Source organism: Ictalurus punctatus, chromosome 16 (assembly GCF_001660625.3).
Source record: "Ictalurus punctatus breed USDA103 chromosome 16, Coco_2.0, whole genome shotgun sequence".
In the NCBI taxonomy this organism is placed as follows: domain Eukaryota; kingdom Metazoa; phylum Chordata; class Actinopteri; order Siluriformes; family Ictaluridae; genus Ictalurus; species Ictalurus punctatus.
Genome location: NC_030431.2, coordinates 20,891,045 through 20,998,966, shown reverse-complemented (window position 1 = coordinate 20,998,966; position 107,922 = coordinate 20,891,045). Strand labels below are relative to the sequence as shown.

Below are 107,922 nucleotides of genomic sequence, written 5' to 3'. Positions count from 1 at the left end.
ATATATATATATATATATATATATATATATATATATATATATATATATATATATATATATATATATATATATATATGTTCTAATATTCTCAAACAGTTTTGACCCAGTATGTCTAAGTCACCTCAAAACAATCCTAAAAACAAAACAAAAAAACAACTATTTCCTCTACAGTTTTATTTGACCCTATTCATCAACTTTATACCCATCAACAGCTTACTGCCTGACGTATTTTATTGTATTTTGCAGTCCACAGCACAATTGGCTCCTACCTATTATGGATGTAGGAGCCATATGTTCTATTTGATTCTCTCTTCCTAGCATGTATGTACTTCACAGATTATTTATTTGTGCTTATATTCAATGAATAAATAAATTCAATGAATAAAATCACAACTTTTGTGGAATGGATCATAATTGACCCATACTATATGGCCAAAAGTATGTGGACTCCATGTGTGCTTGTTGAGCATCCCATTCCAGATTTAGTCCCTGTTTGCTGTTAGAATATCCTCCACTCTTCTGGGAAGGCTTTCAAAGAGTTTTTGGAGGGTGGCTGTGGGGATTTGTGATCATTCAGGGGCAAGAGCATTAGTGGGGTCAGGCACAGATGTTGGGCGAGGAGGACTGGGATGCAGTCGGTGTTCCAGTTTATCCCAAAGGTGTTCAGTGGGATTGAGGTCAGGGCTGTGTACAGAACATGCGAGTTCTTCCCCTCCAGCCTTGGCTCTTCATGGAATTCGCTTTGTGCATAGGGGCATTGTCATGCTGGAACATGTTTGGGCCTTTTAGTTCCAGTGAAGAATTGTGACAATTTTGTACTTCCAAATGTGTGGCATCAGTTTGGGGAAGACCCACATGCCATTCTCAACAAGGACTATTTGGGCATATTTAATTCCTGTACACCAGGGGTGTCCAACCTTATCTGTAAAGGGCCGGTGTGGCTGCGGGTTTTCATTCCAACCAAGCAGGAGTCACACCTGATTCCACCTATTTAATCAGTTGATCTTGGCTTTCAATAGACTCAGGTGTGGATTCTGCTTGGTTGGAATGAAAATTTCATTCCAAAATGAAATGAAATCTTGCACCCACACCGGCCCTTTCCGGATAAAATTGGACACCCATGCTGTAGACAGTATGTCTGTGTGTGTGTGTGTGAGAGAGAGAGACAGACAGACAGACAGACAGACAGAAAGCGAGCAAGTGAGCAAAAAAATCTTACAGGTTATAATAGAGAAAAATATTTGGTTTGCATGGACAGTGTGCCTGTACGTTTGAAAGAGAAACACTGCACACATCCATCCACATCCAAGGAAGGGACAAACTGTGTGTGTGTCTCTTCATTTTTACATACTCATATCATCACTGTTGAGGAAGTCATCAAGTTTCGTGGAAAAATTCTAAAGTGTAATTTAGATGGCATTTCAAAAGACACTGAAACGAGATCCCTGAGGAAACCTATGCAGACACATGAACATGTGAAAATCCACAAAGACGGCGATCCGAGCTCAGGGTCAAAAAGAGACCCTGGAGCTATGAGGTGACAATGCTACTGTGCTGCCCTCAGTCCCATTTTACATGAGTATAAATAGTAAAAATAATGTAATTTTAAGTGATTAAGAAATATAACTCTCAGACTCCAGAATCAATCATAGCTCAACCGTTAAGATTTTTATTACAGTGCCTCTGAACTCTGCAAGCGGATTAGAAATACTAGCTCATATGTTGATTTAAAATATAGGCAAACAATGAATCCATGATCCCCAAGGAGTGCACCTTTATCTAAAGAGAAGATCTGTAGAACGCCTGACTAAATAAGTAGATTTTCAGCCAAACGTAAAGACCGAATCTCAAACATTAACAGTTTTCCTAGTTTAGATGAAAGAAGGCAGCCTTAGTAATTGTATAAGACAGACATGGTGGTGTGATGTAGTGTCCTGAGGTGATTTATTTCTCTTATAACACAGCAATGTGCTAATGCTAACACATTTTATTTAGTATATAATGCATTGTCATACTTTTATAGTTATATTTAATGTTGTGGAACATCCACAAAGTTCCTGTTAATACTTTCATTATAGCAGCTATAAACGGTCAATTCCCTCACCAGCCTGTCTTTTTTTTTTTTTTTTTTTTTTTTTTAAACTGTTGAAATTTTTGACAGAAAAACTTGTAGCTTATGTTACTGAGGGAAAAAAAGGCCTTCATCGTGAAGACTTTCCCATGTCAGAAAACGTAGAGAACAGCTTTAGTTCAGACTGTTACAAAGCACTAACACTGGTGACTCCTTCCATAAATGCTAAATATTATCCTGCATTTTTTTCAGGCAGTTTCCCAGACAGGGATTAAGCCTAGTAACAGATTAAAAATCCCCCTTTAAAAAGGACTAACTCTAAATCACTTTTTGGTCAGGGATAAATAAAAAAGTTCCAGATTTAGCCTGATCTACAGGGTGTCCTAGAAGTCTCCATACTTAGGGGAAATTAATACTTTGTAAGCAAAACGTCTGCCAAAATTTCCATACTTAATTTATGATTATTTTATATATATCTCCAGATAGCCTTTACAAATACATTTGACAAAAGAAAAATGCTTTGAAATTGTTCTCAAGGTTGCGATGGACTATCACACACACACTACACTGTTGCCAAACAACACATTCAAAAAGATGTTTGGGCCAACCAAGCAGTGGACATCCATGAACAGCCACTGATGAAGGCACAACCAACATAGTGCTGGCAAACATAGTCCCCTATATACAGAGACCTCCTGTAGTTTTAAATAACCGCACTTCGTTCCAAGCCAAAGCTGCAGGTTATTCCTGCAGTAAATAAGGGTTTAAATGAAACCTCTGATGAGGCAGGTATAATTTCAGTCCAACATTGTTTGGCAAAGGCGACACACGGAATATTTGGACTACATTAATGATCCTTGGATACCACCAGCCAGAAAATTCTCTGTAGTTTAAGTCAACTCACAGGACTCAGTAATCAAGTCCTTTTTATTGATCTATTATGAATAAGTTTAGTTATGATTATCAACAATCACCACTCACTTCAGCACATCATGCTAGTACTGAGCATGCTGTGAATCTCCTGTTATACCACATCCCAAAAGGTGATCTACTGTGGATTCATCTGTGGTAAAGTATACTGAACTCATTGTCATTTACATGGAACCGATGTGGTGACATTGTGCATTATCATGCTGGAGGTAGCCATTGTAAGATGGATAAGTTGTGGGCATAAATTGCACATTGTCAGCCACAACACTCAGATTTTGTGGCATTCAAACGATGCATGACTGGTATTAAGTGGCCTAATGTGGACAAATAAAGTCACACCATTACACCACAATCAGCAGCTGTTGAAACAAAGCATGGTGGATCAATGTTATATGTTAAAATATTGACCCTACTGTCTGCATGTTGGGGCAGAAATTGAGTGAGATTTATAAGACCAAATATTTTTTAAATAAATCAACTGTCCAGTTTCAGTAAGCCCTTGTCCACTGTAGCCTCACATTCCTGTTCTTGGGTGACAGGAGTGGTAGACCATGTGGTCTTCTGTTGAAACTGCTGTTGAAACTGCTGTTGAAACTGTACATTGAGATGCTTTTCAGCCCACCATGATTGTAAAGAGTGGTTACTGGAGTTACCACTGCCTGCCACTCACCTTGGACCACTCCTGCAATTCTGTGTAAACTCTAGAAACTGAAAATCCCAGCTAAATCAGCAGCTACTCATATCAGCATGTTGGACACCAACTAAAATGCCATGGTTAAAGTCATAGACATCATATTTTGACATGAACAATAACTGAAACTTTTGACCTAGATTAGTATAATTTTATGCTCTGCAGCAACATATGTGGCTGATTTAGGAACACACTTCCTTATTCCTTCAAGGTGGTCAGTGAACACACCTAAGGAAGTCCCTTCCCCTGATCCATTTTTAACTCAGATATACATTCTTATTTCTCCCTTTTTTGAGCTTATTTTCTTTACATTTTTACACAAAATTTTCAGCCATGGTATGGTTGTACTTGTATTACTGAACCATATTTGGATTACAGGAGTCTCACACAGACACAGTTGGCTACACTTTTCAGATGTGCCACTCCTGTACCGGACTAACAAAAGCAAGTCTTACTTTGCATGACTACACAAAAACAGGTCGTATGTGAAACTGCAGTATGCTGGACAGGACAAACAAGATCCTGTAGAGGAATTTACAGTTATAAACCCAGATATGATGAATGAAGACCAGGAATCAAGAGATGCAATCAAATGGAAATTTTCACCAAAGAGTAGTTCAGTTTCATCATTAGAAGTCAGCTTCACACTCAGCAAGGAGTTCGTAGACTGTTCTGTGTAGACCCTCATTAGATCAACAACTATACTTCCACACAATCACTAAGCTAGTCATTACATCAGGTTGAATGACTTAGCTTGATAAAGGCATAGATATATTTAGAAAAATTTCCACATATGGGTGAATGTCAGAAAAACATCTCCATTCATGATCTGGATGTCACATCCTGGTTTAGGCACACAGCTCATTCAAGGTTGGATTTGGTTGAGCTATAGCTCTGACCAGGACGCTCTCCCTAAACAGTGATCAGATACTCTCTCTCTCTGTAAGAAGTTGACTGTTATTCTGTAGTGATTGAAGATGAAAAGCAAGTAAATGCTTTAACCAAGAATTGCAAGTCTCAAGCTTAAAGAAGCCATTCAAATCATGATATCTTGAAAGATTAATGTTGATTAATTCATTACAAAATCACTCAAAGGACAGATATAGAAGAGGCAGGGGATTCCAGAATCCACCCTTCAATACCAAACAGTCTGTACATAACTGCCAAGTATACAGTTGGATATTGCTGAAGGCAAGTTAGCAGCCCAATACTCCAAGCTACAGGAAATGAAAAGCAAGTGTGCTAAATGTATCGTAAAGCTTGCTATATTATAAAACCTGGTAACATCTTTAGCAATTTGGTTAATTCAATATGGTTTTACATTAAATTTGGAACAAACACCACTCCAACTATTATTAAGATCCATATGGTAGCTGTAGATTTGCAGATTTTATTTAGTTATTGCAAATTCATACTACATGCAATGCCTCACAATTACAACATGCAGAAACATGTAAAGTTCTACCAGTCAGTGTTACAAGTCTGGTTCCTTTCAGGGATTTTATGCTATTTGAGTTCTTCTTGCTACTAGTGCTACCTGTGGACTGCGATTTATGGATCTAGACTGGGATTTCTGCAATCATGTTTGGTGACAACCTTTTTACAAATAAATTTGATCCGACATCCACAATAAGTACCCTAGTGACTAAGACTGGCCCAAGCTAAGCTGAATAAACTGAAGGGGGTTGGGTCTTTTTTTAAATAAATTAAAAAAAAAAAAAAAAAGTACAAAAGGCATGAGTTTTCAGCTTAATACTTTTATTTAAATATAATCCATCATGCAACAGGTGTTGTATGCTCCTGAAAGAGAGAAAAAAAATATTGTAATACAGAGACTAATATAGCTACACTTATTACAGAGTCCAATTCTTACTTAGTTACCCTGAACATGTTAAACTTGAATGAAAAACAAGAATATTTTATATAGTTTTAAAGCTAAAGATAAAAATTGCTTCTAAAAGTAACCCAACATCTATAAACTTATGCTAGGTCAAGGTCCATGAAATTGAAAAATGCAATTTGGTCCTGCCCTCCCTTGTAGCTAGTGACTAGTTAAAAGAGTTAGTAAACTAGACGAAATAGGATGACAAGTAGGAGTCAATTTCCATGGTCATATTCTCTGACTTAACTTCCAAATCTGTTATTGTGGTTATGACCTTAGAATTAGCTAGCTAGCAAGCATAGCACAGGTTCTGCAGCAAAAAAACAAAAAATTTATCCTCCAATTTGTACAACAGACATGGGTTCAAAGCTGAGCTAGTACCCAATGCTACTATGGGGAAAAAAATAGTTTTAAATTTAACAAAATTTGATCCATCAGTCAGAGTCAAAGTTTAAAATCAGGAGTTGACGTTACTATTAAATTTAAAGTTGAACTTAAATTTGCTACCTCCTCCACTGGGTTGTAGAGTTCATTGGAAAAGTTTTCAGGGAATGCCTCCTGTTCCTCCATGTCCTTCATGAGATTTTCTTTATCTATGGGCTGCTCTCGTCCTGCTTTCCATCTTCTGCAAAGAAGGGCAATGAACAGCATTCAGACTAGCCAACCACCACAGACAAAAAAAAAAAAACCTCCAGTAACCAGACAAGCATTCTGGCTAGGTGTTAATTTTTTTTAATAATTAAATAATGAGTGCATGAGTGAAATAGTAAATATGAATAACCTTTAATACAGAGCACATACCTCCATTTTAGAAATACAGCTGCAGCAATAACTAAGCAGACAATAAAGAGGACTGTAAGGATGACAGGAACACTGCTGGATGCCTCATCCTGACAGAAATACCCACTGTAACCCTGCACACACTCGCAGACTGGTTTCCCTTTTTGCACCATACAGTGCCCTCTGCCATTACAGAGCTCAGAACTGCAGGACTGGCCACTCGTTGTGTGGACCAACACCTCATTTTCCTTAGCATGGCAGCCCTCTTCATCAGAGCCATCTTGGCAATCTGGGATTTGGTCACAAAACCGGGTAGAAGAGAGACACTTGTACCCATCTCTGCAAGGCATAGAGCCTGCTGGACACTTTAGGCCAGGTACACACTGGATGTCATTTACAGCAATGTAGCCTTCTGTACAGCGGCACGTATGCCCTCCTGGGTATGCCAGGCACAAGTGACTACAGCCACCATTATCCTCCGCACACAGGTTGGTTCCTGAATCAAAGAGAGAACGACTGATTAGATCATGCACATGAGAAACTGGACACTTCTATTCAAGTTTCACCCAGAGGACTCTAGTGGAACAAGAACAGAGGGAAGGAAACAAAAGGAAGCAGCAGTAGAGATAAGAGTGATAGGACTAGCAGTGTGAGAAATGCACAACAAAAATACCTTTCTGGCTGTTTGCACTGTATGCCTTCACTGCTATAATGTTTGTTTGAACTTCAAACCACAACTGTTTAGGCTGGATGCCATCACTGTACCATACAGTTGTTGTACCTGTAAGGAATTACAAATAGTGAGTAAGGGAGAAATAGAAAAATGAGAACTACAATAGAAATACCACAATCAGGTACAGCCCAAATATGCAGCAACAGTTTCCAAGACGCCATAATGCCATCTGCTGGTATGAACATATAATTCACCCAACATGAATGACAGCAAAAGGTGCTGGAGTCTTTACCATTGTACCGGGTGATCCAGAAGAGGATATTGTCACTTCGGGTTAAAGACGCAATTAAAGGAGATCCAGTTCCAGTTTTATATTCCCGGTAATTTGATCCGTCGATGTTCACAGAGCAAATAACTTCAGTGGCTGGAAGAGGGAGAGAGGTGGTGGACTAGTTAGCAAAAAGAGGAAAGCACAGCAGTAAATCATTCTGAAACACCAATACTGAGGAGTGGTTGGAATGAATACTAACTTTTATAAACCGATTTATTCATTTGTCAACCAGCACAAACTGCATGCCCAACACAGGAAATTAACTGCAGCCCAGGTTATAATTTTAATTACTTAATGCATCATTTCAAAAACTGACTATTCCTGACTCTTACAAATTAGCTTTAAGACACTTCCACCCTTTGTGGCTGAATTACAAAAAATAAAAATAAATAAAGTGACAAAAAATAAGTGGCATATGGCACACTATATGGGGTATAACCAACCTATATGGCATAGATAAGTGTACAAACATTAGAAAGAGACAGACACTAATTTCAATTATAAGAGGAATGACAGCCTAGCTAGTCTGCTCACAGGAAAGGTCCAAGTTCTGAACAGACCAATGATCCAAGACACTAACATGATGCAAGACTACTAAAATCAATCATGGGTGTCAAACTCTGGTCTTCTGGGCAATACAGTAAATTCTTGTGAAGTAGTTTATGAATTGACTCGTGTTGAAAGTGCAGTGCTGCAGTCCTCCACGTCAAACTTACCAATATCTGCCCAGTACACTGTTGTGCCTTGGCTTGAAAAAGTCAAAAAACTGGGAAGCTGCGTTTTCTTCCAAAGCAACATTTGATTCCGGCCATCCATGGCAGCACAGTCTACCTGGGGCAAAGCAACATTCCCTGATGACCCTATGGCTGTGAAGCACATCCTGCCTGTGGGTGGGTGTAGCGCAATAGATGTAGTGTCCTGAAGCCCAGCCTGCAGAACAAGGCTGGTGAACTTTCCATCTGCTGACGTGACGTAGATCTGAGGCTTCTTGCTGCTGCTCCAATACAAGTTGTGTGTGATCCAGTCCACAGCCAGCGCAGTCAACGTATCCCCTGGTAAATTCAAGATCTGGCCATCAGGCATCAACGTGGAGTCATCCACTTTAATCCGAGCCACAGAGTCCTGTCCGACATCTGCCACATAGAGTGTGTTGTCACCAAGAACCAAGTCTAGATCTGAGGCCTCATTTATGCCAGGAAGAGACTGGGCATGGTGGGCAGGCCACTGATTTAATCCAACCTGACCAAGCAAGCTTCTAGTGAAAACCTACACAGAGCAGAAATAGTCATTTCAAGATGTTCTGAGAACTACTATTGGTAAACAGTGTACAACTCTAAGTACATCATACTCCAAGAACACTCTGAAGCAATCCCCTTGCTTTTATACCTTCGTGAGTCTAGTAGGAGAGAGCAGCAGTAGGAAGGAAGTAGAGGAGTTCTCAGGTGGGATACAGGTAAATCCGTCCTCAGCCAACAGCAGTCCTGCAGGGCAACGACATAATGCATGGAGCCCTGGGGCTAGTACACACATGTGAGAACATTGGAGTTTCTCACAGGGGTTAGGCACCTTATACTGGATAAGGGGGTGTACAGCCTGGATAAAGGAGACAGAACATTTGACAGATTATTTAATTTAAACATCTTTCCATTAATGGAATGATAACTCAATATGGAGGGGAGACAAATGCTTACTTTGAGCCCAAATGGTTGACCAGGTCTTTTGAGAATAACTTTCTGGTTCTTGCCAGTTATTTTGTTAGCCCCATGGATAGCCTTTCTCTGGGTGTCAGACCAGTACACCATGTCATTAAACACTGCCACAGAGAAAGGGCTTGACATCTCAGTCAACTGTAGCAGCTTCACATAGGAAATTGGGGGGGGGGGGGGGGGGGGGGGAGAGAAGAGGGCATTGTTTACTTTCTACCTGATCTAAACTACAGCATGGGGTACAGATTGAAAAAAAGAAAAAAAAAAAAAAAGTTTAGGTTAAAATACACAGGCCTTCTTTCAGCAAGTTTTCCCAAAACCACTACAGGCTTTGGATAGAGCTTTCAGTGAAGGATAAACCTACATTTACCTTGATATCTTCGCCATTCATTGTGGCTGAACCAATGCACTTGAGCTTCTCATCTACCCAGAAGATTCTGTCAGACACAATATCCACAGCTAAGGCTACAGGCCAGTTTAAGCCATGGCTGAGTAGCACCTTCCTCTCTGAACCGTCCATGCCAGCACACTCAATCTGGGGCTCCTTCCCAATCTCTGACCACAGCATTATGCTGTAAAGATTTGAATAAAATTGTTCAAGGAATCAAGTCCTATGCTTAATTAATAATAATGATGAACAGGAGGAAACTAATCTACTACCCTTAGGCTTGGGAGATCAGAATCAAGGATGAGAATTTAGCTACATGTTAACCAAGTAGACTATGAATTACTTGTTCACTTCATAAGCAAGTTTCAATATCCTTGATCAAATACAGCCAATTAAAGAAAATCATAAGAGGAAGCATTATTAAAAATAGTCATGCAAAAAGGGGTTCTTGCTCACCCTTTCTGAGGTAAAAGCACCAGAGAATGAGGCTGCTCCAGCTCTTCATCCACAATCACGGTGAAGTTTTGTCGCTTCATTACACGGTCACTAATCCTTACAGCTAAAATCTGGCCAGCTACTCCATCCACCCAGTACAGGTTTCCTGCAACCCAGTCTACAGCAATCGAGTCTGATTTCACACCTGTGTTTATGGTTTTTTTGGGGGGTGGAGGGGCAGTAAGAAGAGAGGACATTGTGCACTTTAAAGAACAAAAAAAGCCAGTTTTAATCATAAGTCCACAAGATTAACTGAATATATTTAATGCCAAGAGCAGTGTTCAAGAATCCCCCCACATTTGTGTACTCATTTCTGGCACACCATCACTAAAAACAAACAAAAGTTAATTTGAATCAGATTTCAAACCTTTAACAAGTGTCTTGATATTGCCCTTTTCTCCATGCAGGAAATATTTGATGCTTTCCTCCTGTAGACAGACCCAGAACACACACTGTTGCCTCCAGTCATAGTCCAGAGAGAAGATGGGCTTCTGGCCTGGGGGAAGAAGCATCTGCATGTTGCTGCTCCGGAGGCCCATAAACAGCACCTCATACTGCACTGATGCCAAAAGACCAGGCTCCTCTGCAAGGAAGGCATAGAAGGAAGCTGGATGTAGTACTAGTGAGTGAAGTACCATCATTAGGCTTAGCCTTAAACAAATTAAAAGGACCCAGAAAACTGAAAAAGACCAGGTATACATTGTACATATTACACATGAAAGTTTAATTAGACTAATTTTATGTACTAGATACATTTATATGCATGTAGATTACAAGAACACTAGATAGACACTGAATCCAGATTATACAACTAAAGTTCAAATGGACATACTTTCTGTTTTACAGCTGCTGCCATCTGGCTCCAGTATAAAACCTGGAGGACACTGGCACACGTACGAGCCATGAGTGTTCACGCATCCGTGGCTACACACAGGAGGCTGAATCTCCATACACTCATCTACATCTGCACAGTATAAACTGTCTGCCTGGACCTTGAAGCCTGTTCGACACCCACACCTCTGAGAGTTGAAAAAGACATTAATAAGGACCATCAAAATAGGAAGTAGTTCCAAGGGTACAGCTAACAATTTACTTTCTAATCCAAACTTCCTTAGCTTATGAGTGCCTGCTTCATCATACTAGTTATTATAATTTAAGCTTAACCAAGTTAATATCATTACCAGTAATATTGAGTGTGCTAGGTAACAAAGAACAGTTGGTTAACAGTTGTGATGAGATTCTGGATATTTTGAGAATTTGGTTTTAAAAGCCACTGAAGTGACATTGCAGATAGAAGACTTCCCAGGACTGCCTCCAGTAATTTTAAACCTGAAATAAACCTACCCCCATACAACAGGTTTGCTAAATCCTTATATCCAAAACAAATTATAGTCCTATGTAACTGTGGGGTAATTAGAATGACCAACCGCTCCATGGGGAGTGTTGACACAGTAGTGCTCGCATTGTGGTGGGTGTGGGCTGGAGCAGTTATTGCTGAGACAACCTGGACCCTCATCAGATTCATCCAGACAGTTAGCAATGCCATTACACACCATCTGGGAATCCAAGCACTCCTCACTGCCACACTTGAACATGTACATGGGGCATTTCACTGGGCCACCTGAATCCAAATGGCAAATGTGATGTTAATTTCACTTGTGACAAGCACAGTGTTGTGTTAAAATTGTGAACAACCATTTGTAGAACTAGAAGTCAACCATGCAAGTCCACCTTCTAAAATATAAATTGGAGGAAGACCAAGTACATTAAACTTCTCAGCTATATAACCTGCAAGTGAAGGTGACATTTTAGCACTGTTGGAAAAAATAATTCTACAAATGAATTAGTTTACACATTCATGGGTGCCATATTACATGAAGCTTTATTGGTATTAAGAGTTGTGCTCACATCCAGCTTCATCACTCTGGTCTTTACAGTCCTTAACTCCATCACACCTCCAAAACGTGGGAATGCACTGATCTTTAGATGCACAAGACCACTGGAAAGTTCCACATTGCATAGGAGAGGCCTTGCAGTTCTAAAAGATTAGAAAAATCTTTTGAGGCAACCAGAGTATGATTTATTGTTCTGCTCATTTCTGAATCGGCTAACCACACCGCCACTACTGCACTACACATTTTGTAAATTAAGAGTTCAAATGCTTTTCAGGACTGATGCAAACTGACAAACTGCTTAAAACCCAGGTAACAAAAATGAAGGTTGTCAACACAAAGCAAAAAGACGTTCACACCTGTTCGTCAGACCCATCAATGCAGTCTTTGTCTCCATCACAAAACCACTCTTTCAGCAGGCACACATGGCTGTTAGGGCAGCGCTGCTCCAGGGGGCAGTGTGGAGGTTTACGACAGTTCTTCTCATCAGACTGATCATGGCAATCTGCATGACCATCACAACGGACACTTGTGGAGACACATTGTCCACTGGCACACTGAAATTGCCCTCGTAAACATGGCTCCTTTGCTGAAAGATCATAAAAGACACCAACTTTTAAACACTTTCCCCTTCCCAATGTAGTACCAATATACCTGCTTATTTAAAAAAATAAAAATAAAAAAAATAAATAAAAAGCGACACACCACCACCCTTACTACAGTCAGTCTCATCTGTGCCATCTAAACAGTCTCGCTCTCCATCACAAAGGAAAGTTTGAGGAATGCAGCGGCTTCTGTTATCACAGTGATGGCTGCAGGACTCAGACAGTTTAAAACAGTTCATTTCATCGGAGCGATCTTGACATTGAGGGGTCCCATCACACACATGCTTCATGTCTATACACATCTTCCCATGGGCACACTGGAACTGGCCTACAAAGATTACAAAAGCATGGGTTACTCAGGCTAATCCAGTTAAAGGAATAGTAGACCAACACTTATCGTTATGGGGCAGAAGGGAACCTCTAGATTTCAGTAAATATTAAAATGCTACAATATAACAAAAAGCTTGTTTTACAATAAAATTTTACATTCTATAACACATAGTTAATCATGATTAGCTGCATATCAAGTCAACAGAAATGGATTACTACCAAGTCACAAACTGTTCTAAAATCCTACTTTTTTTACACTGTCGTTCACAGTCCTTCTCATCTGACCCATCCTTGCAATCTTTCTCGCCATCGCACACATGACTGTAGAGGACACAGTCACTACCATCCCTGCATGGCTTGAAGCCCAGAGGGCATTTCAGGGATGAAGCTCCTGCAGCATTTTTGTCACTCTTACCTGTAAAATACATTCAGAAGTATTGCAGCATGTTACACAAGACAGCAATACATCTTCCCTGCTGAAATGCTAGTTATACTGCAACAAACAACATACGGCATTTCTTCTCATCAAAGCCATCTTTACAATCCATGCGTCCATCACAGAACTGCTGGATGGTCAGGCACACCGTCCCCTCATCACAGTGCAGAGGACACGTAGGACAACGCAACTCATCTGAACCATCAGAACAGTCAGAGCGACCGTCACACACCAGGGCTTGTTCAATACACCTCCCCTTGTTCATACACAGGAAGTGGGCTACACAAGGAAGGAGGAAGTAGTTAGAAATTTGAATGGTAATCAATTTCAGAGATGTAGTTGCATTCACACATTACCAGGATCTGAGCAGGCATGTAAACAGTGGAGTTCATCAAACCCATCAGGACAATCCAACATCCCATCACACAACTGAGACTGACTGATGCATAATGACGTGCCTGGACACATTACAGAGGGACTTTTACAGGCTGGTTCTGGAGTGGTTCCAACTGTAGGAGCTACAGGGACAGCTGGGTTGGGGGACAAAAAAAAAAAGAAAAAAAAACAAAAAAAAAATTTTTTTTTAATGGATGTGATGCAGAACGAAAGTGTCTAGACCTTATTTTGAAAGGAGCTGATTACATTTGCGCCTACAGTCCTCCTCATCAGAGCCGTCCTTACAGTCCTTTTCTCCATCACACACATGACTGTAGAGGATACACTCACTTCCATCACTGCATGGTTTGAAGCCCACCGCACATTTCAGGGATGAAGTTCCTGAAGATTTATCACTCTTACCTGTAAAATCAAAAAAAAACAAAAAAAAAAACAAAAAAAAACCCCTTAAATTATTTAATGTGCAACTTAAAAAAAAAATCTAAGTTTAGTTCCATTATAAAATAGTCTAACCAAACTTCACATTTTATATGCATCTGATAGAGAATAGGGATGCAATACATTAATGCCACATAAAAGCCTTTCCGAGTTAACCACAGCTCCACTAGACATACTGGTTGTTATTTGCTTTAAAAGAAATAAACTGATTTTGTATTAGCGTTTCAAAGCAGACAGTACCATCTTCACTTTGGTAGTTCAGCCATCCAATGGCCACCACATCACCAGATCTAAATATCGTTACTTTTAATGGAAAGTAAAGACATACTATCCACATGTCCAGAAGTTTGTGGACACCAGACAACACCAATCATGCTTTTTGAGCATCCCAGTCCAGATTTAATACCCCTCTGCTGTTATAACCACCATACTTCTGGGAAGGCTTTCCATTAGATTTGAGCACTGCTGGAATTTCAGCCCATTTAGCCACAAGAGCATTGTCGTGTGAGGAGGTCTGGGATTCCATAAGAATTCCAATTAATCCCAAAGATTATCAGTGGGGATGAGGCTCTGTACAGGCCATTTGAGCTCTTCTGCTCCAACCTTGGCAAATCATATCCTTATGAATCTCCCTTGTTGTGCACAGGTGCATAGTCATGCTGGAACAGGGTTGGGCCACTTAATTCCAGTGAAAGGAAATTGCAAATGCTACAGCTTACAAAGACTTCTAAACAATTGTGCAACCAACCTTGTGGCAGTTTGGGGAAGGCCCACATACGGTTGTACACTGCATTATTTATTTAAAAATATATATATGTCCTTGAACCACCCAACATCTCCACACTTCAGGACAACTCCATAAAGCAAAAGGAGTTACCCTATTCAATGGGAGAAAACAGATAGCTAATAAATATTAAGCAACATTGTTATTTTAGGAAACCCTCGACAAAGGGCACTTACTACAGTCTGCTTCATCAGTGCCATCTACACAGTCTCTCTCTCCATCACACAGGAAGTTATCTGGGACACAGCGGGTCTTATTATCACAGCGATGACTGCAGCTTTTGGTACGTGTAAAGCAGTCCATTTCATCAGAGCGATCCTGACACTGAGGAGTCCCATCACAGACCAGCTTCTTGTCTATGCACATTCTTCCATGAGCACACTGAAATTGGTCTGGGGGAGGGAAATTATTATTTTTTTTTAAATTGCTCAAAAGGCAAGATAAACATGTTAATGACCCAATACTAATTAACCGCTGTTTACATACTTTACCTGGTCTACACTGATATTGACAGTCATCTTCATCAGAGCCATCTTTACAGTCGACCTCTCCATCACACAGGTGACTGTAGAGCACACACTCGCGTCGGTCCTTACAAGGTTTCCAGCCCAAACGGCACTTTAATGGACCTGCTATATTTGGCTTTATAGAAACCGTGGGACATCTCTCCTCATCAGAGCCATCAGTGCAGTCAGAACGGCCATCACAGACCAAACCTCGTGCAACACACTTTCTCCTGTCCTTACACATGAAGTCACCTATATTTAAAGACATACAATTCCATTAATTCCCAGGAAAACCCATTAACTTATACAGCCCTACTTTTCTTATAACAAATTAAAGGACAATGAACAAAAATATTTAAACTAGTTAAAATCTCAACCATTCCAGGACCTGTTTTTGGACATCTTTTGATGCAAGATTCTTCATCAAAACCATCTGGACAGTCACGCTTTCCATCACACAGTTTAGTGTTAGAAATGCACAGTTTTCCCCCTCGACACAACACTGAAGGGGCACTACAGCTTCTCAGCTGGGAAGGGTAGCCTATAGAATGACATCAAGAAGTAAACCACCAATTTTATTAACAAACAGAACCCAAACTGTTTTTTTTTTTTTTTTTTTTTAAAACCCCAACATGAGGCTACCTACATAGATTAGTTTACCACATACAATAATGGCTACATTACCATGCACTGAGTAACTTTCAGGGGAAAGGAATTGTGATTATTCATTACCAAGTCAGACTGGTAAAACAATGAAATCAGTTTTTTCCCGATCAGGCAAGGAGATCACTGAAGCTAAGGGAGTTTGCAAGTAATCATTAATAAAACATGATCTGGAGATGGTTGTGAATGTTTAGTTACTCTTGTTCTAGCCCATTTTGCTATTGCTCACTAGCTAGTTCTCCCCTCATCTTTTATGCCACCTGGAAGCAGTTGTGTATTTTAAGGTGTTTGACCTGTAACAACTGACCACAGATTAATTAAAATGCTTAAACAGGTTCTCGTCTTACTCCAGCATATCCATATGCCACACATTTAACAGAAGTAAATTAAAGGTGCCAACATTGAGTTGTTGCAGACTGACACAGTTAATCAGAAACTACTATAGGCAGGTACAAATTCAAAGTCTGAAACATGCAGCTTCCTAGCCATTTATGGCTAAAGCCTAATTTATGTGCCTGCAATAACAACTGTAAGTATAATTTAAGAAGGTTTTACCACAGTCTGCTTCATCAGTGCCATCAACACAGTCTCTCTCCCCATCACACAGGAAGTTATCAGGGATGCAGCGGGTCTTATTGTCACAGCGATGACTGCAACTCTTGGTGCGCGTAAAGCAGTCCATTTCATCAGAACGATCCTGACAATGTGGCTTACCATCACACACAAGGTTTGCATCAATGCATCTCCTTCCATGAGCACACTGAAACTGCCCTAGAGGTTATTTAAGAAGAGAAAACTATTCAGATCAGATCCAGAGTGTAAGGAGATGATTTTTCTTCACGTTTTCTCACCTGCTTTGCAAGTCACATCACATCCCTCTTCATCAGACCCATCTTTGCAATCAACCTCTCCATCACACACATGACTGTACAGGATACAGTCACTGCCATCCTTACAGGGGGTCAAACCCAAACGGCACTTCACAGGAGCCGCTTCAACGGTATAAACAGCTGCAGTTGGACAGTCCACCTCATCGGAAGCATCAGTGCAGTGCAGACGTCCATCACAGACCAGATTCCTGTCGATACACCTTCTCCTATCTTTACACAGGAAGTCATCTAGAAGAGAACACATTTAGAAGTATTAGGTGTCTTCAGAAATGTTGTGACTAACTCTATGGGGGAGGGACAAAAAACCCTCACCATCATAGGGACATTTCTGAAGGCATGGTCTTTCATCAGAACCATCGGCACAGTCCTTTCTGCCATCACAGAGCTGCCTCTGGGAGATGCACTTTGAAGTTGCCAGGCATGGTATAGACGGACTTTTGCAATGGGAATGCGGCCCAGGGTTGCCTGATCAAAAATTAAACTCACTGAAAAATCTCATACTTATCAGGGTCAAGAGAAGAGATAATGGTGTAACATTTCAGACTTATGCCTATGGGTTTTAGAAAACATTCGGAAAAATGCTCTTGCCCTATATGCATTTTAGTTCTACGTGTCAGGCTCATATAGCATCAACACTAATTTTGAATACTCAAAGGATTTGAGCAAATGCCTACAATGGTATTATAGTAGTATATCTATAATCTGCTAGATTATCCAATTTAGCAGAAAATGCATAGCAGTAGTAAACCTCCCAGAAGAGGACCATTCAAAAGAGATAGTTGCCACCTTGTTACACTCATGTGGCCACACACCCATACCACCATCTCTACTAGATCGGTCCCAATAGTGGAATTCTATAGCAAATAGTTTGCCCTTAGCATGGCAAAGGCTGATCAAGTTCAGAAAATAGGCTTACCGCAGTCAGTTTCATCTGATCCATCCCAGCAGTCCCTGATCCCATTGCAGATAAAAACTTCTGGAATACAGAGACTATTTTGATCGCAGCGCAGCGCACAGCTTCTTGTTGGCGTCCAGCATGTTGATTCATCAGAGTTATCTGGACACTGAGGAACCCCGTCACACACCTGCTTGTTGTCTATGCACTTTCTGCCATAACTACACTGAAACTGACCTGGGAGTAAAATGTTAAAAATTGAAATAAAAATAAGAACAGATTCTAATAGAAACTTGAGTGGGCTAAGCAAAGTCAGTTGCATGGGATAATTCTGATTTAAAAAAAATAAAAAAAAAATAAAAAAACACCCCACACAACTCTTAGATAGAATAGATTCTATTAAATGTGCAAATTGTAAGATCCTTCATTACAAGCCCTTGCTTGTAAAGGGTGTTGCATAAACAGCTCATAACAGAGCCACATGTTCAGTAACAGGCTTCACAAACTACAAATTTACAGCATCCTCAAATATCAGCTCATCCTGTTTTATAAAAGAATGTAGCAAAACTGAAGGGACAATTATGATCAGTCTGCTGTTGAACTCCCCAAAAGGATTTGATCAAAAAAAGCTTTAACATTAGAGAGATCAAGAAATTGATGAACAATAATAAACCTAAATGGCAAATTTCAGTCATTTTTTAAAAAGTCACTTTCAAACAAGCAAGCAATATTTTATCTTTAAGGGATAAAATATTGACATGAATCTTTATTAAAAAGACATGCAAGTGCATAGAGGCACTTAAATCTACACTGGATTACCCTAAATAAATGTAATATTTGTTACATCTGACCTGGATTACACTGAAGGTCACATCCCTCTTCATCAGACCCATCCTTACAGTCTACCTCTCCATCACACACATGGGTGTGCATCACACAGTCACTGCCATCCTTACAGAGTTTTGAACCCAAACGGCAGTTTAAGGCAGCTGCAGTTTTTGGCATTGCAGCAGCAGGACAGTCCGTCTCATCAGATCCATCAGTGCAGTCTGAGCGTCCATCACACACCAGATATCGCTCAATACACTTCCTCCTGTCCTTACAGCGGAAGTCACCTTGAAAAGTACCGTAAAGTTACTCACATAGTCTGCTTCTAGGACAAGTAAACCAATTTTAGACACGCATGCACATTACCCATCTTCTGACATGAATCTACACAGGAGAGCTCATCAGAACCATCAGGACAGTCCAACTTCCCGTCACAGAGTTGAACCCGGGACATACATAATGCTGTGCTTTCACAAAACACTGAGGGGCTTCTACAGTCTGGATGCTGAGCTGAAAAACCTATCGAAGCCTCTTCAGAAGCCTTACTGTTGACTGCATCTCCATTATCAGTAGCTGTAAAGATAAATATTTATCTTCAGTGGATAAGGTCACCTGGATAGTATAAGTCATAACGAGAGTCCTGTGCTCATCCAAAAACTCATTCATAATACACTCACCGTTTGCCTTCACTTTTCTACTGCTGTATACAGTGAAAGATGGACAACATCCACGCTACAATCTCACTAATCAGATTAAATTTAAAAAAAAAAAAAAAAAAAAAAAAAAAAAAAAAAAAAACACCTCAAATACCTAGCTTGAAAAATACCATCTCTACAACCTATGATTTCATAATACATCTAAAACTCACAGCAGTCTGCTTCATCAGTGCCATCAACACAGTCTCTCTCTCCATCACACAGGAAGTTATCAGGGATGCAGCGGGTCTTATTGTCACAGCGATGGCTGCAACTCTTGGTGCGTGTAAAGCAGTCCATTTCATCAGAGCGATCCTGACACTGAGGAGTCCCATCACACACCAGCTTCTTGTCTATGCACATCCTTCCATGAGCACACTGAAACTGCCCTGGTGTATTACAAGCGGGGGGAATGGACATTTTATTGGAAACGTAACATGGTGAAAAAGGTAATAGTGGGTAGTACTAAATACTGAACGTGTGGCCAAGACAGCTACTTAAGTTGACACCTTGGAACTTGACTGGTTAGCTGACAGAACCATATAATACACAAAAGTAGAACCAATTTGTCAAGCATGTCAAATAGTGTAGTCATCAGACCTTAAAATAAAAAAATAAAAAAATAAATAAAAAAATAAAACCACACACACACACACGACACCTCTACCTTTTTTACATTGCCGTTCACAGTCCTTCTCATCTGACCCGTCCTTGCAGTCCTTTTCTCCATCACACACATGACTGTAGAGAACACACTCGCTTCCATCCTTGCATGCTTTGAAGCCTACAGCACATTTCAGGGATGAAGCTTCAGCAGCCTTTTTGCCAGACTTATCTACAGAAAAAAAACCATTTAGGAAAAAAAAAAAAAAAGAAAAAAATCAGCCCTGATCTCACACTCCATTAATATATTTTAAACGGATTTTCATTACAGCAGAACATACAGCAGTTCCTCTCATCAAAGCCATCTTTACAATCCATGCGTCCATCACAGAACTGCTGGTTGATCAGGCACACCGTCCCCTCATCACAGTGCAGAGGACACGTAGGACAACGTAACTCATCTGAACCATCAGAGCAATCAGAGCGACCATCACACACCAGGGCCTGTTCAATACAATTCCTCTTGTTCTTACACAGGAAGTGGCCTGCACAAGGACAGCAGGAAGCAGTTAGAAATTGTATTTGCAGTGAAGGGAATGTTCCAGAGATGCATTTTATTCACACATTACCTGGATCTGAGCAGGCATGTAAACAGTGGAGCTCATCAAACCCATCAGGACAATCCAACATCCCATCACACAGCTGAGACTGACTGATGCACAGTGCTGTGCCTTGACACATTACAGAGGGACTTTTACAGATTGGTTCTGGAGTGGTTTCAACCTTAGGAACGACAGTGACAGCTGGAAAAGAGCAACAAGTCAAACAGATGTAATGTACTACAAAATATCTACATCTTATTGTGAGAAGAACTGATCTCTACATTTGACACCGCAGTCCTTCTCATCTGACCCATCCTTGCAGTCCTTTTCCCCATCACACACGTGACCGTAGAGGATACACTCACTTCCATCCCTGCATGGTTTGAAGCCTACAGCACATTTCAGGGATGAAGCTTCTGTAGCCTTTTTGCCAGTCTGATCTACAAAATGCATTTAGAAAAATCAGCCCTGATCACATGCTCCATTAAATTTTCAAACAACTTTTCATTACAGCAGAACATACAGCAGTTCCGCTCATCAAAGCCATCGTTACAGTCCATTCGTCCATCACAGAACTGCTGGCTGGTCAGGCACACGGTCCCCTCATCACAGTGCAGAGGACACGTAGGACAACGTAACTCATCTGAACCATCAGAACAGTCAGAGCGACCATCACACACCAGGGCTCGTTCAATACACTTCCTCTTGTTCTTACACAGGAAGTGGCCTGCACAAGGACAGCAGGAAGCATTTAGAAATTGTATTTGAAGTAGAGCTGCAACAACTAATTGATAATCGATTATGAAAATCATTGTCAACGAGTCTCATTGTCAAGTAGTTGGTCTGCAGGCTGCACAGAGTGCGTTTACTCATTATGTTACTTCTGTTCTGAAAACACACCTTGGAGTGTAAATACTAAAGTTGTCTCCCAAATGAAGTACTGTACACTTGCACTATGCATCTACTGTCTAGCGTGTGAATTTTAGAAAGCCAATCTCTCAAATAGAACACTAGCGGGTTTTTTTACTAACCGGAAGTATAAGCAACTTCTAGGTGACCGCACATGATGTCATACGCACGCTAGCATTAGCAGACACCCAGAGTAACTGACAATGAGTTTCTTCAGTTTACTGTTTAATGTCAGCGTTAACTTTTATTCTCAACATGACCTCAGTCACCACAGTGCCGAAATCACCACGTGACTGAGGAAGAAAGTCCTCTAAGGCAGGGGGGGGCATTTTAAATTAAACACCACGGAGATCAAACAGTGCTGTATAAAGCACGAAGTTATGTTTATATCCAAAATGCTCCACACTGTAAGGGGCAGGGGAAACCGTTGCAAGTGGCTTAAAAGGTTTGATTTAATTCCAGTTTGCTGTCATTATCTGCTGTATTTGCACGCTTGTAGTGTAAATTCTGTCGTTTATTATAAGGGAAGTGATGCATTAGTAACGAGGCCGTGTTGCTGATCATGCACAGTATAGATGCAGTGATGCACAGCGGGAGCAAGATCTGTAATGTCTAACACACTGATCAAAAGTAAAGTAAAATATTCCTAAAAGCAGTGAGTAACAAACTACAAGGTGCAGCGAAAGTGAATTTTATTATTAATTTAGAACTGTAGTTTAATTCAATGCTTTTTGTGCATCCATAAAAAGTAATGCATAAATACTATATAATACATTTTATTTATCTTTGTTTATATTACATACAAATATTCTCATTGTTTTTTGTGGATGCACAAAAAGCACTGAATTAAACAGTTCTAAATTAATATATTCTGGTGTGTGCATTGGGTTGTTTTCTGTTTTGGATAAACAGTTGTGTAAAGTTTTAGTCTGAAGTTTATATTTGTAACACTCAATTTGTGGGTTGTATTCTAAATAAACAAAAATGGCACTGAAGGTTTGCCCCGCCCCATCCGATAAATCGAAAAATAAATAGGCCAACTAATCCATTATGAAAATCATTAGTTGCAGCCCTAATTTGAAGGGAACATTTCAGAGATGTACTGTATTGACACATTACCTGGATCTGAGCATGCATGTAGACAGTGGAGCTCATCAAACCCATCAGGACAATCCAACATCCCATCACACAACTGAGACTGACTGATGCACAGTGACGTGCTTGGACACATTACTGAGGGACTTTTACAGATTGGTTCTGGAGTGGTTTCAACTTTAGGAGTGACCGTGACTGCTGCAAAAGAGCAACAATTCAAACATGTAATACAATACAAAAATATCTACATCTTGCTGAGAAAAAAGAACTGATCTCTACATTTGACTCCACAGTCCTCCTCGTCTGACCCGTCCTTACAGTCCATTTCTCCATCACACACGTGACTGTAGAGGATACACTCACTTCCATCCCTGCATGGCTTGAAGCCCACAGCACATTTTAAGGCTCCTTTATCTTTGTCACTCTTGTCTGTTTTTTAAAAAAAAAAAAAAAAAAAAAAAAAAAAAAAACCCAGAAATTGGCAGATTTACATTGGTTAATATATACCGAAGTTTTACTTTAAAATAAACTTGATTAAATTAAAAAAAAAACAAAGAACCCCATACAGCAGTTCCTCTCATCAAAGCCATCTTTACAATCCATGTGTCCATCACAGAACTGCTGGCTGGTTAGGCACACCATCCCCTCATCACAGTGCAGAGGACACGTAGGACAACGCAACTCATCTGAACCATCAGAACAGTCAGAGCGACCATCACACACCAGGGCCTGTTCAATACACTTCCTCTTGTTCTGACACAGGAAGTGGCCTAACCAGGGAAGAAAGGAAGCAATTAGAAGTTGTATTTGAAGCAGTAGCAATGTTTCACAAATACTGTATTCACACATTACCAGGATCTGAGCAGGTATGTAAACAGTGGAGTTCATCAAACCCATCAGGACAATCTAATAACCCATCACACAGCTGAGACTGACTGATGCATAATGATGTGCCTTCACACATTACAGAGGGACTTTTACAGGGTGGTTCTGGAGTGGTTTCAACTATAGGAGTCACAGCAACAGAAGCTTAAAAGAAAAAAAGAAATTAACATTTAAATGGACAAAATACTGCATATACAGAATAAATCTCACTGTGACAAGAACTGATGAACATTACAACGCTCATGACAGTCTGCTTCATCTGTGCCATCAACACAGTCTCTCTCTCCATCACACAGGAAGTTATCAGGGATGCAGCGGGTCTTATTGTCACAGCGATGGCTGCAGCTCTTGGTACGTGTAAAGCAGTCCATTTCATCAGAGCGATCCTGACACTGAGGAGTCCCATCACACACCAGCTTCTTGTCTATGCACATCCTTCCATGAGCACACTGAAACTGGCCTGGTGTATTACAAGTGGGGGAAATGGACATTTTATTGGAAACATGACATGGTGAAAAAGGTAATAGTGGGTAGTACTAAATACTGAACGTGTGGCCAAGACAGCTACTTAAGTTGACACCTTGGAACTTGACTGGTTAGCTGACAAAATCATATAATACACAAAAGTAGAACCAATTTGACAAGCATGCCAAATAGTGTAATGATCAGGCACCCCCCTCCCCCCCAAAAAAAAGAACAACCCTCTACCTTTTTTACATTGCCGTTCACAGTCCTTCTCATCTGACCCATCCTTGCAGTCCTTTTCTCCATCGCACACGTGACTGTAGAGAACACAGTCGCTTCCATCTCTGCATGCTTTGAAGCCTACAGCACATTTCAGGGACGAAGATTTTGCTGACTTTTTGGCAGTCTTATCTTAAAAAAAAAAAAAAAAAAAGCATTTAGAAAGTCAGTCGTGACCACACAATATATTTTAAACAGCTTTTCATTACAGCAGAACATACAGCAGTTCCTCTCATCAAAGCCATCTTTACAATCCATGTGTCCATCACAGAACTGCTGGTTGATCAGGCACATGGTCCCCTCATCACAGTGCAGAGGACACGTAGGACAACGTAACTCATCTGAACCATCAGAACAGTCAGAGCGACCATCACACACCAGGGCCTGTTCAATACACTTCCTCTTGTTTTTACACAGGAAGTGGCCTGCACAAGGACAGCAGGAAGCAGTTAGAAATTGTATTTGCAGTGAAGGGAATGTTCCAGAGATGCATTTTATTCACACATTACCTGGATCTGAGCATGCATGTAAACAGTGGAGCTCATCAAACCCATCAGGACAATCCAACATCCCATCACACAGCTGAGACTGACTGATGCACAGTGCTGTGCCTTGACACATTACAGAGGGACTTTTACAGATTGGTTCTGGAGTGGTTTCAACTTTAGGAGTCACAGCAACAGAAGCTGAAGGAAATTAAAACATTAAATGGACAAAATAGCATATATACACAATAAATCTCACTGTAACAAGAACTGATGTTCATTACAACTCTCACGACAGTCTGCTTCATCAGTGCCATCAACACAGTCTCTCTCTCCATCACACAGGAAGTTATCAGGGATGCAGCGGGTCTTATTGTCACAGCGATGGCTGCAACTCTTGGTGCGTGTAAAGCAGTCCATTTCATCAGAGCGATCCTGACACTGAGGAGTCCCATCACACACCAGCTTCTTGTCTATGCACATTCTTCCATGAGCACACTGAAATTGGTCTAAAGAAACAGCATCCATTACTTCATACCCTGTACCAGAGACTGGATGTGGTAAAGCACCAAAATTAATATTTACCTGCTTTGCACAAATATTCACATCCCTCTTCATCAGATCCATCTTTACAGTCTAGCTCTCCATCACACACATGGCTGTACAGGACACAGTCACTGCCATCCTTACAAAGTTTTAAGCCTAAACGGCACTTTAAGGGGGCCGCATTTTTGATGGCTGTTTTAGCAGGACAGCCCACCTCATCAGAGCCATCAGTACAGTCAGGGTGCCCATCACACACCAGAGATCGCACAACACACTTCCTCCTATCCTTACACTGGAAGTCACCTAGAAAGTATATATTTCAGTTTTATAAAAAAAATAAAAAAAAAAATAAAAAAAATAAAAAAAAAACCCCCACACACCCCTCACAACACCACAATAAAACACCTGAGACAGTATGGTGTTAAATATAAAATCGTTCCATCAGCAACAAATACCTCTTTTTGAACACGGCTCTACACAAGCAGCTTCATCTGATCCATCAGGACAGTCTTGTGTTCCATCACAAAGCAGAGTCTGTGATATGCATAACGTCGTCCCTTCACACAAGACAGAGGGTCTTATACAGTTCACGTGTGGAGAGGCCACAAGTGCATCTGAGGAAAGTACGTTGGCAAAAAGAATTTTAAGTAGCACTACACAGATCAACTTCTGCAGAGCACAACAAATTTAATGTGTCCAAAAGGAACAAACGGGTATGAATTAAATCATAACCAAATTAGTAACCGTGTCAAGAGGTACTGTGAGTAACATTAGTACACTCAAGATATGGTACCAAGAGGAACTGACAGGAAGTGCCAACACTGCTAACAAGAAAGCAGCAGAACTTTGCCACAAAAACCCAAGTATATATCTCTTTGGTTGGAAGCCTCTCCTCTAGGTTTATAATTCACTGGTCAAGTTTCAACTAGACTGGTCAACCATACAAATGGAACAATATAATTAGTTTTATTGCCCCAACATCACTGTATAGAGAAAAAAATAAAATAAATAAATAAACCAAGAGAATTACCAACCTTGCTGCATTTCCTTCAGAGCTACAATTACACCAACAATGCCACTTTCCAGAGTGACTGCCTTCACACGTGTCCCATCTTGCCGCTTCCACAGCGTGATGACATCATTGAGCAGAGTCACCATGTATGGCTCATAGGCAGCTGCAATCAAGCCTGGAAAAGTCCATCCTTCACCAGCAGAGTATTTTCTCATCTTCAAAAGACTCATTACTTGCAGTTCTGTAAGGGTGTTAGAAATGCTGTTGGTGCCAAGTTTGTGAAAAGACCTGCATGTTTAAGTCATTATCTTTAAAAACAAAAACAGCCAAACAGTACAGACCATTTTGCAAGCTCCAAAGAAAGCAGTTTGCTTTCCGGTCAAATACAATATGGCTGATGCTTTTGTCCTCAGAGCTGTAGATGGTCTTTGCTTTTCCACCCAACAGGCCAAGCTTCATGTTAATGATCTGACCATCCTCTAGCCAGTACAACTGACCTCGTTGCCAATCCACAAACAAGTCGTTGATCTCACCACTTGCCTGGTACAACTGGTTTGAAGTGCTCTGATCAGGGAGTATAATATGGGTGGCACCAACAGAAAGTCCATCACAGGACACCCAATACACATTTCCAGTCTTCTGGTCGACTCTGACAGTGCACACTTTAGAGAACAAAAACCCAGTTCAGATTTTCAATAATGAGATCACCAATAACAAATCCAAGTAGTGCCACATACCAGGCGTTAGAGTTGGTATATATTCAGAGCGGCCCTCTCTGAGCAATCGAGCCTTCACATGGCCTGTAAGGTTGGCCCAAATCACCAATCCTCTTTTCCAATCCATGTCAAAAGTCTGAATATCCTCGTCAGAGAACATTGTAAATTTTACAGGACCATCTGTTGTAAATTCCAGTGTGTTTATGCTTGTTGGTGACGCATAGGCAAGTTTAAAACCTACCACATGAGAGAAAGGTTTAAAAGTGAATTTATTATTATTATTTTTTTTAAATACTAAAAAGTTCACCAATTTGTGTGGACAATTGTCATCATTTTCATTATACATGGATGAGAGCGCAAGCTAATGGATTAAGAGTCAATTTTATACTCAACATATTGAATATTTAAGAATAGCTTAGCTGCAGTGGATAATGCACACAATTCCCCATAACATACATTCACATGAACCATCCTGCACAGGAAGCTTTCCCTCAGAGCACGAGCAGGTGAAACCAGTAGGGCTGGTTAGAGAGGGCATGCAGAGCAGACAGCCTGACTTTCTACATGGAGAAAGACCTGTTGTGCACAAACACATTTACACAACAGTATTTCATGCATTCAGATCAAATAAAACCAAATGTACCAGTGAAGTAGACCTACCTCGAGGTTGCTGGAGTTCATGATAGACCATCATGGCTGTAAGTTCTCCCTTCAGAACAAAACTCTTTTGACTAGGCTGGTTTTCAGGGGCTTGCCACAAACGCCTGTCATCAGCCCAGTAGAACCAGCCATTGAACACAGCCAGATTCTGAGCGGTCCGTCCTTTAAAGAACTCACGAAAGGTGTACCGTCCTGTACCATCCACCTTTACTGTCTCAACTGACTGCAATGGTATTTGAAAATATTCAAAAACACCAAATATTACGTCACCAGATTGTCTTTAAAACGTACTTTAAAAGAGACTTGCTTGTAAACACTGGAGTTCATATAAATAAGTTAAATTATAATAAATGCACATAGATTCCTTATCTTAGTGTATCCTCATCTTACCAAGAGATACAATAGATTTAATCAAGTAAAAAGCACCTACCTTTTTAAAATCACTTAGCCAATATAACCTTCGGGCTGCCACATCTAATGTAAGGCCTCTCGGTGACTGTGCAGTGACGGCAACCAGTGAGGTCCTCAAGAAGCCATCCATCCCAGCTTTCTCAATAGTCATTAGGATTTTTGGTCCTTTATTAATCCAAAACATGGTGCTATAAAGAAATAGGAATAGTTGTAGATGTCTCAGCATATCTAGCCAATAAATGAATCACAAACATGCACACCTTTCAGTGGGAAGTAAGACCAAATCTGCTGGATCAGTATCTTTGGACATGACTAGGCCAACAGCACTACCATCAGATGCTCCAGTATAAATGCCTTTTAGCTCAGAGCTTGTCCAGTAAAGTTGTCCACTGAGCCAGTCAACAGCTAGAAACCTAATGCCAGTCTGACCTAAAGAGAGAATAATTTAGAAGACATTAAAAGTGCAGCTCAGCCATCCTGCAAACATGGTCATTTCAGACAAAATTAAAATATGTTTCACTGAATTATTAAAAGGGATACTCAAATATCTCGACATTCCCCACATGCACACAAGATGATACATATGCCACTAAACTGTAAGCCTTTACCCACTGCAATGTGTGTGGCTGTGCCCAGGTGGTATAAACCAAACTGAGTGACACTAAACTCATTACAGCCAGTGCAAGCAACCGCATTCCACTTTCAACTTAATATAATTTCACAATGTCCAATAGAGAGAGTTAATTATGTTATGATTAACTAGTCAATTTATCCATCACAACTAACCAGTTACTTGGCTGCATTAAATGAGCAACAAAAATCCTTTTGTACTAATCCAGTGTTTTCCTATGGATACAGCAATCCTGCTTTAGATTTTACACGTTATAAATCGGTCATTAAAACTTAAATTGAACCTTGTTTGCTGCTTAATTTTCAAATCTCAACCACCCAAATTGACATGAGGAAAACTTTTGCAGCACAGAATCATTTACATCATTTGCATGTGAAACTGTTAAAAATACTGCAACCATGGTAGACAACTCTTGTGATTAATCAGCCATCTGATTTTAGAAGTACATTTCCATAGCAAAACCATCAACATACTTCCAACAGCACAGACTGGGTCCAACTAACCTGAATAAATGACTTTGTTCTTCTGATCCTCTGTTTTATAAATGTTTCCATTCCCATCAGCCCAAAAAACAAGGTTCCTCGCAAGGTCAAAAGTCAGAGCCACTGGATTACTGTTAATCACACTGAGAGTCTTGAATGTTCGGTCCTTTACAGCAATCAAGCCAATAAGTCGCTTCTTGGTGGAAAGTAGTTTTGTGCCATTTCCTTAAAAAAAAGAAAAAAGAAAGAGTAAACTAAAATACATGACCATCAGTAGCTTATTGATGAATATATGATTACTTGACAGTACCTTGTGCTTGGCACACATTACCACCTTGTAGTTGGAAACCTGGGTGACATGCGCACTGAAAGGATCCTTTTGTATTAATGCACGTGTGCATGCAGGGTCCATAGGGCTGGGCACATTCGTCAATATCTACAGAGCAGGAAAGTCATCCACAGCACAAATGCATTAAAACATTACAACTGGGGCAATCACCACACTTTCAAGTGACTGTTAAAGCTGACTGGAAAGTAACACACCTTCACACTTGGCTCCTTTTGCAGATAGCTTCATTCCACTGGGACAAGAGCACGCTGCCCCCCAAAGCTGGTCAGTGCATGTGTGGCTACAGCCACCATTTTTCTCTCTACACAGCTTACCTGAAATGTGTTTCAACAAGAATGTTTAAAGATGATTGGACAGGAGGCGTTTACTCTCCCTGCATCAAGTTCAAACATAGGTCTTAGCTTTTCAGTCTGTGGGACTAATCAAATAAAAGGTCAAGTGCCAGTGTGGAAGTACGAGCCTATAGATGCCTTTATAGCCATGAATAATCCCTAAAGGTTGTCACCCTTCATGTTAGCTTCTTTTCCAAACCTTTCTTCAAATGGAATTTTGATACATCTGAACAAGTGAAATGCATTTTCTGATTTATTGCACATCTTAAAAGCAGAATTGTGTGCATGGTGGAAAAGAAACAAATCAGGCAGTCATACCACATGTAACAGGCTCATCTCTTCCATCAGGACACTGGGCAACTCCATCACATCTCTCTCTCAGAGAGAGACATGTTCCATTTGGACAGCGCACATTCAGATCTCCACAATGTCCTGGCACACAAGTTTGTACACCAGTTTTAGTATTAGCTAAAAAAAGGCATACAAATAATTAAAATCACTGAAAGAACACTGAAGCTCACCACAGCCTTCTTCATCAGAGTTGTCTCCACAATCATCAAATCCATTGCACTGGAGGCTCACTGGGATGCAGATACGGTTCTTGCATGTCCAGTCACCCGAGAGGCAGCCCACAAATCGACTGCAGTTTAATTCGTCAGACCCGTCTGGACACTGGGCTTGGCCGTCACACACTACTGACCCCCTCACACACAATGTGCCATCGAAACACTCAAATTCCTCTGGGGGGCAGGCTATAAAATATACATTTTAAAACAAAAAGTTAATTTTAGGTAAACCTACACCACTGGGGGAGTTTAGTAGTACAGTGAAATGAATAGGACTGTCTGAAATACATCAATTTGATAAAACTGCAATTGTCTAGAAAGGGGGCACTGTGGCTTAGTGGTTAGCACATTTGCCAAGCACCTCCTTGGTTGCAAGCAATAATGAAAATCACATTATAATGAATTTTAGTTTGATTTTAAACAGCAAGCCTGGTCCTACAGTAGTCTCTTTCCACCAATGGACAATGGTAGAACAGAGCCAATTAATAATAATCACAATTTTTAAAAGCAGCTACATAGTAGGTTCACCTGAAAAATCCAGCTATAAGCTGGTCTACACCATTTTTGGCAGTTTGTAAGTTATTTAGCAGAATTCTTCCCTTATTACCTATTAGAATTGATGGATAAACATTTGAAAACTTCTAACTGTCTTACTTAAATAAATAAAAACCTTAAAGCATTGGTAGCAGTGATACACAAACTTTCCTTTTTACCAGATAGTAAGGATGGTTTACCATTTTCACCAGCTTGGAATCTGGTAGCTGGATAGACAAGGCTGATCCCCCCCCCCAGCAGGTGATCAATTGCAAGCAGATTATTTGAGAAGTTGCCATAAATTCCAACCAATAAATAAATAAACAAACAAGCAAGCAAGCAAAGACCACATACAGCAGTCCATCTCATCAGATCCATCCAGGCAGTCACCTGCTCCATCACATCTCCATGAGCGGAGAATACAGGCACCATCATCACACTGCCAGTGATTATTGCCACATCTTCCAGCAAGCCCTGGAAAGTTTATATATATATATATATATATATATATATATATATATATATATATATATATATATATATATAAAAACAAAAACAAACAAACAAAAAAAACACCAGTCAGAACCACAGTGTAGAGGTCACAATATTAAATACACAACAGTGAAAATGTTAGAGACAGGCCTTGGGCCACCTGTAAACCTTTTCTGGCGCCAAAGTGCAAGTTCACGCGCACATTATATGGCCTCATTAGCATTTGTGGTAATAATTTTTTAAAAAAAAAAAAAAATAAAAAATAAAAATAAAAAAAGGCATACCAGTATGCCGGTTAATCAAAAACTCAATTAGTGGCAGTGTTCATTAGACGATTTTACGCTAGTTTGAAATAAAATACCTAAGCAAGTCACGTAACGTTGTAAGGCTCTCCAAACAAATTCAACATAGAGTAAACAATCTTAATTGACAACACGGCCTTCCCCCTCTTTTATATCTTCCCAAACTCTTCACGCTTTCTGGTATCTCTGTTACATATTAAGAAAACGCTGCAACATTTGTTACGTATTAACAGGAAGCTGTGAATAAATTATTATTATTATTATTATTATTATTATTTTACCTGTAATTAAAATTACACTGAAAACAGCGGCCAGTGCAGAGCGGTGCGGCAAGCCCATCCTGCGCCCTTGGGGTCAAACTCACCCAAGCTCTTGAGGAACCGCCTTTATGGGTTCATTACGATGGAAGCAACCAAGTCACGATATGATAGTGGGGGGTGCAGTACAACAGGCAGTCGGTATAATGGTATTGGCCATGATTTATTTCCTTTATTGTCATCATGGATTAAGGGATTTATGCAAAATCTTGATAGATAGATAGATAGATAGATAGATAGATAGATAGATAGATAGTGGGTGAAGTTAAAGTTGATTCTAGTAGCCACCAAGAAACTTGGTTTACTCCACTTAACTTTTACTACATCCACTATCTGTATTGAAGTGTATTGCTGCCCTTTCCTAGCTAGCTAGCTAGATGGGTATTCATGGAGTTCACAGACTACAAATATCTGACTAATGCCACAGACAGACAGACAGATATATATTTAATTGATTCCCTGGATGGAAATAAAATAAGATCTAAAAACACAAATGCCATGCATTATAATGATTTTCATATTTGCATTATAATGCAATTATAATGAAGTTGCATATTGTTATAAACCTGCTACATTTATGTTGTTTATTGGCTGACAATAGTACATTTTTGGTCACTTATGAAGCAGTCTCTCCTGGTCGATCAGAGGGAGCAGATAGGTCAGTAGGGAAATAGAGTTATACAATATTGTGATTTCTCAAAGAGATCTTTTGGTAAATACAATAACAGAATAACACTAACTCGATTTTCTCTATTTTATACCATACAAACTATATTTCATAACACATCACTTTGGCTTGGCCTAATTATTATAATTTTTTAAATCAATAATCCACACAATGTGCCACTTTTATTCCAAAGGTGAATGGTCGAATGTCTCTTTTTGTTTTTCAGCTGGTGAAAGTTAATTTTAGGTCACTTCAGGTTATGAAGCAGAGTTTACAGGGCGTTGACTGAAGGCTGATGCATGGACCCGAGCACTCTGAACAGCTGGAGATCGGATGGTTTCATGAGACTCCTGCATGCCCACAGAGTGTTTAGGAGTTTGCTAAAAGGAGGAAGCACATAATTAGAGGTAGACTATGAATTTAGAGCAAACCATTGGTTATTATTAAGCTTTAGAGCATCTTAGAAGCTGTTGTCTGGATGTACTCTGCCTTTACGTAAAATAATTTTCAATTATGATAATTGTCTGCAAAGGATGCAGTGAAATCACCTATGAATATGGCTCACAATGGACTAGCACAGTAGATGTATTTGTTATATTTTACAAGCATTACTCTTTGATTTCTGGAAAACTGATGGAGGTTTTATCTATTATGCTACCACAGTGGGACAACTCTGCCCCCTTCAGGACCTTTCCAACAATGCAAAAGGACACAATGGAATTAGAGATTTTTTTCGCATTCATTCATTCATTCATTCATTCATTCATTCATTCATTCATTTAAATGAACTGCTTTATCCTTGGCAGGCTTGCATTGGATCCAGAGCCTATCACGGGAACACGCTATGAAGTGGAATACACCCTGGATGAGATGCCAGTCCATGGTAAGGCACGACACATGAAAATCCACACTAACTATAACCCGACTCAACCTGGAGATGTACAGCAGCAGCACTACCTGCTGTATCACTGTGATGCACCATATACATCAGTATATGTTAAAATGTACTTACTACAAGTATGTTATTGTCACAGAACCAAACATCTTAGCCAGACTAAAGAAATATTATACGCATTTTCAAGAAACTACACAATATATCATTGAGGTGTGAGACACATACCACAAGGGGGAATTGGTAGATCCCAGCGTTGTTGACAGTGATTGGAACAGAGCTCTGAATCTCAGCATCTCTTGTGTTAAAGATTCTCAGGTACAGTTCTGCATTGTCCAGCTACAGTAAAAATAAGTACAATGATGAGAAAGGGTCTTTTTCCACCACTGTTGAAAATGAAAAAATATATTATGTTACATTTGAATTATGTCTAAGAAATATAAAAATGTGAACAAAATAAAAGTATTTGTGAAAAAAATACCGTAGCTTTAGTGTATTTACCACATTACCTGTAAACTCATTTATAATAAAAGACTTAAGTTATAATACAAAGGCAGTTGTTATATTCTATCAGTAAGCATTTAAAAAGTACTACATACTGTAATACATAAAACTACATACTGTAGCCCAAATACATTTGTTACACTATGTGCTATTCACAAGGTTTTGTGGTCAGCCACACATGTGTTTTGCCACTTCTTTTATAAGTGAATTTCGAGTAGACATACTTTCTTTTCTTTTTACATGAGGAAATGTTAATATTTAATGGTAATTGCCCGTATATAATTTCTTTACATTTGGTTAAAAATTATGTTGGTCCTCGAACAGTTCATGGCCCATTTGCCAAGAATGTTATAACAGGTAATTATGTATATATATTTGAGATAATAACTAAATGACTAGAGTATTTGTGGCTGAATAAACCTGTGGAACAGCATTGACTTCTGCCGTGGTCATTGAGGGTTTGGCTGGAAGCAGACGAACGGGAACTTTCCATCTCCCACTGATCATACGATTGTGATGGTCGAAGATATGGAGCTTCAGCCAGCCTCGTGGTGCTAAGTGTGTCACTTCATGTCCATAGATATCATAACCTCCTGATGCCTGCAACTGCATCACTAGAGCGATTGATGAAGCAGGCTGGACCCTGGTCAAGGAAAGACAAGTTAACCATGCAGTTTGACTTGATTGTCAAGACTTTTGTCACATGTTAAATAATTTGTGTGGGTCATTCCTTTTTAGTGGTGTCTTCTCATGTTAAAACAATTACAAAATCCAAAACCTTTCATGCAACCACATCACAAAAGCACTCTTGACTCTTTGCCCACAATCACCAAAGGTATGTTTAGAGAAAAAAAGCGCTGCATTTGATGAAAAGAACACCTTGTCAACTGTTAAGCATGAGGGTCGATCTATTATGCTTTGCAGTTGTGTGGCAGACAGTGGCACAGGAAACATTGCACAGAATGGTAGAATGGATTCCAGTGAATATCAGCAAATTCTGAAGCAAATGTGACACAGTCAGTCAAGAAACTGAAGCTGAAAAGAGATATGTAGAGAATATGTACGTACTGTAGTGCTTAAACATGCTGTGCATGCAAGACAGCCCAATAATATCTCAGAACTAGAATGTTTCTGAAAGGAAGAGTTGGTTAGAAGTCATTAAACAAGGATAGAAAGACTCCTAGCTGGTTATAAAACATGTTTGCAGTCTGTGATATATTCCAAGGGGGTGTCACTACGGTAAGTACTGACTTAGTAGGGTGTTCAAACTTTTGTCACCTTTTGTCAGTGTATATATGATTTGACCCTATGTACCTAGGTTGCACTTGCCAATTTATTCATTAAACCTCTATACTATACATTATTTTTTAAAAATAATTAAATTGGGACAACTGAATACATAAGACCTTATTTCTTCATCCCCACCTTTTACTTTCCACTCTGTTAGTTTTGCTAAAGGAATAAACCCTCTGTGTACTCTGTCATCACTTAAAATTTATCACATTTGGGTGGGTGTTTCAACTCAGTAATATGGCTAAGTCCTAAAACCCATTCACATTTGTCATCGTTTTAATGTTGTTGTTTTTTTTCCACGACACTCCGCACGTTCCAACCTGTTAGGCAAAATTACACCGGGTTTCAAGGATATTTCGTAATGTTTAAATACGTGAGATTGCAATGTAAAATATGTTATACCAGGTCAACCATTATTTTCCCACAGTGACTAAAGTTGCATGTGTCCCTAGTCCCACCTTGTTAGGCCAGTGCTTTTTCACCAAAATACACACCACATGTAAATATTCTTAAATTTGTGATTTGTTTTAAATAAAATGAGGCCAATTGCGCCATAAAAGTTTTAACAAAATGGTGTCACACTCATTATAGGTAACAGGCCACATTACTCTTAGACTGGACAGTTTAGTGACCAATAACACATCAACCACCCCTCTTAAATGTGTTCATTTATCTGTAAGATACATTCCAAATGCACAATTTTATTGAACATGAACAGATAAACTGCAATTAGACTGCAATTACCAAAGAAAAATGTATTTTCAAATAAAAAAACAAAAAACCTATGGTTTACCATACATAAGTTTTCACCCCCCATGAACTTTTCCACAATTTACAGTGTTTCCACAACTCAGAACTGTAATGGACTTAATTGGGTTTATTTATCAAAATGTTAGATTTGCTAACTGGTCCTGGCCTGTGGACCGTATATTTGACACCCCTGCATCCAAAAGGCACCGCATACAATAAGTGAGCCATGTACTTACTCTGGTACTGCTTGCATGCTGGCGAGGATTGCCTTTTGTTCTACACTGTGCTGAGGAGCTCTGACAGGATCACAGTAAACTGGGGGTAATATGGAGGGGCTTCCCAAACATACGTCCCCACTGTATATCCCTACCATCAGCCGACAAACTCTGTATGATGGGCACAAGCCCAAGAGGAAATCATAAAACACCACAAAACCTGTCCTGCAACAGGAACATAGAAAATTGAAATAATGAAATACATTGAAATACATTCCTTTGCTTCAATACTAAGAGATGCTATTGTTTGATTGACAATAGACTAACATTGGATCATAGGGACTGGGATACAAGCCATCTGATTTTTCCATGAGGTGTTTGGTTAAAGGTAGTGATCTGGGTTCCTCCTATGAAGATGGAGGTAAACTTTGAAAATCACATGTAACAGTAATAAAAGTAAAACTGCATGCAATTAAATGCTGTATATACATAAATCATGTGTGTTTATTTATTATAATTATCTTTTACCAAAGGAGGGAAGGTCACTATGGAGGGTGCCATTTTTCTGCTCATAATTTGCTTTCTCAGATGATTAATCTCAATCTCATGTTTTAACAGGTCAATGTCCATCTTTGTAGCTCTTAGCTCTGCGTGTTGCACTAAACAAAACAAGGTTGAAACTCTAAATATTTGCTATATGTACTGAATTTTTGAACATCATTTTAAAGAATCAGATCATTAGGGCTGGGCAATATGATGGTATAATATCAATACTGTGATAAATTATAGCACAATAACCTTCCTTTTCTGAGATATCAGGAATTGTAAGGATTTTTTTTATAACAAGTACAAACTCTCAATCTAAACTAAAACATTCCAAAATAAATATCACTGAACTTAGTTTTTTCTCACAGATTGTTAGCAAATTTAAATATCATGATACATATTGTGTATTGTAGAAACGTCTTCAATTATCATGATGCGATTTTGTTTTTGTCATATTGCCTGCTTCTAAGTCGGATATTACAGTGTGGAGTTGTTCTGGAGGTTCTCTTTCTGAACTCCAGTTTCATGATTTCCTCTTCCAAGCGCTGGTTTTCTAGCTCCGTGGACACAAGTTCTCTGCTCATATATCTTCTATTGTCCCTTTGACCTGCATAACAGCAAAAAACACCTATTATCTTAAGCGAGATGGTAGCATAATAGCAATATTATAAGTATGCAGGAGTGTTTGCTCTCACGTTTGGTCTTGGGCAGAGGTGCTTTCCCAGCCTGCGTTTCTAATTTTATGGCCGCGTCTAACAAATGCTGCAGGTGAGCCAGGATTTGAGGATCATTTCCTCCACTCTGGAGATAGGAGAGGCGGAGAGTACTGTGGAATAGATTATTGCATTACATTGATGGATACGTTAGATAAAGTTCCAGTTTGCTTCATGAATCAGTTCCACAATAATATGAGTCACATCAGTGTGGCTGAAACATAGATTTATGAGGAATCTTCAAGTACCTGATTTCTGTAGAAAGCACTCCACAGCTACAAACAGGTGTATATTTTTCTATTACTCTCTCCTCAATATTAGCTACATGCTGGTTCGCATCATTGCTCTGATGAATGTCGTGCCTATGAGATAATATATAGTTTTGTTATTGATGTCACTGTTTTATCTATACAATATAGGAAAAAATCTGTAACGTAATTGTTCTGGAAATACTTCAAGGAAAAATCCACCCTGAACAACTTGCATATTAATCTTTATTATTGATTTTGAAATTAAATTCTGTTCAGTTCTGATGCTGTTCCCTATAAGGGAACTCACAATACATACATAACTTAAACAGAGTGTTTGGGGTCAGGTTGAGGGGAAGGAGAAAGCAGCTTATCAAAGTTTTCATTGCCATTGTAGTTCACCTTCTAGGCAATAGTTGGCTCTATATGTTACAAACTGCTTCTTGAAATCAGGATGAGTTTCAAACCCTGATCAGCTCAGAGAACTAACCCATTCTGCTGTAGATTATCCATTAGAGTCTCCAGTAACTCTGTGTTTCTCTGCTCGTGCTCTTTCAGCTCTAACAGCATTCTCTCGAGTTCAGCCACTTTCCCATTTTGAGCAGCCAACTCTTGCAGCTTGTAATCAATCTCTGCAATCAATGCAGAAATAAATGTTGGTGCTTTGAAATAAAAGACAGATTTCTGTGTAGGCACATTCCCTGCTACACCCGATAAACATGCTTTTATGGGTCTTTAAAAATGTAGGGCTTATTATTCAGAATAAACACACACTTTTCCCTTTGCCAGGGCTGATTTTTAGTAGCACTCTGTATGATTTGTGTTTTTTTTCCTGTTCATTTTTAAAAGATATATAACAGTATGGAGAACTGTAATACCTTGTCTTTGCATGTCCAGTTGATTGTGCCCATCAGATAGCACTGCATTGCACTCATGAACTTCAGCCAGGTCTCCAGTGTAATGATCTTCTGATATGTCTGAGTGATCTGTCTGTTCAAACATGCACAGTGATTTATTTACCCATATCTATACTAAATTCACTGAAATTACAGTGAAACATAAGAAAACACAATTGAAAATTGGAGGTTGTGAAACATTTGCGGGATTGTTTATGCGTAATTCTCACTGGTTTGTTGTAAGGTTTAGTTTTAAGGTCATGTTGAGTCGTCTGTACGTTCTTAACTGCCTGAGTCTTGAGCATACTCTGGTGCTGCTGATGCCTCCTGATCTTTTCTCTTATCTTCTGACTCTGTATAAAGATTTTCCAATCATTATCACAGCAACACTGGAACCAAATTGTTAAAAATCTAATATTTTGTCTGTTCTTTTGTAACATCTTAATGATCATATAAATGCTGACAGATGATAGTGTATGCCTTTGTCTTTTCTTTATATAAAAGTGAACACAGTGCAAAATATCTACCACAAATATAACGAGAAACTATGTCTAAAATACCATAAAGAGCAATCCAGTAGCTATAAAGTTTAAAGTTTTAACAGAGTTGTACCTCTGATTGAGAAACTGCTCCAATACAAAACTTCTCCTTATGTTTCACCAGAAAATGCATGGATCTGAAAGTCATATTACACTTTGTACAAATTAATGAATCCATAATTTGGGGAAACAAAGGAAATAATAATAAAAAAAGAAGACGAGAAAGTATGTTGTGGAAGTTTCCAGGCACTTTGTGTGCTGAGCTGCTCCTGACAACCAGTAGCAGGGTTGCCATGTTCAACATATTCACACATAATTTTTTGCTTCCTATCAAAGTTAATAAGACAGAATAACTGATAAACACTGTTATTGATAAACAGGAAAGCGCAAAGTTCTTAATTCTGACAGACAAACATCACTGATGCCTGGGACAACTGAAAACTTCACAAAACAATTTTTTAAACAAGTTTTTCTTAGTTAAATAACAGTGTTTTGGGGAAAATGTTGACAGTGGTTGGCAAGTGTGCCTCGTACCTCCAGGGTTGAGGGTTCAAATTGTGCCTCTACCCTGTGTGTGCAAAGATTGCATGTTCTCCCCTGCTTCGGGAGTTTCCTCCGAGTACTCTGGTTTCCTCCTCCGGGTACTCCGGTTTCCTCCCCAGGCCAAAGACATGTGTTGTTCCAAATTGTCTGTAGAATGTGAATGTGTGTGCGATTGTGTGAAAATAATGGTGGCCACACAAAATATTGACACTTTGGGCACAATTTGGACATTTTCACTTAGGGGTGTACTCACTTTTGTTGCCAGCGGTTTAGACATTAATGGCTGTGTGTTGAGTTATTTTGAGGGGACAGCAAATTTACACTGTTACACAAGCTGTACACTCACTACTTTATGTTGTAGCAAAGTGTCATTTCTTCAGTGTTGTCACATTAAAAGATATAATCAAATATTTATAAAAATGTGAGGGGTGTACTCACTTTTGTGAGATACTGTAAATTCCAGCAAGAACTATTATAACTGCTGTTATAGAACATTAATCAATCACTTCTGACAAATCGGATTGGAAAACTCAGCAGTGATGTGGTACAATCTTTATAAACTTATGGATTTTTTTTGTTGCTGTAGGTAAAATGCGGGATACATATATATATATATATATATATATATATATATATATATATATATATATATATATATATATACACACATAGTATACTATACATACATATAGTTAGATGTATAATTTGTTAAGGAATTATAAAAATACCATTTTAAAAAATGGACACCATTGACACCATCAATACAATCCAGCAACCCAACATCATAACAGTCAGGGGTCATGTAATATTTTGAATTGAAAGAATGAAATAGACAGTTTAATTGTATTGAAATTAATTTGTATAACCGTTATTATTAACTGTATAAAAATTTTGCATCATTGCCACTGGTGCAAATTTATAGTTAAGAATCGTTTAAAAAAACAAACAAACAAATTGGTTTCTGTGGTACATTAACACACTGAATGTAGACTGTTGGAATGGGGAAAAAAAAGTTGCTTCATTAAAACCAAAATATAACTAAGCCCTATTTATTCCCCTTTGTTGAATGGCGGACGAATACACACTCCCTTTTTGACGGGTCTAACCCACTTACGCTTGCCCCACCCCTGTTCCTCTTAGTTCTATTATGAAGTCAGTAGATGGACATCCACATTGACCAATCACAAGCGTCATACCACAATCTAAACATCACAAACGACGAGGTGAATCTGATTACCCAATAGGAATCACTAATACTTTGCATACGAGACGCTGTATTGGACTGACATTGCATTTAAGCCAATCGTACAGGAGATATCCGTCTATTATGTATGGCATAGGTTTCTATCTCAACCAATCAGAATCCGAGGGCGGGTCAGTGGGCGGGATAGTATCGCGTTTCGCGCAATAAGGTTAGGTTGGTTGTATGAGAGGCCGTCGTCTGCTGCTGTAATTTGGCTACAGGGGAAGGAAAATACAGTCTAAAATACGGTTTGTTTGTTGTTTTTTTTTTTTAAAAATTTAATTAATTATTATTATTTTTTTTTTTACGTACTTAAGAATTTTTTTCTCCTCATAGTTGATTGGACGGTTTGGAATTCGTATACGACTTGTTGTTAAGGTGAGTTAAAATGAAAAGGGGGGAAAAATAAATAAAAGAAGCTCACTATTTCCAGAAAGATAAACTGACTGCAAACACGTCTCTAACCTGTTTATTTTTCTGTCAAACAAAGTAGCAAAGCCCTACTAGCGGTTTTCGGTGTTAATAAATGGCCAGGGCTTAGAGGAGGACGCTGAGTTGTTTAGCTACATCATTACCGAACAAACATCTCTCTAACAGCTTACCAATGCTGGTTGGTTGTTTTTGTGAATGTGTTATTTAAAACAAACAAACAAACAAACACACACACACATACACACACACACACACAAACCCACACAAACCCCTAGAACGTAGCAGTGGGCTGTGTTTAATCGCGTCCGGTTGTAGCTGCATTCATGCTCCGGGTTTGTTTCATTGTAGCTGCCGTAGCATCCTCAACGTTTGTGGGATCGATTTGCTCGAGAAAACTGGGGAGTGTTTCATGCAGCGCTCGGACACATCCATTCCCACTGAGTAAACATCTCCTAGAGGTAAGGAATGATCAGAGTTTGTTTGATTGATTAACATTAAATAAATAACAATAACTTGCCCGCTCGTTAACGCTGCTTCAGCATCGGGCCTGTTTTCTCTTCATTGTTACATTTTGTTTCCCCTCTCTGTTGCTAATTACACCTAATTGAGGCAATTAATCTGGTTGTTTATAGTCGGTAGATCGAGCGAAATGTTAACATGTATTCCAGGATGATATTGATTTTGTTGTTAGTGTAATGGTGGTTTCTGCAGGACTGTTCAGCCAGCACCATGAGTCTGCTGCACTGGAATCTGGCCATCGATTTTGTGGAGATATCCAGCAAACGTTATAATAAACGCTCTCCTTCTGCTGCATTAGACCCTATTACTACCTTTATAGCATTCATGGAGAACTATATATATATTTAATTTTTATTTATTTATTTATTTTTTTAAACACACCCAGTAACTAAGCAACAGACTTCATGTGCTGTCCTCAGGTTGTCTCTCTCTTTGGGATGAACTAGTTTGAATTCTAGCGCTTTCCTATCTTTGTGTACACCCACTCCTTTCATTTATTGCTCCTCATAGATTTATTCAGCTGTGTGCATTTTTAATCCAGGACTAGATAGTGACTGACTGGTAAGATAAAAGAAGGCTGGCATTTTGGGGGACAACAACAAAAAAACCCCTTTACTTCCACTTCCCCATCTGTGTACCATTTCAGAGGGGCATGAGTAGCATGGAAGAAGGAAATCTCAGCTCTTCTTTTACTACAAGGATCTTTCTCCTTAAATGAGTCCTGAGCCCTTAAACTGGGAATGCTTGTACAGGAAAACCTTGCATGCCTTCTGCCACTGGAGTTTGTTTGTATGAGTTATGTCTGAATGTCAGTTCAGAGGTTGAATCTTACCCGGAGTTACTTGTGCACGTCAAACACTTTCTAAATATGACCGTATTCAGGCAAAAAGAAACACTCCGGGAATAATAACATCACCTCATCTAATATGTAAATAGACCCCAGTTCAATAAAGCTGACATTTTATTCTCTCCTTGTTGACGCTGCGGCTTTGTTGAGTGGTTATATTCGTTTGCAAAATGTCTCACTATCTTTAATTATGTCTGGTATTTTCATATTATGCTTCAGGGTCGTTATTATCGACATTAATATACGGATAAATAGGTACAATTGGCCTCAACCTGCATGTTAGTGGTCTTTGTAATGCTTGTGAAACTGTAACAATGTTTAACAATTGGGTTTTTTTTTTTTTTTTTTTTTTTTCCCCCCCTCTCTTCTTCATGGGTTGTGCTGTGAAAACAGTATGTAGGTTCCTGGCTAATCCCTTTGAGCCTGTGTTTTTCCTCAGGTCTGTCATCAGTATTTTTTTGTTTTTTGACTTCTGTTTTTCTTCTCTCAGGTAACTCCTCAACCCCCCTCTTCCCTGTTCCAACTCCCAAGCGCCTCTCCCAACCCCTACACCCCAACTAACATTCCCTCAGGACCTCTAGGCCACTTTGGGCTGGTGGCCTTCTTTCCCAAAGCCTTCTTGAGGAAGCGGGTTTGTGTCGTCCCGTTTTTTCCAAACCAACCTCATCCCGTGTTTCACGGCTAAACTCAAACACACCCCCCCGAGGATGTCGTCCATCTTGCCGTTCACGCCACCTGTGGTGAAGCGCCTGCTGGGCTGGAAGAAGTCTGCGAGCGGCTCGGGCGGAGCAGGCGGCGGAGAGCAGAACGGTCAGGAGGAGAAGTGGTGCGAGAAGGCCGTCAAGAGCCTGGTAAAGAAGCTAAAGAAGACGGGTCAGCTGGATGAGCTGGAGAAGGCCATCACCACGCAGAACTGCAACACCAAGTGTGTGACCATCCCCAGGTACGAAATGTTAAAGAACACGTCTGTATCTCTCTCCATGCCAAAGCCTTGCTTACACTCTCTCTCAGCTTATCATGCAGTTTATGTTTGCTCGCAGCTGTCAACTTGATTTTGGAAAGGAGACTTGCACAGTTTGTACAGGAAATGTGTTCAGAACAAGTATTTGAGTAAAGAGGGTGCACCTTTCCTAGAATTAGCATTGCTTTATTTTACTTCTTTGCATTATTTCTGTGCCATCGCGTCATGTTGAGTTCAGTTCAAGTCTCAGTTGGAGTTCATTTTTTTTAAATATATATATATATATATTTTTTTATAAACAAACATCAAACTTTCATTCCATCTCATTTGCACTTTGAAGCCCAGTCAAAGAGTCAAGCGTTAACTTTCTCGCTTTCACAATGATTGATATAAACCATCGGTGACTTCTATCAGTAATGTAGAGGGGGAAAAAAACAGTGGCTTCCAGCTTCTTAGACTCAACAAATTGAAACCTTGTGTTTTATGAAAACAGTGCTACTTCTCTGTTTTTATCACTGCTTTTTTTTGTGGTATGTTATACGATGACGTTTTTACGATTGTGAAAGTCATCTAAAAAGAAATCGCAATCCAGCAAACAGGCGAGTCAACGGTGTAGAAATTTGATATGTTAAGAAAATAATTTTTATTCCTTTAAAAAAAAAAATTAATTACTTTTTTTATTATTTAAATGAGCTCCTTGATTTATGAGGGATGAATTGAATTTACACCAAATATGAAATCACATTTGGCAGAAATGAGAAATGGAAGAAGTCTTAAATCGTTCGTCTGCTTCAAACTGATCTCAAACGGCGGAGCAAAGTTTAATATTAAATATGCACGTTTTAGTCCAACAGGTTAAATTATGTGCCGTTATTTCTAATAATCCTCGTAACCAGAGCAGGAGACCCGGGTCAGAGCTTTGGGGTGCTTCGAGCTCGTCATTTTGTGTTCACGGTCTTTCCGGCTTTCAGTGAGAGTGTGTCTAGGGACGTTTCACAGGGTGGGAAAATGTGCTGCCGGTGCATGTTTTCTGTTCTAATCAGTCCTCTAACCTTGAAGATTGGTGGGAATGGCTGAAGACATTGTCTCCGTGGCTCTTGACTTTACAACCGAGACAGACTGCTCGCTTTAGTCACCGTTCATTTAAAATAAAAATCCAAACTCGATTGTGAAAGTAGACGGTTTCTTTCTTTTTTTTTTTTTTTTTCTTCTTCTCTTTTCCACCATAAAATTTTTGAAGTAACACGAATTGTCTAATACGTTCAGTGTGCACTGACTCGTGGATAAAAACGGTGACGCTGTCATCAAAACATTCAAAAAGATAGATGTATTTATTTATTTGTCAGAGCACTCGTTCCTGGGACTCGTATCTGATTGGTTTGATTCATAGAGTCTGTCGTGTGCTAAACGGTTATTTTTAACCGCTTCTATATAACACATGCATGATTAATCCTCTCGATTTGCACTTCTTGAAGCATTTAAGGAGCTGTGGAGATGTATTCAGCTGTTACATGCTGATGGAAGTAGGAAGTGTGGAGGTGGATTGGCAGTGACTGTTTTTCCCTGTAGGTTTGATATGTTGATTAGGCCTTGTTTATCAGTTTGAGAGCATGGACAATTAATCTTTAAATCTCTTAACAGCAGCTGCTTGCCATGTGTTTTATTAGTTATTTCAAACACTAAAGGATTGTGTTCGATCTCGGCTTTTATTTTATTTTTTTGTGTCTGGTTTTGTTTGTTTGCTCTATTTCGAGGAAAACAAACCCTTATCTGCGATAACGTGATTTCCGGCCAGAGGTTCTGGCAGTCCTGACTATCAGTGCAGGTCCTCAGAGAAGCAGCACAGATAATGTATCTGCAGCCGTGCCTCTCCAGTGAGTGCAGGGATGCAAAAGAGAGCGCTTTTCTTCCGCAAGCGCCCCTCGCCAGAGTGATGGGGTTGCATTTCTAAAGCCTATCGATTGTAACGCGATCACTCTGCTGTCTGGCTGCCTCTGTGTGCTGGTATTAAGGCCCCGTTTTCGTCCCCTTTAATAAATCTGCTGAGGAAGCAGACTGCATGGGCACATAATTCCATCAATTACTGGTGAAGGAGGGAGGAACGGAGTTCAGGTCAGTATTTATACAGAGCAGATGACACTATCTTCTGAGCAGGCAGGATATCGCATCACTCCTCTAAGGGGAACGAGCAACAGTGACCAAAAGCAGGATACCGACACATTGACTTCTGTCTCGAGATGGCCGGCAGGTCGTTTTCAAAATTCGGCTTTGAATATTGAAATCTGAATGATTTAAACACATTGAGGTTGGGTGCTTTTTTAAGTACGTTTTGTCGGGGGGGGACCGACAAAAAAAAATCCTCTGTTCTAATAATGACATCCAAGGCATGGCCTAGATTTACTTATGAATTATGACGCTTAATTTTACTCAGCTCAAGTGCATGTGGTTTTTTGGGTTGCGAGTGTCTTCAAGAGGAAAAAGTTTAATATTGGCGTAGTTCTATTTGTGTGAAAGGGATTTCAGGGTTAGTTGATCAAAATAGGATCACTGCTTGACATTTTGGCATTCATTTGCTAAAGTGTACAATACAGACCCTTGCTGAAATGATAGGTTTGGCCCTACCTTTTACAGGATTAACAAGACGACTGCTTGGCATACGTTCAGAGGACGCAACCTGAGTAGGAGACTTATCGGCAGCGTTGCTCAATTTCAACCATCATAAGTGAAGATTATAGACTCGGAACGTACTGTTCTGTCGTTCATCACACCGCCCCTGCTATTTTAATCAGATCCTGGATCAGTTTTGAGACCGGGGATTGTTCAGACCTAGCAAAACGTTGTCGTCTCCATGTAGCATTGCGTAGATAAGTTGGCCTGTCCGCTGATAAGGCAGCTTCTTGGTTTTATCCTGGCTCTGATAAGCGTGTAGAGAGACGTTTCGAGTGGCTTTAGCCTCTGGAATGCCAGCGGATGAAATCTCTGGGTCACCTGGACACTATGGGACTGGTGATTACAAGTCTTTCTAATGATGATGAGAGTATTTTTGGGGGAAAAATTATTACATCTCCACACCCTGATGTGTAATACTGATGTTTATAGCAGGGTTGTCACGGTAACCCGTTTCTCATCGATTACCCCGGTGTCCGTTTAAAAAAAAAAAAAAAAAAAAAAAAAAAAAAAAATTTTTTTTTTTTTTTTTTTTTAAAAATCTCTGATCAGCCGTCCTTACATTCCCTCGAATATAAAACATACAAAAAAAGAAACATGGCTTAAAGCCTTGAAGTCCAGTCAGTTCATGTCATCCCGCTGCACACATGTGGTGTCGATCGCTTGTTATTGGAGGAAGTACTCGGCCTGAGCAGGAAGTATATGGCTAAAATGAAAAATGTTAGTTTTTCTAAAATCTTCTTTCACTTTGTAGTTTGTTTAAACTGTATGTTTGTGATGTACACCAAAACACTAATTCCAGAATAGTAAGTTATTGTTAATTTTCCAACTTGTAAGACAGATTATATATTTCTATATCAGTACCGTTAGCCTTTTTTTTTTTTTTTTTTTTTGTGTGCAAGCTGTTTAAAATGACGACGCCTCTCTGGTTTCCAAAATAAGTGATGCCCTCATCTGTCAAGGATTGTGTTCGACGGTATCGGGTTACATCATCCTATCGCTTAGCCCTGTCAAAAAGTGTCCACTATTCTGAAAAGTAGTGACGCCATGACCGTGGTGTAACAGTAGCTCTGCTTTTGCATCAGGAATTCGACTCTATGTCTTCTGCGGGTCGTGTTTCTAGCGATACAGACTTTATAGTAGGACAGGCTTTGAGTAACGTGTGCAGGATAAAAATTTGATTAGGAATAAGGTTAGTGCGTAAACCTGAAAACCTAATAACGATGTGTAATGTGCACCTCAAGAGCTCGCTAGTTGAGAAGCTACTGTAGAGGCTTGGTGTCGGTGATGCAGTACGTCTGCTTCAGTGTAACCGACTGATGTGTTTTAATGGAGAGAGAGATCTGTTTTCATATGACGCCTTCCTTCCTCTTGCATTATTCTTTCAAAATATGCAAGTTGCAAGAATCTGGAACTGCTGCTGGTTTCATAAATGACTACTGAGTGTGTGATAAGTGTCCGCTGTTCTCTTGGTGGTCACAGTGACTTCGAATCTGGTTTTTGGGTTTACTTGTTAATTTTCGTTATAATACCGCTTTATTTAATAATTTTTGGTTTCAGAGTTTAAGGTTGTGTTTATTGTGTGTATTTAGGCATTGCATTAATTACGGTAGTTAATTATCATTTAGTCAGTGGAAGGTCACACACATTTGTGTGTGGTGTGTCTTTGAATGCTCTCCAGCGCCATTTCCCTGATTCAACACACGTCACTTAGTGTGAACATGGGTACTTTCACTTCCTTTTTGTTAAATTTTTTTTTTTTCTCCTTTTTATTTTTAGTTTTGCTTTTTGCCGTCATCGCCCCATTTTCTCTTTGCCATGCAAACTGCAGCAGTAAAACATAAGCATGAAATGATCTAAACGGACTGAAAAAGCTTTTAATCTGGATGCTATGCTTAAAAAGTGAAGTACAATATTTTTTTATTTATTTTTATTTAAAAAAAAAAAAAAAGAAGAATCTTTCATTCTTTCACTTTTTTTGCAGTAATCATTTTTGCTTCCGTGTCATTATTTGCTGCTGATGCAAATTGGCGTATGCTCTGTGGTCAATGTGGGTTAAAAATGTGCTGGGGTTTAGTCAGGTTTGTATGTTGAGATTAACAGGGAAGAGTAAAATTGCTTACCCTTTGCCTAGTACATGATGAGTTAATATCTTGAGCGGAGGGGACGTGTTCTACCCAGTACTAAAGGTACTACGTGGTTTCCTCTGCTCCATTCCTCTCGTATGACCTTGGCTTCTATAAACTAATTTTACTGGCCAATATGTAACTCGGTTCTGAGAGACAGGAAAAAGATTTTCAGAGAAGAATAATCACTGGATGTTTAGCAGTTGAGGGAAAATGCCTGTGGTTTTTACAAGCCTTTTCTCAGAGTTTTCTAGAAAGTAAGCTAGAAATGATATTCACAATGGGATATTATACTGTCTCAGTTGTGCTATTATTATTATTATTATTATTATTATTATTATTATTATTATTATTATTATTATTTTTGCCTAATCCTGCAGACTAAGGTTATACAAATCCATGCATGAAGTGGAAAAAAACCCCCCAACAAAAAACAAGAAGCAGAATGATTGTTACAGTACATGATTTCCCCCATCGTGCTTGTTCTCTTGGGGTGGGGAGTGGGATGAGTTGAACACACACAAACCTGATCATCTCAAAATTCCCAATTTCATTCCAAGTCTTTGTATAGTGTTACCCAGTAATTTTGTGTGTATCTACTGCCTGATAATATTGGTATGAAATGAATGTGGTACATTTCATAGAAAGAGATCATATTGTTTTCCAACTCATTTTTGTCCTGTGCTGCATGTTTAAATGTCAGTCTAATCAAACTCGCCATGAAAACCGGCTTATTACCGTTTCCTCAATCTGCCGTAACACAATTATATACCGCAGCGCTGCCGAGTTCTCGGTTCTGATTGGTCAGAAGGTGTTAATTTTTCCTCTAACCTGGCAGTAGTGCTGGCTGTGATCGGGGTAACAAGTTTATTTTAACGAGCTTGTTGTAATAAAAATCCTCCAGATGGTGGGTTTTTTTTTTATAAGGAGACGTTTATTTAGCATTCATGGAAGGAGTCTCCAGTTTCAGCACTTTTGTACTGATTAGAAACAGGAAGGGCTTCGTGGTTGCTTGGTAACATGACCACCTACATTTTGTCTCATTACTTACAAAGAGGCTGTTGATGGAACAGCTGTTTATAGCATGCTATAAGGCGATAACAGGAACTAACTTGTTTCACGAACGTTCTGTTATTAAGTGCAACACTAAATGGATGGTGTCGTTCATTAAGAAGTAAATTGAATTAGCTCGCAGATTGCTGCAGTATAAGAGGAATAAAGCCCTTCTGGACTGTTATTTGAAATGAATCAATATTGGGTAGTTGATTTATTTTCTTATAACAGCATGCCCTGATGTGTTTCATTCCTCGCACAGTGAACGAACGCTGTAATAAGAATCCATTTGTCCTGTTTTGTTCTCCATTTCACTGTTTGTATGTGGTTTCACCATTTGAGTGGCTTCTTTTATTTGAGGTGAACTGCGTTTCTCCAGACGCAGAACATCTCCAATAAAAGAATGGACGCCCATATCTTTCCCATGCTATGTCATCTTGGTATTTTTGAATGAATCATGCCCCATGTTTATCATTTTTTTTTGTTTGTGTTTTGTGTTCTTTTTGTTTTTTTGTTTGTTTTACTTTTTTTGTGCACAGCAATTGCTCTGAAATTTGGGGACTGAGTACTCCAAATACGATAGAACAGTGGGATACCTCAGGCCTATACAGCTACCCTGACCAAACCAGGTGACTATCCTCTCCTGTCACTGTGCTGCAATCACCCGGGCCGCGCCGTTTCCCCGTCGGCTCGGAGAGAGAGGGCGCAGAAGGCTTCCTCCTCTTCTCCAGGGGCTGTGTATTTCACTTTAACTTCTCCGGCCTTTCACGATGATTTAATCTAGTCTAAATAGATCTAGTGTACAATGCTAAGCTAGTATTAATTAAACTTGTGCACTTAATGTTTTTTTTCTCATTCATACACTCACATCCTCTTAGAGAAGCTGTAAAAGTAGATTAGTTTATACAAGTAAAATGAGGACGTGGATTCTGATCTGCTGTGGTACTTGATGGCAAGCCAAATTGAGGTCTAAACCAGCTCTCTTCCCTCTCTCCATCCATGTTCTCCTTCCTCTGACCATTTGGCACGTTCCCTGTCTTCCTCTGCTCTTTCTCTCCTCCTCTCTGTCCTCTCCTTTCCTGTGTTTCTGTGCCTGGGTTAGATCTCTGGATGGACGCCTGCAGGTGTCTCACCGCAAAGGGCTGCCTCACGTCATCTACTGCCGCCTGTGGCGATGGCCCGACCTGCACAGCCACCATGAGCTGCGCGCCATCGACACGTGCGAGTTCGCCTTCAACCTCAAGAAGGACGAGGTGTGCGTCAACCCCTACCACTACCAGCGGGTCGAGACACCAGGTGCACAAGTGCTTTCTTTATCTGTCCAGTAGCGTATTATCGGAAGTGCTAACCGGTTATTGGGTCCAGGCTTTAAATATATAATCTTGATTAGAGGTCAACCGAAAATCGTGGATTTTACCGATAACCAAGTTGGGCAGAACCTGCTGATAACCGATTAACCAACTGATTAGTTTTTAAAATTGATACTGAATGAAAACCGAACACTCAAAGTAAAATATTGCACTGAACTTTATTACAAACAATAAACAGTTTGTTAATGGGAAAAAGTTATCTAACCATCACACCCAGTATTGTCCAAAAGTTTGAGGCACATGCAAGAAATCGCGTAGAGCAAAGATGCCTTGAAATTAATGAAATTGAATGTTTCTACGTAGTAATAATAATAATAATAATAATAATAATAATAATAAAAAAAAGCCGTAAACCGTAATAAATGAAAGTCAATATTTGGTGTGACACAAATAAAAATAGTCTCCGGTACAGTTTGCACATTTTTATTAGATAATGAGTTGGTATTTCTGGAGCATCTTGCAGAACTTGGAGGCTTTGACAGTCGCACTCGCATCTTATTTTTGCAGCAAAATCCAGCAGCCTTCGTTGCTTCGTTCCTTTTATTTATATATATATATATATATATATATATATATATATATATATATATATATATATATATATATATATATATATATATATATAAAATTTGTATGTATGTAAAAGCAAGTTTTAAAGTAAGTAAAAGATGTGCATCCAAACTGAACCAAAAAGTAACACTCCAAATAATTGGTTATTTGAAGCGTTTCTCGATTCATTTTGGCTGTCTTTATTTATTCATTCATTTATTTATTTATTTATTTCGCCTCTAGAGGTTCTTCTCGTACTGTATAATGACAACGGACCCTTCTCAGCCTCTCCCGCAACGGAACGCAACCAGGAAAGTTCTAGCGACTGGTCATCCGTGCCGATTAATTGACACCACTGATCCATCAGTCGATCTCTAATATTGATATCGGGATAACGTGTTGTAGCGACAGCTGTAAAAACAAACAAAAAAACACATTCACATTAATATGCTTGTTCTAATACTTTTAAATTTTCTGTAACTTCTTTTTCCTCTATTTTCCTGACTGTTAAATATACCCATGCTTGTTCTTTTCCCATGTAGCTCACCGTTTGTATCATTGTAGTCGTACACACACACTTATTTCTTCTTGGGTGTCCTAATATACTAATACTATATGTGTTTATTTTTCCTTACTTTCTTTTTTTTCTTCCCCCCTTTGTAGTCTTACCACCTGTCCTAGTGCCAAGACACACAGAGATTCTGACTGAACTGCCTCCTCTGGATGACTACACCCATTCCATACCTGAAAACACCAACTTTCCTGGTGGGATTGAACCCCCCAACAACTACATACCAGGTTAGCAGTGTGAGTTTTTGTGTGATTCTTCGATAATGGATGTGTTAAATAGTATCACTTCTGTCTTTATTTCCTTCATACATTGTGCATTAGCTATATTAAGTGTGTTTTTGATGTGTTTCTGTAGAAACTCCTCCACCAGGCTACATCAGTGAGGATGGAGAGACCAGTGACCAGCATATGAATCAAAGTATGGACACAGGTACATTCCCACAGTGGCCAACACTACATGGGAATGTGTGGTCTTTTTTTTTGAGATTTGTTAACAAGCAAAAAAAACCTCGTACAATCAAAATGATTCAATCCCCATCGCAAATCAGGTTTATTGTCCAAAATTTAGACTTTCAGCTGTTTGCAATAAACAAATCAAACAAACGCAATTGAAATAGTTCAATACAATGAATGCTTCAAGTGGTTCCCCCAAATTCATCTGAAAATGCAACTTATAATGACTTCTCCAGTCTCAAAATTATTCAACCCCCTGAATAGGATCCCTCACAGCAGCACAAATACACAAAACAGGTGTTGTCTCAAGCACATCTGATGAAACTAATCAAGGTCTTCATTAGTTGCACCAGGTGTGCTTGAGCTGGAACACGTGAAATACCTGAACTGGTTAGGGGCAGACAATTTTTGAAATACCTGGACGGGGCAGAAAAAGGAAGCTATCAACGGATGCAAGCAGATTTCTGAGAAGGCAGGTTGTGAGAAGCCCTCGAGTGACTGCAAAAGACCTGTGGTGAGACTTGGTGGCAACAGGCACTGAGGTTTCAGTGAGCACAGTAAGGCATGTACTAAACGCAGAAGATTTCCATGCCAGAACTCCACGACGTACACCACTACTGACCCAAAAGCACAAGAAAACTCAAAATCATATAAATCAGCCACAGAAGATTTGGGATTCTCTTCTGTGGAGCGATGTAACAACTGGAACTTTTTGGCACGGTGAATCAACGGTATGTCTGGAGGAAGAAGAATGAAGAACGAACACTCTGTCCCACAGTCAAGCATGGTGGTGGCTCGGTGATGCTCTGGGGCTGCTTTGCATCCTCTGGCACTGGAAAGCTGCAGTGTGTGGAAGGCAAGATGGATTCATTGACATCAGGAAATCCTAAGAGAAAAATGTCATGCTGTCTTTGAGGAAGCTGAAACTGGGGTGTCATTGGACCTTCCAACCGGACAATGATCCCAGGCATTACCTCAAATTCCACCAAGGCTTGGCCCTGTAGAATCTTCCAGACCTCTTCAACCATTAGGCATACATTGATCAGTTATAACATTTTAAAACCACTGACGTGAAGCGAACAACATTTGATAATCTCGTTACAAGGGCACCTGTCAAGAGGCGGGTATATTAAGCGTCAAGTGAACAGTCAGTTCTCGAAGTTGATGTGCTGGAAGCAGGAAAAATGGGCAAGTGTAAGGATCAGAGCAACTTTGACAAGAGCCAAATTGTGATGGCTAGACAACTGGGTCAGAGCATCTCCAAAACAGCAGGTCTTGTGGGGTGTTTTTTCTATGGAGTGGTTAGAACCTACCAAAAGTTGTCCAAGGAGGGACAACCGGTGAACCGGCCACAGGGTCATGGGTCTGACAGGACTAGAACCTGATGTGGCGCTCTGCTGTTGTAGCCAATCCGCCTCAGTTTCACACCTTCTGAGGATGCTTTTCTGTTCATCACAGTTGTAATGAGTTGGAGATACCGTAGCCTGCCGGTCAACTCAAACAGGTCTGCCCATCTAGAGCTAGCATCATTCTAAACTCAAGAGTTTAAAGCCCAGGAGATCAGCAGTTTCTGAAATACTCTCATGAACCTGTATGGCACCAGCATCCATTCCATGGTCAAAGTCTCAGAGATCACATCGCTATACGTGCAAATAGACGACTGCTTGAAGCCGTGGGTTGCGTTTCAAATCGCATACTTACCTACTGTATAGTAGCCGAGATGCATGTATTTTTCCCCACTACAGGCCTATAGTAAGCAAGTATGCAGTTTGGGACACAGCCGAACTCTCTTGTTCGCCGTAAAACTGCCTTGTGTGATCGTGTCCTGTCGCAAAATGCGGTGAAAACGCTCACACGACGTTCATAATGTGATTAAGGTGTTTACATGTCTGTAATGCACGTCCATAATACGATTAAAACGGGAGTAATCCACCTGTCTTAATTTGATTAGAGCTTAATTAGATTATGACCATAATTAGATTAAGGTTGCTGTTTACATGGTAGTTTCTTAATCAAATTATGGTCTTAATTAGATTGAGTTGATTTATTGTTGTCCATGTAAACGCAGTCAATGTTAAAGTCTACAGGTGTTCCTAATTAAAAGGTCCTGTGTCAGTGTGTTGTACAGATTTGGAACAAGTATCTTACTGTAACATCCGTGTTTGTACACATCATATGCTACAGAGCTACATCGGTGGGAAAATATTGAAAAATCCCTGTATGTTACACCTTTGTGGTTTGTTGCATCAACATGAAGCACATCCTGTGTAAACATGCATGTCAAATAAAAACACTTGTTTTTTGTCAAGTCCAAAGACCACCATTATTATTTTTTTTTTAACGTACTCCTGGTTACCCAATTGTCCTCTGGGTAACTTATGTATCGGTATTCTACTGCTTTTCCTGCAGTTCCCAGATGAGAGAGAGGAACGACGAGGAACGACAGAGAACGACTGAATTTAAGCCACTCAATTTAAACCACTGAGTTTGTGAAAGCAAATTTTTTCAAGCAAAATTAAATGTACCGAAATTTTCCTGTCCTATATTATATGTGGTGAATTTTTATTTTTATTTTTTAATTTATTTATTTTTTTTTCATATTTATTTTAAACAAACAATGAATTTGAATTGAGCTTTGGAAGGTTAATATTGATTTATTGAATATTTTATAGTCTGTGTGTGTGTGTGTGTGTGTGTGTGTGTGTGTGTGTGTGTGTGTGTGTGTGTGTGTGTGTGTGTGTGTCCTGAAAATACAAATTAAAAAATACATTAAAATTCAAGTTCAGTTAATACAATGCTTTTTTTTTTTATTTTATTTTATTTCTTTTTTTCCCCTTCAATGCAATTCAGCATGCTTTTTTGTTTCAAAGACGTATGTCGTTATTTTGCTTCCCTAGATGTGGCTAAATTAAATAAGTTTTTGTTCTCCACCCCCATAGGCTCTCCTGCAGAACTGTCGCCAAGCACACTCTCGCCTGTCAACCATGGCATGGGTAAGGGCAGCTTGTTACATCATTATCTCCCTCTGCTGCTCTAAAACGCTTTCACAATGTTGCATTCGTTGTGTAAGGGCTTTGACTAACTACACTTTTAGTACCACATTTTGTATATATGGTGTGTGTGTGTGTGTCTGTGTGTTGTAGACCTGCAACCGGTGACCTACTCTGAGCCTGCGTTCTGGTGCTCCATAGCCTACTATGAGCTGAACCAGCGGGTCGGGGAGACCTTTCACGCCTCGCAGCCTTCCCTCACTGTGGACGGATTCACAGATCCTTCCAACTCCGAACGTTTCTGCTTGGGCCTGCTGTCCAATGTCAACCGCAATGCCACCGTGGAGATGACTCGTCGACACATAGGTATGCACACGATCAACAGGAGAAACTGGATGGAGTAGTGAAAGTCCAGCAGTGGGTGCATGCACACATTAACCTTAGACACAGGACTAGGCAAATGGACTAAAAGGTGTGCAGAGTGCAATCTTCTTACTGTTATAACCGAGGAGCCATTTATCACTCACTTAAACAGTAGGGAGGTGTGGATTATCAGACACACCCTGCATTAACGTTCATTTCTTCCTCATGGTTGAGCATTAAATGGTATAAACGTTACATGACGTACTGGAAACGTGTATCAGTACCAGTGTCTATATTGACTTATTTTAGTGTGCTGCAAGTGATTCTGTTGATTCAATAAAAATCGTAACTAAAATGGACCGTTTTGTCCATATAGAAATTATATACTACTTCTGTTTATACTATGCTTTGTTCCTGAGCCAAACAATGTCTTTTGAGGCGTGTGTGATTTAGTCATGCACAATGATAAACTGTTAGCGGTAAGCCTTCCGTTCTTGTTTTCTGCATTAGCCTTGTAGTACTTTTGGACATCAAGCATGTTTTCACCGATTGAATACACTTTGAGGGGAGTATAAAATTGTGAAAATGTAACTTGCCAACAATTTGGCTAAACTGTTCCTTTGACAGCCCCAGGTAGATCTGTTTTTATTGGTTGCCATAATCGTTTCTGTACTTCGGGGAAGTTTGGTATGTGTTGGGTGTTTGTCAGTTTTAATGCCGTCCCTTAATCATCAGGACTGTTTCCATGCTGCATTTGATCAGTCTACAATTTATTGCTAAATCTTGAACATCACGTTTATTTATTAACTTATTTTTATAGAGAGATTGTTTATGCCTAGATAAATAAATTTTGATGGATGTTGAAAATGTTAGTATTTGGACTGGAATTGACCTGATGTAACTAGTTCGTGGGGTTTATTTCTTTGTATGTCTTGGCCCAATATTAATTAAACAGCATCAAATGTTAAGAAATGAGCAGCCATAAACCTGTCCCATTAACCCATAAATCCCCCATTGTCTTGCATGTGTCTTGAGTATGTTTTTTTTTTGAGAGAAGTTTTACGGTTCTCACGTGATAACGTTTGGTGTTGTGAGCAGGCCGGGGCGTCAGGCTGTATTATATCGGAGGAGAAGTGTTTGCCGAGTGCCTAAGCGACAGCGCCATCTTTGTTCAAAGCCCCAACTGTAACCAGCGGTACGGCTGGCACCCTGCAACCGTCTGTAAAATCCCCCCAGGCAAGTCTTCTGTCCCTTAATTACAGACTGTATCCAAGGTTATACATTCAAACACTGAATTAAAATATTACTGGCATCATGTTTTACTCTTCTTAGGCTGTAACCTGAAGATCTTCAACAACCAGGAGTTTGCAGCGCTCTTGGCTCAGTCGGTCAATCAGGGCTTCGAGGCCGTCTATCAGCTCACCAGAATGTGCACCATCCGCATGAGCTTCGTCAAAGGCTGGGGGGCCGAGTACAGGTACCATGAAATCCTCAAGTCTTAAATTCTTTTGTCACTTTAAAAGCATTAACCAAGCATAGATTTAAGAAGTACATTGTAACCATAGTAGTATAAGGTTCTGAGAGAAGAGCCGTTTTGAGACCTCAGCGTTTCGACATTGCAGCTGGTAAAATGCAGAGGTACTAAACTTTAAATTTGCAGCTCGATTTCTGTTTTTACTTTAAATTTACACCGATGTATTTCAAAAACTATTAGAAAGCGAGTTTTTGAATTGTGATTGAACAAACTGATAGATTATTCTGCAAGCTCAAATACTATTGTTTTTATAAATGTCTAACAGTTTCGTATTGAGGTTCTTAACCTCATTAAATAATTCATAAATGGTAATAAACACAGCAGATGAACTCGGATATTTTGAGCCTGTTGTGACCACCTTATGAAGTATATACTTCTCAGTATGATTTTATTTGTGTGTTCTTGAAGATCTAAAATACAAATTCACTTTTTAAAATCATCCTAAAAAAATATATATATATATATAATTTATAATTTATTTTTTGTGGTCCTTTTGAAAATTAATTGTAAAACATTAAAAATGCAGTTAGTAATACAGTACATGTTTCTCTGCAACCACACAAACGTGACTTTCTTGTCCCTCCACGAGTTCACAATGTTGTAATCGCAGAAACAAAGGCAAAATCAAGCTCCACAGTATTCTGAGGAACTTGCGGTTTTTCAAAATTACCACCGATTTCCCATAGGTTTGGTCCAGGACGTGTCATGTGACCTCATCACAACGCGCGTTCTTCGATGCATGTGTGTCCAACATAAGTACCGCTAAAAGGTCTCGTACCAACGAACACCACTAAAAGACCGTGCAAAACAATTTCGTACAGTTGCAATTTCATCAGTTCGGGTAGTTTTCCGGCAATAAAGCACAAACTCTGACTTTCATCGCAAATTTTGAAAAAAGCTGCAGCACAGTCGAGCGTTTTTGGCCGCAACGGTCACAAACAAACTGCGAAGTCCTGTGCGGACTGACTTTCAGGTCTGCGAATTGATCTTCAGTCCCTGGAAAGTTCAGGCTCAGTAAGCACATGGCACGTAGCTAGTTAACCTCAGTAATATTTAATGCTAATGCTGTCTGATGTTATCCTTTTATCTAACATTTTATATATTGTAAAACCAGAGAGTGCAGTGGACAGCTCACCATACTGAGACTTCCTCTCTGTTCATTTCTATTAGCGTGTAAATAGAACATGGATATTGATTGGCTGTCTATGGTGCTGTCGTTCATCCTGGATGATGATGATGATGGTGATGATGATGATTGGCTGACTGATAGAACCTTACAAAACATGTTTGGAGATGGAACGTTCGTTTAATGTATTTAAATATTACACAATCTTTTGCCAAAAAAAAAACCTTACAGGAGCATGACGTAATCTTTTTGGTGACGTTTGTGGTTAAATCCTTTTCAACCAAACTTCCATATCGAACATTTATAATACTGAGGACACGATGTATATCCTCACTGATGTCCCATGTTCCACCAGGTCAGAACTGCGAGCATGTCCGATCACCCAGGCAGCTGGTAGGAAGGAGAGAGTGGTATGCGTTCTGAGAGTCTGAGTCACAAAGACGTGCTTTGTTACATACAAGATCCTGAGGCTGAAAGCAATAATTCTTTTGCATTAAACGATAAGTTTCTTACAACATGGGGACTTGAAGGGCAGAACACCTGAATTAAAAACTAAAATCGGTCGGCCATGTCCTCTTTAAAACAATGCTTTAAGAAAGAGAAATGAATGAACCGCTTAAATCTACATCGAATAGAATCTTTCCACAAGTATGCAACATGTACGACCTCCCTTGTGGTTATGGGGAAAGGCCAGAGATAAAAATAACCCAAGATTGATGAGTTTGTGTGTGGGGTACACAAGAGGGGGAGCGGTATTGTTTCACTCGCTTACGAGTCTTTTCTTAAAAAGTCTTTGAGAGTGGAGAAATGCTTAGTGGGCTGATTGTTAGGGAAAGGAATAAGATACTTAAAGTGTGTGTGTGTGTGTGTGTGTGTGTGTGTGTGTGTGTGTGTGTCAGACGGCAGACTGTGACGAGCACTCCATGCTGGATCGAGCTGCACTTGAACGGACCATTGCAGTGGCTGGATAAGGTTCTGACCCAGATGGGTTCTCCCACCGCCCGCTGTTCCAGTATGTCCTAATCGCCATGACGACGATGCCCACAACCCTTCCCCTGAAATCTGCAAAGTCCACAATCACAAGAAACGACAAGTAGAACAACAGACATGCTATAATCCCTGACTCTCTCTCTCTCTCTCTCTCTCTCTCTCTCTCTCTCTCTCTCTCTCTCTCTCTCTCTCTCTCATATAGTACTTCTCTCTATTTCTTTCTCTCTCCTTCCTGATGTTCTCACTTTTCGGAACTGAACATGGCACTTGCTGTCACATCAGCTTCATGCACCTTTAATTCGCTCTTTTTCCCTCCTCATAAATCCTCAATATTAAATGTATTAGTGGTAGAATTTGAAATGTATATATTTTTTTTCCTTTTCTTATAAAGACCGGGTGTGTGTGTGTGTGTGTGTGTGTGTGTGTGTGTGTGAGAGAGGGAGAGAGAAACAGGGAAGTAATAGAAGGCAGTTAATAACTTGGCAGAGATGTTTCAGTAAAGCATTCCTTACCCCTTGAAGTGATCGCGTAAACTAAATGTTTTTGATTTTTGTTCTTTGCTTAACCAAGAGCTTACCTTACGCCATATTGTTTAAGCTTGATCTCTTTGCTGAGACTAATCAACAAAAAGTATTACTGCATTTTATTAGCCCTTCCCACCCACCAAAACCTTCGTTCTTAAAGTAACGCCAAAAGACACCTTATTCACTTCCTGTTCCCGATCGCCGTGCCCAACCACTATGAAAGAATGATGCCTTATATGTTCAGGGTGCTGTCTTATGGCATGCTTGTTCTGAAATCTAATGTGGGCAGTTAGGAATGTGTTAGCAACAAATGAAATGAATAAAATAAGGGAACCATGGAAGGGAGAAAAAAGAAAAACAGCAACCCGGACCAATATTGTCTTCATCCCGGTCTCTATCGCCCCTCGTTAGGTGAAATACTCACTAGATCACTCTGGAGCGCTTTGAGTCGTGTTGAGGAAAATCTTTATGAAGAAAATTGACCAAAAAAAAAGTTTTAAAAATGAGTACACAATCCATATCTTCGGGGGAAAAAAAAAAAAAAAAAATATCCAACCTTTTAAGCTTTAAATGTTAATAATGTAGGTTATTCTTCACAATCGAAAGATTTCTCTCCTCCCCCCCCCCTTTATCTTTCTTTTAGCTACTTTTTGTATTTTCATGTATTTTTATATATAAATATATTTAAAATCTTTAATGCTCTCTTCCTTTTTATTAGAACTGAGTATTTTTTTAGATCATGCCCTCTTTTTAACGGAACATGGCTTCATAATGAAAACGTCCTGTCACAAAAAGTCGTTAGTCGAAATCTTTCACAATCCGTGTCTTTATATTCTCCTCCTCTGTGTTTCCGATGGAAGCTGTTGCACCAAACATTCAGCTCCTCCTCATCTTTCGGCATGTTTAAGTTGGTTTGTTCAAGAAAAACAAAGAATCTTTAACATACGTGTGTGTGTATATACCTTTTTTGTTTGTGGGTTTTTTCTTTTTTTTTTTTTTTTTCTTTTTTTTTTGGTTGCTTTTCTGCCCTGGATGATTTTCCATGACCTATGGTTCTTTTAAACAGGGGGAAAACATCTACCTATTGTCAAATGTTGCAGAAACACGACAGTGTTCTATTCACCCGCAATCGGGGAAAAGAAAGAAGGAATTAAAAAAAAAAAAAAAAGAAAAAAAAAGAAAGAGATCAGTGTCTTACGAGATGAATTGTGCAACTTTTAGTGTGTGTTCTTGTTGTACAACTTAACTAATGACTGTGATCTAGCTGTCTGCCTTCCTTTACTTGTTGTGATGGTGGCAAGATGTTTGAAATCTTCATTCCCCTCCTGCCACCTGTCTCTCTTTTAGTTTTGTTGATCTTATTACACTTGCGATTGTATTTTAATTGCAGCGGGTGTGGAGAAAACAAAGAGGTTGTGGCCTGTTTGAAACCGTTCAGACACTGGGAACTTTCTGCTTGCCAGTTTTGACTTGGTGTGGAAAGAAAACCAAATAGAACTGTTAAGTGGCCCAGACATATATGCATATACAGTATGTGTGTATATATATATAATTTTATTTTACTTTGACTTTTTTTTTTGTTTGTTTTTTTTGCGCAAAGCATTTAACAGTTGGTGAGCTTATTTTACCATTAGAGAGATGTATTGGTAGGACGTGAACGTTATCAGGAGATAAGCTTTTCAACCGTGTTGCATATGCAGACTTCATAAATACACTAATAAAAAGTTTTAATTCTCATGAGCTTGCTTGATTGACCTTTTTTTTTTTTTTTTTTTTTTTTTTTTTTTTTTTTTTTTAAAATGTATTTTTTAAAATATTTTAAAATTTTTTTGTAGTTGTTAAATAAAGGAGGGGAAATGTGCACTTGAGCTCTGCCCTTAATGTCGGTGTTTGGGTTACTGAGTGGGCTCTGGGTGGTGGAAAGGACTGTGGTTATTGTAAACGTGAAGTACAAAGCAGTGAAATGTGTGTACTAGCATAACTGGGGTTTCATAAACCGTGAGGTTCTTTAAACTTTGAGCTCTGTGAATTTTTAATTCCTTGTAGAGCAGGCGTTTCTCCTACTTTTAATATCAGATGCGACTACTTTGTTTTATTATTATTTATTTTTGACAATTTCTTTTTTAAAAAAGCATTTGTGAACGTGTGCATATTTATAAAAAAATATTTTTGTATATTTACTTTAAGGCAGGAGTTTTCCCACTTTAATATCTGATGTGACATTTAAAATGTTTTACGTATGTTTTATTTCCATAATGCGATTCTCACTTCATTATCTGATTTGACTCTGTTTTTGTACATTTCTTCTTATGTTGAGGAAAAAACAAACCTTTTTAGATGTGTTTTTTTTTTAAATAGCGAAAAGGGGGGCAAAAAAAAAATCTGATCTGAGCTGTAAATCATGACTCCAGGTCACAGCAGCTGCAGCAGCAATGCCATCCTGCTACACATGTTCATCTAGACCTTTCCTCTTACAGCCAGAGAATTCCACTACTGTCCGTGGTCAAAACGTACCTGAGTGAATACAAATGGTTTTGGAATCTCGGTTTAAAGTTACGGCCCTACTTTCCTGTGATTTGCTTCGGCAACAAGTGTAGAGGGTTTGTGAATGTCTGGGTGCTTGGCCCCGGAAAATGCTGCTTTTTTTTAAATAATAATAATAATAATAATAATAATAATAATAATAATAATAATAATAATCTGATGTGTCGCCTCTAACTTTTTCTTTATTTCACTTGAAGCTTTATTTTCACCACTTCGGCTTATGTGACGCTCTTTAAAAATGTATACATTCACTTAAAGGTTGTGCTGTCCCCACTTCAATATCCACTATGACACACTTTTTATTGTTTAATTTTGCTTCATTATTTTATTTAAAGCGGAAGTTATCCCTACTTCAATATCTGTCTGTCTTAATCTATTTATCTTATTTGATTCACTTAAAGCAGGACTTTTCCTTTCACTTCAACATCTGATCTGAGAATGTTTGTCTATTTATCCACTTAAAGCAGTAGTTTTCCTTAATTCAATACCCATCTCTGATCTCCATGACAAGATATAGGGCATGAGCCAAAAGTTTGTATACCCCAGATCAGTGTTTCTCAGTTGCTCTGGACTGAGAAGCCCTGCATATTTTTATTTTCTCGGTTTCTTACTCGCCAGATACAACTCCTCCGCTTGTTGTGAAACCTGTGCAGGGTGGGGATATTCCAGGTCCAGTATTGGAACAAATTTTCTCAAAGAGTGTACTCTATTTTCAATACAGCCATAAATTTCACAGCTCATCCTAGTGAACAGTCCAGTTCACTTTCCCCCATCAGGGGGCGCCAAAAGCTCAGAAATGAAAGGAAGCAGAACTTTTTGTGGATGCTGGCCTAATTATAGGTTGAACTAAATGTGTAATGAGTTATTTTATTCAGTAAGTGGTTTATCAAATCTAATTTATTTAAAGCTTGTTTCCCAGCCAATTGAGGGTTTTTTTTTTCTTTTTTTTTTTAAGTAAACCTTTTATTAACAACATCCAGAACTTACAAAAAGTCCCACATGTACCTAACTGATTCGTCAGTTTTGATTATCATTAACTGGCTGAAAACTAAATGTCACCATACACAGTTACTATTTTGCATAGGAACCCGTTAGGCTTTCTGCTCTTCTTCAATCAGACGCTTCCATATTGCTTTTATATTGCTGTATGTAACACACGTTCTAAATGTTTTAATCATGGACATCTTGGCACAAGGTACAAACCAATTTCTTAATGTTGCTGCACATTATGCGGTGACTGTTTAGCTAAAAGCACACTAACTGCAGTATCGTTAAACATCTCTCACACATTAAACTCATTCTCAGTGGCCTGGTACTTTGTGGTTTCTCCACATCACACCATTATATAGTAAAGTGAGCTTACATAATTTATGTGGCATTTAGCCTTTGGGTTAGGCAGCGTTTCACGTTTTAGTCCCCCTCATGGCCCATTAACATGGAGCACAACGTTTTCCCAAAACAAATGAACATTTATTGTAGGTTACAGAATTACTGGAATTGTAATCAAGCTGCTTTTTGTAGCTTTCTTGGAAGTGTAAGGAAACAACCCCCCCCCCCCCCCCCCCAATGGATAGCTTTCAATTAAAATCTACCCCAGTTACATAATGTTTTATAAGTTATGTGTTTACTTGTGAGTGTGTGGGCCTGAATATGATCTTGCTCTCTGCTTTGAACTTTCAAAATGTAGCTGGAAGATTTCTTTACATTTTACCCCTCTTGGGCTCAGACAATGGCCTCTGTCCTCACTTTTGTCCTGGCTGAACTGCTTGAGAGAAACCTATTGTATGTTTTTGGCTATAAGGAAGACCCATCATGTATAAGTCATGGTACCTAATTAAAACATGGCCCTAACCTATACTTGACCCCACTCTGTTTCACAATGGCTTCCCCGGATTGCTTTGTGCGATACCCTCTGACTTGTCCAGTGTGAAGTGTTGGATGTCTTTTGGAGACCTTTTCCTAGTTCTTTGGCAAAGGTCTGGAGCGGTAACTGGAGTCCTGGGTTGCTGTGAGAAATTAATTAGGCCCAAATGAGTTTTCCACTCACTGTAAGCACTGACAATGACCAGTACCCATGCAGGACGTTTCAGGGACAGGTGATGACGCGAGCGGTGACCCTGGCCTGAGAAGCTCTGGATTTTCTACTGGACTTGTTTGTTTCTCCACAAGTGTTAATATATTAAACAATTACATGTGAATATCCGACATATGCTTTTGGGGTGTAGCATTACTGTGTTACAGCCTCAAAGTCCCTGGTACAACCCATAGCTCAGATCACTGAATGACTGGAGTTTCGCCAGGATTTCCTGGTTTCCTCCCAGAAACATGCCAGTAGTTGGTTTGACTATGCTAAATTTCCCCCAAGTGTGAAGGTGTATGCATCGTAATCCGTCCAGTGTTCCTGGGATTGACACCAGCTCCACCACAACTCCCTATGTACGATGAATCTTACTGAAGGTGGATAAATGGAAGAATTTTTTTTTTTTGGACTGGTTTTCACACAGATGCATAACATGGGAAGCTTGAGCTGTTCTGTTCATCAGGCTGTGGTAGCTGTAAGTGCCACTAGGTGGCAGCACATCAGGAGAAAAGAGCCGCTAGGGGCAACAGCTGTGCTGATGGGCTGTGATTCTGTAGTACTCTTCATTGGCATGGTAATTAAAGCAATTAAACCGATTATTACTGCTTCCCTAATGAAAGCTTTTGTCTGACATTAAGAGTGGCTTTTATAATAAGCATTACTGTGTTGGTGATTTTGACTGTATTAGGATGTGACCTTAGCATTAGGAGATGATCAGATTTATCATTTATTTCACTTTGACATGCTGGGGCATAGGGATGGACCAGTGGAAGTTTAGGTTGCCAGATTGATGTTAAGAAAAGACTTGATAGAAAGCAGTCAGCAAGAGTGAGAGGAAGAACCTGTGTTCACTGTGACCTTTTCCTGACATGGACGTAGTGACACTCCAGAGAGGTAAGTGGCCATTTAACTGCTGTTCTTGGTTTGACCTTTGGGATGAGGTGCTAGGGGGCCAGCCTGTGAGATCAGAAACTCATCCTTTCCTTTTTAGGAGTTGATTGAGTATGCTGATGCACAAAGCTGAGAAAAGTACTAGATGTGTGGTAGACATTGACACGTGCAGATTTCTGCCTTGACAAGACTTCACAAAATGTGACCCACAAACTGACCAACATTTTTATTTCACTTTCTTTCTTTCTTTCTTTCTTTCTTTCTTTCTTCACTCCAATTTGGGAGAAATTAGGGGGAAAATGTAAAGTGACAGTTAACACTGGACAAAGGGACTATCCTGGTGAAAACTGGACAGGTGGCAACCCTTCTTGGGTGCCATTTTTCTCAGTTTCAGTATTAGCTTTGCTACTCTCTTGGTTTGTGTTTTTAGAGCAGTGTGTTTCTCTGGATAACTTTTGTATTTATGATTTAGGCCACATGTATGGTATGAGTGCCACTACATGAGATTTACGGGACTCTATTTGCACACCAGTCACATTTATATCTTAACTCTGAATTTTCAGAAAAATCAACAGCTGGACTGTTCATACCACAGGACTAGTGTGTTGTCAAACTCCCCTGTATTACCATAACACTTTCAAGAAATGTGCCACAGTTCCAAACTGCATCGACTGAAGAAGACGTCATGCTAATCGTCTGTCTCTGGCAGCATCTGATGATGGGACCGACAGATTTGGGGCCCTCATTTTGTAGCCAGTTTTCAGCAGCACCACCCTCCTACCTAAAGAATTACGCACCGGGGTGGGGGGGTAGTTATAAAAAAAACTGTTTCGCTTAATAATTGATGTGCTGCATTTCAATCAATTTTACCACGGCGCTAGGCTAATTAAGGGTTGCCTCCCATTCCCAGGGGTAATTTAAAGACTGCACGCAGAAAAGAGTTGATTCTCTCTCTCTCTCTCTCTCTCTCTCTCTCTCTCTCTCTCTCTCTCTCTCTCTCTCTCTCTCTCTCTCTCTCTCTCTCTCTCTCTCTCAAAATACATGGGAATTTGCTATTTCAGGAAAGCAGAGATGGCAGAGTGACCCGTCCTCCATGTACGTCTCCTGGGGCGTCAGTCTAAATGCAATTAATACAGCCGCTGCGTCGACTGCTAATTATTAAATGACAAAAAGAGATTATTTTACACCAGACTAATTTAAAGTTCATAGATGCTCGTTTTTAATTAATTAAATAAGGGGGGAGAAAAAGTACACTTTAAGCATGACTAACGGCATTCGCACGTGAAGGTAATAATTAGCCACGCCGATGGTTCTTACCTAGTCAGGCTACTTGGAGGGGAGGCTTATTAATGAGAGCAGCTTAAAAAGCGTTTTCTTTGAGTATTTAACAGTAAAATTAATAACGCAGGGGCTCAATTAAGGGAAAGGGGGAGTCCTCTGATCCTTAAATATGCAAATGCACCTCCTCCCTCCAAAATCCACGTGCAAGTCATAAGACGGCCCTGTTTCGAGACTGTTATCAGCAGGTCTTTTTACTGTTTGAAACAGATCAATGACATCACATATGATGGCCACTTAGAGAAACGACAAGCTACAACAGAGCGAGTTTTTCACTACAGTAGGAAGATAATAGACTTTCCTTCCTACTATATACATCATATCCTGGAATATGGTTTGATCAGCACTCCTGAGTAGACTGAATCTCTGACTCAAAAACTGAATTGGGGGGGCTTCGAAGTGTTTTATATTTTTAAATGAGGTCTTTTGGAACAGGGTGGAATGCTGGTGCAGCAGGTAGTGTTGCTACCTCAAAGCTTCAGGATTCACGGTCCATGCCTGACCTCGGCTTACGGTCCGTGTAGAATTTTTAGTGGCTTTCCTCTGGGTTCTCTGGTTTTCTCCCACCTCGGAAGAAATACCGGCTTTTGGTTTGGTGACTCCGATCTGCCCCATGTTCGAATGTGTGTGCTTGAAGCCGTGGGATGGTGTCAGGGTTTATTCTCACCTCACTCCCAGTGACCCTGCGATAGGGTCTGGATCCACAGTGACCCTGACCAGGATAAAGCTGTTACCGAAGATGAAAGAATGATCCTAGAAATGATTTAATAGTTTTTGCAAAGGAATTCATTAGATTGCTGTGCTTTTTGGGAAAAAGTTCCTGAATCAAGGTTCAAGTCTATAATTATTGCTGCCAGTGACTTTATTTATTTAAAAAAAATTTTTCATTATTTTTATTTTCGAAACACTTTCACTAAATTTTACTGCAAAAAGGAAAAAAACAGAAAAGATGCAAAATAAGTTAATATGTAACTATTTACCCAATTTTAAGTTAGTAGAATATTTAGTTTAATGTTCTGGTTTTGAGAGAAATTTTGCTTTCTGAAAAAGTAAAATCTGTTTCGTTGAACGGTTTTTTAAATTTTATTTATTTATTTATTTATTTATTTATTAAAGCAAATAGTTCCACAATGTTGCTTTATGCTAAGAACCTAAGGTTTGGCTTCATAGTGGTCTTATTTAGTTAGATGTTTGCAGAACATTGCAGAAATGTTATTTTTGTGCTGTTGGAGAAATGTTTCTTACAGCTAACACATTCTCAAATATAGTGATCAAGCAGGATCTAAACTTTTTGCAGTTAATTACATTCATCAGATCGTTTCTACCAATTCACCATCGTAGTAATAATCACCAACAACAATAAATTATATAGCCCCCTTTAAAAGGCCTTCCAAAGGCCCTTTACATAAGAGTATTATTGGCATGTCTAAAGAAAACAGTTAATAATAAAATTGTTTCAATTATTAATAACAATAATAGTAGTTATAATTATATAACAGTCATAAAGTAAAAGTAGTCCTAAAGAAATGAGTTTTAAGAGAAGATTTAAATACATTTAAAAGACTGGGCTTCTATAAGATCAGATTGTAGTGAGTTCCACAGTTTTGGAGCAGAAGAAGAAAAGGCCTTATCACCCATAGTACAGAAATTGGTCTAAGGGACAGTTAAGAGATCAGAATTGAAGCGGAGACAATGTTTTGTGGTGTAACGGGTTAAAAGCTCAGCTAAATACTGGCAAATACTTTTATGTAGTGGATTTAACAGTCCATACAGGATTTTGCTGATTTAAAAAAATAAATAAATAAATAAATTTCCGGAAAACTATTTGATTTGGCACTGTTGCAATGGCACGCAATTGCTTTGCATGGCTTGGATGAATGTGCATTGTAATGTGTCTTGGCCCAAATCTGCATAAAATCTGTGGTTTTTCTAAAAAAAAAAAATTAATTAAAAGCTCCGCCGAATATTGCGGCGTTTCCTTGATTGTGTTAATTTCTGAGATTGCAAAATGTCGAAATCCCAGAGGGAATTTTCACTTTAATTGAGCCTAAAAGTGGGTGTGGAAAAAATTTGACTGGCAGTGTATGTCGTCTCAATGCTTCAGCACCTATGGACCTTTTTCTTGACCTGATTGTCAACCCACGGAACAAATGCTAATGTGGAGACGGGGATCACCCAAGGGCAAATGGTGAGGCCCAGTGAAAATCGGTATTGAAGCGGAGCTGCATTGACGAGGCTGGATTGACCAGTGGTCATTTACGGCGCTGTTCATGTCTGATTGATTTTCTGTCGATATGTCGAGACTAGTTTAGTCAAAGCTTAAAGTGTGCTTGTGGATATATTTCACAGTGAGGTGATTGGGTGTTGAACTGCGGTGTTTTCAAGGCACAATCTGAACATTATCTACGTACAACGGTACCCTGGAGTTATCTTACCTTCTCTGTGTTGTATTCCTTAATGTCTAACCCTTAGCATTGCAACCCAGCTGGCAATCTAAATGAAAGGTAAGACAGAGGATGGAAGTGACCTCTATCTGAAGGGGTTTGAAGCAGGACCCGTGCCACTGATCCAAAGCGAGAAAGAGAACAGAGAGGATGAGATGACTGGAGTGTTGATTTTCCGTGTGCGTGGCTATAGCTATTGAGAAGATGAAAAGAGAGCCATGTGCTCCTGTATTAAGCATTGCCTCAGGAAGCTTTGTATTTGTTTGTTTAATCCTCTGTCCTCTTTCTGTTGTCTGGAGAAGAGGCGTCCCTTCAGCAAATGGGGAAGAGGAGCTATTGGAGAATTGAAAAAGATATGAAAGAAAGGAAGGCTAGAGCTGAAGGAGAGAGAGAGAGTGATAGAGAAAGTATAGAACGTAGTGACTGGAACCGTAGGCCTTGAGAGTGCGATGGTCTCAGGTGTTGAAGGATTCTCCTATTACTTGGGGCGCAGTTTGAGGTAGGCTTACTGTCACAGCTTTCCCCCACCATCTCACACCTTTTGTGATAATAGCTCTTTTCATGACACCGCTTAATTACCCAGTTTGCATGATTGCAAAGGTTTATGTTGTGTGTTCACCTCGCTCATGTTTTGCTAATTAATCTCGGTCGTAGCCTTTATTACTAAAAAGAGAGATGCATAATTGGCTGTGCAGGTGTATATCTGGACAAACCTGTTATGTAAGGAATAAAGCATGATGAGGCATGCATCCATCCATCCATCCATCCATTTTCCATACCGCTTATCCTACACAGCGTCACGGGGCGCCTTGGGCCTGGGTACAAAGCCCGAGAGACCCTGGATGGAGTTCCAACCCATCATAAGGCACATTCGCGCACACATTCACAGACAATTTGGAAATGCCAATCAACCTACAATGTATGTCTTTACACTGTGGGAGGAAACCGGAGAACCCAGAGGAGACCCACCAAAGCACAAGGAGAACATGCACACTCCGTGCACGTAGGGTAGAGATGGGATTCGAAGGTGTGAGGCAAAGCACCAAGCCTCTGTTGATGAGGCATGCAATTAATGGAAGTTAATCAACAATGAGGTTGCACAAGCATTATTCCAAACATTAAAAGCAGAACACAGGGTATAAAAACGATTTCAAACTGACAAGTTAACTGGAGGCAGACATTCTGCCTTGGCTGTCTCGAAGTAATTTCGGCTAGTTCAGAATACTTTCCAAGAGAAGAAAATTAGCGAATCACACCTCCCCAGTCTTATTCGACATACTTTGGCTGCTTGTGAATACAAAATCCTACTTCTAACGTATATAGTTCAAAATGGTTTATGAACATATCTTGCTGATCTCCTGAAGCAGTATAGCCCAGCCCGAGCACTTCACTCAATAAAGACACATCTGCTGTTAATCCCAAGGATTATTCACAGTTCAGTTGGTGGAAGATGTTGTTTTTTTGTTTGTTTTTTTTTACATCGCCCTTAAACTCTGCAGCAGTGTTTAAGACAACGTTTTGAATGTTAATGCTGTAGGTGCTTTTGAATACAGATTAAAGCATACTGGTTTAGTGTGGCTTGTATCTAATGTCTTTTAAGGGTGAACAAGATTCCCAAAAGGCAGTGGCACAGTGGGTAAGATTGCCACCTCATTGCTCTTACAGATTGGGTTACTGTCTGTATAGTTTTACCAACTCTGCAAGAGTATTAATTCTCAAAAGAATTTCCAGAACATGGTCAGTTTTTTGTGATGTATTGTCATCATTGAGGTTTTGGACTCAAAATTAGATGATTATTATTATTATTATTATTATTATTATTATTATTATTATTATTATTATTATTATCATCATCATCAATGCACAAATCCATATAACATTTATGAATTCATTTTTAATCTTGATCAAGCATCAAGATTTATTGCCTGATAAGTGTCTTTAACCGCAGATTAAAATGTACATGTTTAAAAGCCTATTTCTCATTCTTTGGGTCTTTTAACTTGTTAAATATAATTTCCATGATTTGTATTAGTTCTAGTGATTTGTAGGATGATTAATGTGTCTGTTCCATAAATACCGTCGTAATCTTTTACATATGCAGCACTTTGAGATTTTGAACTCAAAATGAAAATTGCAATATAAATAAACATTTGTTGTTGTTGTTGTTGTTGTTTAATAATACTACTACTACTACTACTACTACTACTACTACTACTAATAATAATAATAATAATAATAATAATAATGATGATGATGATGATGATGATGATGATTAAGAAGAATGAAGCCTAGACTAAATTTCTAGATATATTGACAACTTGATTTACATGCTAAACCATCTATAGCACCCAACCAACTTCAATAACACTATTATATAGTTTTCCTCTTACTAATGGGTGTAAAATATATTGTTGATGCATTTTTCTAAGGTGATATTCAGAGGAAAAATTCAGAGTTACATCAGTGTATGTTCTCATGGGGCGATCTTGTACTCAAACCCAAAACTGAATGTGACCTAATGATGATGTGTGTAGGCTGATAGGAAGCTGGGGGCGCTGTGAGGTGTAGCTCCTGGCCTGTGGGAGGGGAAGAGCTTTATTTTCTTCAGGCAATGCCAGGCTTTGGACAACAGCCATGGGTCATTACATTCAATTAGTGATGCAGGGCCTACTGTGCTGAGCCTTGCACTGTGGATGTACAGCATTAGTAATGTTATCAAGATATGGTATGGTATGTTAAGTATTTGAATTGAGGACCTCCTCCTCCTCTGAGTATTATAGATATAGTATAGGTAAAAAAAATTCAACGTTTTTGAAACATGTAGAAGCATTTGTTAAAGTGCCCATTTAACGTTATACCATGCATCAAAAGGCTGTAGTGTATGTAATGGCCGCATGTAGTGCTCTGTGATATATATGTGTGTTGTATGACGATATGAGTGGCGAGGCAGAACCTCGGACCGTCCCATCATGCTCTGGCTGGTCGAAGGAGACCGGTGACCTCAGGCGGGGTTGGGGTGATGACGGATGGGCGGGCTGTAATGGTGGGGGCGCGCAGCGGGAGCCCTCGGGGCAAAAACGGGCCCTCTCCTGTCCTCCCGAACGGCCGGCCGCCTGGGTTATTGATGCACCCGCCCCAGGGGGAGGGGAGGAGAGGGGAGAAGGGGGAGGTAGAATTGTGGGAAATGGATGCACGTAGGCAACTCGGCGTTCTGTCATCAAACAATGGGCTTGTGAAGGATGGCCAGCGCTCAGTACGATCAGTCATCTGTTGATCAAGATGTAATGTGGCTCCGTCTCGTCTCTCACTCTCTCTCTGCCTCTTTGGAGCTGCTGGAGTTTTTAAACCATGCAGTCCCTTTTTGTCTTTTACCGTGTCTTTGCTTTGACTTCTTTTTTTTTTTTTTTTTTTTTTTTTTTTTTTTTTTTTTTTTTTCTTTTCTTTTTTCTTTTTTTGTCTGGTTGTGTGTGAGTGTAGGAAGTATCGTATTTGTTATTTCTTTACCATGTGACTGAATACACCACACACACTCTCCTCCCCTACCACTCAGCCTTGTATCATATGGCTGTGGCTAGTGGAGATGTAATGCACTCAAACAGGCAGTATTCATGCGGTGAGGGAGAAATGCATTTGCTCTGAGTGAGGGGCCTGAACGGGTCTTGCGGCCTGACCACAGCGCCTTTGTTTAGTTCCCGCAAAATACATAATGCAGCAGCTCTAACCACTGCCAAAGTATTTACGCTCCTCCGCTGACCGCACTTAAAATGGCCCTCAGCTTTAAGCGTTCTCGATCCGTTAATGCCGAGGAGCCTCGATTAGCTAACGAGACAGCTCTGGTCTCGGGTGACGTGAGAATGAGGCCTGCATGAGACGCCTGACAACTTTATGATCATCATTATGGCTGTGGCACTGCTGCATGAACCCGTCTATGATTGCTGTGACTACTAACATCATGGCAGCTGACAACATAGACAGGGACTGGCTCGGAGACTCTACAACATCTTACTGTCATTGTTAGCACTACTCTCTCACTCCTGGAGATACTTAGATACTTCAGGGCAGCTAAGTAGGTGTATTATCCTGATGGCTGTCACTGCTGGTGGGGCAATATTTGCTTTTATTTTTTTGGTCCTGTAACGTTATCCGGCTCTTTAGAGCAGGGGCTCGTGCCTCTGGCTGACCCCTCTGTCTGACCCTAGTGTAAACACCATGTCATGTTTAGCCCTCTTAAATAGGCCTGGCTCTCATCAATGTTTTATGCTGGGGTAAATATCATATGCTCTTCACTTATTTACATCCGCCCAAGGAGCTCTGAAATCCTTGTCCGCATGAAATATTCATTATCGTTTTAGCAAATGCATGTCTTTGTCAATACTGCTGGGTTTGGGTGCCCACCCTATCCCACTCTCCGGAGCTCGGATCAGAGCTTTATGGCTTCATAGATGTGGCAACAGGGAGGTTACGATGAATTACATTAGTCGAGGTATCCTTCGCATCTTGCTGGCGCAAAACTTGATCCTACTTTTATGGAGCATTCGTTTCATCACTATTTTATTTTTGTCAGGAATCAATGGGATTGCGGAGACGAAATGGCACATTAATTTGATTTCTGGTTATAACTGTAACAGTCTTATAAATATAGTGTGTGTGGGGGGGGGTTGGTTAATATCGTGGAGCAGACTTAAAATGGAGTTAAAGCACATACACTGGACAGTGCTCTTGAATATAGTTTGTGTTCAGGATATGGAAGTTGTATACAATGTAGAATTTTGATGATGTATTCATATATGCAGTTTATAATGAAAGCCTAAATAAGAAGCCTGTACTGTGGTATTTAGTCTCTTCTACCTAAATCAGATCCATGGCCTCAGGTGTGAGATTGGTGCAGATGAATACATTCTAGTTAACATTCAATCAGTTTTAACATCCAGCTCCTTCTTCTTTTTCATCTTTGTCCTTTCATGTGAGAACTCTTTCCTTTAGCCCTGTTCACCGTATCAGACCTGCACGCTCTCTGTGCTTTGATTTTAAATCTCAATATGCAATTTAATTTTTTTGTCTTCAAGTAGGAAACATTTTCAACCCACGACTTCGTGTCATGTCCTATATTTTTCTTCATTAGAATAAGATCAGAAGAAAGAAATCACAATGACTAATGTTCAATGGAGAAATAAGGGTAACACTTAATAATAACAGTAAATGAATGAATAATCATGCACTAATACTTGAATTAATATTTACTTAAATATGAACTAATCACAAACTGATGAAGCGCTAGCCTACTAACTACGACGTGATACTTAGGAATTCATACATGAATAACGACCACCTTAAGTACGTTAGTACATGTTTGTTAGTTAATTATGTGTTAATGACGTACATATAGGGGTAAGGTAAATCAAACACGCTCTATAAGAAAGAATATGAATTAATTCTGTATACTTTCAAATTGTTTATATAATTAGCCGTATACGGCTACGTACACAAACATCACTGCATGGCACTGGATGGAGAATGACACAAAACGGGTTGAGATTAAAAGATTGGTGTTTATTATTAGTGCATCTTTCTACATTCGATAAGGAGCATCAACGTAAATTATGAACGTAATCCAGCGCCATCCGATGATGTTTGTGTATCCAGCAAATTATATAAACAATTTGAAATTGAGCTATTAATTCATTTTCTTTCTTATAGAGCATGTTTGATTTAGTTTACCCCTAATACATTAGCTAACAGACATGTAATAACATGTAATTAAAGTGGTCGTTATTCACACGTGAATTCATAAAACTTACGTCGTAATAAACGTTAGCGCTTCATTAGTTTGTGATTAGTACATGCCTTAACTCCTCATTAGTTCATTTTTAAGTAAGTGTTAATTCAGGTACAGGCTTGGGGAGTAAGAGAGTACATGTAACGGCGTTACATGATCAGGATACAAAAATCTGGTAACCGTAATCCGTTACAGTTACTTCCAAAAACAAAGTAATCTGATTACAGGTACATTTTGTATTTAAAAAAAGAGTGCTCTCAGGATTACTTTATTTCATTTAAAAGCAAAGAAATGAATCTTTTGACATAACATAATACAGACAGCTGCTTGATTATAGTTATGGTTCGTTCTTGCAGTCGTGACTCACGTGAGCAACCTCCTGGTGCATGCGTAGATAAATTTTGTGCGAAGTTAATTTGGTAGAAATGAACACGCATTGTTCTCCGAAACGCTTTTGTTAGGGTGACTGTACATCCACTTTTTCAGACCTTAAAAAGCGTCCGGCTGGAATTTCTACATCTGAGAATGTCCGAGCTTCGGCTTTAGTTTCATTATGATGTGTTTATGGTCTAATGCTGCATCATGTATGCACATATTTGCAACACTTTAACCCCTCTCTGTAATTCCCGCCTCTCGCACACCAATTGGTCGATTTTTAAAAAGCATGCAGCAACTATTAGCCAGGTTCCTGTCTCTCAACCATTAGCCTACTCTCAGCGTCCGCGCTGTTGTGTACCACGTCAAACAGTTGCTTGACAATGGCAGCAAATAACCTCTGTCCTGAGTCGAAACGATGCCCATGGCCATAAGGTCATTTTTAATTTGATGTTATCACATTGCTTCAAATGTGTAAATGATGGCAAAAGGCACACTCGTAATATTTTATTTTATTCCATGGACATTCAAAAGAATGTAGGAATTTATATATGTGTATGTGATGCTAATGTGTGTTTTTCAGTGTATCAAAATCTGCCTTCATCATAACACTGTTCTGAATGCTATTAAGACATGGGGGGGGGGAGAGGTGTCCACTTTTTGGAAAACCAGAATACGGTCACCTGAACTTTTGTGATGTAATGTTACCTACATCAGGTACAGTGATCTTTTACTTATTCATTTAATGAATTATTTTCTTAAAACAAATCAATTGAACATGTTTTTAAGCTCTAATAATGAGCTCGAAATAATAGTATTTTAGATCATATTGCATTTCTCTTAGCTTTCCTTACATATGTGACCTTGAAGTAATCCAAAAGTAATCAGATTACATTCCTTTCATATTGTGATACTTAGATTACGTTACTGATATTTTTTTTAAATTAAGTCATTTGTAACTGTAATGGAAATCATTTTTAAACTCTGTCCAGGTATTAGTGCATGATTATTCAAGTACTGTTATTATAAAGCTGAAATATGTTGTAAATAGTAACACTTAAATAATGCATGTTGCTTCATGACAGTTAAAATTTCAGTTTTTAAAACCCCTTTTATTCGCAATAGATGTATGTTGCATTTCTTTTTATATTTTATTATCATCCTGAATTATATACGGCACATGCATGTTCTTGCTCATCTCTGATGGATTACATGCCAGTTTAGTCCAGATTACAGTTGTATTATTTTAAAAGAAAACCAAAACCTGAGGATGAGTGCTCATTGCTGTGTGGATTGGACAACATAACAGGCTCAGATCTGTAGATCTGGACTAAATCCTGTCAGATTTGCCTGCTTTCTGGGCAGCTCTGCTGTGTACTCAGGGGAATATGAGTGAGCCATGGAGTCTGTGATTAGAAGAGTCTAGTATCTCAGTCTTTATGATGGAGTGTCAGACTGAAATTCACTGCTGACAAAGTTTCCTTGGGACTGGGTTCTGATGTATGTTTTTCTGTACCGATAGCTAAAGTTGGAATTTGAGTGAATGTACAGGCTGCCAGCAAACTGCTCCAACTCAGTTATCTTCAGGAAACTTATTCAGTAACTACAGTGAATCTAATAGGAACTGTATGTAGTATGAGTGTAGCATGTAAGGCTGAATTAGAGGTGTACAGTGTATTGGGACTAGGATCCCAAAAAGGTTGCAAGAGTGGTTATGAAGCTCGCTAGACAAAGAAAAGCCCTGTTCATTAACACAGTAATGTGTTGGATGGGACAGGTTTATTACATTCCATCAGTCGTATTCAGCAAATGCTTTATCCTGATCAAGGTCACTTCAGTTTACATTGATAATTTATATATTGGGAAATACAACAAAGTTCATAATTTAAAAAAAATATATATATTGCTGTGGGTACATGCAAAAATAACTGCGATTGCAGATGAGATTTGTCAAATGTTCTGTGAGAGATGTGGGGATTGGGCAGAATTCCTTCAGAAGTGAATGGGATTGGCCAGAGTTCCTTTGGAAATAGGCAGTAGTGGTCAGAATTCCTGCAGGAGTGGGTGGGATTGGTCAGAATTCCTTCAGGACCAGGTAGGTTTGGTCAGAATTCCTTCAAGAGAAGGCACGATTGATCTGAATTCCTTTGGGAGCAAGTGGGTTTGGTCAGAATTCCTACAGGAGTTGGTGGGATTGGTCAGAGTTCCTTTGGAAGTGAGTGGGATTGGACACAATTCCTACAAAAGATGATGGAATCGGCTAGAATTTTTTCTGGAGTAAGCAAGAGTGGCCTGAATTCCTTTGGAAATGGGCAGGAGAGGTTTAATAATAATAATAATAATAATAATAATAATAATAATAATAATAATAAAAATAAAAATAAAAATAAAAAAGAGAGAGTCCCAGAGAGAAACAATAGAGTGTAAAACTAAAAAAAGATAAAAATAAAGAGAGTGTCCCAGTAGGATCTAAGAGGCTGTTAGTTAAGATCATTGAATTCAAAGATATCTATGGCACTATTAATGATTAAACTTTAATAAACAAACAAAAACAAGAAGCTCCAGGGACTTAGAAACTTTTAACTGCCAGTGTATGATGTTTCAGACTGGATAAAGTGCTGTTTATCAGTTAATGTAGCAATACTTACAACTGAACTTCTATAAAATCCAATGAAATTGTCCTGCCTCGTTAAAACTTCCAAGAATTTTCCAATAAGATTGGGTTGTCTAGACCCAATTCAGCAAGGTGACTCGATAAGGACACAATCTTTCCCTTTGTTCAACTCTGCTCTTTGGCTCTTAATAACCACAGAAATGGCTCATGCTAAAAGTGCACTTCTGGCCAGCAGTGTGAGTTTCGGCGAGACACGTGCCAGAGTTGAGCATGACTTTGTCTCTCAGTTCCTCCAAGGTAATGGGTAGACACAGTGGCAGTCTTCTCTGCCCTGGGTGAAATAAGATGATAATAAGAGAAAGGAAAGCTATTACTGTCGCTGGGCTTTCATTATGCAAATGATATTAAAACAGGCCGCATGGATGGCCCCTGGCTACAGGCTAATCTCCATGCAGTGATTACAATGTGTCAAACTTAGTCATTTTGATTATGACATGTTAATTACATGCCATGTTTTCACCTGCACAGCTGATAGGTGCTCTCTAAAACAAAAAAAAAGGAGACAAATCGAGATAAATATTGTTTTTGGATCTAAAAAGGCAAGTAATTGTTAATTAATCAATTAACTGGAAGACCTTAGTGATGTAAGAGATGCGTGTCTGGTAGAATGAATGTACGTTTCCAGTGACAAGAGCACAAATACTTGAAGAAGTATGTTCTAAACTCTAAACCCCTAAATAAAAATGATTTTAAACTAAAGTTATTTAATAGGATGAACATTTTGGCTACATTTTCTTTAGGCTTCAGAGAAATTCAGGAAAGAAAATGGTAAGATGCTTTAAAGTCTATGCAGTGGCTTACTTTCTTTCCATTACTTAAGTTGCATTAATAGAAAATACCAATATGTAACCAAAAATGTTGTAAAATAAATAATTAATTTGTGCTTCATTGGTTACGTCTCATGGTTACAAGACTTGCATTCTTCACTGCTGTAACTACACCTGTCCATTTAGCTTTACTATAATTGATTATAGTTAAGGAATTATATGCTTTAAGGTTAATAGCCGATCCATAACATAAATATTACAGGGTTGAATTATTTTTGGGCTGTGTCAGAATGTAAATTGCAACTCGGTCATTAACAGTGTTAGGTTTCCCGCCATTTAATTCCCATTCCAACATTTCCCAGTAATTCAAATGAGTACAGATCGAATAGATATATCCTCCTCGTGAACTCCAGGTTCCCAAACTCCAGCCGCTGGTGATGGGGCTTCCCGCCCGTCTTCCATTCTTGCGATTAGCAGCTATAGAGACCCATTGTGTTTATGCATCTCTAGATGGAGATGCCAATTCTGATGGAGGCCTCTCTCATTTGAATGAAGTGGTTAGGGCTAGCTGAGTGTTCTTTAGCATGAGGCACGGACTGCCTGACCCATCTACTCTGTTGATTGTTTATGTGCTTTATGCCACAAATCCTCAGGGATTCATAAATATTGATTGGAGACATAAAATGGATGGAATCCTTCTAGCAGGTCCAGGCCCTGGGAATACACTCCATTTTTCTGACGAGTCCAAGACTACACACAATGGGACCTATGCTTCAAAAATTGTTTTTGATAGTGATTTTTTTTCCTTCCTTTGATTCCCCCCCCCACCCTATTTGTTGTCTTTTCTACCTCTGGCATTGTCAGGAATTGCATGGTGATATGGAGAAGCAGGTTGTCTGTGTACATTTAGCTAAAAATAAATAAATTAAAAATAAGTACTTTTTACTTTCTGCTTGTTGTGTTTGTCAGATTCATGCCCTGTGGACACAATTTTCATATTTAATTAGGAACAAATATAATAATTTTATGTATTCATAATTATGCAGATCATGTAGGTTTGTGTTTGTTTGAGACTTAGCCAGATGTATTATTTTGTATTAATATGTTTTATTCTCTGCCTTGCTTTAGATAATGAAGTAAAAACAAACAAATGAATTATTGATTGAATGAAAGAAGGAACAAACGAATGAACGAACAAACAAATGCATAATCAAACTGTGTACTGTATGTACTTTCTTTCTTTCTTTCTCTCTTTATTAATTTATAACAGGAAGTCCCTTCAACCTGGGAAATAAAATACGACACGCATCTGGTCGTGGTTTCAGCTTGTATTTCTGAAGCACCTCATACATTTAAAACCGCAAAAATGCTCTTGTGGGCAAAGCTGCTGGAAGAAGATGAAAGGCTTTATTGCAAGGCAGTAATTTGTAATAAATAAATAACCTTTACTGTACTGTTTTAGGGAAATGGTCATTTCTAAGTGACTTGGTCTGGGTTTGTCTCTCATGAGTTGAACATTAGGGTTGGACTAATTTAGTCATCATTGTTACTGCTACAATCCCAAATCAATGGAAATCTATGAGCATTAATAAAGTATATTGATGGACTGGTTGCATGCCAATAACAATAAACAGGATGACCAAGGTTGGTTTAAGCTCTTTCCAGAACAGCACTGTTTAGCTCTGTTTATTAGACATGAATTACCTGCTACATTTAATATCATGGAATACAGCAGTTATTAGGCAAAGTTAACATGTTTGTGTTCTCATATTCTTACCTAATCTTGTAGGTGGTTTAAACCAATGACTGGTTTAAATAATTGTAGTTAAATGATTGTATCTGGTTTTATGTTCTCAATCTAAAGAGATAATACCTCATGCAGTAAATGTTTTTACATTTTTATTTTTATTTTTTAAAATTGTATATGATCTATAGTGTCTTACACTTCAGAAATATTGGCAACACTACATTAAGACGTAAATACATTTCCAAAAAATATTATTTATTAGGATAACACCTACAATATAAGGTATATGTATACGAGAATATTAAAGAAAGCGCTAATAAATTGCTTTGTTTTCTAATTAACCGCTAATGTGTGACATTATTCCCCAACTGCGATGTGTTAGCTTTATTTTCATGGTGGTTAAAAAAAAAAAAAATTCTAGTATTTTACAAAGAATTGGTGTCTAAGCAGTGTGTGTGAATGAATGAATGAACATTTTCCCCCAAGATATTATCCCGAGTTTAATATTAGGACAGAAACCTCCTTTTGCTATTTTTATGCACATATTGGCAGTTCATTTGACCCAACAGTGGACTGTCAACTTTAATTTAAAAAGACAGGCATGGCTAAATTAGCCCCCTTCATAAGCAAAGCCTGCAATCTTCTGCCCAAGGAAAGCGCTACGGACAGAAAAAAAATCAAGCAGCAACAACTTATTCAGTACCTGTCACCTTGTGTTACTAAATAAGAATATCTTTTTCCGAGGAATGGCGTTGTCTGGCTGACCGGCCGGGGTGAGGTGAGGTGCGTGCTCTCTAGATTAAACATCTTGTCTGGTCAGGCAGCCTCCTAATGAATAGCAATCGGGATTCACTGTGTTTTAATGAACAAGACACTGCTTTTTACGGGGTGCAATTTATTGGGCCAATTCGCTGTGTCCATCAGAGCGGCTGCCCTCCCGCCCCGGTCCCTGCCTTACCTCATCAGAAAGAAGGTTTGTGAAATTGGGCTAGTGGCTGCGAAAAGGCCGAGGGCCTCTGACTCAATTTGCCCGCTGACATCTCTGATCTTGCTCCCTGAATCAGTAAGCAATTCTGGCAATGAGATGCATGGAAATTAATTACTCCATTTTGTGACCCCTCACACACACACACACACAAACACATATTCACACATACAGTGTGCAGCGTGTCAGCCTGTCCCTCTGGGGTGCTTGATCGGTTTACATACGCTAAATAACAGGGCAGGGTGTCGCTGGATGTGTACACACACACATGCAGACGATGTTTGAGTGAATGTGACATTCCGGCCCACCCACCTCCACTTCCACCAGTGTCTGGGTCACACACTCCGGGATGGACGAGAGATATACAAGTCTTGTGCAGTAGCGATATAACAAAATTAGCCGTCTGTACAAATTAAGAAGCAGTTATGCTGATTTGGTTATTAATACAAGAATCTGAATCTTATCCTTGTTTTTTTTTTTATAGTGCTGTCACATTTGGCTCATCTTCAGGCTGACGAAAACACACCTCACATCACATTCAGGTGCGGACCAAAACAACTGGTCCAAGAGCATGTAGATGAGTAAATTCTAGTGCAGTTTGATTGCCGTCTGAAAGTAATTTGACTCTGAATCGACTCAGCTGCAGGAACTGAAAATTTTTTTATGTATTCTGGCCGTCCATCCACTGTACCCCTTATCCTTCACAGGGTTGGGGGGAGCCTGGACATAATAATCACACACACGCTGAGCAATTTAGAGGTACCACTCAGCCTACAAAGACGCATGTCTTTGGACTGGGGGAGGAAACTGGAGTACCTGGAGGAAACCCCTGAAGCACATGGAGAACATGCAAACTGCATGTACCTGGAATTGAACCCCCAACCCTGGAGGTGTGAGGCAAGCGTGCTACCCACTAAGCTACTGTGCCCCTAGGTTGTCATTTTAATCTAATTATTTATACAAATATCTAATCATTTGTTAAATGCCGATTCCATATTCTCTGCACTTGGGAGATTTTGGTGCTTCTACATGCACTTGACAGGTTTGGTTACCTTTTTTCCATTACCATAGTCATGTCCAGTAAATGGTTCATTTGTGGATGCACGGTGGCTTAGTGGTTAGCATGTTGGGGGTTCAATTCTCGCCGTTGCCCTGTGTTTGTGGAGTTTGCATGTTCTCCCCGTGCTGCGGGGGTTTCCTCCGGGTACTCCGGTTTCCTCCCCCAGTCCAAAGACATGATTGGCAAGTCCAAAGTGCCTGTAGTGTATAAATTGGTGTGAATGTGTATGTGATTGTGCCCTGTGATGGATTAGCATCCTGCCCAGGGTGTACCCCGCTTTGTGCCTCATGTTCCCTAGGATAGGCTCCAGGTTCCCCGTGACCCTGAAGGATAAGCGGTATAGAAGATGGATGGATGGATGGTTCATTTGTGTAGTGTAAAACCAAAGCACACCACACAGCAAATGAGCAAAAAGTACAATTTTTGCTCTGATTCAGACTCTGCAATAGGTGTGAATAGGTTATAATATGCTCTTAGTGTAATTAAATTGATTTGCCTTGTTATTACTGTACATTTGACCGGAATGGTTGAAAGCTGGAGGAAATTGTGTTCTAAAAGTACTGGCAGCATGGAACATAAAACTACATAAAGAGCAGATACACAACAGTGTGAAACGAGTGCAAAACATAAAATAAATACACAGAATGATAAAGTTCACTCTAACTAGACAGCAGAACAGAACAGAACAGTGCAAGGGAGAAACCAGTAAAAACTACTGCCTGTAAACGGTTTAGACACAGACTGTGAAGAGAAATGTAGCTGCAATGTCAAGTAAAAAACATGTCTCATGACAGCAAAGAGTGTCCCATAGCAGCATTATAATGTGCGGGTGTACAGTGATGGTTATCCGGTGGTTACTAAAGTAGCCTAGGAATGTCTCTATACCTAGATCCTCACTAACGGCCAAGATCTATGAATGTGACAGTTGAAAATGCTAACCGTAAATGCACAGATAGCTAGATAGCTAGCTGCTAGTAATCTGGCTAGTAATTTGTCACAGGAAGACATGAGTGTCATACGACTGTCATATTCTGAAAAATGTATTTAAGAGGAGTCAATATTGTCAAAATATAACTTTACCATAACAACTATGAGATTGTTCATCAAGATTGGCTTAGTTAGCTAACCAGCTAGCTTACCACACAGGTTTCCTGGCTTAAAACTTTCTAGTTATCATGTAATTTTAATTTATTAATGTGGATATAAAATTTAAGCCTAGTTTATAACAACTGATCTTAAATGCAAGGAGCTTAAGTCTGTTTTTTTTTTCTTTTGACTTAGTGCTGGTTGAATTTTCAGTTTTGTTTGCATGTTGGGGTTTTGACATTTTGTATATATTACATCGTATTAATAATGGGATTTATTTTTTTTTTGCAAGCTATATGGATATTACTTTGTTAATATTATATTTTAGAGTAGAATACAGAGTTTGGCATTTCTGCTTGCTAAGTGCATTGGCATTTTTGCTGGCTTTTGGGTCACTCTATGAAAACTGTGATATGAGGGTAAAATATCAGAAAAATGAATTTTGAAGAACACTCCCACCCTTACATTGACATCAGACATAATGGCATATGGGCCAGACATGATGGCACATGGGTCAAAAGATAACATCTCCACTCAAACATGAGTTATGAGGCATCACATTCACTGCATTGCACATGTAATAAATATCAAAGATCTCAAGATTTGTTAAATTTAATATTTCAAGATAACTCTTTAGTCTATATTTGATCCAATCAAAAAGAAGGATTCAAAACACTGAAGTCGAGATTTTCTTGGGTAGCGTGTGCATCACTGGGAAGTTAAGGTAAGACCATACCTGTATCAGGTATTTTAGTTTTTATGATAATGCAGTTGCAATATATATTAACATTTATTTTTTTTTAATGTGTGTGTCTTTTTCTTTATTTGTATCAAAAATAGCCTGAAGACAAACTGCTTCAGTTAGTCTTTATGATGATGTAATCAACGTATTTTCTGGGTCTTTGTAACTAAGTTCTTTTGTTTGTGTGCAACAGCTGAGGTCTGTGTGTGTTGGTGGGAGAGGGTGAGCAAGCTGTCGTTATGCAACGTTATGCTGTTTTGTTTTGTTTGTATGTTTTCTATAAGTTTGTACTTTGTGTCTTTAGGACCTCCTCGAAAATGAGATCTTTCAATAAATTCCGAGAAATTGAGTGACTTCACTAAACCCTGAACGAAACGTTGCGAGTGTAAAAAGGTGTAATTTACCTGGACACCAACATCACAGATCGTCAAAACACTTACGAGCCGCCATGTAGGAGATCCCTACGTACTCTCGGGTGATACACATCATGCCTGAATATGGGATCTGATGGGAAATTTGAAGCTTGGGAATAAGGCTTGGGCTGTTTCAAGAGTAACATACCCGAAACAGGACAAGATAAATCTACAAACATTTTTAAAATACTGATTTGATCTATAATCTAAAGTTCTGGTCATTTTACTCTGTTTTTTTTTAAATACCATAAATTGTGCTTGACTGACTGACAGAGAAATATTGTTGTTACTAATGGAAACCTTGTGTTTATTAAAACAGTTTGAACGTAACCCATGCAGACACCAACGGTTACATTCGCCATCACATTTAAAAGACCTTGCACCCAAAACGGGACCCTGAGCGACCCTTCACATAGATAGCTATTACATAGCCTCTGTGTTAAAATAGGAAGACTTTTATTTCAGGAAAGGGTAGGAATTAAAGCAAAAAATAATTATTAGATAAGGTAAAGAATGTCACAATTTCTAACACTAATTAATGAGGAGAATTTAGAAAGATATTGTGTTTTTACAGTAATTAGGAACAGGATGACTGAAATTATCTCATGTATATCTCAAGCGTAACACTTTACATTAATAATGATATTCAGCAATATTCTACTCAATGTTACGTTTTATTGCCAATGATTTATATACATTTGAATGGTTGCAGTTTTTATATAGAGTGACCCTTTTATTTTCATAGAATTACTGAAAAAGTGTCAGTTTTGCAATTATATGTCACCAAACTTGACCCAAAAACCAATCTATGTATTAGAAATCAGCCATTCAGTAGGAGTTAATGATATAAAAATGACATTTTTGATTGCATGGGGTGCTTAAAGAATCAGATATACTATTCCTGTAGTTACTGTACTTCGTGGTGTTACATTAAGCACTCTACACTTCAAATGTCCAAATGGAAATTCACCTCCTCTCACTGACCTTGAGTTGGACTCGTCTTAGACCTTAGGTCACATGACCAACCGTCATGTACACATCTGCTCTCTTTTACTTTGTCAGACACTCCATTTAATTATTAATTTCCTCATTCCATTTAAATGTCTTTAAGTTTGCATGGCTAACGAAAGGATTCATATGATGTAATGATTAAACATTGAAAGCTCTGTTCAAGATTAGCTACTTTGCGTGACGCATGTTTGGAGTGGTATTAGCATAGCTTTGCTGGCATTTTACAACCAAATTTACCTACTGATGCCACATGGATGCTTACAGGCAACCTGAGAAAGTTCACTCTTACTTATTCATCGGCCAGACATCAGGTCAGCTCTGTGTTCACATTACACACCGACATTCGATTTGCAAAGCTGCGGTAAACACTGGCTGTGTCTGTTATCACGTCACAGAATCTCTCGCCTTGTTACGCAGGAGTGCCACCTTTTCATGTGCTGGCATCCAAGAACTGCCAAGAGGGCTCTGATACCTGAACCACAGTGCTGCTATCTCTACTGCATCAATCTGAAGCATCTGAATACTTCTACACTGTGCTACAAACCATCTAACCATCAAATCCTGCTGGTCAAAATTGCTGCCTTTGTAACCTATCATCCATCTGACATGTCTGATGGAGCCAGGTCTGGTTGCAACCTGTGGCGCATCAGGTTTTAGCGTGGCACGTGAGAACAGGGGTGATAAAGAGACAGAGAAAGGAACGGTGCATTTTACGGTGTAGCTGGAGTGTAATTACAGCGGCAGCTTGCTCTAAATATCACTTTCTCAAGTCATGAATTAGCCATAATCTCCAACTCTGAAAGAACCGAGCCAAGGGTCAGAGATGCAAGAGGAGATTTAGCTTAGCATTACGGTAATCTTGAAGGGCAAAGGTCAGGTTGAGATAATGAGTCATCTTAGCTGGACATTTGACACCATTAAATATAATAGACATGTAGGCAGGGCCAGTCTGTCCTATGTACAGTTGATTCATTGATACACCGATTCTCAAAATAACAATTTACACCGATCATCTTGTTCAAAAGTTTACACCCCCCTGGCTCTTAATGTATCGTGTTGCCTTCTTGCTTTATCATTATGAGATTATGATGAAATGGTCATAAGACTAGCAATTCAACCTTTTTTTCTCTCTTTTTTTCTTTTTTTTCTTTCATTTTAAGCAAGCTTTTCAAGTGAAATTAGCAGCTACTTCTATTTCTTTGAACCGTTTAATTTTATTTAATCAAGTTGTTTTCAAAAGATTATGTTTTACACAATATTTAGGCTAGTGGAACATTAATGAAAAATTATTTGATTGTCATGTTTATACTGTTTCCGTAAAGGTTTTTTTTTTTTGGAGATGTGAATGGGCTTTTACAATTTCTCAGTTGAAAATATTTTCTCCTGATTTTTTTTTTTTTATAAATACATCTAAATCCAGGCTTTGGACCTACAATAAAGTCCAGTGTAAAGCTGACGGAATCCACCTGTGTGTGTGTGTGTGTGTGTGTGGAACGTTCCGGCGAGATTCCCCTGGCTAGCTTGAGCTCTGCTCACATTGCAACGCTGTAACATGAAGCAATTAACCTAACAGTGAGTTCTCCCCACCTCCTCCCCCTGCACCAGCGAGGGACCCAGGGTTAATTGGCAGCTTGGCTTAGACAATTTGCTGGAATCTGAGGCCGGGTGTAAAGGCCGACGTTCTGCTTTGTAGGAATCCATGAGGCACACGTACATCACACACGTCCCCCTGGAACGAGGGCTTTATAGATGACGAGCCCTGCCAAGCAACAATTTACCTCATATTACTCCATTTAAAACACGGGGAACAAGGACAAGCTCTTGTTTCCAATCTGACACTGAAATTAGGGACAGATGAAACTGTGTCAATGTGTGTGCCGATATTTTATCCACCTAAAATATGAACGAAATAGTCATTTAGATTTGCTTAACTTCATTTGTTTTTGTCAGCTTCATAATAAGCATAAATAGGAAAAATAGGCTTCTTTAAGTGTTTATTTAGGGTGTCTTTACTTGCTAAAAGGGTCCTACTGGGCACTGAACTCTTTCTGTTTGAGAAACTCGCTGTTATTGGGTTCTACATAGAACCTTGAGAGCAAACTAATAACCATTAAGGGTTGTAAATTAATTTTAATCTTAAAATGCACCTTTTTTGTGTGTGTGTGTGTTGTGATTGTAATGACTACCATGACTGCAGATTGATGCTGAAGCTAAACAAACTTATAATTAAAGCTGCTGAATTATCTGACACGTGGAGTTCATGATCACCCTTCATGATGAATTGTGTTAGCGAGAACCTCTCCCCTCTCTGTCATCAGTCATCTGCTGTCACTGCTAGTCTACAGCCAGCCAAACACCACGATTAAAGCAGTCTAATTGTCATTAAGTGGATTTAGGAGACTTGTTCTCGGCCTCTGCCCACAGAATTTGCACAAAATTTTGTGCATTTTGTTGGACAAGATTGTGACACATCTCTGACATTGCTGCTACAGGCCAAAATATGTGTTTTTACTTAAAAAGACATACATAGACTCATTTAAAAATACAAATAACTTTTTTGTGTTGGGAAACTGCGCTAAATGGAAACCCTTAGAGGCCATGCATTATTATTACTTATTATTATTATTACTTTACTGTCCGACATCTGAGAAGGGGACATCCCTTCCTTTTAATGCGGAGATCAAGTCCATCAATACAGCAGGTAATTATTCATTTCATGATGGTGATGGCGATGGCAAAGATGCCAACGTGTATGCAACACCGCTCCCATTCACAATTTCACGAGATTTTCTTCTGATAAAATGACATCGTGAGAAAACAACTTTTTCTTATGTTGAGCTCATGAGAAAATTAAGCCGTGATTATGAGCAAAAAAAAGAAAGAAAGAAAGAAATAATAATGCATGGCCTCATAAGGCTTCCACAGCGCGGTCACGATTGAGCGATCTATAGTTTAGATTTTAAGGTTAAAAAAGCAAATACTATGAAATGTAATAAATAAGTAGTATGTATAAGTGAATCGATATGTTTGTGACTTTTTGTTTTAATGGTAATAATGTGTATCTAACTGTAAAATAAATCGATCACGATCACTCAAATTAGCCACTTGTAGCACACGACATGTATTTGTCTTATAGTTTGTTGATTAGTCTTTTATCTATAGGATGAACTGGTTTCTTCTTCAAGTTGAGAGACTTTCAGTGTCTCATTAGGATCAGCATCAGTTTCTTAATCATTAATTACATGCTTAAGTAGAAAGAAGTTCCAAAGTGTGTGGACTTCAAATAGAAAAATAAAATCTTTTGTACAACTTTGTTGTAACTTACAAATAGTTGGATTTTATTTTATTTTTTTTCCCTAAGAGATAACAAGCAGAAATATGATTATTAAGAAAATGTTTTAATGAGCTGATTCTAACTGCCAAACACTACAGATAGAAATGACAACTCTGTTTTTTTTTCTTCTTCTTCAGATTATAATTTTAGCAGAATTGGACCACTGCATCTGAAGCAACTTTATCTGAAGGCTTTAGCTCCGCCTATTCATATATGTCATATAGAGCCATGAAAACTGGTTTCCTGACCTATGTCAATATATGTGTAATTATGAGATACAAGTGATTTTCCTTTATAAACTTTAGAAACCACTGTATTGAAATCGCATTCTGGATTCTCAGAATCTGTTTTTTCTTGGTTCAGATCCAAAAATATCACTTTCTAAAGGACCTGCACTCATGACTATGACTAAGTAGAAGGATATTAAGAGGAATGTCTTAAAATGTTGATACCTGAAGGGTTAACTGTAGCGACATTGAATAAAAATACAACCTGTGAGATATATGTATATATATATATATATATATATATATATATATATATATATATATATATATATATATATATATATATATATGTAAACTTTCATTTTTAAGCATTTTCATTCTGTCATTTTATGCATTTTTAATAATTTATATCTACCATTTATATTTATATTTCATATTTATAACTGGTTGTGTTTATTGCATTGCATGGTATGTTTGTAGAATTTTATTGCAACCCTCATTATGCGCACTTAATTCTCACATTCTAACAAACATTTATGTAACTGAATCTCTAATTGAAAAACCAGCAAATGTAAGGGACTTGTCCTATGTAATACATTAGAATAAGAAAACATCACACGGTGGACATGTTTTACTAGCATGAGCATGTGTTTTTGCTGGAGCTATTCAGTAAATCTGTAAATATGGATGAAATATTTTTGGGAGGAAACTCAAACTTTTACATATAATGAACATACAGTATAATATTGGTTCATTGTATTTTTTTTTTCTTTCCTTTAAGTGACTTGCCTGCTCACACACTTCTGGCATATATTGAATCTGAATACCAGAATAAGTGAAACATCTCAATACTGCATATCAAATATATTTTTAGTGTAGTTGAGTAGCCATTGGGACTTTGAATTATTCCACTTTGACAAGTAGAATAATTATCTTCTCTCTTGTAAAATTGTGTTACAGGCTCTTCTACATACAGTACAATAACAATATAATAACAATATCATTCCTATTTAGAGGGCATTTAAACCCCAGTGGAAATTATTGCTGAGCTGAACAGTGCTGTTTGGATGGGTTTTTGAATCACATTTGGATCATATGGAGATTTTCCAGTTAACCTGCCAGATTTCCAAATCCCCTGGTTGCTGGTCTGCAGAGGGAAAGGAGCGGCTGTGTCTCCATCTTCATTCAGATAGAGGCCGCTGGACGCATGGGGCACATCTGAGGGGGTTGAACATGGTTTGGCCTGAGGCAATGCATCTCTCTCACTCTCTCTCTCTCCCATTTCGGTACTACCCTGCTGAGTCCCATAATACTGGAAGTCTGACTACTACAAGGCTGGGGACTGTGAAGCGCAGTATAGTGTTCTATCTCTACACTCTCACTGGGGGAGGATGAGAGGTGTGTAAAGTTGTACGGTTGGATTGGCGGAGCACTGATTTATGTCTTTGCGCATTACAGGTATTGCTGCTTTCAGATTGGACCCAGTGGTGCCAGTGGTTATGCAGATGTTAAGCAGATGCAGATCAGGTTATGCAGATGTTAAGCAGACCTTTATTTCTCTCTATATTTTGGCAGAGTTAAATTAGAAAGAAATGAAAGGAAAGGAAAACCTTACAAATGTGACATAAATTTGGCAAACTGTACGTTAAATTTGTATTTGCAAAAGTAAAAATGGACCACTGGTCCATTGTTCTCAATAATCCCTTCGACTGCTACGGTACTTTAACCCTAAATACACTTCTGTGACACCTATTTTAAATAAATAATGAAAAAAAAAAACCTCGTAAAGTTTTCAATTGACACCCTTAATATTTTAATAATATTTGAATAGTTAATTTAAAAAAAAAATATTTTTAAATATACAACATTTTAACTGTATATAACTAAGCTGCCCACAAAAAGTGTGTATAGTTTAATTCCATGGAATAAGATGATATACTATACATTAATATAGCTCTATTATTTATTAAAATCAGTTTTTCTCTCTTTCTAAAAACATTTGGAAAAAATGCTGAATAGAATTTTTTTTTTTTTTTTACCAAAACCACCAGTTTACACACACCAATACACTTACATCATTTCTCATTATTCTTTCATTAAAACAAGTAATGATGTTATAATCAGACTAGAGAACAGCCATATTTTAAATATTGTTCTTCATTACATAATATCATAAGCTATTTTATGAGATGTGAATTCACCCTCATTCAGATTTAAGTGGAGCTAGCACTGATGTTAACTTAAATTCAGTTCTGAGTATGAAGTACTGTTTACTGTGTTTGCACTACCAATATTGATTCACTACCTGCTTCAGGATTACCCACAATCCCCCATCCTCCTCAAAGCTGTTTTGCCCTGTTCACTGGGCCTAGACTGGTCTGTAGCAGCAGCGTAATAAAAGCCCGGGCAGCAGTGTGGGAGTAATTAAGTGACTGATGCACAGAAGAAGCCTTTACAAAGCTGCAGTAAATTGGCCATTTATTAGCAGAGCCACATGGAAGGAGAATTCCAAATAGACAATAGAGCCAATAGTAATTCAATCTGAGCTTGTACTTACAGAAAACAGCGGGATAATGAACTGCTGGATTACACGCAGAGGATCAAGCCAGGGTGGGCATGAGGGGGAGGGCCGTGAGGAGCATTAATGACACACACACACACACACACATACACACACTCTCTCTCTCTCTCTCTCTCTCTCTCTCTCTCTCTCTCTCTCTCTCATCCTGATTGGGCTAATATTGTCACTCAAGCGCTGAAAATATTCCTTTGAACATCACTGAGACTCAATTGTAGGTTGACATGGAAAACCCTCAGGGGACAACATTAAAGGTATAGTTTGTGGTCAGTAGAATGAGAGATAGAAGGAAAAAAAGAGTAAATCAAGGGGGAGGAGTACAGAGGAGTGTTTAGAGAGGGAGAGAGAGAGAGAGACAGAGAGAGACAGAGAGAGAGAGAGAGAGAGAGAGTAATTTATAGGTGTCTGAGGAATAGAATTTATCATAGGATCTGCTCTATGCCGCTGAATTGATATGTAGTTGATTTCAAACAACAGCCCTCAGGCACCCACTGGGGACATTTTTAGATTTTACGCTTGGATATATCTGTTTAACTCTCCATTTAACAAAACAGCGGCCTGACTCGGGGGGTCCGGGGTGGGGCGGGCGAACCGGGGTACGACCCCCTCCAACAAGAGCGTTAGAAAACCAGCCCGAAGAGAGGAGACATATGTCTTTATGGCATGCTAATATATTGCCATGTGCGGCATGTGTAAAGCTGTTTGTGTGGATATAATTGAGGTGATTGTAAGCAGTGTACAATCATAGAGCTGATGAGGCAAACAGGATGATACAGTGATCACACTCACACACTCACACACACACACACACACACACACACACATACAGCACTATCAGCTTTATTAGGCTGCATTTTACTAATTGTAAATGAACAATCATAGTTTAATATGAATGTTCATTTACAATCAATCATCATTTATTATTGTAAATAATAACATTTTATTTGGGGGTGAGACGTATCTTTTTTTCTTTTTTTTTTTTACAGTAAATGACTAATAGTTGTATCTTTAAGCATTTAAATGTGAATGAAAAGCATTTGAAAGTATTATAAAAAATGCATTTTAGCAGGGGAATAACGCTTTAAAGTGCATAACTGTCATTACAGATTTCATTTTTAAGGTTTAATATATATATATATATATATATATATATATATATATATATATATATATATATAAAATAATATAATAATATAACAAATAATACATATATAATATGTATTAAATCATAATACATTTCAAATTAATCTTCAGTTCAGTTTTCACCCTTCATTCCATTAACTATCATGTTTATTCTGTTTTATAATTTCTTTTTTATAATGTGCTGAATAGTATATGATCCCATTCCACTCTTACTTTTCTTTGTTTCATAAAATAGATTCATAAGGTAAAAATTAGGAGGGAAGTAATTATTTAAAATGCATTATGTATAATTTAGTATATATATATATATATATATATATATATATATATATATATATATATATATATATATATATATATGTACACACACACACACACTTTTTTAAGATACGGAATTATACCTAATGCATTTTAAATAATTATTTCCTTCCTAATTTTTTACCTTATTAATCAATTAAAATGATTTTAAATGAATCATTAAAAAAAACAAATATATATATATATATATATATATATATATATATATATATATATATATATATATATATATATATATATATATATATAAATAAAATACTATATGAATCATAATCAACTTTAAAGTGATCTCTATGGTATCTTTCTTTTCATATCAGTTTTTTTTCAATTTCATTTATTTCCTGTTTATTCTAATTAAATTAGAATAAACAGGAAATTATTCTTCTTTGAGACATATATATTGAACAGATGTGTGTATAGTTGTAGTTATAGTTATATAAAACAAATATAATACATATAAATTTACAAGAATTGTAATAAAGTTCTCAATAGGTTACATGCTACTGATCCTTTTTTGTATTATTATTTATTTATTTATTTATTTTTACCTCGGTTCAACCAGTACAGTTTGTTGAGATTACCAGAAAAATTACATTTGGCATAAACAAAAATTACACTTGCTTTCTAGCACTGTATGATTTGAAGCTTTTGTTTCACACAGCAGCTCATTTAATGTCCTCTCTGTTGTTGCTGACATTTTTCTTGAGATTGACATCTGATTAGTCTGGACAGTTCATCTGGAGTGGCAGCAGTATAACCCGAGCTGTTATACAAATAAATATATAATGTCTCTCTTTTATACAAGGTGAAGTGACCCCAGCGCTGGCTATTGATTGCTGGTGACCGCTCGGTGTCCCCCTGGCCTGTGACACTTCAGATCAGAGGCAGTGGTGGAAATCAGGTTGGTGACACTGTTAGCCCAAAAATCTCTCCAAGCGATTTTTGTTTAGAAGGCCAATGTGAATCTCATCTAGATTGATTGGGTTGTAGACAGGGAGGACGTGGCCCTGCTTGAACAACAATGCATTTCAGATGATGTAATGTGAAAGCTGCCAATACTGTTGATTCAATCTGAAGTGGTTTTTCGGCAGTTAAGAGGGGGGCGAGGGCAGCTCGATCTATAAGGCACTTACACTGAGTTATGAGTGTTTTGGTCAGATACATTGTAATAATCTAATTGTCATTCAGCTCGAGGTGAATTGTAATCATGCAGTCTCAGAGCATGCTGGTGAAATGTAGTCATGCAAATTAAATCTGGGAATGAAGTTTGTATAACCATTTACACACTCTAACCATCAGAATAAGCCCAATGGATCAACTTCTATAATATTCCAGATGAAGCGCAGGTACTTTTCTTAGAATATAATGGTAACTAAGTGAGTAATAACCAGCGCAGGACCAGGACGTTTGTATTTCTACTTATAAACTTTAACCATTTACTGCTTATTGCAGTACATAACATAGACGAAAATGACTATGCATCCATACGATTATAATGATGAGAAAGTAGCTCCTTGTACTTCTTGTATGGTGATTATAGCTTTCAGAAATAAAGCCTTAAAATAGAAAACTGAACAAAACTCAAGTACTTCAAAAACTCCTGAACTTATCACTTGGAACTCATCCATCCATCCATTTTCCATTCTGCTTATCCTACACAGAGTTGCGGGGGAGCCTGGAACCTATCCCAGGGAACTCGGGGCTCAACGCGGAGGACACCACACTCAGGGCACAATTTGGAAATGCCAATCAGCCTACATTGCATGTCTTTGGACTGGGGGAGGAAACCGGAGTACCCGGAGAAAGCCCATGAAGCTTGAGGAGAACATGCAAGGTCTGCGCACACAAGGCAGAGGTGCGAGGCAAACGTGCTAAACAAGATTTTTATGAATTCTTATGTCACCGTAATGAATGTCATTCAGTTTGGTTTTGATGTTGGACACGGCACAATATCACAATCAAATGATGTTCTAGCATAAGTCCGAGAGAAGAATGAACCTTATTCATTCATTCATCCTCAACAGTGTTAACACTGGGTGCAAGGCAGGAAAATACTTCCTGGATGGGATGCCAGTCCACACACACACACACACACACACACACACACACACACACACACACACACACACACACACACACACACACACACACACACATTCACACACTCATTCACATCCCAGCAACTCTGCCTTAATGCATGTTTTTGGACTGAAGGAGAAAAACAGAGAATCCAGGGACAACATACGAAGCTCCACACAGACAGTAAACTGAGCTCAGGATTGAACCAGTGACCCTGGAACTCTGAGGTGAGAATACTACACGCTGCACCACCCAACAAAACCTCATGTCATAGAAAACTGTATAACAACCTTACATGTGTGTTATATCAACATATCAACATGTCAGCATATCAACATTTACATTGACTTTTATTCATTTAGCAGACACTTTTATCCAAAGCGACTTACAAATGAGAAAATACAAGCAAAGTGATATATCAAGCGAAGAACAATACAAGTAGTGCTACCATGCAAGATTTAGGGGATGGTTAAGTGTTCACGGAAGAGGTAGGTCTTTAGCTGTTTTTTTAAAGACAGTGACCGATTCTGCTGTCTAGATTGAGATTGGTAGTTCATTCCACCACTGAGGGATGGTTAGAGTAAAATTATCTGGATAGGGAGGAACATATCAACATATCAAAATGGACGAAAGCAGCCATTGTGACAGCTGATGCCTGTTAGACTAAGCTGTTATAAATGCTTATGAAGGGCTTATGCATACGTCATGTATCCCTATGAACACTTCCTTGCTACCTACATTTGTTAAAGAAGAGATTTGGTTTAAACTGGACATTCCATCGGCTTTTATTTACAGTCTATTGTTGGCAAAATGGCAACTTGTAAAGCCGGTTTATCCATAAACAGCGTGGATTGATCCCCTAAACCTTTTTGACAGCCTGTATTGTGGAGAGTTGTGAAAATCAATAGAATCACACAACACAAGCAGATCAAGAAACTGCGCACCTGGTATTTTTGGTTACTTGTCAGAATATAAACAAAATAATCATATAGTTATACACATATTTCTTCAGAGAACAAGTTCAAACTATCAGCAAATTACGTTCATCACTCCTCTAACAACACACGTTTCCTATTAGTTTGAAGGTAGTTACTGAATAATTCATAGTAGTTCATAGTGATTCGTATTCATAGTGAATAACGTGTTATTAAGACGAAGAATTGAATAATAAACTGAATCTTCGTGCGATTAAGTGTCTTTACTTCCCCTAGCTGTCCGCATTTCAGATATACGTTTAACTAACAAACCTCTCTATTATTAACAATTAGCTTTTAATGACTGTAAGAAACCAACCACACGCAGCCAATGTTATAACTGTGATGTATAGTCTGTAGTTTATGAATGATATGGGTTCACGGGTAACACTTTATGTCACACAGGACTTTTATAACACATTCACTGCATTTCAAGCCTTTCATGAAACTTTTTATAAAGCAATGCTGGAGAATTTAAACATTTAAGGGTTTTTTATATGACCATGTCGTTACATAAAAGAGAGAAAAAAGCACAATCTCTGTATTCATTATGACCCAGATTATTACTGTACTTTTAAAAAAGGGTTTTTTAAAATTACTTTTTAGTTTTCCAGTGAATTCATTATTTTTTGTTTCTTTAAAATGTAACTTTTTTAGTTTAACAGTAAATTTAGTTACCACTTTAGTTTGAGGGCATTAATGCTATTCATTTTCCTGGCACATAGACTTTGTAAATAAATTACATACAATTATAAAAACTCATATTGGAATGAGGCTTCATGAGTATAAATAAAATACGATTTAATAATTATTATTAAAAATAATTAACGAAAGGTGAGGGCAGTTACTGTTACCAGCCCAAAGTTTATTATTATCCTGTAACAGCATGTTCTATCTACACTAACTTTTTTCAATTTTTCAATTTCTTTTAAATTTTTTTATTTTATTTTATTTTATTTGACATAGCATACATTTTAATCCATTCATAGTTACTTTCAATATAGTGGAACATCCACAAGACAATTTAGTTCCTGTTACGTTCTAACTGTAATTATGTTATAACAGCTTACTTATATTATAACACCTTTAAACAGCCTCTCTCACCATCCTCTCTTCATCTCTCTGTTTTAAACTTACTAACACATAAAATGCAGCTTGTGATGTTACCAAAACACCACAAAGCCCTCTTTCTTATGGTGGAAAATTTACAGTGACAGATTTACCTCTGATTGTTACTCTCTAAAAGCTCTGACACTGGAGACTCAGTCCAAAAGTCCTAAATATACATCTCCTGACAGAGCACTTCCCCATATCAAGAGCGACTCACATTTTTAATCTGTTTATATTACTACAGAAATGATAATATATTAGAATGAAGTTTATACAAAATTAAACAACACCTTCTGACCAATCAGAATTGAGAATTCAGCAGCAGTGGTACACTCAGTGTCCACTTTAATAGGAACACCTGTACACCTGCTCATTTATGCAGTTATCTATTTGGCAGGAGCACAATGCAAATTAAAAAAAAAAAAAAAAAATTCATGTAGATTCAGGTCAAAAGCTTCAGTTAAAGTTCACATCTAACATCAGAATGATTTTTATCTGTGGCATGGTTGTCGGTACCAAATGAGTTGGTTTGAGCATTTCAGAAACTGCTGATCTCCTGGGATTTTGACACACAACAATCTTTAGTTTTTACACAGAGTGGTGTGACAAACAAGAAAACATTGAGTGAGCAACAGTTCCTCTGCGAGGTCAGAGGAAAATGGCCAGATTGGTTTGAACTGCCAGGAAGGATATAGTAACTCAATGAATTAGTCTTTGCAACTGTGGTGAGCAGAAAAGCATCTCAGCATGCACAAAACATCGACCCTTGAGGTGTACGGGCTACAACAGCACGAGTTCACATCAGGTTCCACGCCAGTCAACCAAGAACAAGAATCTGAGTCTATTATGTGTACAGGCTCACCCAAACTGGTCCAAACTGAAGATTACAAATAGAAAAACAAAATCACCTGGGCTTTTTCCAATCTTCAGCTGTTATTAGTAAAGCCCAAATCCTAACTTTCATGATAATCTTTTAAAAGTTAACCAAATTATTAGAAACTCAAACAAGTCATCCAGTAATGATCACTGAGTGCTCTTCTCTTTTCATGTAAAGACAAAACAAGCAAAACAATTCATAGAACTATTTATGTCTTCTCGCAAGTGTTTGTATAACCCTTACATAATACAGTCTTGCTTTATAAAATATTTATGCAATGCTTATGAATGTGTTATGAAGTCCTTATGTGGGCACCCTTCGAGTAAAGTGTGACTGATTCATGTAATCCAAGTAATCCATGAAAGAAAAACCGTAATATTTTCATCAGATTGATTTTTTTGCAATTCAGATAGTCTGTTAGAGACCAGTATTAAGAGTAAGTGATCATATTCGGCTAAAATAATGGAAAAGAGCATTGCGCCAACTGGTGCTCTTTCATCAACCATTCATGTATCTGAGTTATTGGTTAATTTCAGAAGGAAATCTTGTCCTATTGTGCTCCATAATCATATCTGTAGTGGGAGCATACGCATGGCTTGTTGACTCTTGATGATACAGTGGTGAATATGAAATCCCCCCCTTGCTTTCTCATTGATATGCACTCATAAAGTGAAGCAGAACAATAGCAGATGGAGAACAAATTTGCTCTTCTGCAAATAATATCAGTCGCTCCTCATATGATTACCGCTGAATGGAAACACCGCAAAGTGACCAAACTTCTCAGTGTTTTGAATCAAATGAGTCTACTATGTATCAATTTGATAGTGTTGTTTTTTTCTTCTTCGGCTTTTATTACTCCGCTATGATTATGCGGTGTGTCGGATTTTCTTTCCTTTCGCTATACGGCGCCTGGAGACTGGAAGAAATTCAACAGAATCGATGCATTTAAATATCACCATGCTCCGCGTTAAGGCAGAGCACGAAATGGCTCGTAATCCTCTGAGCTGAAACTGGTCGCAGCTTTTCTGCCGATGCCAGCAGCTTTTCCAGTGATGGATACAGTGTCAGAAGTTACTCAATTAAGCGCTGTTTCACACTGCATAGATTCCTATTTAAAAGTCTCAAGACCCATAATTATTTATTGATGTCTGCTTCAATCTACATTCTGCCTATAGAGTGTGGTCCACAGTGCCTAAGGGAACCTGTTTACCATGCACACTTGTTCACCCGCTCCTGTAATAGACTCAGTGGGAGGAGATGCAGATCGGCAGTAGGCCAGAAAGTGCGCTGAAATTGCATTGAGTCGCAATGCTGCAAGTCCCATTGCTCTTCAAAGAAAGCAAAACAACGAAACACAACTTTACAAGGTCAGGAAGAAGAAAAGAGTGTGGTTTAAAAAGCTCTGGATGAAAAACTGGACTAATGACTCGAACCATGTTTTCCTGGCTCGCACATCTGGATAGCGTCAAAGGGAAGCTGCTTGCTTGCTTTCTTTAAAACACTCTTGGTCAGTAATGATACCTTACATTTAGCTTTTGAAAGTCTGTTGTCTTTTTCTTTGTGCCTTTAGTTCCTCGAGTCTCTTTGTTCTTGTGTCAGAGGAGTCAAGGTGGGAGTCAGCCGGCGCTCATTGCATTAACACAGATACGACAGGCCCTGAGGTGAGGGAGAGATGAATGGGTCGGACCTGCACATATTAACCCGATCCAATCCTGTGCATTCGGAATAGGCGAGGAAAAGGGGCTTTTGAGCAAATAGAAAATGTATTTGGAATGAGGAGAGAATCATTGCGAACGGTGTGTGCATGAGTAATTTCTGCTGATGCTCAAGTATTGTAGCAAAATATATTGTACAGGAGACTGAAATGGATACAAATCGGACCTTGTACCTTCTGTCCGTCCATCCGTCCAGTTTCCTCCATCCGTCCGTCCATCCATCCATCCATCCATTCATCCAAATATTTTCTGTACCGCTTATCCTTAGGACCACAGAGAGCCTGAAGCCTATCCCATGGGACTCAGGGCACAAGGTGCAAGACACCCTGGACGGGGGTGGGTGCTTGGGCTAGGGGGGTCAACCCATTGCAGGGCACGATCACACACACACAGACAATTTGGAAATACCAATCAGCCTACAACACGTGTTTTTGGACTTGTGGAGGAAACTGAAGAACCCTGAGGAAACCCCTGAAGAGTAACAAGGTTTTTTTTTTTTAGCATGGAATGTTGTTAGCTCACGTGCATAATGGCATTCTAAGGACATTCTAATGTTTTTCTTTGCTTTAAATCTATAACCTATAATTTGGACATTCAGGGTTTTTGTTTTTAAAGTGACCTCATCAGTCAGTATCACATTATACAACACTTAGTTCAGGTTCACTAATTTGATTGAACGAGCAGCATTCCAAGAGTGCTTATATGTAGTATAACCGCACTGCGACGTTTCACTGTTTGTACCACTCCATCACATGTGTTCGCTACATAAAATCAGAAACAAACAGGCTTCATATGAAAACATAACAAACTTCCCTTTACTTTTACACTATCCATTGTTACCCAGATGAGGATGGGTTCCCTTCTGAGTCGGGTTCCTCTCAAGGTTTCTTCCTCTTAACATCTGGGAGTTTTCCCTCGCCACCAATCAAAGAAGAAGGGAAGCTAGTTTCAGCTAGCTAGCTAGCCAGCTAGTCAACAAGCTATCAGTGAGTGTAGCTTCTTTGGGATTTATTTCCACTAAAGGAGCACAAATAAACAATGCATTTGACTATACTGTGTCTGAAATGTCAGTTACGAATAATACTTTCTGGTTTATAGAACTGTGGTATAAAATCGTTATCACAACTTGGAATAAAATCCATGCTGATATTATAACTGTACTCTTGTTTGTGCAATATTGCTGAAATATCATTGAAAATCAAACAAAAAGAACGTTCTTCTTCTCCGATTTCCAGGAAATTCTCATAATGTAACATTTCTTTTAATTAGAATGTGACATGAATATTCTAAATATTTCCTAGGGGTGAATGTGTAACAGGATTTAAAAACAAAACGGAAAACTTTCAAACTTATTTTCCCATCTTATAATGGATGACTCACGGAAGAGGATGATTCATGCATGGTATATTAAACGAATTTACTTAAATTCGTTTAATTAATTAACGAAATTATTTAAATGTTTTAATGATTCAATTTCAAGTTAAAGTGCAGTTCGAATGAGATAAGGCAAAATTTTCTAAGTGCTTATTTCGATTGAACTTTACCAATGTTTAAAAGGTCTTTTACCTTTTCCATACAAGCGTATTTGTAAATGTAATATCAGTCACTCAGTACGTTTACATGGACAACAATAATCCAATATTAACCCGATTAATACGAAACTCTGATTAAGAATCTAGCATGTACACAGCAATTATTTAATTACCTTAATCATAAAGTCATACTCGAAGTAAACATAAATGGAATTAAGACATGTGGAGTACTCCTGTTTTAGTCGTGTTATCAACGTGCGTTACAGACATGTACACACCTTAATCACACTATTAACGTCGTGTGAGAGTTTTCAGCGCATTTTGCGACAGGACACGTACACACACGGCAGTGCTCAACCGGTTTACGGCAAACAAGAGAGCACGGCTGCGTCTGGAACCAAGTACTTACCTATTGTATAGTAGGCGAAATACATGTATCTCAGCTACTATACAGCAGTTAAGTACGCGGTTTGGGATGCAGCCCACGGCCTCAAGCCGCAGTCGTCTATTTGCACGTACAGCATGACAAATAATTAACCGCACATGAAGCTTTTGTAAAATTAAAAATGAAAACACCCAAAACTGTATACAATACTTTAACAAAGGCGCACTGTATGTTGATACGTGAAATTCTGGAGGGTCATCAGATGGCATGGCGCGGCGACGTAATGACGTGTGCTGTTAATCCATCTATGTTCTATAACGTGTAAAACGGGAACATGAAAGGAGTATTCTAAAAGCGACTCATGTAAACACCTTAATCACAATATTGTCTTATTCAGAATAAGGTCAATACTTACATTACTGCTGTCCATGTAAATGTAATCATGAGTCACAAGTGGCTGCACTATTTGTGGAATCGCCCACAAAATTCCAGTGTTTAAATAGACCTTAACGTGATTTTAAAATCTGTAATATCGAGGAAGCCCGAGCTCCAGAGCACCCTCCTAGCCTATACCTGTCATAACAGTACGATTTGTAATTTGTAACGAGTCAGGGAAATTTTTACATGGAACTTGAAAGCATTAGGGACTGAACATACAGGTCACATACAGCTCTGTTTTATAAAAGTGCCATGAAATGTTTGTAGTTTATATCAGGTGAGGCTGGAAAGTCTCTATTGATTTACGTCGCTGTGAGGCAGAGAAAAGTTGCACAGCTTTGAGCGATACTTCACCGGTGGGGCGCTCCAGCGTTCTCCTGATATGGACCTTCTTTCTCCCCCTGTTTTCCTGTTAAGATGCATGGAAGGAGAGATCCTGTCAAAACATGGCTGCTGTATTTCATTTCCAGAGAGGGGTGTGAATTTTTTCTTCTTCTAGCCTTTTCTCTGTATTGTACATAGGCCAAGTAATGCTAGTCACCCCATCAAACATTTAGTGCAGGTAGCTTGATTGTTCCCTGGTAGCTACAGTGGGGTATAACTTCCAGCCCTTTTTGTCATGTTAACTGCAGTCGATCAATGGCTGGAGGTCAGGGGCTCTTGATGTAGGTGCGAGCTTAAAGAGACTGAGTGAGAGAGAAGGAGAGGGAGGGTGAGAGAGAAAGAGAGAGAGAGAGAGTCTAAGATTCATTTTTTCTCATCTCACAACACACAAACGGTCAGTTATTTTTCTTCGCTTTGCCCTCACCACTCTAAGTGAATATTGATCAGATGCCTTAATGCAAACCTGTCAAATTAATTTTGTGCAGAGAAAGCTATGACTGCTCCAAAATTGCTTCGGCAAGTCGAGCGGGTGGATGCGGCCTGCCAATGAATTTTAATCATCATCTGAATGGAGTACGGACCATTCACTCTCTGTCTCCTTCACGTTCGCTACATCATTATAGATGGGGGGGGAACGCTGTTTAAATCTACATTATTTTAATTTGTGTGTTCCATATCCAGGCAGCTAAAGCACACTGGTTAAGGTGTAATTATTTTAGGTTTCTTTAAAAAAAAAAAAAAAAAAATTTTAAGGAAAGGGACACTTATAATGAGATTGTTTTTTCCCCTCCATCACAGGAAATGTTTTCTTAGTAATATATATATATACAGTAATGTAGATTTATGGTTGTATTATTATTGTGGTTGTATTGTAAGAGTTGTCCTGCAATTCAAGCACTATTCTTTACATTACCTGTACCTCCTTGTTTTGTTTATTACAGATAAGCTTTAATTTCTTTCATGAACCTGTCTTGAAACAATTCATTACAAAAGAATACAAACACTATACAAATAAAATTGACGTCACATGGTTTTTTCCAGCTCTATTAATTTCTATACCAAGTTTGCTACCATTATCAGTTATATAGTGTCGCAGCGTTCGCTCGGCATTTTGCCAGAACCCTTGTGTACTCTCGTCTGTGTGTGAAACATTTGGAAATGTAACGCTAGAACCGATGATTAATTTGTAAACCTAAAACTTGTACACTTCCTGTTCTCGCCTTTAACTTAAGCCAGAAGTTCTAGCATCGGTGTCTTAATCACTTTGTATTATAAGACATCTCCATTTGGGTTCCGTTTATGTTTTGTGCAGCATGATGCCGGAACACACATGCACACACGCACGCACACACAAACACACACACACACACACACACACACACACACACACACACACACACACACACACACACACACACACACACATTCTCACGCAAAAGGAGTCAGTGGCAGTCTTAGTGAAGACGATAAGCCCCCTGTGGCTGTGCAGGCAGATTTAATGTGCTGAGAACAAAGTGCTGGAGATGGGTGACGAGCCTGCTCTCAAACAGTGGAGACATAATGGAGCATTAAAACACACACACACACACACACACACACACACACACACACACACACACACACACACACACACAGATGTGCAGCTTTGGACACCACCTTACCCCCTGTACTATAAGATGAAGCTCAGTTATAAGACAGTCTTAGAAAAATAAAAGGTACTAAACTGCTAAGGTGGTACTTTTAAAAAGTACCTTTCGTGTATATCCTGCACATGGGATGTGGCACGGGTTGAAAGTCTAAAAGCTAAATAAAAGTACAACAGTAGTCCTTAAATTGGCCTTTATCATGACAAAAGCCTAAGGGGAAAATGCATAAACCTTTGTCTTTTTTATTATTATTATTTTTTTAACAGAATACAGGTGTGTACTAGAAACATCCAGTCTGAGATCATTTAAACAGTATGTTCTCTTGTTCTGGCAAGAACTCACCATTGGGGCACTTTTCTATTTATTTATTTATTTATTTATTTATTTATTTATTTATTCATTTATTTTACAATAAGTGCTTGGACCCCGCAGTTCTCTGCTTGCAGCTGAGGTCAAGAGCGGTGCCATATTGCAAATCAGATAATGTTGCATAAAGACACCATCACTATTCATGATACACCCGTTTTAACCTACAACTAACCTAACTGAGCCGCCTGAAGCCCGAATACAGACAAGCAGAAATAAGGCTCAAAATACAACGAGTGCGGTATATATCGTTAAAAACACTCACACTCGATGTATTTAAACACTGTTGAAAGTGTATGTGCTGAAAATGAAACCATCAGCCGTGAGAGTGAGTCAGAGTTTATAATCAGAGCTTAATGACAATGATTACTTGTGACAAAAATATAGATCATACCCTTGTCTAAATTCAATTCAATTCAGTTTGAGTCAATTTTATTTGTATAGTGTTTTAAACAATCGACATTGTCACAAAGCAGCTGTTTGTCTATCTAAGTTCAGCTTATACCAGTGTATTAGACTCCAGCTTCACACTCCAGTCTCCCAGTGAGGGAATCCAGGCAGCATGTCAGGGGTTTTTTTTTTTCTCTCCATTTCCCAACTAGGAAAGAAATGCACTGGCAACGACTTTAAATCTGAAGGCCAGTTTTGTTAGTTCTTGAGATCCCGTGACTTGATTACGCTTCGTTGCTGCTGAAACACCTTCAACCTGCAGCTGCCCATCAAGAAGAATTTGTTGGTAAAGAAAAGTGAGCAAAAAATGACTAAAAAAAACGGCTTTATGGATATCAGAAAGTTGTTTTGTTTTCATTGTCAGAAAATTCTGAACTGGACATAACAGAAGGCGGTTTTCATATAAATAAATGGGAAATGTGTGAGGGATGAGTTTCAACATCACGTCCTATCCTAAAGGGATTTCTGTTGACTGTTTTTAACAATGTGGTACTGTACGGGTCTTTTTGCTTTTAATTCACTGAAAAATATTGACCTTGGATCAAATTGAGAAAAATTGTGTAAACATGTTCCAGGCATGATTAATTTTTATTTTTTTTCTAAACTACACAATTTAAAAAAAAAAAAAAAAAACCTAACAGCTAAGAAAAACAAACAATAAAAAGTTGACACATTTTCTTGAACTTTGATCCAAGGTTTAATTATTGTTTCACTGTTGCAACAGAGACCCAAAAAACTTTCAAACACATAAGAATGATTTCCTTGGAATAATTTTCTTTTACAAGACGTAACCGAATATATACTGTCAGGTTCATAAGTATTTGGACAGCGACACAAATTTTCGTATGCACCACCACAGTGGATTTAAAATGCAGGAATCCAGATGTGATTGAAGTGTAAAGAGTGGAGGGACTGTAAATCCTTAAATCCTTTGTTGAATGCTTTGAAGTAAAGCTGAAAGTCTACAGTTCAATCGCATGTTTATTGCGTCATTTCAAATCTATTGTGGTCGTGTACAAAACTATGAATGAGGCAAAACTATGAAAATTGTGTCTCTGTCCAAATACTTACAGCCCTGACTGTATATATCTTCGTCCTATTTGTAATCGTTTAAAAAGTATTTTATCTTTGTGTTTCTGGATGAAAGATACATGTTAAAGGTACATACCTTGAACATACCAAAGGTACACCAAAGGTTCAGTTTAGAATCTTTGGTGATAAAGGGTCAATTTAATAATAATAATAATAATAATAATAATAATAATAACAATAACAACAACAACAACAACAATAATAATAATAATAATAATAATAATAATAATAATAATAATAATAATAATATTAATAAAGGGTTTGTTTTGCATTTTGAAAGATATGATATTTATATTTAGGCTATACACTGGGAAGGGAGTAAACAGACTTCTACATAAGAAGAACACCTTTATAGGTTACTTTGGCAGTAACACATACACACATATATAAATACACTATTTAACAGCTTTTCTTCAGCTCAGGTTCCTGACCTGTTCTCTTATCTTGTCTGCTTGCTCTCTCTTTACAGGACTGAATTAAAAGACACTATAAGTAACTTTTATGAGCCTATGTGTCCTGCCACTTGATGTAACTGAGAAGTAGAGCGAGGCATTGTGGGTATTATATTCTTTTATTGAGTGGACGATTTTGTGTGTGTGTGTGTGTGTGTGTGTGTGTGTGTGTGTGTGTGTGTGTGTGTGTGTGTGAGTGTTTTCTTTCTGGCTGAGTTTGTTTTTTGTCCTGGGCAGATAGTTTTATGTTGCAAGGCGTTGAAACCATCCCATCGACTCTTTTGTTATCCAGCCATTTTTATTATGAAGATATGATCCGGGAAGTATCGATACAGAAGCTTCATGGGGAAAATAACATACAAATCACAAGAAAGCAATTCCTAGTCCTTCTAGTATCCACAGTGTCAATTCCAACTAAACTTTTATTACTGCAACACAAAACTTGCATAATTAAATCGAACGCATTTAGTCTTCACAATGTTTTCTTCCTTTAAGTGTTTAAGTATGTAAAGTAAATCTATTCCTTCCACTCCACACCCCCCCCCCCCCCCCACACCCCCCGTTCTTCTCGCTCCTCTGAACAACAACCTCTAGTTCAACATTACTTGAATTTCCTTAAAGATTTGGCCTGGTTGGTTCCCCCCCCATCTCTTGTTTTCTGCCAGCAAAAACAATCAGCGCTATCCCACATTGGTGCGGGACTTTGCTCAGCCAGGAGAGAATCAGCGTAGGCTTTCAGGGAGTCCGGTTAAATTTGTTGGTTGTATAGCTCAGTCAATTCTGTAGCC

General features: G+C 38.7%; 5 protein-coding genes across 6 annotated transcripts; 1 reads left to right on the top strand and 4 right to left on the bottom strand.

Moving 5' to 3' along the window:
• Positions 1-5,433: 5,433 nt before the first annotated feature.
• On the bottom strand, positions 5,434-26,624 carry si:dkey-88l16.3 (low-density lipoprotein receptor-related protein 1B). The gene is made up of 44 exons (XM_053686672.1): positions 26,528-26,624; positions 26,209-26,427; positions 25,630-25,788; positions 25,214-25,477; positions 23,635-23,859; positions 23,367-23,543; positions 23,081-23,284; positions 22,794-22,943; positions 22,539-22,712; positions 21,034-21,237; positions 20,792-20,950; positions 20,538-20,711; positions 20,250-20,453; positions 19,973-20,140; positions 19,479-19,694; positions 18,977-19,183; positions 18,634-18,897; positions 17,804-18,019; positions 17,200-17,352; positions 16,849-17,115; positions 16,553-16,768; positions 15,723-15,875; positions 15,320-15,586; positions 15,005-15,220; positions 13,853-14,008; positions 13,567-13,740; positions 13,286-13,489; positions 13,022-13,189; positions 12,557-12,772; positions 12,199-12,428; positions 11,856-11,985; positions 11,375-11,568; positions 10,780-10,966; positions 10,315-10,530; positions 9,909-10,092; positions 9,435-9,636; positions 9,050-9,214; positions 8,745-8,951; positions 8,075-8,624; positions 7,320-7,451; positions 7,028-7,135; positions 6,376-6,850; positions 6,082-6,199; positions 5,434-5,492 (listed from the first exon to the last, which is right to left on the bottom strand). The coding sequence occupies exons 2-44, from the start codon at positions 26,414-26,416 to the stop codon at positions 5,469-5,471; spliced, it is 8,685 nt and encodes a 2,894-aa protein (XP_053542647.1). The 5' UTR covers positions 26,417-26,427; positions 26,528-26,624; the 3' UTR covers positions 5,434-5,468.
• Positions 26,625-26,715: 91 nt separating this feature from the next.
• LOC128635237 (very low-density lipoprotein receptor-like) lies at positions 26,716-32,009 on the bottom strand. Its single transcript, XM_053687064.1, has 13 exons — positions 31,943-32,009; positions 31,222-31,341; positions 30,289-30,519; positions 30,086-30,199; positions 29,630-29,749; positions 29,397-29,522; positions 29,108-29,311; positions 28,234-28,402; positions 27,993-28,161; positions 27,563-27,785; positions 27,359-27,478; positions 26,924-27,139; positions 26,716-26,750 (listed from the first exon to the last, which is right to left on the bottom strand). Exons 1-13 carry the CDS (start codon positions 31,998-32,000, stop codon positions 26,716-26,718), a joined length of 1,905 nt encoding a protein of 634 aa, XP_053543039.1. The 5' UTR covers positions 32,001-32,009.
• An 893-nt stretch (positions 32,010-32,902) lies between these two features.
• LOC128635236 (coiled-coil domain-containing protein 17-like) lies at positions 32,903-34,715 on the bottom strand. The gene is made up of 3 exons (XM_053687063.1): positions 34,462-34,715; positions 33,766-33,876; positions 32,903-33,025 (listed from the first exon to the last, which is right to left on the bottom strand). The coding sequence occupies exons 1-3, from the start codon at positions 34,651-34,653 to the stop codon at positions 32,903-32,905; spliced, it is 426 nt and encodes a 141-aa protein (XP_053543038.1). The 5' UTR covers positions 34,654-34,715.
• A 2,497-nt stretch (positions 34,716-37,212) lies between these two features.
• LOC108276577 (uncharacterized) lies at positions 37,213-39,033 on the bottom strand. The gene is made up of 6 exons (XM_047160839.2): positions 38,933-39,033; positions 38,685-38,796; positions 38,297-38,438; positions 37,807-37,920; positions 37,541-37,671; positions 37,213-37,452 (listed from the first exon to the last, which is right to left on the bottom strand). The coding sequence occupies exons 1-6, from the start codon at positions 39,005-39,007 to the stop codon at positions 37,274-37,276; spliced, it is 753 nt and encodes a 250-aa protein (XP_047016795.2). The 5' UTR covers positions 39,008-39,033; the 3' UTR covers positions 37,213-37,273.
• Positions 39,034-41,153: 2,120 nt separating this feature from the next.
• On the top strand, positions 41,154-61,838 carry smad2 (SMAD family member 2). Of its 2 annotated transcripts, none has more exons than XM_017489821.3 (13): positions 41,154-41,275; positions 41,364-41,405; positions 41,808-41,917; positions 43,316-43,768; positions 50,172-50,261; positions 50,735-50,928; positions 52,215-52,349; positions 52,477-52,539; positions 55,514-55,567; positions 55,718-55,930; positions 57,026-57,163; positions 57,260-57,404; positions 59,487-61,838. In XM_017489821.3, exons 4-13 carry the CDS (start codon positions 43,533-43,535, stop codon positions 59,608-59,610), a joined length of 1,392 nt encoding a protein of 463 aa, XP_017345310.1. In that variant the 5' UTR covers positions 41,154-41,275; positions 41,364-41,405; positions 41,808-41,917; positions 43,316-43,532; the 3' UTR covers positions 59,611-61,838. The 2 variants fall into 2 exon arrangements, with proteins under 2 accessions (XP_017345310.1, XP_017345309.1); XM_017489820.3 differs by having other exon boundaries at positions 52,477-52,551.
• Positions 61,839-107,922: the final 46,084 nt, after the last annotated feature.

Coding starts and splice junctions, on each gene's coding strand:
- smad2 (XM_017489820.3), top strand. CDS start 43,533: ATGTCGTCCATCTTGCCGTTCACGCCACCTGTGGTGAAGCGCCTGCTG. Junction 52,552..55,513: donor GAATCAAAGTATGGACACAG/GTACATTCCCAC, acceptor CCACCCCCATAG/GCTCTCCTGCAGAACTGTCG. Junction 57,405..59,486: donor GGCTGGGGGGCCGAGTACAG/GTACCATGAAAT, acceptor TGTGTGTGTCAG/ACGGCAGACTGTGACGAGCA.
- LOC128635236 (XM_053687063.1), bottom strand. CDS start 34,653: ATGCAGTTGCAGGCATCAGGAGGTTATGATATCTATGGACATGAAGTG. Junction 33,877..34,461: donor AAGTCAATGCTGTTCCACAG/GTTTATTCAGCC, acceptor TTTTTACTGTAG/CTGGACAATGCAGAACTGTA. Junction 33,026..33,765: donor TCTACCAATTCCCCCTTGTG/GTATGTGTCTCA, acceptor TCCTCCTTTTAG/CAAACTCCTAAACACTCTGT.
- si:dkey-88l16.3 (XM_053686672.1), bottom strand. CDS start 26,416: ATGAGTCTTTTGAAGATGAGAAAATACTCTGCTGGTGAAGGATGGACT. Junction 17,353..17,803: donor ATCAGATGAAACTGACTGCG/GTAAGCCTATTT, acceptor ATTTTTGATCAG/GCAACCCTGGGCCGCATTCC. Junction 10,093..10,314: donor TATCAAGACACTTGTTAAAG/GTTTGAAATCTG, acceptor CCATAAACACAG/GTGTGAAATCAGACTCGATT.
- LOC108276577 (XM_047160839.2), bottom strand. CDS start 39,007: ATGCTCAAGACTCAGGCAGTTAAGAACGTACAGACGACTCAACATGAC. Junction 37,672..37,806: donor GTGCTTTCTACAGAAATCAG/GTACTTGAAGAT, acceptor TCTATTCCACAG/TACTCTCCGCCTCTCCTATC. Junction 37,453..37,540: donor ACCTCTGCCCAAGACCAAAC/GTGAGAGCAAAC, acceptor GCTGTTATGCAG/GTCAAAGGGACAATAGAAGA.
- LOC128635237 (XM_053687064.1), bottom strand. CDS start 32,000: ATGGGCTTGCCGCACCGCTCTGCACTGGCCGCTGTTTTCAGTGTAATT. Junction 28,403..29,107: donor GAACAAAGTCATTTATTCAG/GTTAGTTGGACC, acceptor TTCTCTCTTTAG/GTCAGACTGGCATTAGGTTT. Junction 28,162..28,233: donor GTCTTACTTCCCACTGAAAG/GTGTGCATGTTT, acceptor ATTTCTTTATAG/CACCATGTTTTGGATTAATA.